Source organism: Myxocyprinus asiaticus, chromosome 31 (assembly GCF_019703515.2).
Source record: "Myxocyprinus asiaticus isolate MX2 ecotype Aquarium Trade chromosome 31, UBuf_Myxa_2, whole genome shotgun sequence".
Classification (NCBI taxonomy): domain Eukaryota; kingdom Metazoa; phylum Chordata; class Actinopteri; order Cypriniformes; family Catostomidae; genus Myxocyprinus; species Myxocyprinus asiaticus.
In genome coordinates this window covers 35,715,441-35,859,619 of record NC_059374.1, presented here as the reverse complement: position 1 = coordinate 35,859,619, position 144,179 = coordinate 35,715,441, and the positions used below count along the sequence as shown (strand labels likewise).

The 144,179-nt window shown below is 37.0% G+C and overlaps 4 protein-coding genes and 1 long non-coding RNA gene across 6 annotated transcripts in view; 2 read left to right on the top strand and 3 right to left on the bottom strand.

Moving 5' to 3' along the window:
* LOC127422174 (collagen alpha-5(IV) chain-like) overlaps positions 1-25,042 on the bottom strand; it is a 31,785-nt gene extending 6,743 nt beyond the window's left edge. Inside the window, exons 1-37 of the mRNA XM_051665511.1 lie at positions 24,908-25,042; positions 24,747-24,791; positions 24,494-24,556; positions 24,304-24,348; positions 24,047-24,100; positions 23,582-23,623; positions 23,306-23,387; positions 22,271-22,306; positions 21,997-22,161; positions 21,721-21,810; positions 20,230-20,325; positions 19,584-19,654; positions 19,214-19,402; positions 17,958-18,126; positions 17,134-17,226; positions 16,604-16,708; positions 16,171-16,265; positions 15,631-15,781; positions 15,178-15,291; positions 14,211-14,378; positions 14,001-14,090; positions 13,712-13,846; positions 13,438-13,536; positions 13,263-13,352; positions 12,980-13,119; positions 12,351-12,477; positions 12,066-12,146; positions 9,825-9,926; positions 9,696-9,743; positions 9,177-9,362; positions 8,721-8,851; positions 8,491-8,563; positions 8,293-8,364; positions 2,038-2,163; positions 1,618-1,716; positions 1,121-1,333; positions 351-528 (exon numbers count right to left, since the gene is read on the bottom strand). Of these exons, the coding sequence (XP_051521471.1) occupies positions 351-528; positions 1,121-1,333; positions 1,618-1,716; positions 2,038-2,163; positions 8,293-8,364; positions 8,491-8,563; positions 8,721-8,851; positions 9,177-9,362; positions 9,696-9,743; positions 9,825-9,926; positions 12,066-12,146; positions 12,351-12,477; positions 12,980-13,119; positions 13,263-13,352; positions 13,438-13,536; positions 13,712-13,846; positions 14,001-14,090; positions 14,211-14,378; positions 15,178-15,291; positions 15,631-15,781; positions 16,171-16,265; positions 16,604-16,708; positions 17,134-17,226; positions 17,958-18,126; positions 19,214-19,402; positions 19,584-19,654; positions 20,230-20,325; positions 21,721-21,810; positions 21,997-22,161; positions 22,271-22,306; positions 23,306-23,387; positions 23,582-23,623; positions 24,047-24,100; positions 24,304-24,348; positions 24,494-24,556; positions 24,747-24,791; positions 24,908-25,042 (3,998 nt within the window). The remainder of the gene's footprint in view (positions 1-350; positions 529-1,120; positions 1,334-1,617; positions 1,717-2,037; positions 2,164-8,292; positions 8,365-8,490; positions 8,564-8,720; positions 8,852-9,176; positions 9,363-9,695; positions 9,744-9,824; positions 9,927-12,065; positions 12,147-12,350; positions 12,478-12,979; positions 13,120-13,262; positions 13,353-13,437; positions 13,537-13,711; positions 13,847-14,000; positions 14,091-14,210; positions 14,379-15,177; positions 15,292-15,630; positions 15,782-16,170; positions 16,266-16,603; positions 16,709-17,133; positions 17,227-17,957; positions 18,127-19,213; positions 19,403-19,583; positions 19,655-20,229; positions 20,326-21,720; positions 21,811-21,996; positions 22,162-22,270; positions 22,307-23,305; positions 23,388-23,581; positions 23,624-24,046; positions 24,101-24,303; positions 24,349-24,493; positions 24,557-24,746; positions 24,792-24,907) is intronic.
* Positions 25,043-25,104: 62 nt separating this feature from the next.
* Positions 25,105-50,767, bottom strand: LOC127422173 (collagen alpha-1(IV) chain-like). Its single transcript, XM_051665510.1, has 12 exons — positions 50,478-50,767; positions 34,022-34,078; positions 29,388-29,477; positions 29,053-29,097; positions 28,911-28,955; positions 28,667-28,729; positions 27,187-27,240; positions 26,192-26,218; positions 25,888-25,962; positions 25,575-25,637; positions 25,275-25,310; positions 25,105-25,185 (listed from the first exon to the last, which is right to left on the bottom strand). The coding sequence occupies exons 1-12, from the start codon at positions 50,553-50,555 to the stop codon at positions 25,105-25,107; spliced, it is 714 nt and encodes a 237-aa protein (XP_051521470.1). The 5' UTR covers positions 50,556-50,767.
* Positions 50,768-50,916: 149 nt separating this feature from the next.
* LOC127422576 (uncharacterized) lies at positions 50,917-53,878 on the top strand. The gene is made up of 3 exons (XR_007894195.1): positions 50,917-51,064; positions 52,852-52,996; positions 53,858-53,878. It is a non-coding gene; the product is annotated as an uncharacterized LOC127422576 (long non-coding RNA).
* Positions 53,879-68,078: 14,200 nt separating this feature from the next.
* On the top strand, positions 68,079-114,105 carry LOC127422172 (collagen alpha-4(IV) chain-like). The gene is made up of 43 exons (XM_051665509.1): positions 68,079-68,117; positions 80,845-80,979; positions 81,083-81,127; positions 81,372-81,488; positions 83,385-83,453; positions 84,343-84,378; positions 84,502-84,564; positions 85,231-85,266; positions 85,590-85,631; positions 85,789-85,869; positions 86,424-86,486; positions 87,058-87,111; positions 87,255-87,315; positions 87,992-88,096; positions 88,734-88,810; positions 89,264-89,345; positions 90,984-91,073; positions 91,822-91,982; positions 92,451-92,523; positions 93,403-93,509; positions 93,894-94,077; positions 94,252-94,320; positions 94,435-94,542; positions 96,254-96,472; positions 97,408-97,569; positions 97,966-98,133; positions 100,119-100,262; positions 100,397-100,504; positions 101,425-101,606; positions 101,796-101,859; positions 102,171-102,245; positions 102,350-102,457; positions 103,747-103,854; positions 103,975-104,046; positions 104,158-104,286; positions 104,752-104,859; positions 105,392-105,547; positions 106,866-106,973; positions 107,057-107,197; positions 107,500-107,616; positions 107,871-108,059; positions 112,260-112,543; positions 112,627-114,105. Exons 1-43 carry the CDS (start codon positions 68,079-68,081, stop codon positions 112,882-112,884), a joined length of 4,797 nt encoding a protein of 1,598 aa, XP_051521469.1. The 3' UTR covers positions 112,885-114,105.
* A 1,205-nt stretch (positions 114,106-115,310) lies between these two features.
* rhbdd1 (rhomboid domain containing 1) lies at positions 115,311-123,250 on the bottom strand. Of its 2 annotated transcripts, XM_051665900.1 has the most exons (8): positions 123,069-123,250; positions 122,349-122,501; positions 121,739-122,018; positions 120,436-120,568; positions 119,972-120,060; positions 119,756-119,809; positions 119,159-119,356; positions 115,311-118,230 (listed from the first exon to the last, which is right to left on the bottom strand). In XM_051665900.1, the coding sequence occupies exons 1-8, from the start codon at positions 123,069-123,071 to the stop codon at positions 118,130-118,132; spliced, it is 1,011 nt and encodes a 336-aa protein (XP_051521860.1). In that variant the 5' UTR covers positions 123,072-123,250; the 3' UTR covers positions 115,311-118,129. The 2 variants fall into 2 exon arrangements, with proteins under 2 accessions (XP_051521860.1, XP_051521861.1); XM_051665901.1 differs by lacking the exon at positions 119,756-119,809.
* Positions 123,251-144,179: the final 20,929 nt, after the last annotated feature.

Below are 144,179 nucleotides of genomic sequence, written 5' to 3'. Positions count from 1 at the left end.
CCAAGGGTTCACTTACTTTCTCCACAGCACTGTGAATGATTAAAGGGATGTGTTTAAGCACATTGTTTGTCTATATTTGTGACACAGATGAAGATGAGATCACATTTGATGACCAATTAATGCAGAAAACCATCTAATTCCAAAGGGTTCACATAATTTTTTCTTGTCACTGTATATACTATATATATATATATATATATATATATATATATATATATATGAATTGTTATTTTTTTATTTTGTCTTATACTGTAGTTTTATATAAGCTTACCTACATCACCTTAGGCTTTGAGAACAACAGATAAACTGGCAAAATGATGACTACTTACAAAACGGGCTTCTGTTTTTACCTGCTGATATACTGTTCCAACAAATCACCACTGATCAAATCCTTGTTGCTGGACATTGGTGTGTCTGTAGACAGCCAATAGGAGTAATCGTTTCGAGAAGCGTAGCGACAGGATTCATCAGGGTTACAGACCAGGAAAGGCATGGTAGAGAACCTCTGCAAACAGCTTCCTATAGTTCCTACAAACATATACATACAGCTTATGAAAATGTTAATTAATGAAAAATTAAGTGTCTAAATGTAGGTGTATACACATCTGTCCATAAGTGTTTGTGAAAATGTGTGTGTTTGTAGGCATGTTTTCAAATATTATCTACATACAACAATTTTGTTCCCACTTTAGAATGTAAAGTGGACCAAAGTATTTGCACACAAAATATTCTATTATAAAATATTAAGTGGCATCATCAAACAAAATTATGCTAGAGCCTTTCTCAAAGCTAACTTCACTTTTGTTTTTGTCACTGAAGTTCCCTTCAAGTTCACACAGGTGTCCTAGCAGAGTAACCACAGATGTAGTTCTTCACATTAACTATGGACATGTTCCACTAACATTTGACAACCAAAAAGTGTCCAAATACTTTTATCTTCATTTTCAATCTATTGTCAACAAACTTCTTTTTATGAAATGTTTTGCATGAAAAGTGTGCTTGTTTCATTAAAATAAAGGCCACTTTTGATATTTTGTAATCTAATGATTCTACGCCCATACTGTTTGCGTATGTGTGTTTTCTTGTGAGGGTTAGTTTGTGTTCTGTGTGTGTTTCTTGCCTAGGTCCTGCCCATGTCCACGGTTATTGCCATTGATAAAGAGGAGTGAATATCCAAAGTACATATGTCTTGATCCATTAGGGCATGTTGGGATGTCTCTTCTTTGACTATGCCTGGTAAAAAGGAAGCTGTCTCTGGTGCCATTTTGCATAAATGTCCCCTTTGGACCTACAGAGCCTTTGGGACCCACTTCACCTGACAAACCACGAGCACCTAAGTAGGCAGATACACATCAGAACACCTGACAAAGATATTCGAAGCAACTGATGGGTAGCATGGAACTTTATTACTTTGCTTCTTTTGGAAGTTTTCCTTTTACATGATGCCATTTGATTTAACTTTTTCACAGACAGATTTAATTATATGTGGTTCACTGGTCAGGTACACTTATAATGTATCATTAAAGGAGAATATTTAATTTACAAATGGCTACAGTTCAAATGGAATGTGCAACTTGTGGGTGTATGTCATCAAATGGACAAAGAAATGGCCTTTACCTTGTAGCCCTGGTGGGCCGCTGTCTCCCTTTGGTCCAGGGATTCCAGGCCTTCCCGGACCCCCATCTAGACCTGTGGTTCCCTTTCGACCTTGAGTTCCTAAGAGGTGGGGAATTATGCAAATGCAAGATGGAGTAATAAAACATGGTATGGCATTGCTGGGTATCACCAACCACACATTGGAATACACTTTTAGAATTTAATTGCAGCGGAATAAATACAAATATAAACAGATATATAAATACATACAAAAATTTAAATAAAATATTGATACTGATCTAAAAGTATTAATGGGATCTAAATGGGATATTGAGGCAATATCGTGAGAAAAAGAATCATGAAATATTGATATAGCTTTTGATTCTATTGGCACAGCTCTTACTGTGTGTTTCTGTGTGTGTGTGTGTGTGTGTGTTGTACCTTGTGGACCTGTATGTCCTGGAGGACCAGGATGTCCTTGCTCTCCTTTCTCACCAGCTTTTCCACATGAACCAGGGTCTCCTGGGATCGGGATGACCTCAACCTCAACATCGCAACCTTTCGGCCCTAAACAATCAAAAAGAAAATAATCAGGTAATTAAACACCAGGTAGATAATAGGTCATTCATGCATTTCTTAAAAAGACTTAAGCCACAGAAAGTAATTTTGAATGGTCTTTTTAACCCTTATATTGTGCTCCGGTCAGAACTGACCGATTAACTTAATTTTTCTTTATGAAAACTATTTTCTCCAGTTGGAATAATGACTTTGTTCACACAGGGCACCTAAACACACACACACTTTTTTTTAAGATCATTTTCATAAAATTTTATTGTTTTTTTTTTCTTTACTTTGTTATACCTGTGGCGTTCCCGGTCTAAAGAGACCAGCAATTGGAAATGAATGGAATAGACTAAAAAATACAGAAATATTAAGTGTTTAGGAGCATGCCAATCCTTTAGAAGAGCACATATGTCGATGTGTGTTTGCACACACAAAGTCCTCAGACATGTGCGTGCACACACACACACACACACACAAAGCAGGTTGAGCACCCTTCCATCGTCTTTCCATGTGTCTTTCCAAAGAGTGCTTTGAGGAGTATTTTAAGATCTACTAATCATATTATGTTGTGTTTGGGCTCGTTTGAATCGGGATAGTCTGCTGTAAGTTACAATATGTCGTTGTCTATGTTATATGTATGTTCCAAGAATTAATAAGGACAAACATGACAAAAAGACACTCCTGTTTATTGTATTTATGTGTGTCAGTGGAAATTTCATATACTAATACTCACTGCAGTTTGGCCTCTGAGTGAAAAAAAAAAAAATTCTCATTGCATTTTACTAATTGAGACCTTTCCATAGACATACTGTATAACACATGGCTATCTCATATTTTTATGTTTTTACCAACTCTGAAAATACAGTAATTGTTGTGATAACAAATTTGCAAATTATGAGAACATAACAGTTCTAATTTGTCAGCAAATTAAAATGCATTATTTAAGAATTGGTAGGATCAGCTATATGCATTGTAAAGTCCAGATACTAAGCTTTAAAAATGACACCTATTTTGTTTAGATCAAGCAAGTGGTTATTAATTTATTACATAATTATTATTATTATTTATTTTTTTCTACAGGGAGTGCCCCTCACTATTCTGGTGTAACCTCAGTTCAATGAATCCTTCAATCAATAAAAAATATTTTTGACAAAAAGTTCTAATGAAATATCTCAGGAAAATATACCCAATATGAGAGATATATTAACAAGATTTATTAACATAATTTATTATCTTAGTGGGCCGTACATTTTTGACCGGGAACACAAAAGGCGTTAGCACAACATAACACAAGGGTTAAAAGTAAAATCTGGGCTGTGGCTGTCAACTGCCCAATGGCAAAAAAAATAAATAATAAAAAAAAAGATTTAAAAAAGGCAATTGATTCTGTATTGAATGGTATCATTGTAATGTATCAAATAATATGCATGAAAACAAAATGTGATGGCTGTATTTTCAGTATGTTGTTGTTTACATGTCAGTATATCAGAATCAGAATCAGCTTTACTGCCAAGTATGCTACCGCATACAAGGGATTTGTCTTGGTGACAGGAGCTTCCAGTGTACAACAATACAAAAACAATACAAAAACAGCAGCAAGCCATAGATAATAATTAAAAAAAAAAAAATAGTTATACACATACGTACAGACACACACATACATACACACATACGTAGTGCAATCTAATACAAATCTGTTATCTGTTATGTACAGTGCATCCGGAATGTATTCACAGCGCTTCACTTTTTCCACATTTTGTTATGTTACAGCCTTATTCCAAAATGGATAAAATTCATTATTTTCCTCAAAATTCTACAAACAATACCCCATAATGACAATGTGAAAGAAGCTTGTTTGAAATCTTTGCAAATTTATTAAAAATAAAAAATGAAAAAAATCACATGTACATAAGTATTCACAGCCTTTGCTCAATACTTTGTTGAAGCACCTTTGGCATCAATTACAGCCTCAAGTCTTTTTGAGTATGATGCTACAAGCTTAGCACACCTATTTTTGGGCAGTTTCTCCAATTCTTCTTTGCAGGACCTCTCAAGCTCCATCAGGTTGGATGGGGAGCGTCGGTGCACAGTCATTTTCAGATCTCTCCAGAGATGTTCAATCGGGTTCAAGTCTGGGCTCTGGCTGGGCCACTCAAGGACATTCACAGAGTTGTCCCATAGCCACTCCTTTGTTATCTTGGCTGTGTGCTTAGGGTCGTTGTCCTGTTGGAAGATGAACCTTCGCCCCAGTCTGAGGTCCAGAGCGCTCTGGAGCAGGTTTTCATCAAGGATGTCTCTGAACATTGCTGCATTCATCTTTCCCTCGATCCTGACTAGTCTCCCAGTTCCTGTCACTGAAAAACATCCCCACAGCATGATGCTGCCACCACCATGCTTCACTGTAGGGATGGTATTGGCCAGGTGATGAGCGGTGCCTGGTTTCCTCCAGACATGACGCTTGCCATTCAGGCCAAAGAGTTCAATCTTTGTTTCTCATGGTCTGAGAGTCCTTCAGGTGCCTTTTGGCAAACTCCAGGTGGGCTGTCATGTGCCTTTTACTGAGGAGTGGCTTCCATCTGGCCACTCTACCATACAGGCCTGATTGGTGGAGTGCTGCAGAGATGGTTATTCTTCTGGAAGGTTCTCCTCTGTCCACAGAGAAATGCTGGAGCTCTGTCAGAGTGACCATCAGGTTCTTGGTCACCTCCCTGACTAAGGCCCTTCTCCCCCGATGGGAGAAACTGCCCAAAAATAGGTGTGCCAAGCTTGTAGCATCATATTCAAAAAGACTTGAGGCTGTAATTGGTGCCAAAGGTGCTTCAACAAAGTATTGAGCAAAGGCTGTGAATATTTATGCACATGTGATTTTTTTCATTTTTTATTTTTAATAAATTTGCAAAGATTTCAAACAAACTTCTTTTATGTTGTCATTATGGGGTATTGTTTGTAGAATTTTGAGGAACATAATTAATTTAATCCATTTTGGAATAAGGCTGTAACATAACAAAATGTGGAAAAAGTGAAGCGCTGTGAATACTTTCTGGATGCACAGTGCAAATACAAATCTGTTATGTACAGTGCAAATGTTATTTGTTTTTTTCAGAGGAATGAAATGGCAGAAGAGGTTAGATGTGTTGGATAAATATAAAAAAGACTAATCTGTGTATTGCACATAGTTATTGCTCAATGGGGCAATTTAACTGTTGATGAGATGGATAGCCTGAGGGAAAAAACTGTTCATGTGCCTGATGGTTCTGGTGCTCAGAGCTCTGAAGCATAGGCCAGAAGGCAACAGATCTAAAAGGTAATGGGCAGGGTGAGTGGGGTCCAGAGTGATTTTTCCAGCCTTTTTCCTCACTCCGGAAGTGTATAGTTCTTGGGGGGATCATGGGGCAATCAATAATCTTCTCAGCAGTCCGAACTGTCCTTTGTAGACTTCTGATGTCTGATTTTGTAGCTCAACCAAACCAGACTGTTATTGAAGTGCAGAGGACAGACTCAATGACTGCTGAGTAGAACTGTATCAGCAGCACCTGTGGCAGGTTGAACTTCCTCAACTGGTGAAGGAAGTACAACCTCTGCTGGGCCTTTTTCACAATGGAGACAATGTGTGTCTCCCACTTCAGGTCCTGTGAGATGGTAGTGCCCAGGAACCTGAATGACTCCACTGCTGCCACAGTGCTGTTTAGAATGATGAGGGGGGTCAGTGTTGGGGTGTTCCTCCTAAATTCCACAATCATCTCCACCGTTTTGAGCGTGTTCAGCTCAAGGTTGTTTTGACTGCACCAGACAGCCAGCTGTTCAACCTCCCTTCTGTATGCAGACTCATCATCATCTCGATGAGGCCGATGACAGTGGTGTCATCTCTGCAAACTTCAGGAGCTTGACAGAGGGGTCCTTGGCGATGCAGTCATTGGTGTAGAGGGAGAAGAGTAGTGGGGAGAGCACACATCCCTGGGAGGCACCAGTGCTGATTGTACAGGTGCTGGAAGTGAGTTTCCCCTGTCTCACAAGCTGCTGCCTGTCCGTCAGAGAGCTGGTAATCCACTGACAGATAGACATGGGAACAGAGAAGTGGTGTAATTTATTCTGGAGTATAGCTGGGATGATTTTGTTGAAAGCCTAACTGAAGTCCACAAAAAGGATCCTTGCATATGTCCCTGGTCTGTCCAGATGTTGCAGGATATGATGCAATCCCATGTTGACTGCATCATCCACAGACCTGTTTGCTCGATAAGCAAATTAAAGGGGATCTAGAAAGGGTCCAGTGATGTTCTTCATGTGGGCCAACACCAGTCTCTCAAATGATTTCATGACCAAAGACATCAGGGCGACAGGTCTGTAGTCATTAAGTCCTGTGATTTTTGGTTTCTTTGGGAGAGGAATAATGATTGAGTGTTTGAAGCAGCATGGGACTTCACACTGCTCCAGTGATCTATTGAAGATCTGTGTGAAGATGGGGGCCAGCTGGTAAGCACAGGATCGAAGACACACTGGTGAGACGACAGCTGGGCCTGAAGCTTTCCTCGTCTTTTTTTTCTGAAAGACGTGGCTCACATCATCTTCACAGATCTTAAGTGCAGGTTGAGTAGCAGGAAGGGGGAGGAGGGGGGTTGCAGGAGGTGTTGGTGTTTGTGTGAATTGAAGGTCAGTGTGGGGTGTGAGATTGGGCCTTTCAAATCTGCAGTAGAACACATTCAGTTTGTCAGTCAGTTGTTGGTCCACCACAGGGTTGGGGGTAGGAGTCCTGTAATTTGTGAGTTGTTTCATGCCACTCCACACTGATGCGTGGTCGTTAGCTTCTCAGAGTATCTTCTTTTAGCCACTCTGATTTCCTTGTTCAGTGTGTTCCTGGTCTGATTGTACAAGACTTTATCCCCACCCCTGTAAGCATCCTCTTTGGCCTGACGAAGCTGCCTGAGCTCTGCTGCAAACCAGGGTTTGTCATTGTTGAACATTAAATAAGTCCTAGTAGGAATGCACATATCCTCACAGAAACTGATATATGATGTAACAGTATCTATGAGCTCATCCAGGTCTGTGGCTGCAGCCTCAAAAACACTCCAATCCCTGCAGTTGAAGCAGGCTTGTGTTCCCGCTCTGCTTCATTGGTCCATCTTTTTACAGTCCTTACTACTGGCTTGGTTGATTTTAATTTCTGCCTGTAGGTTGGAAGAAGATGAACCTGAGAGATCAGAGAGTCCCAAAGCTGCTCTAGGGACAGAGCTATATGCATCCTTTATTATTGTGTAGCAAATACCCAGTATGTTCCTGTCTCTGGTGGGGCATGTAATGTGCTGTTTGTATTTGGGCAGTTCACGTGTGAGATTTGCTTTGTTAAAATCCCCAAGAATAATAATAACTGAGTCCGGGTATTGTTGTTCTGTGTCTGTGATTTGATCAGCCAGCTGTTGCAGTGCGGCATTCAAACACGCGTTTGGCGCGATATACACACTCACCATAATAAACGAGGTAAACTCCCGTGGCAAGTAGAAAAGCTTACAGTTAATAAAGTGCGCTTCCAAATTAGGACAGCACATCCTCTTTAACGTTGTTACATCTGTACACCAACTTTCATTGATGTAAAAGCATGTTCCATCGCCTCTTATTTTCCCCGTTAACTCTGCGATGTGATCCGCTCTGAACAGCTGAAAGCCCGGCAGATGTAACGTGCTGTCCGGAATGGCTTCACTCAGCCAGGTTTCTGTGAAGCACAAGGCAGCAGTGGTTGAAAAGTCCTTGTTTATATGGGTGAGGAGATGTAGTTCGTCCGTTTTGTTAGGAAGAGAGCGGAGATTCGCAAGATGAATGCTCGGCAGGGCTGTTCGAAAGCCGCACCGACGGAGTTTGACCAGCGCACTGGCTCGTCTCCCTCACCTGCGTCTCCTAGCGCGTTTAAACAACACAGCCGTGCCTCTGACTAAAATGTCCAACAAAACGTCTGAATATTCAAAAACTGGGAAAAGACTGTCTGGTATAAGCTGTCGAATGTTCAGCAGTTCGTCTCTGGTAAAACTGACTGGAAAAAGATTACTAAACACAGGACAAACAAACAAAAACAACAAAACAATAGGAGCGCTCCACACCAAGGCGGCCATCCGCGGCGCCATCATGATGTATATGCAATTTCACCTTTAGGTCCACGTGATCCTTTACATCCTTTTAATCCAGGGGGTCCGCTCAGACCACAATTTCCTTTTATACCTGCAATACAAGCACAAAACAAACAGTTTTCTAAACGGCATGCGTATTTAACTACCAGACAGTCTACTTTCTTATTCAAGCTTTTCTTTCCATTTGAAAAAATTTTGAATCAAATTCAGTTGTTACCGATTGGTCCGACCTCACCCATAGGCCCCATATCTCCTTTTGGGCCCTTACAGCCAGGACCTCCATCGCTACCCTAGAAACATTACCATTTATCTCACTTTATATAGTTTTCAGATCCTAACTATAAAACCTTGAATATTGAAGCATTAATGTAAAAATTGTCAGAGATCTGTTAGCCCTTTGTTCTAGTTAACCAGTGTGCACATTTCTCAAATTCTGTGTCCACTTACTGGTGCTCCTGGAACTCCACTGTCACCGGTGCAACCAGGCATTCCTCCAAGCCCCAGTGGCCCAGTCTCACCTTTATCTCCCTTCAACCCAGGACCTGGGTCACCAGGAGGCCCACGTGGTCCCTGGAGACCTGCATTTACACATAGAATCAACAGAAAGAGGTATGGGTTCAGAGAAGTGACACCTTGAATTTTTGACAAGATGTTTTTGGATCCTTCTGCTGACAAAACATAAAAAATAAAAATAAAACTCATTTCAAGGATTTTCAGTTGACAAAAAACTCCAGAAAACAAGAATTGTGGAAATTAGATATGATCTAGGAACTTTTTACAGCTTTATATGGTGCATGCCATTGAAGAGACTGCCTCACAGCCTCGTTTTCATTCACATCAAAAATCAGATATGGCGCTGCTATGAAAAAGGTCTGTGGTGACTAATTAAAGATGACTTATCACCTCGTTGGCCAGGTGATCCACAAGGTCCTCTCTCCCCTTTTGGACCATCAACACAGAAGCCCGCTGGACCTGGACACCCACGAGGCCCCGGTTCTCCGGGTCGGCCTGGAGGGCCCTTTTCTCCCACTGGCCCACAGGGTCCTAGTAGCCCACATGGCCCTTGTGGTCCAGAATTGCCTTTAGTACCTGAAATTATACAAATTATACATAATAATCACTCCTGCCAATGGCGGGTGAATTGAGATAAATTACCAGTCATATATATTTCTTGCTGGCCATGACATGTATTTTTGCATTATTTTTTCAACAAACAATTAAACACACTTTACACACCTGGGTGGTCACAGACTATTGTTCATACAGAAATCATAATGTTGTAGTTCCTAGTAAATTTACCAGCCAAGTGACTCACATTTGGTAATTTTTATCCAATTTTTACTCTACATTTGCCAATTGACAAGTGTTAGTTTTCGACCCTGTCTGTAGCCTGTGTTAGAGTGGTTGGCTTTAGTGACTTACCTTTCTCACCCTTAATACCCGGTGGGCCAGGAGTCCCACTCGCAGTGACTAAAAAAGAAAATTAGGATTATTTATGAGAATATACCTGTAAATGTGTGTGTGTGTGAGTATCTGTGTAAGATATCTTACGCCCTCTATCTCCTTTTGCTCCAGATGGCCCTGGAATACCATCTTTGCCTTGCTCTCCTCTGGGTCCTGGAGATCCAGGACCTCCAACCAAACCAGGAACACCTTATGAAACAACAGAGAAAGAAAACACATACTGTACTTACATATCTGCAAATGAGGAAAAAAAACAAAAAACATTACTGTAGTAATGCATTAGGACACAGTGTATTGACACATTCAGCAACATGTCATACACTGAGGGCATGGTTTAGCAGGGGGGGTCAACAAACTCTGCTTACCATAGTTACCCATTCATTCCTATGGGGTAAATCAAGAGAAGTCTTCAATAGAAAAAAAAAAGTTTCTTGGTTCTTTTTTGATCATCAAAAAAAAAATGTTTTTTTTTTTTTCATCAGTAAATTTAATAAAAGAAGCTTAAAGAAGACTGGCTCTTAAGCAATTAAGTGACAAGATAATATGAGACACATGTAGAATCACAGATCTAAACATGTGCATGTCTGCAGCAGTCTTCCTTTCCATATTACAAATAAAATAAATACACTGAAAAACAATGTGTAAAGGGTTCCATATGAATCAATTCAGTTACATCAAGAAATTTGTTCCTATTGATTTAGCTCATTAATTCTTTGTCAGGAAACATAACTTTTTCACATAATGTCATCATAATGGAATAAAAGTTATTTTTTAATTACCCAATTAAGTAGCCTCAAATTGATTTTATATGTGTCCCTAACATGATTGATTCCTTCAGTTTTACATAATATTTTAGCATCACAATACTGATTTATGTTGTGAGGTTAACCTAGTTAACTAACTTCTAGCTAGCAATAGCATACATTAGCATGCTAAATGTTAATAAGTAATTGCTCCTTGAGAAAAGCAATATACAGCGTGTTGTTTGTGTACCCATCCTCAAGCTAAGCAAAAGCTTCTCTCTCCACCACAATGGTAGCCCAACACTATTAAAAGCATAGTTCTCCCAAAAATGAAAATTCTCTAATCATTTATTCACCCTCCTGCCATACCAGATGTGTTTGACTTTCTTTCTTATGCTGAACTCAAACCAAGATTTTCAGAACGATATCTCAGATCTGTAGATCCATACAATGCAACTGAATGTTGGCCAGAACTTAAAAGGTCCAAAAAGCATATAAAGGCAGCTTAAAAGTAATCCAGATTCCAGTGGTTAAATGCAAAGCATCTAAAGCGATATGATATGTGTGGGTAGAAACAGATACATTTTTAAGTCCTTTTCCCCAATAAATTATCCTCCCTGCCCAGTAGGTGGCGATATGCATGAAGAATGGGGATAGCCAAAAACAAAAGAAGAATTTGAAAGTGAAAGTTGATATTTATAGTAAAAAAGGACTTAAATATTTATCTGTTTCTCACACACACCTAACATATTGCTTCTGAAGACATGGATTTAACCACTCGAGTCATATGGATTACTTTTACTTTTATACTTTTATGCTACCTTTATATGCTTTTTGGACCTTTAAAGTTCTGGTCACCATTCACTTGCATTGTATGGACCTAAAGTGTGGAGATATTCTTCTAAAAATCTTTGTTTGTGTTCAGCAGAAAAAGATCTGGGATGGCATTAGGGTGAGGAAATGATGAAAGAATTTTAATTTTCAGGTGAACTATCTCTTTAAGTCTCCCCCTTTTCTCCTCTCACTCAAAAATTAATAAAATGACACTTTATTTCAACATTTTTACTCTCTGCATCAAGTCCCATGCAAAGCATGCTGGGAAATACAAATCCCCTGCCCATGTTGTTGAACATACCTGATTAGTTCACATTCACCCAATATGTAATCTAGCAGGGTGTACATTTTCGAGAAATACATTAATCGAAAGCAAAGAAAACAAGTTTAGAAGACAAATACAATTTTGTTGTGTAGATCACAAATAATATGATTTATTTAATCGAACAACCTGCGTTGTCCTGTTTTTCAGTGTAGGAAGTAAGTAATGTTGGATTGTTTTTAACCATAACAGTAAATGACATGTCGATCTGCATGTTTCAGACTGAATGAAAGGCCATACTGATGATTATCAGTCATTTTAACTGTTCCAATATCAAAATAATTAATCATATTGTATATAAATTAACACCAATGCAAAATACATGGCAAAGCTTTGTTGGAACAAAGTAATTTTCTTCTTATTTACTATTTACATACACAGTTTCACATTTAACATTCCAAATATTCACAGAATGAGATTATACTGTACCCGGTGGACCACAGGGCCCTTGATTTCCAGTTGGACCTGGAAGCCCATCGAAACCATTATCACCAGGAGGTCCTGGGGGTCCTGACAATGCAAGAGAGAGGTAGAGCGGAAGAAAGAACAAAATAAAGAAAACAATGGAGTTACACTTCATGTGTTTGTGAGAGAGTGATGTAACAAATATACAAGACAAGGGAAAAATTTTCTGGGAGGAAAACAGTGCATTAAAATATTACAAATATATTTCTATGAGGATCCAATGGTTATGATGAACATCTTAATGTATACCTGGATCTCCTGGTACTCCAGTTTCGCCTCTTACCCCAGGAAACCCTGCCAAACCTGGGGGCCCAGCCATCCCAAATATACCCTTGTCACCCTTTTCCCCTTTACTCCCTGGACAACCTGGTTGACCCTGACAGAATCAGTGAGCGAAAGAGAAGGTATTAATTAATTAAGTATTATTTAATTCTAATTAAGTCATATCTGTATGCAGGTGTATGCAGAATAGTCAGAGTATTTTTAACTGAGTTGCTATGCGATTGTTAGGGTGTTCTGGGTGGCTACTAGGCGGTTGCTTATTGGCTCATGTCAAAAGAGCCTAGTTTCTATGATATTCTGGTCCCTATATATAGCTTGGATTCATCCTTTATTGCAAGTCTATTGCATTTTTTCCACCTGTTTTATTATCCACTCTGCAAAAAAAAAAAAAGTACAATCGCTTAGAAAATAGCACATCTCTCCTCATCAAGCCACACGATTTAAGGTTTAATTCATTTCCATAGCACAAACAACGAGTTACATACCAACGTTTAATACTTAGGGGGTTTGTTCAAATTCCATAACCATAAGTCTGAGCAATAGTAATAGTAAGGTTTGCCTTAGCAAGCGCCACTAATAATAATGGAAGCCAATACCTTCTCGCCAGGTGGTCCTGGAAGCCCTGGCCCAGGCTGACTGGGTTCACCTTTGATGCCCTTTGGTCCATTTTGTCCTGTGACACCAGGAGTCCCAGGCTCCCCACAAACTCCAGGCAAACCTTTTTCGCCTTTCACTCCTGCTCGAGAAAATAAACACTTTTGCATTTGTGAAATGAATTGAAATTACAATTAAAGCATCATTGCTGTTAGAACAGGGATCTGATTCTCTGCACTAATTTACTTGTCTACTGTATCTGCATACAAGTGTGTATCAACTTGCCTGGGAACCCCATTACCCCTGGATCCCCAAAATTTCCATCAAGACCTTTATTTCCAGGAAGCCCCTTCTGGCCGTGGTCACCAGGAGGACCTGGAAATGAGAAGGTGCACACTTGTTTACTATGTTTTGAAGTGGGCATCAAAGTTTTGGAGGATTTGGAGGGGAAAATCTGTACCTGGTGGACCAGTACTGCCTGGGAGTCCATTCTTTCCACATTCTCCATAATTGCCTGGGATTCCCAGGTTCCCTTTAAAGCCTGTTAGACCAATAAAACCTAAAACACAGAGTATGCTACATATAATGTCTGGAAAGACTTGAAGACCCTTCAACAATGCAGACATTAGAATATCTATTGAGGATCAGACCATCAGAAGTGTGATAGCAATAGACGTAACAGCATGCATTGTCAAATTGGAAATCAGAAGTTAAAAGGCCAGCTAGAAACTCACCTGGTTGGCCACATTCACCAGGATCTCCTGGAGACATGAGGTTTGTTGGTTGTCCCTTAGGACCACTGGCTCCATGGTCTCCTGGTTCCCCTGGTTTTCCTTTATCACCTGGAACTCCATTCCTACCCATTAAACCTGAGAAGAGATTATCGCCATAATCATGATCCACAGAAGAAGAAAGCCATGCAGATTTAGAACAACATGCATCGTTTGATTTTGTTTGCATATGAGTGTATAGATAGATAGATAGATAGATAGATAGATAGAGTATATGTGTGTATTTTTAAACCTTTAGGTCCAGGGGCTCCAGGTGGTCCATGATTTCCCTCTACTCCAGGTGGACCCATGCTTCCAGTATCCCCCTGATTTCCACGTGGACCTGGAAGAAAACAATGCAGTCGGAACAAAAACAAACTTAAATAGAACCAATTATCCATACTGACAGAATTCAAGAGGCAAACAAGAGGCTTGTTCTATACTTGAATATTCACTTTAGTACCTGGGAAGCCTGGTGAGCCATCTCGACCTCTGAAACCTTTTGGTCCCTGGATACCAATCAATCCAGCCATTCCATTTCTCCCAGGTATTCCAACCATACCTGTTGGACCAGGTACACCCTGTCCAGATGGTCCAGTTTCACCCCGTGACCCCTTCAGCCCTTGCACCCCTAAAGACAAGTAATTACAACTGTCATTACACTCACCGACCACTTTATGAGGTACACCTGTACACCTAATTATTCATGCGATTATCTAATCAGCCAATCATGTGGTATCAGTGCAATACATAAAATCAGCAGATATGGGTCAGGAGCTTCAGTTAATGTTCACATCAACCATTAGAATGGGGAAAAAATGTGATCTCAGTGATTTCGAACGTGGCATGATTGTTGGTGCAAGACGGGTTGGTTTGAGTATTTCTGTAACTGCTGATATCCTGGGATTTTCATCAAAAGCCAAGAACAGAAAGCTGAGGCTGCAGTGATTTTTGGACCCTCTGCAGCCTCAGTTTTCTGTTCTTGGTAGACAGAATTGGAACCCAACATGGTCTTCTGCTGTACTATAGCTAATACTTAGGGTTGGGGAACTCCAGTATCCAATAGTATCAACTGTTACTATTGCCAATACTTTTACAAAATAGATAATTTATCATAGTCTATGATGTTTATAAAGCTTAAAGTTTTAACAAGCTTCTCACTTACATAGATTTGTTGGACCTTATTAAGGAAACCCAAGCAGAACTAATTTGTGTGTAAATCATTAGAAAAAAAAAAAACATTTTTATGTAAGTTGTCCCATAGAATTTAATGCAATTCTTGAATGATTCATTAACAATTTACACACAAATTTGTTCTGCTCATGTTTCGTGAATAAGGTGCATTGTTTTGGTGTTTAGGCAACTAAAAGCACTGATCATTCGCTTTCAACTTTAATTAGGTAAATCAATATCTACATTTGATTTCTTACCTGTGGGTCCATCTAGTCCCATGTTTCCTAAGGGCCCTTCATCACCTTTGGCTCCTGGAATACAGCATCCTGGAACCCCAGCATCTCCAGGTGAACCATCAAGACCCCGCACACCTTACAATAACATGAAAAATATGGGTGAGTGTATAAATGTGTTTCTAAGTGAGAGACCTGAAAGTAAACAAAGAGTTTTAGCATTTAAAAAAATGCCCATGTTAACTCGTTCATACAAAAGGTCTTTTTGCAATTCTGCAATTCATTAAAATTGCTCTGATGATGATATCATTTGTAATGATAAAACATGAATTACATTAGAAAAATGCAAAATGAGTGGTCTCTGACTTTTGGACCACAACTGACTGATCTACCTACCTACCTATCGACTGGTTGGTTGGTTAGTCGGTCGGAAGTTAGGTAGGCAGACAGACAGACAGAAAGAAAGAATTCACCTACCACAGTCTCCTGGTTGCCCATCCCTTCCTCTTTGACCTGGACATCCAGGTAATCCAGGAGGGCCACAGTTTCCAGGTGACCCAAGAGCCCCTTCATCTCCTGGCAGCCCCTGCCGACCCTTGGGCCCTGGGCAGCCGAATGCTATGTCCCCCTGTGGATTTAATGTACATTTATTACACACCTGGGATGGCATGAGGGTGAGTAAACAATGAGAGAATTTTCATTTTTGGGTGAACTAACCCTTTAATGATTTTCTGATTTTATTTGAGAGTGAATAATGACTTAAAGTTCAGTATGTCCATCAAACAATGTGATCGTATTCCTTCAGAAGACTTGTGATATTACGCATAAGTCGCATGGACTTCTTTTATGACACATTCTTGAGCTTTAAAGTGGGTCACTATCAACTGCCATTGTATGTTATTGTATATCACAATATTCTTTAAAATATATCCATTTGAAGAAAGAAAGTCAAATGGGTTTGGAACGATGTGAGGATGAGTAAATGATCACTTATGTTATAAGTGTCACCACCCTGACCTTTGATCCTGGAAATCCAGGTGGTCCTGGAGGGCCAGGGCGGCCTGCACATCCAAAACCAGGTTGACCCGGCCTCCCTTTAACACCCTTATCACCTGAAACATTGAGAGAAAATGAGATGAGAGAACTGCCATCATTTGAAGTTACCAGTCCACTTAGATCCACTTAAAGTGATAGTTCATAATTTACTCACCCTAATGTTGTTTCAAACCATTATGAATTTATTCTTCAATGGAACACAGACAAAAAAGATGTTAGGCAGAAGGACAGCCTGTGTTTGTGTTCCACAGAAGAAAGAAAGTCATTCAGGTTTGGACAACATGAGGCTGAGCAAATGATGACAGAATTTCAATTTCGGGTGAACTCTCCCTTTAAGCTGGTTGACACACACACACACACACACACACACACACACACACACACCATATGCTACCTTTAGGACCAATAAGTCCAGGTCCTCCTTGGACTGACAGTCCTTTCTCTCCTTTTAACCCACACAGTCCAGGACATCCTTGAACTCCAGGGCCGCCCTCATTACCTTCAACACACACACAGGAACATAAAACATGTGTATTCATTCTACATCCTGTTTTCAGTCTTCTTGTCGAAACTCAATCAATCAATCAAACTATATTTATATAGCGCCTTTCAATCAAATTAAATGCAATTAAAAGTGCTTTACAAGCGATTGATGCAAAATACAAGCAGTTAAAATAACAATAAAAACAAAATGATGAAATATTACACAAAATAAATTGATTATAACACAGTAAAAAGTTAATAAAATAAAATAATAATGATCAACAGTAAAATGTTGATAACACTAAAATAGAAAAAATAATAATGATGATGATGAATAAAATAATAAAACCATACAATTTTTTAAATATTACATGAAAGCCAGACTGAATAGATGGGTTTTTAGTTTACGTTGAAACCTGACAAAGAGAGCTTTTTGCTTACCTGGAGGTCCTGGTAGACCAGGTGGACCAGGCCGTCCAGGTTCCCCAATGTCTCCAGGTGTCATTTGTACTGATCCTGGAGATCCTTTCTCACCTATGGGATGGTAATATCTGACCCTGTTATTCCTCCACACTACTATTTGTTTCTCACTTTTACTGCTGTTTGAAATCCCATGTGTGGCTCCTATTTAATTTTTTTCATGCGGTATATATATATATATATATATATATATATATATATATATATATATATATATATATATATATATATATATATATATATTATTATTATTATTATTATTATTATTATTATTATTATTATTTGTATTATTATTATTATTATTTTTATTAAATCATTTTAGCAAAATCACATTACAAAACTTGCAACACCATACATGTATACAATATTTATACACTAGGGGGAGATTAATACAAATCTATAAAAAATTATTAAAACATTAACAAATTTTAAGTTATGATTGCCTTTTGTTTCACAGAGAATCAAATTGAGCCAATATAATGTTCCATTTCCTGCCATGTGTGGCTCCTATGGACCCTTTTCACAGACTCTGATGATACAGTTCCCTTAATTATTTCCAACTGATTACTTATTTAATGTTCATTTATAAAACTTTTATTTGTGTTATATTACACTGGAATTGGAATTGAAAAAAAAAAAAAAAAAAAAAAAATTTGTATCCACTGCAGCAATGGGGTTTCAAATACAGCTGCTGAGGGAATGAATTTGGCATCTTGTTCTCTTCTGACTGCCATAATCTATATCTCTCTATTTTTTCCTCTTATAATACAATACAGACTACATACCTGGTTCTCCAGGATTTCCTGGTCGACCCAAAACTCCCAAACTGCCTTTCTCTCCGGGTATCCCTGGTTGGCCCACACACATTGACCCCTGGCTGCCCATTGGACCTGTGCTGCCAGGCTCCCCGCTAGGTCCTTGGTCACCACAGTTTCCCTTAGGTCCTGGAGGACTCTGGAAAAATAAGAGTCAATCACCTTAAAAGGTTCATGGGCTTCCAAGTTCTGCTGACTTTTAAACCTGTGGCTACACAGAAACTTGGGGAAATTGAATTACAGTACATTGAAATAGTCATTAAAAAAATGCCTGAAGATTTTAGCAATAAAAATGTGTTGTTTGCTAACACTCTTGAAAATGTTTAGGCCAACACAAGTGGTGCCGATATTAGTATGTTTAAATGATTTAATGTATGTCATTTAAAACTAAAATACTTAGTTAATTAATTTGGTTGCCAAATTATATTTGCTATGTTCTCCCATTTCAAATCAAATCAAATCAAATCACTTTACTGTCACACAGCCATATACACAAGTGCAATGGTCTGTGAAATTCTTGGGTGCAGTTCCAATCAGCATAGCAGTCGTGACAGTGATGAGACATATACCAATTTACAATAACATCAAATTAACACAGCACAATTTAAACATCTGATATACACATAATTACACTCAACAATATACAAATAATAACATACACTGTACAGTATACAATATGCACTATATAGATACACATTATTCAATAAAAATAAAAAAAATATATAAAAAAGTATATATAGTAGTAAATATAGAATGTACAGTATTGTACTGAATTGACATTCAGGCTGTCGGTTGATAGTCAGTTGTTAAGAGAGAATATAATATAATAATAATATAATTTATGACAGTCCGGTGTGAGATATAAGAGTAAGGGTAATAAAGTGCAGTGCTGATGTATTTGATCGTGAGAGATCAAGAGTTCAGAAGTCTGATTGCTTGGGGGAAGAAGCTGTCATGGAGTCGGCTGGTGCGGGTCCTGATGCTGCGATACCGCCTGCCTGATGGTAGCAGTGAGAACAGCCCATGGCTCGGGTGGCTGGAGTCTCTGATGATCCTCCGAGCTTTTTTCACACACCGCCTTGTATATATTTCCTGGAGGGAGGGAAGCTCACCTCTGATTTCCCTTTATTCACCAGCTGTGTCGTTTAACCTGCTATAGTTTACTTCTGGGTTCCAAACCCACAAATGTGAAAAGGGCCTATTTTTAAGAAAGCTGGATTACTTACTGGGTTTCCTTTTGGTCCTGGTGGTCCTTTGAAGCCAGGGATGCCTGGTATGCCATCTTTTCCATTTATCCCAGATGGTCCTGGAAAACCAGAATGTCCTATCTGGCCCTTCTCCCCAATCTCAGCTCTTGTCCTTCTGTCTCCTTTGGGTCCCAGAGGCCCAGGTAAACCTGGTGGACCTAATGAACCCTTTGCAAAGATTTGAATTGTAATCACAGACATATTCAACGATTCTTGAGAATATTTTTCTGTACAATTTCATCTACTGAACATCACTGAAGATGACAAAATATAGTACTATACAGTAGTATTCTTTGCTAAATAATGAAGAAGGTGAATGGTTAAAGCAGCTGTATGCAAGTAAACTCACTGGAGGACCAGGTGGACCCTCTGGCCCTTGGAAACCTTTGGATCCTTTAATGCCTTGAAATCCCTCAACACCTGAACAAAGAAAAGCATTTGTTAATAGCTCTGTTGTTAATAGATCTGATGTCTGTTACCTCTGCTGTATATCTATCTATCTATCTATCTATCTATCTATCTATCTATCTATATATATATATATATATATATATATATATATATATATATATATATATATATATATATATATAGTCTATCAAGAATACATAAACATGAAGTCACTCGGTTCTCTGGAATACTTAATTCTGTATGGTCAGTCGTGGCATTCTGTGTACAGTAATTGACTGTTGTCCCAGGCAAAAAAATGTCCTACATGGCTGTGCAAGTTTCATGTCTCCTTGTATCACTCTGACTCCAAGGCCTCTTTTTTCTCACATAATAAAATAATTTCAACTCCAATGAAAATTAGTTAATGATGTCTTTTTATTTAAGTGACTGTGTATAAGGAACACAAAAACTGTATGGCTGTGTCACTGTACATTATACTTTACATATAAAACTTCATAGGATGTGTTAATTATCATAGAAAGCATTGATGAGGAAAGATCACTTGTACTCTTCCAATTAGTTTAAATGTGGTGTGATGACTTCACCTGGCTCTCCATGTTTACCAGGATCTCCAGGTGGTCCCGGGGGTCCAGGTTCGCAACTAGAGACAGCGCACAGCCTGCAAAGAGCACCTTGCTCTCCTGTAATAAAAATAAAGGTCTACAGCTTAATATGGTTAGCATTAGTTGTATGTATTCATGTAACTGCAAAATAGACAGGAACAGGAATATTTTGGATTCAATGCAAGTTAAGCTCTATGGGCAGCATTTGTGGAATACTGTTGATTACCACTGAAAATGATTTCGGCTCGTCCCTCAGTTTGTAAAAACAAACTAAAATCATATGTAAAGTGATGAACTTATAATGGAAGTTGTTGAATACATGATAAAATGCATAGTTTCAATAATATATTGATAATACTTAAAGTTAAGTTACACTCAGTCATTTTTTCCTCATTAAAAAAGTTTAACTCCTAAAGACATGAATTGTAATTGTCCAATATATGTATGAAATCATGACCACACACATTACATTAAAGACTCCAGTCATATCAGTAACTTCATAAAAGCTGTTTTATTCTACATAGAGAGGGTCTGCACATGTGGGCAGCCATGTTAGAATCACATGACCATCCAAATACTACTCACTTAATCTCAGAAACCGTCCTTTTATTTGACACTTTCACTCACTGATTAAAGTAATCATGGCTGACTGTGAATACTAAATGTCTACAATGGCATCTGAAACTGAAAACTATTGATTTTAAATGATGCTGCATCGAAGCCGTTAAGTGTCAGTGTAAGTCCAAGATGACACAAAGACAAAAGTTACTGAGTGCACCTTTAAAGCTGAAGTATGTAATTTCTGCGACACTTGCGTAACCAAATGGAATTTCAAAACTAAACAATGTTTCAAAAACAGCTTATTGAATATGCCCCTTGTCTGCTGTTCAAACCACCAGATAGCCCCAACTCACACCATTGGTTGAGTAATGTTGTTGGGGCGGGTCTAAGCAGGTCTCTCAAAACAAACCCATGAATTTTATAATGCCATAGATGCACAGTGTTTACAGTTTTAGAGAAAATTAATCTATACATGGCTTACTTATAGATGTCTCTGCATATTGAGCTGGGATAGAAGAAAGTAATTTAACACTGAAAAAGTTACATATTTCAGCTTTAAACATTATACATGTTAACATGACATTAGTGTGATAAAATTGCTTATTGACGTTATCTGTACAAAGTTCTATCCAATCTTTCACCTCTGCCATGATCATTAACTGTAAAGACAGTAAACACAGTAACTTTTACATTGTATGCGCAATGATATCAGAAATGGACACAATGTTACAAACACAAATTATAATGTCTTGCCCATTTACTTTCTTTTTTAAGTCCGTCAATGTAATTAATGTCTATATTATTTTCTAAGGTAACAGACAGGATATAACAGATGCTATAGATACTCAGCTTAACTTGAGATTAACTCCTTGCCTCAACCATAATTAATATAGTGAGGTAGGTGAATCTAACCTGGTTTCCCAGGGTCTCCACGCAGACCCTCAGGTCCTGTTAGCCCTTTCTCACCCTTGGGCCCTTGTGGTCCCTCACGCTTTTGGACATCTGATGAGAAAGAAACACAAACGTTTTTTGTTGTTGTTTTTTTATCCTTTTTGTTTATTGAAATATGATGAACTTGTGTGACAATTATCCATTTACTGAAAATTCAAAGCTACTGAGATTGGAATTTTTATTTATTTATTTTTTTTTTTTTTATTTAAAGTAAAATAAATGATATGGGGTTGATACCTGTAGTTCCTGGAGAGCCACGGTCACCAGGGGGTCCTCGTTCCCCTGGTGGCCCATCAATTCCTTTGGGTCCGGTGATGCAAAGTGCAGGTTCTCCTTTTTCACCTTTCTCACCCCTAAACCCTGGGTGACCTGGCTTTCCCTTAGGTCCTGGTATGGCAAGGCCTGATATATTTGAGTGAAAAGGAAGTAAATGTTTGTTGGTGTGTATTACATGCGTGTGTATTTGTGTGATTGTGACAGAGATAGAGAGAGGTATGGATGCATTATTTACCTGGAGGACCTAGATTTCCAGGAAAGCCACTGAAACCTTTAAAAATAGACATATAAAGATATTTTGGTTATATACTTTTTTAATATCTGAATGTGGTGATGGGGGCGTGGTTGTGTGTCTGTCTGCGGGAGAAAGAGAGAGGTAAGGCTCGTCACCTGGGTTGAAATTACCTCTAACACCTGGTCCTGGTCTCTTGTTATAGTGATGGCGGAGGGAGACTTAAAGGCCACCAGCTCACCAGAGGGAGAGAGAGAGAGAATGAACTCGACGCTTGCTGAATGTTTCATTTATCTGACTGAGTGTTTAAGAAAAAGTTTCTTTTGTTATCTGATTGCGTGAATTGACTGCATTAAGTCACCCCAGAACCTAAGGCAAAAATAAATAAAAATCTTGCCTGCACTGCTTCGTTGCCTCCTGACTCCTCCATTGCCCAAGAGAACTTGTTACATTGAACACTATATATTATTATATTACCTAATCTTATTAGTTAGTAGATGTTATTTAAGCCATGTATTGGTTTTGGGCATTTTGTTTACAGATTCATTTAACACCCCAAGAAATCAAAATTAGAGTTTTGTGGTTTTTTTGTGGCTCTGTTTGCTTTGAAGCTTCAGTGTATGCTAGTGTACTCCCAAAAGTTGACAAAGTAACAGATATTAGCATTCTAATCTACAATCTCGTCCAAGAAAATAGACTCAAATAATAATTACTCATTTTGTTCACCACGGCGCATTTACATTTTTGTCCAAAAAATGATCTCTTCCATGAAAATGTCTCTTACCTTAATACCATCTGCCACTGACTAGGCATAAATAGATAATCATTTTTTATCGGCTGCCTTAAACTAAAGGTTTTTGAGTATTTTATTAAGGTACAAGCCCTTCGATATATCCCACCCTTTGACAATAGGAAATAAGTCAACAAAGGAAAAAATATTGCACTGTCAAATCATTTAATGTGGTTGTTAACTGTTTTTGTTGACTGTATAGTTATGTATGCATGAAAGCTCTTCATTAAATTAATTTGGTCACTAACCTTCACTACCTCGGAGACCAGGGAGTCCCGGTGGTCCAGGAAAACCTTTTTGACCTTTGGTCTCCAAATTTACTACAATTAACTACAAATAGAGATCAAAGTAGGATTTAAGAATTACTCAACAATATCAATTACTTATTAAATATAAAGATCTTGGCTAATAAAACGTCATCAGCTAAAGCAGAAGTAATAGCCAACATCATATGATTCAAGTGAAATTAAACACCTGAAGATTCATCATAAATGTATAATTTGTTTATGGAAATGTATAACTACCTCTCCAGGGATACCAGGGGGGCCGCGATCGCCCTTCGGACCCTGAAGCACACACATAGAAGCAGATTAATGAGATAAGTATGAAGGATTGAGAGAACAAATACAGTCGAATTGCATTTCAAATTAGCATCCACAAGAGGGCACTGTATTGGCTGCAGTTAAAATTGTCAATATATTTAATCTTTAATTATCAGTGTCGCTTTCCAAATAATGAATAAAAATATAAATATAGATAATGTGAGAGTGCAACATTCTTTGAGTACAAAAGATAGAATGATAGAAAGAACGACGGACAGACGGACGGACGGACGGACGGACAGACAAACAGACAGACAGACAGATAGATAGACACTGTATATAGAACAACAGAAAGACAGATAGAATGACAGACAGACAGACAGACAGATGGATGGATGGATGGATGGATGGATGGATAGATAGATAGATAGATAGATAGATAGATACCGTTTCCCCAGCTACACCTGTTGCCCCTTGAAATCCAACATCTCCAGGCTCACCCTAAGAGGACAAAACACAAAAACTCACTGTTGATCAAAGCTTTTAATCCATCTAAATCCTTTTTTTCTCATCTTGTTTTGAAATTGTTTAATTGGCTGGTTGAACATACATGCTAATTTAAAGAACATAAGAGCGATGATATTGAGAATCAGTGATCAGATGGCATTTCTCAGGTGGGTGAATGTGATTGGTTGTGTACTTACCTTAGGGCCAAACTCTCCTTGATACCCATCGTTTCCATCCTTCCCCTGAAAATACAGTAAATGCATGCTAAATACAAACACAATACTAAAAATTAACACTTCGAAAATATGGACTTGGTGTGAAAATGCTTAAAGATCTTTTGAGAAAGGATGAGTCTCTATTTTCTCTCTATCTTTCTTAGTTATTTACCGGACCACCAGGCTCCCCTCTTTCCCCTTTCTCCCCCTTGGGACCTGGACAACCAGGACGACCCTGCAGAGCAGAGCAAGTGGGGTTTGTTCACTGCACAGTCATTTAACATGCATTACCTTGAAAAAATATTACACAGCAAAATGGAAAGCATGTGCCTATGTTTATGCCCATTTATAGTAGGCCTCTGTGTTCCTGTATGTCAACGTGTGTGTGAGTGCGTGTGCGTGTGCGTGTGCGTGTGCATACTCACAATTGGTCCAAGGCATCCAATGTCTCCAGTATCACCTTGGTCACCCTGAAAAATAAAAACAGTAATTTTCCCACAAGTCAGAATTTTTTTTATTTGAATAACCGAATACAACAGGATGTTTTTGACAAAAATCACAATGCATGATTTTAAGGAAAGGTTACCTTTGGCTCTTTTGGTCCTGTTACAAATAACTTTATGCCTTTTTGTCCTGGTACACCACATGGACCCTTTACACCCTGCAGCAAAGCCAAGACAATGCATATAGGCTTTTTGAGATACCATGATTCATGGGACATTTTCAGGTACAGAAAAAATGGGAATCATCTAATTCACTTGCATGTTTTGCAAGAGTAAAAGCTCAGAAGTCAAGGTATAAGAGGGCAATTCTGACCTTTTGACCTCTGGGCCCAGATAATCCCATGCTTCGACCCTCCAGGCCCTATACATAACGCAATAATGTTAGATTCAGACCTATATTCACACACACACACACACAGGCATGACTGCACTAGCTTTATCAGGACTAACCTTCTCTCCTCGGATCCCTGGAAATCCTTGTATTCCCTGAAAGTATTTTTTTTTTTTTTTAAACATTGTTAAAGGGTAGTTGAAATTTCAAGCAGTGAAAGCAGTGTTCTACAGTGCGACAGGCATCTATATGCATCTTTAAGTGAACTTAAAAGACAAATTAGTACCTAAAATATACACGTTCTCATCCTTTATATAAAATGTTCTAAAATTTTTTTATCCTGAATAAAAAAAAGTTAATGTTCTGTTGTCAATGGTTTCAAAAAGACAGAAGAGATATAAAAACATTTAGTAACATACTGTTGCACCTCTAGGCCCCTCTGGTCCAAGTGGTCCCAGTAACCCTGGCATCCCTGGCAGACCCTACAGATATACAGTATAACCAATCATAAAGCTGGGTCAAAAAATTGGGGCACATTATGCGGTTTCTTGTGTTTATGGAGGAAACCATACAATTGCATACAATTTAGCAATCTTAACAAGACAGAGAAGCAGTTACACACATAACAGAACAAAATAGATCGAATAATGATTGATAAAATAATAAATAAAGCATTTTTCCACACGTTCAAGCTGCATTTATTAGCTTGATTTTCATCACTCTGTCTCTTACTTTCTCTCCTTTTCTACCAGGAAGACCAGGAAGTCCATTCACTGCATTGCTGGGTGGGAAGTAATAGGTATCTCCCTAAAAACGAAAATAATTTATTGTCATCGTTATATTATCATTTACATTAGCACAATTCCACATTTCACATTATTTACTCTCTGAGAGACTTGAAGGATTTAAATGTAGGCCTGTATGTAAACTTTAAATATTTACTATGATTTATTATATGAATTGTGACTACTGTGACAGCCTAGAGCTTCTTAAAATTTCTTAAATGTCTGTATACTTATTCTTAAATAAAACATACCTTATGTCCTTGGATGCCTGGAAATCCCTGAAATAAGAACAAAGAAAGTTGTGTTGAGGTTTCAGAGTTTCAAAATGATCAAAATCTTACATTCTTAAAATAAAAATAAAAAAATGTTTATGATGTTTGATGTTTTTCATCAAACTAATTTACAATGTCAACATGTTCAGCAAAATTTCAATGATATTTAGCATTGTAACTTCATTAATCATCATTAATAACATAATTAACTGGCTCTATAACTCTCCTCTCTCTCCACTAATAGCTGGTGTGTGGTGAGCGTACTGGCGCACTTTGGCTGCCGTCACATCATCCAGGTGGATGCTGCACACTGTTGTTGGTTGAGGAGAGTCCCTGTTTACTGTGTGAAGCGCTTTGAGTATAGTGTCAGAAAAGCACTATATAAATATAACGTTCATTCTTTCATTCATTCATACATTCATTCAATCATTCATTCATTATCTCTATGCTCCTGTTTAGCCTTTGAAGCTTTAAAATGTCTTAAATTTTTTGCCCTTTAACTGGGGTTTGGTTTATTGTTGACAGGCTATGAATACATTATTGTAGTCACACAGACAAATAACAAAACTATTTGTAACATTCTCTGAGTTGAGTCTCTAAATCTGTGGATTTCTGTCAAGTCACTTTTATTTTGAAATTGCCTTGCCTTTTTTTGATTGTTTCCTGTTCCTGTTTCATGTGCATGCCTTAAAAATTCAAATCAGTCTTATGCCAAATTTCTTTGTGATTTTTGTAAAGTCTTATTCACTTAAATTAGCCTTGGTGAGTTTCGTGTCCTTATATTCTTCTTACCATTTTAAAAACCATTTTGTTACATATTTTCCAAAATAAAGCACTGCAATTGAAATGGTTGCAAATGAGTCACCAAAGTAGACTTTTTTTTTATATTATTAAATTTTCTATATCTATTGACATGTTAAATATCAACATTTTATTTATTGACTATATATGCTTTACTGATATTCATAACTCACCCGTGGGCCAGGATGCCCTCTCAGTCCTATAATGCCTGGTGTACCGGGTTCACCCTGGAAGAAAATAAAACAAAAAACAAGTCATTAATGACAAGGTAATATTTACTGCCTTAAATATCTCAGTGTGCAGCTGTGTGGGGCATTACATTTAAATGAAAACACCTTAAACACAAGTCTAGTATGTATATCAGAGTCCTGTTTGTGTTATTATGTGAGCAGGAAGTAAAGTATATTGTCTCTGTTTATGAACAAAATAAAGAGGCAAGTGATAGGGCTAAAAAATAAAAAAAAAACGTAATATGATTATTTTGAAAAACTGCTGCGAATGCGATCTAAACTGCAATATGATTAACATAAAAAAAGAACACAGTGTAAGTGATTCCTTTTAACTAAAATTAAACCATGTTTTCCCCATGCCCTACTGCCAAAATAAATTCTGTTCTAGAAAGGGTATTCTTACTCGAATAAAAAAAAAATAAAAAAAATAAAAAAAAAGAACCAAATTCATTATTTTTTTAAACCCAGGCAACTTTCATATTATATTATTGAAATATAATAATAAATATAAGTTATTAAGTTAAACCATCAAGCCTTTATTTTGGCGGAAACTTTTATTTTGTCTGGGAAGTTTCTGTTTCTGTTTCTAGTTGAGTTGATAACAGCTTTTTAATGCAGTGAAATGCTCTCAACTTCTGTCCACAAAAACCCGGTGTCATGGGGTTATTTTAGATTTGTATAGAAAATTGTAGCAGCCAAACATATGTGAAATTATGCAAATGTGCACTGAAAGTGAATATGGAGCACTTTAAATATTAGCACAACAAAACCAAAACTGTCACTCAGGAAACCAGATAGATAAAATTTGCATATCGAGCACAGAACTGCTCTGAAAACACTAAAAACACTGAAAATCATGAGCCTCATGGAGTATGTGTAATACACTGACCCCGTTTACATGTATTTAGGAAAGCATTACACACTACAGACAAAACCAATCTGCGGACATAAGCACAGCACAGCGGCATTGCGTTTAGACTATTTATTTATCTAATTAACTCACAGCCCTCACGGTTGGATAATCGCACTGGGCCATCTCGTGATTTCGATTTTATTTCGATAATAAAAGCAATCCTTTCCAATTAAATCTAACCAGCCACAACTGTGACAAGTGATAGGAAATTCTGTCGATTGCTCTATTTCTGTTTCTGTTTCTATTACGTCGATTTCTTTTTCTTGTGGCATTGTTCTGGGTAGCCCCACCGACTGTAAAATCACATTGGTCCAAAATCCTACTCGTCATAACTGTACTTTAAACATAAAAAAATCTTCTGATTGGCTGTTATTAGGTAACACTGCACAGCAGTTTCATGTTCGGTGTGGACAGACATATTGTTTTTCACTTGAAACTTTTAAATTTGTGCCTGGTTTAGACACAGTGTAATACTAATAAAGAATTGGGTCTATACTTCCTCTTCATTACCTTTGTGCCATTGCATCCTGGTAAACCAGGAGGCCCCCTAGGTCCCATTTTCCCAGGGAACCCCTGAAAGAGGAAAACATAATGTTCACACTTTACTTTAGTGGGATGATCACCATGCAAGAACATCTCTTTAATACTTTTGACCAGCACTTTTCAGAGAGGATGCAGTTTATTATTGCAATACAAGCTGTTTGCAGTGTTTCAAGCAGAAAGCTCCTAAGTGTAAAATGATCTAAAAACTTACAGGAAGCCCTGGTGTGCCCAAGAATCCTGCATTCCCTGGAGCTCCCTAATGGTGAGAACAAGAGAGAAAGATACGGTAGTATTCAATTATACTGCGAGGGTCATTAGGAACATACATTTAAACACACATACACACTCCATACCCTGGAACCTTTGGGTCCGGGGATGCCTGGAATTCCCATATTTCCCTGTATGGAGAAAAAAAATAAAAAAAATAAAGCATCATTACTAAACAATGTGCTGTGCAACAATTGATTCATTCCAAGTTGTTGGAAGCTAAGAATATAAATCTGGAAAATCTCAAGAAAGTTATTTTTGATTATTGAATATATTGTATTAACATGAAGCACATTTACTCTCAAAGACATTTTAATGAATATTGAGAAAATTCTATAGTGTTTTTCTAAAAGCATGATTAAGATGTTTTGATATTTTAATATGGTTCTCTATTTGAGTAAAATAGTCACGTGTAACACACTTTTGGACCATGGTCTCCAGGAGGACCCTCATTTCCTTGAAACCCTGGCCTTCCTTGTACACCATTTAAGCCAGGAAACCCAGGCTCACCCTGAGAGACAGAGAGAGCAGTGATAGCTTTTTTCAGCAGGTGTAATTCAGAAAACTGCTAGATAAAACACAACAATAAGACAAAGACATTCAATGATTTTGACAAATTGGATTCCAGACAATGGTATTTTCATGACAATCACAGATAATTTTCCTTGTTAAAGGTGCACTCAGTTTTGAAACATATGTATAAAATCATGAATACTGACACAAGATGAAGACTGTAGTCATATCTGTAACCTTATAAAAGCTGTTTAAATCTACATGGAGAGGGTCCACACAATGGGGGCTGCCATGTTAGGATCACATGACCGGCCAAACACTACTTGCTTAATCTCAGTAACTGTCCTGTTATTGGACACTTTCACACATAGATTAAACTAATCACGTCTGACTGTGAATAGTGCATTTATACAATGGCATCTGTAACTGAAAACTATTTATTTTGAATGATGATGCATCAAAGCTGCTAGTTGTCACTGTATGTCCAAAGGAAACTAACAAAAAAGTTACTGAGTGCAGCTTTAATGACTGTACAAAAGACAGCAACGTGTCCTACTCTGCCACATCCTACTATACTCAATAATACTTTAGGTTGTTGTGCTGGCACCTAGTGGAGTGGATGCAGCCGAAGATTGTTTAGCCCAAGTGTGCTTCTCATTTCTGAATTTCTCACTCTTAGGAAATGAGGAAAGGGTGGAAGGAAAGGAAAAAAGGACAGAGGAATCGAAGCAAGACGGTTGTATTAAATGAATTGTCCAGCTCACTCAAGCGTCACTTCAAAGCGTTGTCTCTACGTAGCTGCAGTACCTCGGTGCACTTGCCATTATGTTATTGAAACTTTATTAATATATTCATAATAAATCCAAATAATTCAAGCTGCACTGTTTAAGTATGTGACAATTATGGTTTTGCAAAGGTGATACATGAATTAAAACTATTGTGTCAGATGTGAAGGGGGCAGAGAATTAATATGCGCTTTAGGTGATCAAAATAAAAGACTTCTGCATAGGATGCACCAGTGCTTCCTTGATAAGCTTCCTCCGTCCTCGATTCTCACCTCCTCGCAGTGCATTTGGAGAATTGATACGTGATGGCGGACTTTGATCGGTTTCTGGATCACAGGCTCGAGGACAGAGGAGTGAGGAAACAAGGATGCACATTTTAAGAAATGAGAAGTACCCCAAGACAGACCACTTTTATTAAATTGAATGGGAGAGTTTGGAATGCCCAATATGGCAGGAGTACAAAATGAAGTCCCGCCTTACAGGTAAAAGAGCCAATCACCTTTTAGATACAGACCTTGCCTGTCAGTCAACTCGAGAACGTGCATAGGCATTAGTTTTTAATCAATTTAAAATATGTTCTTTGATTGTAATCTTGACCAACCGTTTTGGAGATTTCTCCATATAAGAAGATAGGAGCTGTACTTTTATTCTGCTTGTATCCCCAGAAAATAGCTGCCTGGGAGCGTTCCAAAGATGGCGGCTGAGTGGACTCACTTGCCTTGAAAGGGACTTTGCCTCAACACAGCTCTCATGAAAGCACCATGATGTGAATCTCAATACTATTTATTTCTTTCTGCTTAAAAGTTTTGCACCTAGCAAAAAAATTAAATAAAATGTATTTATACAGTTCTATGTTGTGTAAATAACAAACTTAAAGATTGCATGAAATGGCTTGAAGAGTGAAGTTTTCTTCCCTATTCTGGCATTTTTCCAATTGAAAATGGAAGTTTGGATGGGACATATTGAAGGGCTTGTCCTTTTTTGTTATTTGTTTGTTTGTTTTAATAGCCAATAGGCTTTAGTTTCGTAATAGTAACAAATGATGATATGCTACTTGCTAGTCTGTTTTAGGGGGAGGGAATTTCTCATTCTAAAGAGCATTTAATTGGACAAACATCTATGTAGTGCATGAGTCATCAATATTTTTGCTCCATTGTACTGGAAGAGAAAAACTATCAATGTTAAATTGCCTATATCTGCTAAAAGGGAAATGTTGTCAATATTTGCATATACAGTAGATCAGTAGTTTTCCACCAGGGGGGTCGGGACCCACTAGGGGGCCTCAGCACACTTCCAGGGGGGCCTCAAGATCTTTTACAATTCTTTAAAATATGATAGATTATTATAATTTTTTTATATAATTATTATAATTCAACTTACTGAAAATGCTAAAAATGTAATAACTCCCTTCAACAGCTTACTTTCTATGAAGAATATATAGTTCTAGACATCTCTGGAATCACAAGTTTTAAGGAAATACTGTATCTTATAATGGATATATCTTATAATATAAATATCTAATAGCTTACATGGGGGGCCGTTGAATATTATATCTGACAATGGGGGGGCCTTGGAGTCAAAAAGGTTGAGAGCCACCGCAGTAGATGACCTTAAAGCAAACACACATGGACTAAAAGCGACAAAACTGTAATTTTCAATTCCGAAATGCTTGCAACAGTTTACATAAAACGTACAGAAACATAGTAGAAAAGTTTCACAATAGAAAGTATTCTAACGCATTCATAGCCCATGAAGTCAGAGCAGGCTGAACTAGTGCACTTTGAAGGACGTTTTAGATTTGATGCTGATTTTCAAGATTATTTGCAAATATCCATCAACAACAGAGACCTGTACGGTTTAAAACTGTTTCAGAGGAAGGTTAGCCAAAAGCTTCATGGACTTTATCAAATCCCATATAATTGCATGAGGAAAACAGCCTTTATTGGAATTTACATACCATGATAGGTATGCAAAACACATACGTATGTATAGAGAGAACTCTCACACACATACACATAGAGAGGAGCAGATGCGTGACTATTGTTGGTAAGTGTTCTGAATCTTCAGGCAACAATAGTGTAGCGTAGTTAATCAGATATGGACACCTGGGTGTCCAATAGATCCACATCTGTCATCACCTAGCAACTATCACAATGCCACCCACCACCACAAAATACAATTTTTTTTTCTCTATTGAACCCAATGACCCAAACTTCAGAATTCTTGATGTCATGACAACCACAACCAGGGACTAAAAACTAAATGTTTTTCATTCCGGTTCTTTCTGAGCAAAAACTGTATTTTTTCGTTCCGGTTCAGAAGTCTCCTTTCCAAAATAACGTTTTATAACCTTAATTCAGTGAAGACTTGGAAACAACTGAGAAATGTTCTTTTTACCTCTAATAAATTTTTCCTTGTATCTGCATTATCCGTACATGTATATGTAGTAATTATTCATGATTGATAAAAAGGTCTTCATTCACAGAATGCAACATCCACAATGGGCAATTATGCAATGAAATGTGTGATGCAGCAGTTTCCTTCACGATTAAAGCACGTTTAATTTATTCAGGCAACATGAAGTGGTGTAGTTCCAAAAATGTATTGTGATAAACCCTTTGGCCTTTGGTTTCATGAAAAAATTATTGGAACAAAATTAACCAGTTACCAGCATTTAAAAATAAAGTTTTCACTCTGGAACAATTGAAAATCACTTTGTTCCGGTTTTCGGTTACGTTCTGCTAAAAAATTGCGTTCGTTTTTGGTTTTCGTTTTTGTTTCTTGAACCGTTTTTAGTCCCTGACCACAACCAATCTTAAAAATGTTGTGTGTTGTACAACAAGAGCTATGCACAATTCAGACACATTAATCTGGCCTGGTCAGGTGGGTATTCAAAAGTTTTTTTTATTAATTGGCACCACCACAAGAAAATGCTAAATGTTATTTTTAGTAACGTATTTTAAATGGGTCAAAAACAATTCAATGTATTTGAATATTTCTTTTAACATTTTTCTTTTCTTTTTTTTTTTTCAGAAAACACAATTAGCTACAAATAATTTATCAGATTTTTAATTTGGAAAAATAGCTGTTTTTTTATTGTGTTTAGTAGATCATTCCACTGTTGTGTGGCAACTATGGAAAGCTGTGCACCGGAAACCTTGACCAGAAGGGGACAGTACTTGCATCTGCTATTTATGAGGACATATCTTTAACTTGAAGAAACCTAGAACAGATTATCTCTCACTAGCTCTGCTGGTTTACCACACAGTAAGGATGGATGCAAGCAATCACAAAGAAATGTACTTTGTGATATAATACGATGTGGTAATTGTGTGTGTATGTGCTTAAGTAGAAGAGGTTTGTGTATGAAAATGTTTATGGATACACTATGTGTGTGTGTGTGTGTGTGTGTGTGAGCGGGTTTAGGTGGTTTACGAGGAATTTTTTTTAGGTTACAAACTGGTAATTACAAGGGTATTATGGTATAAATGTGGTTTATGAGGACATTTCTAGTGTCCCCATAATTCAAATCACTTAAAAATCATACTAAATGATGTTTTATTGAAAATGTAAAAATGCAGAAAGTTTTTTGTGAGGGTTAGGTTTAGGGGAAGGGTTAGGGTTAGGGGATAGAATCTATAGTTTGTACAGTATAAAAATCATTATGTCTATGGAGAGTCCTCATAATGATAGCTGCACCAACATGTGTGCGTGCGTGTGTGTGGGTGGGTGTGTATGTGTGTGCATATTCTATTACCATATCGCCTTTGGTTCCTTGACAGTCGCTCTGGGATTTTCCACTGAAAACACACCCCTGAGAAAAAACAACCAAAACAGCACCATAACTATATGATACAGTCTAATAAATGAGAACAAACACTACACATACTCAACTTAAAAGGGCAGTTCACTCCAAAATTGTATCATCATCACACACTCTCATGTCATTCCAAACTATATGACTTTATTTGCATCTTTTTGTTCTTTTTTTCCCTTTAAATGAAAGTGAATGATGACTGAGGCTGTCATTTTGCCTTTTATTCCACAGATGAAAGAAAGTTGTCCAGGTTTGGAACCACATGATGGTGAGTAAGTGATGACAGAATTTTCAGTTTGGGATGAACTATACCTTAAAGCATGATATCATGACATCATATACACTTTAACTTTTCAATTAAATAAAATACTTTGTCTTTAACAGACACAATAACATTTATAGGCATTCTCACGCATGCTTTTCAAACTTATTTTAGAAGAAACCGACAAGAAATTAGGGCAATGTTATCAATCAAACTTGGCTGTTGGGATGCAGTCACAGTTATTATACTTTTGATAAAACATCTTATTTTTAGGATTTCCAGTTTAATTGACTGTAGGCACGAGATGTGCCCAAGCAGACACCCACAATTTGAATAGAATCATCTAATAAAGAAATGCATAAAACACAAAGCTTAAAAGAAATGCCAGAGAGTTTCACTGGCTCTCTGCTTGAACATGCATTGTTACGGATGATTTCCCAAATTAAAAGATATGACAATGAAAAGCATGTGTTCATTGACTCACGTCTCACTGATCATCAAATTCAAATAATTTGAATTGGAAATCAATGCTGAACAGTAGATGTTCTTCTGGAATGAGGGTGGACCTGTTGTATCTCACGTACCCTTGAACTCAGTAAGACAAAACAAGCCTCCTGATGATCTTGTTGTTGGGTCACCCCTTGTTTCTCAGTGTACTGTAACTGAATGCGACTGTCTGGCATTGAGTGTGTGTGTGTCTGTGTAGCACTGATGAATAGGTGTATACGGATATAGTACGATCAGATATGATAGACAATCTGTACACACAGGTTGTTTGGGTTTCACCATGCATGTAACAGTAACAGATAAGAGATAGACATACACAAACACACGTTTACCTAGCTATCTAAATTGGGACATACCTTCTATTGTTTCGAAATAAAGCTAATTATACTTAATATAGACTTCTATTGTTTTTATATAATGCTAATTATACTTAGTATAGACTAATCCTAACCCTAAAAAACATCCTGCATTTTTAGAATAATAATTCTAAAAGAAAACAGAAGCCTACTTGCTTTATTTATGAATTGATTTTCCGATTAAGGATGTCCCCAAATGTCTTCGGAGGTTTTGTCAGATTTAAGTCATTTCTGGGAACTATTTTTTTCCCCAAACAATAGCAAAATACTGTATGTACAGTACCAGTCAGAGACACAAGCTGCCATGCACACACATTAACGCTCTCACATGCCCAGATTGGAAAATGCAATAAACAGGGATGTGCAGCTTCAACAGAGCAAGAATGTAGAACAGTTTGGAATCAATTTCAGTTAATTTGTACATGTGATGCGTAATTATATGTGATTTATATGTATTTTTGTGTGTGTGCATGTGTATTTATGAGTGCATGCATAGGCCTGTATTGTATGAACTTTGTGTGTGTGTGTGTGTGTGTGTGTGTGTGTGTGTGTGTGTGTGTGTGTGTGTGTGTGTGTGTGTGTGTGTGTGTGTGTGTGAGTGTTTGTGTCTGTATGTGTATATGAACATCTTATCAGTCATGATGGATCTGTAGTCACTGTGCTGTATAGGACTCCTGAAGCAGATTCCATAGCACAGATACCAAGATAACAGACCAGAATCAGATACAGACCTGCACTTGCCTGCAGAGAGAGAGAGAAGGTACAAATGATGGAGGACAGAAGAGCCAGAAGAGGAAGACTTTTCATTGTCATCACTAACAGTATGCAAATTATACAGCTACTTTTAGGGGGGTCAACTTGAATTAAAAGTAATTTTGTAAATTTGTAAAAGTCATTGTTGGTACACCTCACACAACCCATTCTTTTGGCGCCTCCTGCACAGTTGACCAAACAATTACTATCCTAACGATTTTTAAACAAACACTAATTCACAAAGAATGAATTATGCTTTGTAAAAGGGCTGTTCATTTCCAAGGGCTGTCTGCGCTGGTTTAGCATCAATTCACTAAAGGAATTATACTGATCCAGCAACGGCACAAACTGTGCTAAACGCAATTTGCACACACCATTCCGATTTGCGGGCCGATTCTAAACGGAGGATGCAATAGACCACCGTGATCTGGCACACTCTGCCCACACTGTACAGCATCACTCCACTACAATACTGTAGATCCAGACACCTAAATCATCTCTTTAACATGCCAAAAGTGCACTTGACTACACAGCACATCTGGATATATGCCCAGTTATAACACTCTTCTCCACCTTTTAACATTTATAGATTACTGTTGCCATGATTAACATAAAATGTACACAAACATCTCTTTTATATAAAATTCAGTTGACCACCTGCTTTCCTTTCCTGGTAATAGCGTGATGTTGATCGTGCATGGCAAATTTTCGTTTTGTGAAATAAAGTGCAATCTACACTCACTGAGCACTTTATTAGGAACACCTGTACTCCTACTTATTAATGCGATTATCTAATCAGCCAATCATGTAGCAGCAGTGCAATCCATATAATCATGCTTATAGGGGTCAGGAGCTTCAGTTAATGTTCACATCAACCATCAGAATGGGGGAAAAATGTGATCTCAGTGATTTCGACCGTGGCATGATTAGCCAGTCAATATATACACACTACGGAGCATTCATTAGACACCTACATAAAAAAATGGAGAACACAGCATCCAGGACATGTAGTGACTATTGTATATAGTAAACGCATTTTGCAATTCCTGTAAAAAAAAAAAAAAAAAAATTTATAGTAATCACAACTTAGTACAGTTACAGTAATATATTGTATACTGTAAGTACTGCATGTAAAAATACAGTTGTCCAACTGCAAAAGCCCAAAGAACAAAGAAAATTCTAAATGAAAAGCACATTACAGTACACACAAAAATGTTGTGCAACTGCAACATCAAAGTCAATGAGAGATTAATTCTGCCTCACCATCACGTCTTTGTGCTTCCTGTATTTTGTACAATTGGTCTGATCACATCATTAGAAACAAGTGTGAACAACTTTGAGTCATTGTGTGTAAACGATGACAACTGTGTTGTAGTTGTGTTTAACTTTTGCCGCCCGTTTTTACCATTTTGCAACACAAGTGCATCACAGTGCGAAATGTGTTTTAGTGAATGATAATGTGTTTAGAGTTTTGCAAAAAGAGTGGATGAGATTTACAAATGGTGTCTAACTACCTGAACTTGTTTAAGGTTTAGGTCACTGAGCATTTGGTTCAGAGAATGGGGTTTAATGTTTTAGCAATTCAGAAAAACTGTAACATAAATTTTACTTTGGATTGTCACCTCTCTGGACTCCATAACCATAAGCTCTGCTGACAGTGCAGATAAGATATGTAATGTCACAGACACACTATAAACAGGCCCACAGAGACACATGTAATGAAATACCGAGAGATCTAAAGATCATTGAGAATGGCCCTGCTGAGTCCTGATGCACATATGCTGAGGGCTTCAGGAAGCTTCAAAGGGCCCTGCAGAATGAGTTTGTGTGCACTGGCAGATGCACTGCCTCTATGCAGGTGTGCTCAGGTTCGGTCACGTTCTGACAGGTAAAGAGAGAGCACACACAGCAACATATTCAAAATATTTGTACGAAACGTGTCTCAGATTAAATATTCATCAATCATTCCTAAAATCATTTTCTGTGTCGAGATCAATCCCACCAATATGATTCCATAAGAGAAGAGAAGAGAAGAGAAGAGAAGAGAAGAGAAGAGAAGAGAAGAGAAGAGTGTTTAATAAAATGGAAGAATGGAATGAAAATTAGACTGAAAGAAGTGTAAAATGTGAGCATGGCAGAATGCTCATGTTGGATTATAATTAGTTGAACCAAGCCAAGACTAAGAGCAGTCTAGTGATGAATAGAAAATATTCATAAACAGCCTCTAGTCACTCTGCCCACAAAACAGGCTCAGACTGACACTTCACATTTACACATGAACACACTAAGAGAGGCAGACTTTGAGATAGAGTGTTATCAGTAGGCTCTTGTTTTGGCACCTATCCGATACCTGTCTTATATAATCAAGCTAATGTTCGTCTGGTTGCGAAAGGCCTGTAGTCATAATCTAAATGTCTTGTCGCATCAACATAAAATTCCTAAAATTCACAGTCAGTCTAAGTAAAACTACTTTGTATTTACATGCCCATGGAAGCTCCTTTGGCTGGAGACTGACAGTAATACAAACAATTACACAAAGGAAAACCATCAGGAAAAATTCTAAATAAACGTACCATTTATAGAATTTTAACACACCCAAATGACAATAGCCATTTCATCCTGTTCATCTATTGAACTTGCTATAGTTTACTTCCAGGTTGCTTCTTCATCAAATAGCAATGTCAGATCACTGAATCAAGAGTGCCACCTTGAGTAAAAAATAGCATGTACAGTGCTGTGAAAAAGTATTTGGCCCCATCCTGATAACTTCTTTTTTTGTGTATATCTCATACTAAATTGTTTCAAAAATTCTAACATAAAACAAAGGCAATCTGAGTAAACACAAAATACAGTTTTTAAATTATAATGTTATTTATTGAAGCAAAAAAGTTATCCAATACCAACTGTGCCTGTGTGAAAAAGTATTTGCCCCGTTAGTTCCTAAATCCACAAATCTATGAAACTGCATTCATAATGGGGTTCAGCTGGACTAGACACACCCAGAACTGATTACTGCCAGCCCTGTTTAATCAATTTAACACCTAAATAGAACTTTTTAGCAGCATGAAGTTGGCTAAAAGGTCTCACCCAGGTCTCACACTATGCCAAGGTCAAAAGAAATTCCAGAAGTGATGAGAAAAAAGGTGATTGAAATACATCAGTCTGGGAAGGGTTACAAAGCTATTTCAAAGGCTCTGGGATTCCAAAGAACCACAGTAAGAGCCATTATTCCAAATGGAGAAAACCTGGCACAGTAGTGAACCTTCCCAGAAGTGGCCGGCCTTCCAAAACTCCTCCAAGAGCACAGTGACGACTCATCCAGGATGTCACAAAAAAGCCACAGACAACATCCAAGGAACTGCAAGCCTCTCTCGCATCAATAAAGGTCACTGTTCATAACTCCACTATCAGAATGAAACTGGGCAAAAATGCCATCCATGGAAAAGTTGTGAGGCAAAAACCACTGCTAACCCAGAAGAACATTAAGGCTCATTTGAATTTTGCCAAAACACACCTTGATGATCCTCAAAGCTTTAGGGAGAATGTTCTGTAGACTTATGAGCCAAAAATGGAACTGTTTGGAAGACAGGGTTCCTGTAAATCAAACACAGAATTCCACAAAAAGAACATCATACCTACGGTCAAGCATAGTGGTGGTATTGTGATGGTGTGGGGATACTATACTGCTTCAGGGCCAGGGAGACATGCAATAATTGAGGGAAACATGAATTCTGCTCTCTGCCAGAAAATCCTAAAGGAGAACATCCACAGTCCATGAATTGAAGCTCTAGAACAACTGGATTATGCAGCAAGACAATGATCCAAAGTATAGGAGTAAGTCCACCTCTGAACGGCTCAAAAGTATTTTGGAGTGGCCTAGTCAAAGTCCTGACTTGAACCCAATTAAGATGCTGTGGCAGGAGCTTAAACGGGGTGTTTTGAAGGGAGGACCCAAATGCAGATAGCAACAATAACTATGTTTCCATCCAAGGATTTTTTGCGAAAAAGGTTTTAGCGCATCAAAATAAAGCTGATGGAAATGCAAATTATCGCAAAAATTTCACAAGTGTCAACATAATATTTTTCCGTTTAACTCTAGCGCATAAACTCTATGTCGATACTTCATTAGATACTTTGTTAGCCCCAATCGTTAGCCTGTATCAATCATGACGATGGTATACATCCTTGAAAGCCAATTTATTGTACGTGATTGATTGATCTTAACGGCATACCTACACAGATCTGATGCTGAAAACATGACACTTCCAGGAGTGCCAACAAAAATATCTCGTATCATGCACATCAACAAGTGCATGGAGAACAAATTAATGGACACTGTTTGCGATTTATTTAATCCATCCGTTTATTTATTAAAATTGCTTTTCCACACCATTCAAAATAATAGATGGCAGTCATAGAATTAGTCCACAATACAAAAAACATATCATTTCTGTGCACAAAGATGTTTTAAATTAAAAATAAATAGGCCTACACAATACTAGGAGGAAAGCATCAGTGTGCTTTTTTGGAACACTAACATATTCTGTAAAATTATTGCTTCGCTTACTTTTGAAAACATGCCGGCAAAATTCCATGTAGGCTATTAAATAAAATAAATTAGCCTACCAAATGAATAAAGCATTAAATAAAATAATTAATTATTTTAGACCTATATATGCCTTTTCTTTACACAAACTTAAATTAGCCTTACCCTGTTCTGTAGATGAAAAGAGCTAAATGACATTCTCAGAATGTTCTACACTTTTTTCAAGACTATAAACTATCAGAACTATTTGTCCAATGCTGAGTTCACTTTCAGAAAACTAACTTGTAAATATTTTAAATCTAACCCTCTTTACCTTGGTTCGCATTTGCTGAGCTTCTTCAAAAAATGAAACTTCCATTATGACGCTAAAATTAATTTTAGATGACAATCAAGTTCAGTTGGTCATTAAAAGTTGCTGGACAAATATGCAGGACATAATGCAGTTGTGATGGCGATGCTTTAGATTAGATGATTGTTCAAAATAGCCTATTGAAAATCAGGAATCATATGTAAACCCTGATATTACACTGCATCTATTTTTCTTTAATAGCTGTGCACACAGCATATACACATGGATGGTCTTTATACCAAGACCAAAAGTTTCGCCCACTACTTGGTGCAGGTTGCCAGATTGAACAGCCATGACGATTCCCTTTCGGGTCAGAACCAGTAGCAACCTACGTTAGGCACAGTATCAGGACCAATATCAGAAGGGCAACAGCTCCCTTTTGATTGCAATTCCATCTTCTTATATCATTTATTTGTGAAATTAAAATGAGAGTAAGCTGTCTAATTTCAGTGAATTGTCTCAATACTCTCCCCATTTTCGGAGGAAAAAAATTGGGGACATCTGGGAGGCGAAAGGTACAATTAGTGATAAACACACATTTCTGTATGGAAACGGCTTAAGGGCAGATTTCTTTTGCGATAAACCAAAACTGTGTTTTTTAGACATAACGTCAACACGCACACCATTTTTATCGATAAAAGTTCATTTGAATGGAAACAGGCAGAAGAAGGCAAATTTCCCAAACTTTTCTTTATGCATTTTGACTTTGTCGATAACAAAATAGCACGAAAAGGGGATGTAAACTAGGCTAATGACCTTTTATTTAAATAAAAAAACAAACATAACCAAAAATTCCCACAATGGAGAAAAAGGAAAAACAAAACCAAATTAAAACTTGAACCAACAGGGAAGGTAGACAGAAGACACAAGCACTCAACTACAGAAGAGAACAAAACAATCCAGCCAAGGACAGCTACACAAGGAGCTAACATAGGGAGAGAAATAAAACAGGTTAACAAGGGACAGGTGAAACAAATGAACTAATAATGAGCAGACAAGGAGGCAGGGTATAATGCAAGACTGAGACACGTTACAATATGGAAACTAAAAAAAACGCGCTCTCACAGACACAAATACACAAATGACATGAGCGCATATCACCAGAGACTACAAGGCAACATGCGCTCATGCCAAACAACAGACGAGATGGGAAATTTGTGCCAGCACAACATGACAACGGATCACGACCCAGGCGCGCAGCGCAAAGCGAGCGCAACGTGAAGTGTGCCTGAGGTCACAAGAGACAGACACAAACAATTGTCACGAGTGCATGCCGCAAGGATGACATAAGAGCAATGCACTCATGCCAATAAACAAGACAAGAGAATGCAGGACAATGCCAAAAACGCGAGCCATGCATTCTCACACAGACTAGACAAGACACTCAACATGAGTGTCAGAGCTTAGCCACAAAGACAACAAAAACACAACCAACAAAAGTGGCTGAACCCTGACAGTCCCACGAGGGAGACATCAAACACAAGAAAAGACAAACAGAACAGGCACTAATACAGAACAGAACAAACAGAAAGTAGGGATGGGAGGGAGGGGGACCAGGACGGAGCCAGCGGGACAGACAAGGGAGGAGTCAGCAGGACAAACCAGGGCGGAGCTGGCAGAACCAACCAAGGGTGAGAGGGAGGGGAAAAACAGGATGGAGGATCCAGACCAGGGACAGAGTCAGGTGGCCAAGGTGGATGTTTCTGGAGAGGGTCAGAGTCCAGCGGCCAGGGAGGAGGCTTCAACAGGGCTGTCAGGACTGACACAATAAGCAGGCAGGCAGGGTAATGGCCGCTGGGGAGAGTTCAGGAGCACCACAGGGAACTGGACAGGCTCATTGACAGCCTCAGGAAACTGGAGAGACTCATGATCACAGAGAGCTGGACAGGCTCGTCGATGGCCACAGGGAACAGGACAAGCTCGTCGACGGCCACTGGGAACTGGACAGGCTCGTTGACGGCCACTGGGAACTGGACAGACTCGGTGACCACAGGGAACTGGACAGGCTGAGCAGCAACCGCCATGGTTGTGAATGCTGGCAGGACCTGGGAAACGGCCTCCATGGCTGGGAATGCTGGCAGTGGCAGGGGAACGACCTCCGTGGCCATGAGCACTGGCAGTGACTGGGGAATGGCCTCATTGCCTGGGAACACTGGCAGTGACAGGGGACTGGCCTCCGTGGCTGTGAGCACAGGCAGTGGCAAGGGAATGGCCTCCATGGCTGGGAGCGTTAGCAGCGACTGGGGAGCGGTCTCCGTGGCCGGAAAAGCTGGGAGTGGCAGGGGAATGGCCTCTGTAACCGGAAGTGCTGGCAGCGGCAGGGGAACAACCTCCATGGCCGTGAGCACTGGCAGTGACTGGGGAACGGCTTCCATGTCCAGGAACTCTGGCAGCAACAGGGGACCGGCCTCCGTGGCCGGGAGCACTATCAGGGACTGGGGAGCGGCCTCTCTGGCCAGGAACATTGGCAGAGACAGGGGACAGGCCTCCGTGGCCGGGAGCGCTGGCAGCGGCAGGAGAACAGCAGCGAGAATGGCCGCCGCCTCCTAGCGGTCAGCTGCGGGAATGGCCGCTGCCTCCTGATGGTCGCAGCGGGAACGGTCACCGCCTCCTGGCGGTCTCAGCGGGAACGGTCGCCACCTCCTGGCGGTCGGCAGTGGGAATGAGTGGGGAGGCTGCAGCTGACCTGTTCTTCCTCCTCCTCCGTTTAGGAGGACTGGGGATTGGGCATGTTGAAGGTGGGAAGATGATATTGTCTGCCTGGGGAAACCCCTCCTGGGATGGACTCCCTGCACTCAAAGAGATGGTCAACAAAGTCCAAAAAGCCCAAATGCCCCAGCTTCTCCATCTTCCCCCAACTGAGAGACAGATCGAGGCAGATGTTATAAACCTCCTTAAGATTAGTCTCATCGCATTCCAGCTCGTCCACTGCAATCAAAAAATCACATGCAAAGTCCCTCATGTCAGTTCCCCTCTGATGAACATTGCAAAGGTGGATGAGCTGAATCATGCACTGATGGATGTAAAAGTCAGTGAGGGGAGATGGAAAAAGGAAGATGCCCATTGTGCCTCTGCTGGGTCCAGAACTGGCTGGATTGTTCTGTCTTCGAAATGGGGTGTTTGAAGGGAGGACCCAAAAGCAGATAGCAACAATGAGCTTTTATTTAAATAAAAAGAAAACAAACATAACCAAAAATTCCCACAATGGAGAAAAAGGAAAATCCTATATCAGCATTGTGAAAGTCTGATCTCCAGTTATCAGAAGCATTTGGTTGCAGTTGTTGCTGCTAAAGGTGGCACAACCAGCTATTAAGTTTAATGGGGCAGATCGTTTTTCACATGGGTGGTATAGGTGTTGGATAACTTTTTTGCTTCAATAAAAAATATATATATTTGAAAACTGTATTTTGTGTTTACTCAGGTTGCTTTAGTTTTATGTTATATCTTGTTTGAAGATCTAAAACAATTTAGTATGAAAAATACACAAAAATAGAAGAAATCAACTATACTTTTTCACAGCACTGTATAATATGCATACGTACATGGGATACTGATAATTCACCATCACTGCGCAGAAGATCAACATGATATAGTAGTCATTTATATGAATATAATTTGAATATAGTACTAATTTTTCTTGTAATATTCAAAGAAATAGATATCCTGTGATAGAAAACGTATATACAGTACTGTAGATATGAAATCGTAAAAATAATGTATTTAAGGAAGCACAAATATTAGTGCTGTCAGATGATTACAATTTGTAATCGTATTAATCGTATCATTTTTGTAATTGATCGCAATTAATCGCAGATTTGGAAGTGCTGAAATTTGACACTATATATAGTTTGTTACCTGTCAAAATGCATTTATTTTCATCTTAGGAAAGAAAACAAAACAATATGTAACAATATAATGCTAACATTTTCCAATCAAAGCCTTCCACAGTATAAAGATAGAAATGCACTAAAATAGCATCAATTCAGGTAACATTTAATGTTTCCCAAAGTCTAAGTGGGAGTTTGACTAATTGAAAGAACTAGTTTCCCCATAGGTTGCATTTTCAGTGCAAAGTGCATTAAATCTTTTAAACTCTCATCCCCCACAATATTAATCACCCGGCTATCCACTTTCCTATTTGCATCAATGGCAGCGTCAAACACAGCTTTGAACTCCACATGAAAAGTGCTTGCACACAAAAACATCTCATTCTGTGTTTTGATGATAGTTGAGGCTTGATGTTCTTCTTTGTTGATTAAAATGTGCCTTACATAGGTTGAAAAATACTTTCTTTTTATCACAAGTCCCATCTGGGCTTGTTTTGTACATCAAATAGCATTCAGAGGTCCTTTCTCCATTGTTTTATCACTGACAGACACAAGAGGATGTGTGTGTTGTGAACTTTTTTAATTAATCGCATTTGTTAACACATTAATTCTGACAGCTCAAACAAATATATATTGCGACACTATAAAATATCTCAGGTCTTTAGTAACCCTATACACTTTTGGTAAATAAGCAGTTAGAAAAAATATAGTGTGATTTATATGAATATAGTCTTAATGTATTATTCAATTTTCTTGTAATAATCAAAGAAATTGATATACTGTGATAGTAAATGTATTTAGACATGAAATAATCATAAATATTTAATTTATGGAAGCACAAATATATATTGCGACACTATTACATATCTCGGGTCACTAGCGACTCTATACAATTTTAGTAATCAAGTGGTAAGAAATGTTTTTTGTTTTGTTTTTTGTTTTTGCAATTCTGACCTTTTTTATTGATGCAATTTTCAAAAGAGAAAGGTTTGAGAATACTATAGAGGTTGGGGCATAACTCCAAAAAATGGATGAGGCACGGGGGTGGAATGAGGTCCCATGTCACTAAAGACCCGAAGTCTGCACTAAAGAGTTAAGGTCAAATAGTGAAAATAGAAAATTTCCCTGATATTATAAATACATTTTTGGGCAGTCTAGCAGTTATCCATCATAAATGGGCAATTGAGTATCTAGACTGGGGAAAATTCAGTGTGCAACTACAGTATCATAGCCTTATTGGTCAACTGTGACTGTGTATCAACACACTAATGCCAATTTCCATTAATGTTACCCATGCAACACTAGTTACTAGTAACACAGACTCAAAAATGGCCCCATGTCATCAGCTCAGGAACTTTTAGTGAAGTCTATCACCCTCCAACACACATGCAGACATCATACATTCACACATAGACTCCCATTCAAAATCAGCATTCTACACATCTTCCCAACATCCATCTAACTACACGCACATCACTGCCAATGACCATCAGCTCTGACTTCCTGTGGCTTGGAATGACTGAGCTCAGTCAGACCCTTTGATAGGTCAAACACGCAGAAAGATAAACGTGGCGGGGTCCACACAGCCTCTGTAAATCCCACGGGGGGCGACAATGGGTCCTACAGGCTTTGTGTGAATAGATGGACTCTGAATTAACAGTCAGGCTGGACAATGAGCTGAATCCAGGGACTAAAAACACACAGGTCACAGTCGGGATATAGGATTAAGGTTTAGCAGAGGAGGGTAGATGAGAGGAGAAGCTTCTTGTATTTCCATCTTTATCTCTTCTATGATATCTTCACCCTCAGTGTGGCTGCAGAGGTTGTTTCCTTCATAACATTCCTGCCATTTTATTTCCCATATTTTCATCCCAGCACAGAAAATTTCAAACACACATACTGCTCTCTGTTGCTCAAAAACATTACTTGGAAATTATGTTTTGACAAACTGAGAGACAACATAATTGACATAACATGCAAATCCCTCTAAACCTCATGCAACACAAACATGAAAAAAGAACTTGAAAGATTTACAGCTCTCACTTTAGGTAAGGGTGATTTCATCCTAAAGCATGTGGGACCAAAGTCTCTTTTACAAAAAATTAAGAGTTCTGACAAACTTGCCGCAAATTTCCCACTTATTATTTTCATATGCAAATGACCTTGCAATTCGCCGCAAATGTTTGCCAAAAGTTTGCAGCTTTTCACCGGTAGTGGTGAACCTGTAGCAAACCTTTGGCGACAATAAAGAGTTTTCCGCAAAGCTCATTTTCATGTGAAAATAATGAGTGGCAAATTTGCGGCAAGTTTGCCAGAACTCATGATTTTTGTAAAGGCTGTTTGACATCAAAGTTTGGTTCATTTAGTTGGTGTGGAAAAAAGGGACTTGTAAAAGTGGTCTGGGGTATGCTTAATGTGAACAATGTGATGTTAAGAATGCAATCCATTGTAAATAATGGAAGTGAGTGGCCATTTATGATGTAATTGCATCTTTGTATGCTCCTTGTCACTCCTAATACACTCAAAAAAAGTTTTCTTTTAACTTGATTCAGAGTTTGAAAAGATTTTTCTTAACTTAAAATTACTATGTAATCTCAACACAAACACTTTGTGTAGCAAGAACCTAGTTGAACTGGGTAAACTCAACAAAATTAGATGTGTTAATGTAACTCAAATAAATCTCTTTAATTTATTTTTGTTCTAACTAGTGAAAGTGAATAATAGCATGCTAAATAAATGCTGCTTGGAAGCATTACAGAGTGTAGTTTAGTAACAATGCTATGGTTAGCACAGTATTTTCAACAAATGGAGCAATCAATTTCATGTGCTACATCTACCTGACCTCATCGTTAGCTCAAGCTCCACTCCTCACCATAATTGTAACCCCAAAACCTCCAACATAACAGAAACTCTTCTAAATCTCAACATAACAAAACATTAAACACTAACAAGTATCCCCCCTTTATATTCATCTTGCACAAAAACACATAAAATAACACATAATTTTAAAGCATCCTCGGAAATGGAAATCCCCTGCCCATTTTCATATATATATATATATATATATATATATATATATATATATATATATATATATATATATATATATATATATATTTTTTTTTTTTTTTTTTTTTTTTTTTTTTGCATAGTATAATTAATTTCTCTTTGCTGCTTAGGGAGTGGGGCAAAACTGTACTTGGTTTCTGACCAAGCGATAAAGTGTGAAAACAGCCTAAATTAATTGAAGATATTCCAAAGATGGATGGATCAAAAATGGAAAGAAACAGACAAAGATAGTATGCAAAAGTGCATCTGTGTGGCCAAGGGCGTGAAAGAGAGGGAGACAGAGGTGTGTGTGGATAAGGGGCAGAAGAAACAAGATATAAAACTATACCTCTGATAGTGACAAAGAGAGATGTTTGACATAGAATACTGACCACACACTCACATTCACACAACATGCACATAAGTCCTACAAATACCCCAGCACATTCACATGCATGTGAATTTGCATACATGTTTTAGGACCAGAAGAGAAATGTTAAAATCAATTTTATTCAACAGCTATTTGCATACCAAATGTGTGCAAGAGCTGCAGACATAATGGCTAACTGCCAACAAACACTGAAAGAAGGAAGATATTGTAATATGTGGTATTTCCCAGCTGTGCAATTTAAAGGAATATTCAGAGTTTAATACAAGTTAAGCTCAATTGACAGCATTTGTGCCATAATGTTGACTACCCTAAAAAATGATTTAGACTCATCCCTCCTTTACTTACAAAAAAAAAAAAAAAAAAAATTAAGGTTACAGTGAGGCCCTTACAATGGGAGTGAATGTGGCCACTTTTTGGAGGGTAAAAAGGCAGAAATGTGAAGCTTAGAATTTTAAAAAAGCACTTACATTCATTCTTTGGTTAAAACTCATGTGTTATTTGTGCTGTAAATTTGTCATTTTAGGGTTTTAGGATTTGTAAACATTACATCATCATGGCAACTAAGTTGTAAAATTGGTTATAACTTTACACAGAAAAGGTAAATAAAGCAATTTTATCACACTAAAATCATGTTAACACACATATTGTTTTTGTCTCATGGCTATACTTTTTAAACCTTGAGTATTTTAAATGTTTATGGATTGGCCCCCATTCACTTCCAATTGTAAGTGCCTTGCTGGAACCCAAATTTTTGCTTTTTTTAAAGAAAAGAAGGGGCAAGTCAAAATAAATTTTTGTAGTAGTCAATATAATGCCACAAATGCTGTCGTGAAAATGTCCAGTTTTCTAAACATGTGTAGAACATTATTTAAAAGGTTGCAAAGCATTCCTGAAAATGTGAAAACTTCCTGAAAATGCAATAAAAAATAAAGAAATCTAGTTTAAAAGACAATGTTGCACTAAGAACGTTTTCTCCTAACATTGCAAGAACGTTTATCGAACAATAATAACCTCATAAGAATGTTCCATTAACATTATTTAACCATTTGTTCCAAACATTTGCATTACGTAAGCCAAAGCTTTCAGGACGTTCCCTGTTAGGTGGGTTGATATAGGCTTGCCTACATACCATTATACTGTGATTACCATATTCAAGTACCATGGTATTTACATGGTTCTCCAGAAAACATCCCCAAAAAAATTGTTAGTACCATGGTACTTTTTGGAATGTTTTTATTGAACAGGAGCTGCAATAATGATCAATAATGGAACATTTTTGCCCTGTTTATCCATACTGTCCTCAGACACCGAGAGCAAAAGCGCAACCTTTGAGCCATTTCTTAGCCAAACATTCAGTTATTGTGAAAAAAAGATTAGAACTGTAATGATGTGTAATGACTGGTGATGTGTGGAACCAAAACACTACCCATGGAGTTGAAATTTATTGGAGCTGTGCTGTACTTGAACTCCCCTCTTCAACATAATGATAACCCCCAAAACTCCAACATAACAGAAACTCTTCTAAATCTCAACATACAAAACATTAAACACTAACAAGCATCCCCCCTTTATATTCATCTTGCATAAAAACACATACAATAACACTTAATTTTAACATTTACTCCCTATTGAGTCCCATGCAAAAGCATACTGGTAACTGGAAATCACCTGCACATTTTCATCAATGCTACACTAACACCACAAAAGTATTCATGTAGTGCCAACCTCAATTGATTAAGTAAACTAAGTAAACACATTTAAATGGATGGAACGCAACGACATCAAGTTGTGACGAAATGTTCTAGATTTGTGTTGCTTTAGTTCATTTGAATTAAGTGATGTGAGGTAATTAAGTGATGTAACCAACACACTACCCATCAAGTTGAAACTGATTGGAGCTCCGACGTCATAATTAGCGCCCCTACTGTAGGCTACATGAGTGTAGTAAAACTACAGATGTCAAGAAGAGTATAGTGATTTAAACAAAAGTAGTCCCACTGTTTTATTTGCAATACAAGCACATAGTTTCCTATAATATTTTCATGCGAAACTTTACCATATCTGCTAAATATATTGCTGCATCCCTGTTCCTTGCTGTCGTGCAGCAACTTTTAAAACTAATAAAGTCCACTAGTTGAATAATGAATACAATAATTATCCTCTCCGCGACATTTGAAATGGAATTAATTGCAGTATGCTGTATAGGCTACTCCTGATTCTTAATATATATATATATATATATATATATATATATATATATATATATATATATATATATATATATATATATATATATATATATACTATTTATTTATTTATTTATTTTTTACCTAGACACAATCTTTTATTATACTCACCCCATCAGTTCTTGCCGGTGTAAGAAGTCCGAGCAACAACATTCCGAAAATCGCTCGCGACAGTAAACCACGATCCATTTTCACATCGATAAGGGACCCTCACGCAATTCTCACTGTTCAACTCGGGAACGTCGGTCCGATCTCTCAAGATCGCACGTTATTTGCTCGTCCTGTACGGAAGGGCAAGATCTCCAAATCTTCCTCCGGCACCACCTGCAGCGACCATCTCAGAAATAAAGTTTAAACATATGCGCAAAATACAAGTGTATTCTGATTTGATCAAAAGGCGTTTTGGATGTATCAGTGAACCCATAAGAATAAGAATCGGTGCGGTTCTAAAGGGGACGACTGTTTGCAATATTCCGTAGTACACGCGTTGAAGTGCGAATAGATATGTCAAGCCTAAAAGTGTATTACGTCATTGCGTTTGCTCAGCCGCCGCCGGACCCCTTTTACTTTAGAGACGCTGAAAAAGTTGAATGTGTTTCTGTTAAAGTTTTCGGCGTGCACCTCTCTGTTTGGTACTGTATTTTTGATTTTCTGCATTAATGTGCAGTCGGAACTGGCGCTCAGACCACAGGGACCAGGTAAGACGGATTTTGACTTTGCCTATTTTGTATGGATTGGTGTAATGGGATGTTTGGGTGAACGTCTTGAACTTGTGCATGCCGATTATTTGTTGCCTAAAGGTATACTGGTTATTTAAGGCATTAAATACACCACTGTTAAACGCTTACACCTGTATATTCGTGTTATATCTCCAAATGTCCAGCTTGGGTAAAAGGCAAACCTTTTATTCTCTAGTGTAAGGTTCCAGGTGTTTAGCTAATGAAAGGTCTTGTGCTTTTGCCTGTAATCGCGTACCTCAGACCACATTTTACGCATAAGTGAAGCTCCAAAACGCAAATAATGACCATATTTTATTTGCTCGTATCTGTTTCTACGCAGACTTTAAAACATATACGAATATGTTACTTTTGTCACATCTGCAGTGCACACAGTAGAAATTCAACGCGTCATTCCACTGAACTAACGGCCCAGGATGCATGCAAGTCTGTGCGCTCCGCTTGCTACTCTGTTGCGCTGATTAATTACCAGAACTAGAGAAAGATTAATTGTGATCTCTGGATTTGCTAGGCCATCACTGATGTATGTACCACATGTTTTCTTACTAACAGTAACATTCATCATAATATCAGTTCAGTAAGTGGGATGCTAATGGTTAGAGAATGCCATGGCGTGCCAAGGGGGCCAAGTACAAGTGATGTTCATTAAATTCAGACATGAACGATTAATGACCTCATATTTACAATGATTTAAAGACACAGTCTGGATGTGTGCGTGTGTGTGTGTGTGTGTGTGTGTGTGTGTGTGTGTGTGTGTGTGTGTCCCTATTTCAGTCTATTTTCTGTCAGTGGCTTCGCTTCCAACTTTTGTCAGTCTTGACTTTGGTGTGTCAGGGAAGGGAAGCCATCCGGAAAGATCAACTTTGTCCCAGCTCCATCTATTGTATTGACTCCATCTGTCTCTTTCTCTCTCACCCCCACCCCTCCCATCAGCACCTCCACATAATAGTTAGCCATTAGAGATGTTATTTAAGGTGCACCTGTTGCTTAAAGGGAAAGTTCACCCAAAAATTCTCTCATTATTTACTCACCCTCATGCCACCCCAGATGTGTATGACTTTCTTTCTTCTGCAGAACACAAACAAAGATTTTAAGAAGAATATTTTAGCTCTGTAGGTCCATACAATGCAAATGAATGAATACCAGACCTTTCAAGCGCCAAAAATCACATAAAGGCAGCATAAAAGTAATCCACACAACTCCTGTTGATTAATCCATGTCTTCAGAAGCGATATGATAGGTGTGGGTAAGATACAGATCAATAATTAAGTCCTTTTTTTTAATATACAAATCTCCACTTTCACTTTTACATTTTTATATATTCTGAAAGTGAAAGTGAAAGTGGAGATTAATAGTAAAAAAGAACTTAAATATAGATCTGTTTCTCACCCAAAGTGATTGCAAGGCATCAGAATACATATATTAAACCACTGGTGTCGTATGCATTACTTTTATGTTGCCTTTATGTGATTTTTGGAGCTTGAAAGGTCTGGTCACCATTCACTTGCATTGAAAGTACCTACAGAGTTGCGATCTTCATTTGTGTTTAGCAGAAGAAAGAAAGTCATACATATCTGGGATGGCAGGAGGATGAGTAAATGATGAGATCATTTTCATTTTTGGGTGAACTATCCCTTTAACTGGTAGAGCATGGTGCTAGCAATGCCAATTCTAGCATTTATATAATGTTTATCCATCTAATGATTCATCCATCCAACCGTTTATCTCTTTATTTCTCACTCGGGCAGGTGAGTTGCCATTCAGGAGTTCAGGACGCATACCTACATCATTACCACACCAATCTGAGGCAGTGGAGAAGGATCACAGGTTGCACATGCCCTAAGTGGCGGCTGAGATGACACGCCCCCATCAGATCGCCCGGGACCTTTTGTTGTAAGAGTTCTCCTATATATCCTCTAATTTCTATCAAACCTGTTTTCAGATTACACAACATCATCCATAATTCATATGCAGCACTTTCTTTTCCAAACGTTTGATATACCTTATCATCTTATATCCTCTTGCTCTACATGCCAATTTACCATAGATCCTTGTGTCAAATACCTCTGGTTCTATGTTTGCAAAATGTTACACTCTTTCAAATTCCTCAAAAATGTCTTGTGTTAAACACTATTCCGAGCATCCAGGCACAATTATTAATCTAATGCTTATATGACGAGGTCACATGGGAAATGACTTAAAGGAATAGTTCACCCTAAAATTACATTTACTCACCCTAATGCCATCCCAGATGTGCATGACATTCTTTCTGCTGCTGAACACAAACGAAGATTTTATGAAGAATATTTCAGCTCTGTTGGTCCTCACAATGCAATGGGTACCAACATTTTGCCGCTCCGAAAGAATATAAAGGCAGCGTAAAAGTAATCCATACGACTCAAGTGGTTAAATCCATACCTTCAGAAGCGATATGATAAGTTTGGGTGAGAAACAGATTAATATTTAAGTCATTTTTTTATTTTAAATCTCCACTTTCACTTTCACATTCTTCTTCTTTTGTTTTTGGCGATTCACTTTTATCATGCATATTGCCACCTACTGAGCAGGGAAGAGAATTTATATTAAAACAGGACATGTTCCCCTATGCATTCATATACATTTTAACCTCAAATCTTGATGTAATTTTTTTTTTTTAAGTCTATGAACCCTTTATGCGCCAACTACCCATTTATGTATGTTTTTTTATTTTATTTATAGATGCACTTATTTCAGTCTTATTCGATCTTCCTGCAGGTTGGTTTTCTTAGGACTTACACCAATACAACCAGCTTTAGGGGTGAGTTTTCTTGTATTACTGTATCATTAACAGGTGTTTAAGCAAAGTCAGAGACCTGCACTGTCAAAAGTCAATAATCTCTATGTCTGTGAAATTCAGACGTGACTGTAAAAACAACGATTTAAACAACTTTACAGCTCAAATAATACACAAGTTTTAAAAGAAGAATTTATGTAAGTGCTTTTATAAAATCCTAAGTTTCACATTTTTGCCTTTAAATCCTCCAAAAAAGTGTCCCCTTCCATTGTAAAAAAAAAGGAGGGATGAGTCAGAATAAGTATTATTATTAAGTATTAAGAATTATTAATATGTATTATTATTCTCAGTATTATGCCACAAATGCTGTCGATTAAGCTCAACCCAGAATATTCCTTTAAACCTGAAGTTTGAACCAGAGAGCCATTATTTCATTTCAAGCTCACTCATCTTTCGACTTTAGTATTGTAGAGTTGCCTTTGAAGTCAAATGTCACATGATCCAAAGGGGTTATGATGGCATAAGGGATCGAGAGATCTATGGACAAGGTTACAGATGTCTTTCATCACCAACAGTCCATGAGAAAAGGGGGTTGTGGGTGGACAGTGCGGGCATTTTTATTTGAATGGTATTTTTTGGGACTGATTGCTTAAGTAAATGGGAAATAAAGGTTCAGTTCTTGGTGTTTGTGCTATTGACTCCTGGCTGTGTGAGTTTGTGTGTGTGTGTGCTCATCCACCAGACTATTGATAAATGTGGAGTCTACCTCCTCTGCCCATAAAGCCTCCTTTCATGCAGCATCGCTGTGGCTGAGGTTGGCTGATAGAATCCAAAGGTACAGATGGATACATGAGGGCAGATGCCATCATTCCTTCACTAGCTCTGAAGAGAGGAAGAATGAGGTGGGATAGCGAGGCAGAAAGAGAGATAGCGAGGTACAATCGCCGAGAAGATAAGAGAACTGCATCGTCTGCATCGATGCCCATCCCTGCTTCTACGCAATAAGAGAGGAATGCAGACATCTCACTAATGTAAACAATAAAACTATACAGCTATACAGCAGAGAGAGGTGAGGTAAATCCAATGAAAGTAAGAGAGGGAGAGTGTTTGTGTTGGTAGTACGTTGTGATTTTTGCACAGATATCTTGTCTGTTTGCCTCAGGCTTGATTGTCTGATTCTGTTAAGGAGGTCAGGGTTCAGGGTCGTAAACATGAACAAAAATGACCAGGTGTCACAAAGCAGGTGCTGCTTCACACACACACACACACACACACACACACACACACACACAAAAGAGGGGAAATGCTCATCTGCATGTAACGGTAGCCAGCTGGCAGGGCTGGGAGGGTTACTTTTGAAATGTATTCCACTACAGATTACAAAATACATGCTGTAAAATATAATTTGTAACGTATTCCGAAAAATTTATAATGCAGCCAAGGGCAAATTATGAGAAACAGAAATGATTAGTTCACCTCTGGAATCTTCTTGTCCAAGTCGTTCGTTCTTTTGTCAGGTGACAGCCGTATGTGCATAGCGTATACGGCTGTCACGTGACAAAAGGACGAACGACTCGGCCCAGAAGACTCAAGAGGTGAACTAATCATTTCTGTTTCCTGTGTGAGCAATGCATAGTGTATACGGCTCTCACGTGACAAAAGAATGAACGACTCGGATCAGATGACTCAAGAGGTGAACTAATCATTTCTATTTCCCATGTGAGCAATGCATAGCGTATACAGCTGTCACGTGACAAAAGAACGAACGACTCGGACCAACAGAGTTGAAAGGTGAACTACTCATTTCTGTTTCCTGTACAGCGCCTATACGGTTTTCACGTAACAAACGAACGGAGGTTGCTCAATGTGCATGCACGGCCAACACAAAATGAATGAATCACTCTCTAAGACTACTCATTCTTCTGAGTCACATAAAAGATTCGTTCAAAATGAACAAATCGTTCATGAACGACCCATCACTATTAGAGAGTTACTCAGTCGTGTGCAGGTGCAGGAGGATGATGACGGATATGCTCTCCCTGACCTTTATTATACTTTTATGTTTTGTGACGCTAATGGTTTGTTAATTTTATCATGTATGAGAAGAGCATGCAGCCTGTGTATCTGCCATTAAATGTGTGGACTACAGACTTTTGCTGTTTGGCTCCGTGATTTGTCGGACTAAACCATTTATCTCCGGGTAAAAGCGTTACAGTGCCTGGTAACTTGTGCATGTAAAATGGCTAGAAATAGCATTTTAGCTTTTTCACAAGGTTTATTTCTATTTCTTCTGCTCCAAACGTACTTTAAACGTACTCATCTGTTTGCTCGTATGAATGTAACACATCATAAGAAAGTGTTTCACTGCTGTTCAAATGCATTTTGGATGTCATCATTTTTATGTATAAATGTTTTCCATCGGAAAGTACTAAATATTAGATGAAACAAATGACAATAAAATGCAAAGTATTCTCTTCAGTAATCAAAATACTTTTTCAATGTAACTGTATTCTAATTACCAATGACTGAAATTGTAACTGTAGTGGAATACAGTTACTTATATTTTGTATTTTAAATACATATTCCCGTTACATGTATTCCGTTACTCCCCAACACTGCCAGCTGGTACGTGCTGTGCAGTGTGTGTAAACCTCACTCCCCTTGCCTCAAGAGGCACGCTAGCGACTGACGTTAGAGGCTGTAGCCTTTAGCCTCTTTGTTAGCGTGCCCATCTCCCACACAGGAGAAGCCGGTTCGAATCCTGTGCGGAGCAGGTTGAATAGGACCGGTTACAGAAGTGCCATGACGCGGTTGGGAGTGAGGTTTAGGGGGGTGAGTGTAACCATAGCCAGCTGGAACGTGCTGTGCAGTTTGTGTAAACCTCACTCCCCTTGCCTCAAGAGGCGCACTAGCAACTGACACTAGAGGGTGTATCCTTTAGCCTCCTTGTTAGCGCACCCACCTCCCACACCGGAGATTCTGGTCCGAATCCTGTGCAGAGTGGGTCGAGCAGGAGCGGTTACATGCACATCCTTAAAATATAATACTTTCTTGTTCTGGTATCAGAGGCAAGCTTGGGCACACACACACACTTTTACCTTGCTATCTACATTGGGACATCCCTTAGAGTAGTATTGTTTTTATATACTGTATTACTACAGACTAACCCAAATAGACAGAAAGAAAGAGAGAAACAGAGATTTATCTGTTGGATTATAACTGATTGACTGTCTGGGCTACATCCTGTTGGAGGTGCAGAGTGAAGTGGGCATACAGGTGAGAAAAGAGCAGATGGATGGGGGAAAAACAGATTGATTTTAACACAACCTTAGTGTCCCATTAAATAAATACCATTAAATGTAGCATTGCTAATGTAAAAGATGTAACTTAAACCGTTCAAATTGAAAGATAATGAATGTAATGAAAATTCTGTAGGAAGAACATTTTTTTTTTTTTTTTTTTTTGACGATGACCGAACCAGTTCGAAGGCTTTGTTCAGAGGGAGAAAAAAATCTGATTTTTTTGTGTATATCTTACTCAGATTTGTTTAGTTGTCTTTAAGGCCGAATCATACTTCACACAAGTACGCAAATGCAGACACGAACACTTGGCCAATGCGTGTTCCCATTGTACATACATTACGTGCGCTTTTGCATTGCTCTGCAGTTACAAACCTCAGACCACAAGAGGGCAATAGATTTTTTTAAGCGTGACCACGAAACTGGTGCTGCATCCGAAACCAGGAAAATGCTGCCTTTCGGAGGCTGTATACGGAGGCAGGATGAAAATTAGGTGCTTTTCAAACTGTTCGGAGACCAGTTCCTTAAGAATTCCATTCATTCAAAACAGCTGTCAGTTAAGCCATTAACTGATTTGGCAGGAGATCAGCTGCCTACCTTTTCAGATGCAGCCCAGATGTGGTAGATGAGTCGATAGTTTGGATTGGAGAGAGACACAGAGAAAAAACAAGTTTGTCTGAATGGACTGGGGACAAAAGTCATATATATTTTTCAAGTCGTTTATATATAATTTCATAGAGTATGTTTGGGCCTTTAGTCTGATCAGAAGAAAACAAATACACTTTTTACAAATGCAGTTTTTACAAGCCTGATTTAAACGACACATCTGTATTCGGTTTGAAAACGTATTTCAAGGATTTTGTCATTCCGACATTTTCCAGTATGTACAGTATGTACATGTCATATGCAATCCACAGTAGGATAAAAAGTGTGACTAAAGCCAGGGTGAACAAAGCCTTGGTTGCAAAAAAATGCTATAGCTTCAGTCACCGATTCTGTTTCTCACTGTAATGAATGAACATGCAACTCAAATGTAAAGTTTGTCAAGAAAAGCCTTATCTGAAAGTTTAACTAGTTTTAAAAGTTTGAAGTTTGATGGATGTACAGACATTACAATAAGACAAACAGCCAGCTAGCTAGCTAGTCAAACTTACAGTCAGATAGCTAGATAGAGACAGAGAGAGAGAGAGAGAGAGAGAGAGAGAGAGAGAGAGAGAGAGAGAGAGAGAGCAATTAAAGCACATTAAAGACTGTTGGAGTTTGAATTAACAATATTCTGTTGGCCCGTTTGAACTTTCTGTCAGTGTAAGTCTATGGGATTGGAGGTCTGTGCCAAGTTTGGTGGATGTAGCTTGAAATCTCTAGAAGGAGTTAGTTAGGAATTTTGGTCTCAATTTAGCGATTTTGAAGAAAAAAAAGCTAAACAAAGTTTGTAGAATAACAGTATGTTTGCTTTCGTAAAGCCAACATAATTATATACTGTAGTTATACATGTTACCATCTGTGAAGAAACAAAAACTGTTAAGTCTGTTAACAGACTATTGGGTGGTTTACGAGGACATTTGTTTAGGTTACAAACTGGTAATTACAAGGGTATTATGCTATTAATGTGGTTTATTAGGACATTTCTTGTGTCCCCATAATTCAAATCACTTAAAAAAACATACTAAACGATTGAAAATGCAAAACGTTTTTTGTAAGGATTTGGTTTAGGGGTAGGGTTAGTGTTAGGGGATAGAATTTATAGTTCATACAGTATAAAAATCATTATGTCTATGGAGAGTCCTCATAAGGATAGCCGCACCATGTGTGTGTGTTCAAATCATGCATTATACTGTAAGTCAATAGGTGACAAATTAGCCCCAAGTTCAATGGTCAAATAATTCGTCCCCTGTATGTGTGTGGTGTCCAGTAAAAGATCACATGTGATACCACCAGAACTTGGCATCCCTTTGAAGTCTTTCCCATAGTTGTTTAAGATCTTTTTGTGGTGATTTTTTCACCTTTAAAGATACTTTTTTGGCCCTTTTTATTCATAGCATACAGGACGGGAAACAATGGGGAGATTGGGAAATGTTGCAAGCCAGATTCATACTCACGTCACCTGCATAAGCACCACAGCTCTTTGTGTCAGAGCATGTGCACTAACCGCAAATCCACAGCTCATGTTTAATCATTAACTTATGGCTCATGGCTCAGGTCACAGAATAACAGGGCTGAGTAAGGCTCTGGCTTACATGTGTGGTCATTTAAACATTAATAGGCCTACACATATCCTTTTATTTCCAACCCAGTCATCTGTAACAGTTTGGGATTTTTTGTTCATTTATTCAAGGGTCAACTGTAGAGTTCCCTTTTACATTTGACTGATGGAGCCTTTATTTCTCATAATTCTTGTACTGTACTTTAAATATAATCATTTTCCACTACCAAGGGAAATACATATCAGAGTGGCCATATTTTCGTATATTAGGGTAAGTGGTGTTTGTTGATTGTCCTATACACCTTCTTTGGAGTTCACTCCTGGGTACATATGTTCATACAAAAAAGTACTGTGGCATAGCATTGTGGATGGTAATACCATGGTACAGGATGTATAAATATATACAGTATACATACATATATAATTCACAACTTGATGGGAGAACACATATAAACCCAGACCCAGGCTGTATCCTTCAAGACAAGGTAATAAAACCTACCAAGCTCAACATCATCCATTTTTCATCCAATATTACAAGATTGGATGTAACGCAATCCCAACTCGAGACTGTGATTGAGAAGGGATAATGCACAGTACAGGTAGCATGAGGGAAATAGGGATGAAAAGACAGGGAGGGAGACAGAAATAGTGAGGGAATAGGGGAAGCATGTCTCCCAGTCATGCAGCAACCCTTGTACCCGAGCGCTCTAATCTCTCACATCTGATTGACTTTGGAGTGAAGCGTGTGCTTATGCACATCAGCCACGCAGCACGCACCATCTCAAACCCTCAGAGCTGATGTCATCACCCATCATTTAAAACCATTAACTCCTGTGTGAGCCAATGCCACTGTGGAACTGCTGCAAGTGTTTATTACATTTGTGTGTTGTATGACAACAAAGTAAAGATAGAGTGCAGATATGCCGGCTAATGGTTTTACAAGCTTGCACACTTGCATGATTTAAATTGTATGTGCCATAACTGATATTATGAATATGTATTGATTTGTCTGTTTTTTAAAAACACCCAAAGAAACAGTAAAAAACAGACATTGAATCATTTTAACGTATAGTAGGACAGATTCATAAAAGTTAAGTACTTCAATATCCTGGCATAGAAAAACAGTATATTGTTTAAACTGCAAAAAAGAAGTAAGGGATAATGCAAAGTCAGCCACTCTTAAAAATAAAGGTTCTTTATCAGCATGTATGGTTCCATGGAGAACCGTTAACATCCAAAGAACCCAACATCCATGGTTATTTGTAGTAGAGAAAGGTTCTTTAGACTATAAAAGGGTTCTTCTTTTGGGATCTTTGGGGAACCACAAATGGTTCTTTTATGGCACTTGCTGTGAAAACCCCTTTTTTTGGAACCTTTATGTTTAAGAATATCACAGAATAAAATATGAACAGGGTGATCAGGAACCCAACATAAAGCAGAGAGGTCTAATATCACCATAAAAAGGAATATTCCGGGCTCAGTACAAGTTAAGCTCAATCAACAGCATTTGTGGCACAATGTTGATTACCCCCAAAAATAATTTTGACTTGTCCCTCGTTTTTTAAAGGGGTCATGTCAAGAGGAATCAAATTTTCCTTGATATTTTGACATATAAGAGGTCATTCTACTATAAAAACATAATGTACATTTCAGAACTCAAAACATAATGCCCAATGCAATAAAGGTATTTACTGAATACCTAAAAAATGCCTTGTTCTTTACTTCCACGACTTCCCTACATCACTAGGGGGCCCATTAATTCATGACCGCCTCTACAGCAACAATATCAATGCCTATATTACATCATTGCATCCTTGGCCCCACCCACTGGCGCTCTGTTCGTACTAGTGTGGCCTAATTATTCCTGAACACCAAAGGAGACCCATTTGTACTATTTTGAATTATTTTTGTATATAAACATGCACTAGACAGACGTCTTTGACCATTGTCATGTATCTCGCACTGCTTTTAAAAGACACGGTGTCAAGTTACAACTGTGAAAAGAAGTCATCATTTTTATTTGTGATAGCGCTTTTCACAACACACATCGTTTCAAAGCAGCTTTACAGAAAATCATGCATTAACAGAAAATTAAACTGTAATATCTATAAAGTCTATAGAGTCATCATTGTGAAGTTTGATTAAATATGAATGTAAATTGTGTATAAATATAAATAATTAAATAATAATTGTATTTAGAACCCCAGTGAGCAAGCCGAAGGCAACTATGTCAAGGAACACAAAACTCCATAAGATGATGGTTAATGGAGAAAAATAACCTTGGGAGAAACCATTCTCACTGTTGGGGCCAGTTCCCCTCTGGCTAAACAGCATGAATATAATGCCCGTATTAGTTATTTATGTGCAGTGCAAGTCATGGTTTAAAATGAGTAAACTAAGTAAGTGTTAAGGGCCAGTGTTTAAACAAAGATTTTGTATGAACTGTAAGATTAATGACTAATGTCTTTGAAGTTCATCCTGGATTAACTGCAGAAGTACATATAGATGCATTGCCCTTTGTTAGTTGGCTGATGAAGGCTTTTGTTGGAAATTAATTGATAGTCTATGTATTCCGAGTGTAGCTGTCACAGTTATTCTCCATTCTGTTCTATGGACTCTTATTTTGAATTGGTTTTGTGTCATTCTTCCTTAGTTTCCCCCGGACAACACTTCCCATAATGCACTGCCCTCATCACTGCCATCTGTTCCCAATCCTCTTCACCTGTTCTCCATTCCCTCATCTGCACCCGCTTGTATAAATATCCTCCTTTTTTGTCCATATCTGGTTATTAATTGTGATATTTGTTCCACTCCAGCATGTTTCCTTGATTGATTCCTAGTCTGATATTTGTTCCACTCCAGCGTGTTTCCTTGATTGATTCCTAGTCTGATATTTGTTCTACTCCAGCATGTTTCCTTGATTGATTCCTAGTCTGATATTTGTTCCACTCCAGCGTGTTTCCTTGATTGACACCATGTATGATATTTATTCCACTCCAGCGTTTCCTTATTAAAAACTTGAAAGTTACTCCTGTGTCTCCTCCCTTCCACTCCACTAACCAATGTTACAGTAGTCCATCAGTAGAACAAGGTGATATAGGCAGAGATCAGTGAGGTGCATCACAGTTCAACCAGCAGGTCATTTCTGTCATTTTTATCCTAAATCCAAGGTTCAGGCAGTGGCATATGAAATATCCCATGTCTTATGGTTGGAGTTGGCATCAGTTCATCCTCTGAAGTCCATCATAATAGATTGAAGTGATGTCTGTCTGGCACCGGCTGCATTTAGACATCATCACTCAGAGACACATAGCAGTGGAGTCCAATACCAATCAGGAACGGAGCTGGATCTGGCCGGCTCTGGATATGAATCCCGAGGTTGAGACAGGGAAACAAATAGAATAATATTAGCATAGATGCTGTAACGTTTTTTGCAGATTTATAGATCATGATAAATGTTTCTGGTTCCGGCAGACCTAACTAAAGCAGCCTTATTGTGAGTTGATGGATAAATTAGGTGTATGCCTGACTAAGTAGATGAGTCTTTAGTCTAGACTTAAACTGAGTGAGTGTGTCTGCATCCCGAGCATTGTTAGGGAGACTATTCTATAGTTTAGGAGCCAAATTCTCTAGATAAACAAAGAAACAGATACCATGTGATAGTAAACTTATATAGATATGAAATAATCATACAAATATAATTTATGGAAGTGCAAAAAAAACCTGACACTCTTACATAACTAGGGTCTCTAATGACCCTAGACACTTTTGGTACTTAATCCATTATATATATATATATTATTATTATTATTATTATTATTATTATTATTATTTTTGTTACACTATTTATAAGAGAAAAAATGGATGAAAATCTGGAATATTTCTTTAAAGAGTTTATTTTGCAGTAATGACCATCTGACTATAGTGTTCAGCTTATTACATTCCAAATATATAAATAAATGGACATGAAAAAGAGTTTTGAGTTTATTTTATTATGTGAGAAGAAAGAGACCACTGAGTCATACAAAATACATGAAACTAGCACAGCTATGTTTAATGGAACTGTCAATAACTGTCAATTACAGTTTAGCAGTCATTATACTAAATTATTCTTCCTCACTATTCCATGATTGACCAATCAGAATCAGGTGTTCCAGAGAAACGATCTGCCTATAATCTGACCTACAATAATACAGATAATAAATTTTTTTAAAAATGCTAATTTTGGCCTATACCAATACAGTTACCAATATTTGGTGCATCCCTAGCTGTTTTTGTTCGTTGAGAACTTCTGCAGCAACTACTTACTTGTGCGGTTTTGGCAAAAATATATTGTAATAAAAGGTTTTCAAGCCCACTGAGTTAAAATTGCTACAATGTTAAAATTTTTCACACTGTAGCATGGTAATGCATTCTTGCCATGTATAGGAATATATGTGTCTCTCATCACCTTTATTCTCTGTGTGTTGACATTGGAACTGTTATTATAAAAGTATAATTACTGTTCTTAAATACTCTATGCATGCACACACGTCTGTGTGTTTGTATGCATACATTTGTGCATAATCTGTCATTATGTGTACTTCCAGATTCTTGCCAGTTGACTAATTTAGAAGTATGCTGATCTCTTTTCGCTGCTGTAATAGATTGATTTTTGTCCTTTAAATGACACCGCTTGGGGTACATTTTAACATATTTTGTGTCTCCTTGCCAAAACATGGTTAGGGATAGTTGTATTTTGTTCAGCCTGGTTAAAGTGTGCACATTTTTCCATGTGATTTTTTAATTTAAATGTCATCCAAATAAAGATGTGTGCTTACTTTATGTGTGTGAGTACATCTCTGTTTGTAGACACTGCACACGTTTGCGTGATAAGTGCATTTGTGAAAGAATGCCGTCTGATTGCAAGTACAGTTTATCTGTCTCTCTCTTTCTCTCTTTGTGGCCAACTACTTTCAAAAAGACATAACATGTCTGACTTAAACTTCCTCTCGCTCTTGTGCTTTCTGTATTCACATATTCCGTTCTCTTACTCTCTCATTCTCTCTCTCTCTCTCTCTCTCTCTCTCTCTCTCTCTCTCTCTCTCTCTCTCTCTCTCCATTGCCCTCTTTTATTATCTGTGTGTTTACATTCCTGCCATTGTACTTGTATGCTCACGTGTATGTCTTTGGATCTCCTGTGGCCTCAAAATCAAATGTCTAGTCTGCTCTGCCACAGACAGTGTATGAGTGGAAATATACTGTCAAAAGTCTTTACATACACTAAGAGAGGCACCTTATACACTGATATGAATCAATAACATGGCATTGTGTCATGTAAATGCTGTATTCATGTCATGTTATCTTTAATTCTTTGGCTGATATGGGCTTACTGTAGCTGGAATTTGAACAAACCTCTAACCCTAAGTATTAAACTGACATTTAAGTAATGAATTAGCAACCACCCACAACACCCTATCATAGTGACAGCAAATTGCAATTTGCACGGACAGACAATTTTTTGTTGTACCAAAATTAAAATGTAAATATACATGTGAATTTCACTTTATTTCTGAAATTATATTTTTATGTTTTAGGGGGACAAGGCAGAAGGGTGCGACGGTCGAGACTGCAATGTCTGTCAGTGTTTCCCCGTCAAAGGAGACATGGTATGTCACTTAAAGCATTTTGACTTCAATGACACTATGACATCATAGTCATGACAACATCATTTAAAACAAGCTTCTTTTTGTTTTAATAGTGTGCTTGTACTATCTTTCTCTAAAAATGAATGACACTTAACTTAATATTTTTTAATCTAACAAATCTATACATTTGTAAGTTTTGCTTTAGTGTCCAAGTAGGCCAAATTGTTGGGGCCACTGTAGAAATAGTTATGACATGACTATGGAACTTATCATTCTGATTATAATACATCACAAAAACATTCATGTCTGTTGATTGAGTGTCCATTACAGTTTCCAGCTGTTCCCTGGCTAGTGAAAGCTACATTTTGAGAGACTGTGTGTGTGTGTGTGTGTGTGTGTGTGTGTGTGTGTGTGTGTTTTACATTTTTTTGAAAATGTAAAAATGCAGAATTTATTTTGTGAGAGTTAGGTTTAGGGGTAGGGTTATGGTTAGGGGATAGAATGTATAGTTTGTACAGTATAAAAATCATTATGTCTGTGGAGCATCCTCATAAGGGTAGCCGCACCAACATGTGTGTGTGTGTGTGTGTTACAAGTGATTATTTATTTATTTATTATTTTTTTTTGGAATGCCCAATTCCCACTACTTAGTAGGTCCTCGTGGTGGCGCAGTTACTCACCTCAATCCGGGTGGCAGAGGACAAGTCTCAGTTGCCTCCGCATCTGAGACAGTCAATCCGCACATCTTATCACGTGGCTCATTGTGCATAACACCGTGAAGTCTCCCAGCATGTGGAGGCTCATGCTACTCTTCATGATTCACGCACAACTTACCACGCGCCCCATTGAGAGCGAGAACCACTAATCGCGACCACGAGGAGGTTACCCCATGTGACTCTACCCTCCCTTGCAACCGGGCCAATTAGGTTGCTTAGGAGACCTGGCTGGAGTCACTCAGCACACCCTGGATTCGAACGCGCAACTCTAGGGGTGGTAGTCAGCGTCAATACTCGCTGAGCTACCCAGGCCCCCTTGTTACAAGTGATTTTTAATCTCATTAACTGAGTCTCACTCTAATCCTATTATTTTGTTTTCGCACAACATTTAGTACATATCCACACACACGCACACAGACACACACTCACACACACACAGACACACACACACACACACACACACACACACACATTGGCACACTGACCTAGTTTCATGCCAATAAAACATGCCTGTTCATGTCTGTACCTGAAAAAGCTCCATCCAGGTGTTGGCATAATGCAGTTTTTGGCGTGTTTCAAATACATGTTTTTAAAAGAGGAACAAAAATTAAATGTGTTAATGAGCATTTCAGAGGCACAAATGCTTCTCTCTGATTAAGTGCAGTTTAACAACAGAATTTTACAGGGTGTGTACAAGTGTCTGTGTGTAGCAGGTGTGCACTCAGTATTTCAACAATGTTTCAGCAACATTATTATACTGTCGGTATTTTGTCACTGAGCCAACTATCCTCCACCTCCATACATAAAAACTTTTGAGAAATGAATGACAAACAAAACTAATCTGATGTAGTGCAACAAATAACAGCTTTTGATTCGTCGAAGTATTTTATACTCTTTAATCTATCTAAACTGGACTTGCACAGCTTAAATCAAAAATAGAACATTTTAAGAAAACTAGTCAGACAGCATTGGCATTGCTAGACCCTATTTAGGAGGGCTTCAGCCACCCTTAATTTCATCTCAGCCCCCCTAAAATCTATGACTTTGCAATCAGAACACAAATGTGTGATTGCCTATTGTGATCTCTTTAAACAGTGGCAGCACTGCACAAGTTTAAAGCACGAGAGTGATTTGGTGGGGCTTTTCCCACCTGTAAAGACTGACTATGGGACGAGCCAATAGCATTCAAGTGCAGGCTGTGATGGAGCATATCATTGGTTTGACATTTTATACACCCCTTCGCTGAATTAGTCAGTCATTTGAGATCCAATGAGACAATTCGTGACCAAGCGAAGATCATGACTGAAGGAGAGGAAGAATGTTATTCATTTAATTCGGTAATCTCGTTTAACAAGGAGAGAAATGGGCTGGATAAATTATGAGTAAAAGTAATCGCGATGTAATTGTAACTTATAATTTAGGCTAATATTATTGTCTTTTTTATAAATTGGTTGGCATGCACAGCAGTTTAAAAAATTATACTGTAGATTTTCTTTGTGGTCATTTGTGAGGAAAACACTTATGATGCTTAAACACTGCTGAAGTCTCTTAGTAGATTTGTAGACATGCAAATTTTAATAAAGTATAATTAGACTTATTTTGGTCATGAATGACTCTGTGCTTCATCAATGGTTTAAAGATGTACTCAAAACACATAAAATATGTTCATTTGTTGCCAGTTGGTTAGTTACTAGTTACTGAATGAATTGTTACTAGTTACTGAATGAATTGTTACTAGTTACTGAATGAATTAAGCCAAAAAGAACAAATCGGAAATAATCTTTTAAACGGATTCAAAGACTTTAGTCACGTGCTAATGACAGACAGAGAAACACCTCTGGAGTTAATTCACTCCACTAAATAAAGACTTTTAATTACTAATATGACATTTATTGTAATAAAAGGATTTTGCAGTGTTTGATATAACTTTAGAAGTTGCGAAATTGATTCATGTTCTATCGTTTTTGTTCATAAATGCAGAACAAACAAAGGAATGATTAGGACAGATGAAACATGTTGCCAATAATTAGACAATCACAATAATATATAGTTTGTCTATGGCTATGGTTCTTCAAGCAGTTTTGATTATTTTTTTAATTTGATATGCCTTTATTATAAAAAATGACAATATTCTGAATTAATATAAGCTGGCTAGCTTGAATGATGTAAACACATTTGAAATAAAACAAAACACTATTCAGCAAAAGAGTGGAATACATAAAATGTGCAAATATAGTGCCATTTTGGACTCAGCCCGCCTAAGATTGAAGTCCTAGAATCACCCCTGTCAATCAGTAATGCTCTCTGGATGTGAATCATTTTGCATGTTTATGTTTGCAGAATTTGGGTTTGTTGACATGTCTAATTCAGTGCGTAAGTTGAAGGTATGGGCACAGGTAAGCTCCATGTTCCGGCCGAAATGTCCACAGAGTGGCGCAAAAAGCGAGTTGTTTTTAGTTGTAAATGACCTAATAGAGTCAACAGGTATGCATATTTTATTAACAACAGGAATGCGTATATATCAGTGGAGTAAAATTTAATTTTAGATGGAAAATTCATCCTCCGAATCACGCTACTTATTGATTAGGTGAATACAATTACTTCCTGCATCCCAATTTGGCTACTTATACTCTGCACTAAAAGTATGCACTTCACTGGTGATGGGCAAAATACATACTTTTGAGTGTGTAGAAAAAGAGTATGCAAAAATTGGGAAATACTAACGCATCATCATATTGCATCTTGATACCACAGAATCCTTAAGTGTCATATACTGTTTGTGTTTAGGACGGGGTAAAAACATATATTTTTTCTGATACATCGCAATCTCGATATTGATTCTTAAATCCCAAGAACGATCTTTTAATCTATGTGGAAACCATTTATAATGCGAGTAAATCACTTGCATATGCAGAAAAAAGAAACATTTAATTCTAATTACACATATCACAGATGCACAAAGAAACCATGCAACCCCACTCACGTTAATTTGCGCTCACTGGCTGATTGCGGTAGTCTTAAAGAGACAGTACCGATTTAGCACGTGTTTAACATATCAATGCAAACAGTACAAATTATGCATGTAAAGAGTAAACATGTATAAAAAAAATAAAAATTATATATATATATATATATATATATAACAAACAGAAAAAAGAAAACGTGCACATTAACCCCGTGCACGGCAGCGCCAACTGGCGTCCATCCCGCTAAACTCAAACAGTCCATGTGAGAGCCCCCACGACAACTTTGCCGTCAGATTGCTCAAGTCTGGTGTTTCTAATCAAATTTTGTGAGACAGAATTACACAACAGAAGATAATCTCTAAAACAAACTCCAGCCAATAGGTGGAATAAACACAAAGAACGTGTAGATTCATCCACATAATTGTTCCAAAGGTGTGTTCCTCCACAAAACAAGCTCCAGCCGCTAGCGGAAGCAGCACAAAAAAAAAGAAAAAAGGTCAGTTTCCTCGGGCAGTCAAATGAATGTTCAGTGAGCCGGCCCATTCGACTGCTACATGAGTGCAACAAATGACCCAATCACTCCAATGTCCTGCAAGAAATACTCCACAAAACAAACTCCAACCAATAGGAGACATAAATACAAAGAACGTGCAGATTCATCCACAACACTGTCCCGAAGGAATGCTACTACACAAAACAACTCCAGCCGCTAGGCGGAACCAGCACAAAAAGAAATAAAAAAGGCGCTCAGTTTCCTCGGACGGTCAAGTGAATTTTCAGTGAGTTGGAACACTTGGCTGCAACGTGAGTACCACAAAATAACTTACTCGGTCCACTGACTTTATGAAGGACATCGCTTGCTGGGGACATGTAAATATTTTGCGGCCATCCTTAGCATCTATTCTCAATTTGGCCGGGAACATCAGTGCAAAAGTGACCTTCCGTTGATGTAAGAGTATCTTGCATTCCTTGAATCGATCACATTTCTCTCTTGTCGAATTCGCAAAGTCTGGGAACAAGAAAATGCTGTGGTTCTTCCATGAAAGCCTTCCTATAGTCCTCGCCTTGCACAACACGAGATCTTTATCGGATGATCTCAGAAATTGGCCAGAATTGATCGGGGCTTGTCTCCCTCAGCGGATCGCTGAGCCGGAACCCTGTGAGCATACTCGATTTCCAGCTTATGGCCTGTTATGTCGAGCAGACTCAGGAAGAGCCCGTCCAGGAATTCGTTCTCAGGAATTCCAACAATTCGGACATTATTCCACCAGTTACGATTCTCCAAGTCCTCCATCTTCTCCCAGATGTGCTCCAAATCCACCTTGGTCACTAGCGGATTAGCAGCTAATTCCTTCTCTGATGACTCCAGATAATCGATCCGTTTCTCGACATCCCCCACTCTTGTAACCACCTCAGTGAATTTCATCTCCATGGCAGTGATCGATCTACGTATTACAGCAAGATCCTCCAAGTCAGCAATGACCTTCGTCAGCATTGCCGACACGTTCAACAGTTCTCAACGAATTTCCTTCACTTCTCCGAATCAGCTCCCGGGCTTATGGCCTGCTGTTCAGGGGCGTCAGCTTGAGCACATAAGTTTCTTTTATTGTCTCCAGAGACCGAGGACTTTGAATTTTTTTGACATATTGTCTTCCTAGAACAGTTATGGAACAAAGTGTATCGAATCTCACCGGTTTATGACATAAAAAGTATTAAAACTAGCAAAGTGCGCAGAGATCACCGTTCACACGTCCGAACCTCGCATGGCATCACGTGACTTTTTGAGTTGATTTTCAACGATAAATTATAAACCTTTAAAGACAGACCTACCTTGAGCTCTGGGGTTGTTCATTGATGGTATATGCTTCCATTGAAGCCATTCATCTGCGTTATTTCAACTTCATTGTTTAAAAATCGTGGTTTGAGAGCGGAACTCATGGTAAACAACTACATTGCCCATGATCCATCAAAGAAGTTTTCACCTTTCAGAGAACTGTGGCCAACCAAGCACATGAAACATGACTCGCCCACTCGCATGAAGCACTGTGAATGAAATAATCAAGTCGGTGTCTCTTCACCCTTAAACTACCTATATATTTGTAAATATCAAAATATTTTGCAATAAACGTAAAATATATTGTTTCTATACTTAACAACCTAAAATCAGTTGTTTTTTATTCAATGACATAATTCGCAGTGCTTAATGGGTAGTCCGTGCCCTCGTGAAAGGTACGGACTACCCATTAAGCATTGCAAATGTTAAGTACACAGTCTTGTACCTTTCCCTTTTTGTCTGATTTCCAAATACTTTTTTGCCTCAAAACAAAGTTTGTGATGTTGTGATTTACCTCTGAGCTGGTTGGTTTGGTTTATGGCTTACAACTCTATGAAGGATTTTGAAGAGTCTATGGAAGAAATTAATGGGGAAAATACTTCCGGAACCAAGATGGCTGAATAAGTGGGTGGGCACTGTTGCACTCCATTAGCCAAAAACATGCATGGAAAAGTATTGTAACGATGCTGGAAACAGGCAGACGAAGAGACGATGGTGAAGTGATGAACCCAAGTGCAGTTTATTTCCAAACGTGAGATCCAAAAACCCTGACTACTAACGTGAACAAAACAAAACATGAACATGAACATGAACATGAACATGAACATGAACATGAACATGAACATGAACGACTTGACTTTGACTTTGACTTTGACTTTGACTTTGACGATACAACAAAGTTACATACACAATACCTAACACTAGACAATGGCAAACATGAGGGCTTAAATACAAGGACATGGGTAACAGGTAAACAAGACAACCAATCACAAAACTAAACTATAAACAAGATAACAAGACTAAATGAACTTAAACCAATGAAAAGACAAGACTAATAACAAAGTAATCAAACAATGAACCAATGAAAACAAGACACATGAACAGGGGAAACACATGACAAGATCACATGAGGGAACAGGAAATCACATGACATGACAGGAACAGGAACTAAACTTGAAAATAAAAGACATGAAAACAAGAACAAAACACATAAACATGACAAGTGTATCATCCAGACATCTTTGGTATACTATTTTCAACTAATTATGATTTGAGACACACTTCTTATGTATGTTTATTTCACATACAGGGTTAATATGGTTGTGTGAGTAAATGTAAGAAGAAAAATTATGAGAAAGAGAGTTCAAAAATAATTAAAGGCAGAGGGCATGTATGGATTTGTGTGTTTGTGTGGCAGAGAGTGAACCAAGAGAGAGTGAATGTGTGTCCTCGCAGAAGGTCCTAAGTTTAAAATAATAATAATAGTCTTTAGCAAAAGAGTGACACATTTATGGGCTGCCTTGTAAAGACCATCAGCCCAATTACAGTTAGGAGTACAGTTACAAGAGTTTGCACAGCTGCTTAGAGACCATTCTAGAAGAAATATTGGAAATATTTGTCATAACTCTCCTTTTTTTAATGGAACAGACTTCAATGAAAAAAAAACTCAATATGTGCTCATGCTCTTTATTTGCATTCACACTCACAAAAACACACCAGTCCGTTTTGTCGTTGGTCAGACAGATAACACCTCCATCTATGTAATGAAAGTGCACTGAAGGACAGAAGCTATTCCAGAAATCCCTGGAATGGAGTGGGACTTGTAAATTAACAAAAACAAAAATTCACTTTCCATGCTTAAACTCCCCACTCACACATCAGTATACTGGTCAGTATAAACACACATAATAGCAGCAACACATTTATATATACAATAAAATGAATACATTTAAACTCCCTGTCCCTCAATAATTATAAAGAGCTCCCTGTTGTGATCTGTCCCCTACAAAGCGGTACAGTGGTGATATAGGAGATAAGATAATATCATGTTACTGAATAATTACCATATTTATATATGTGTCATGGTATTTACATGGTACTCCAAAGAATGCCATAGTACATGTTCAAAAGACCATGGTATTACCATGGTACCATGTTCAGAAATCCTGATAATATCATGGTACTTTTCTGACAGTGGTTGAATGACATTATAAGTCCAAATTAACAGAATTTAACATTTTTGCATTTACATTTATGGTCTTTGCAGACACTTTCTTACCAAAGCAACATTACAGGGAAATACCACAACAGGCAGTCATGAGAACAGCTAATCCAAACATCTCACAACCTCACAGGCTCTGTTCGGAATACCAAACTTCTCTTGCTAATTCTGTAGCGTAAAAAGTATGTTTGCTGTGCACAGTATGCAAATTCTCTATATGCAATACCTTACTGACCTACAATGCAGTGACCCTCCTGACCTCAGTAAGCAATGACCTACAGCGGGGGGTTTCAAAGTTTTTGATGGCAAGAACCTCCAAATATGATGATGATAAAGGAAAAGAAAAACGGAGCGATATAAATAAATAAATAAATATATATATATATATATATATATATATATATATATATATATATATATATATATATATATATATATATATATTTTTTTTTTTTTTTTTTTTTTAATTTATTTATTTATTTCTGAAATTTTCTGCTGACCCCATAGCACTCTCTTACGACCCCCTGGGGATCCCAGGAACCCAGTTTAAAAAACCCTGACCTACAGTACTATATTTTCTACAATGCAATGCACTCAATTTGACCTTCCATTTCCAGTGTGATCATGGCATACAGATATTTATCAAGGCATATTATGTGTTGTGTTTTTTTGAAGAGCGATAGAGAGAGTGTGTGTGTGTGTGTGTGTGTGTGTGAGAGAGAGAGAGAGTGTGTGTGAGAGTGTGTGTGTGTGTGTGTGTGGGCGGATTGGGTGGTTTACGAGGACATTTTTTTAGGTTACAAACTGGTAATTACAAGGGTATTATGCTATAAATGTGGTTTATGAGGACATTTCTAGTGTACATACTAAACGATGTTTTGTTGAAAATTAGAAAATGCAGAAAGTTTTTTGTGAGGGTTAGGTTTAGAGGTAGGGTTAGGAGATAGAATCTATAGTTTGCATAGTATAAAAATCATTATGTCTATGGAGAGTCCTCATAAGCATAGCCGCACCAACATCACCTACATTGTGGGGCTCAGCCAGCGGTCCCCACAAGGGAAATGGCTTATTAAACATACTAAATTATGTTTTTTTGAAAATGTAAAAATGCAAAAAGTTTTCTGTGAGGGTTAGGTTTAGGGGTAGGGTTAGGGTTAGGGGATAGAAATTATTGTTAGATCTGTATAAAATCCATAAAATGCATGGAAGTCTGTGGAGAGTCCCCACAATGATATAAAAACAAGTTAAGATTAATCATTTTAACTGCTTGTCCACTGGTTTAGTAATTTAAAGGAATAGTTCACCCAAAAATGAAAATTCTCTCATCATTTATTCACCCTCATGCCATCCCAAATGTGTATGACTTTCTTTCTTAAGCAGATTTTTAGAAGAATTTCTCGGCTCTTTTGGTCCATACAATGTAAGTTAATAGGTGCCAAAATTTAAAAGCTCCAAAAATCATATAGGTCAGCATAAAAGTAATCCATATGACTCCAGTGGTTAAATCAGTGTCTTCAGAAATTTTTACTACAAATTTTCCCTGCTCAGTGTCCACTTCAACTTTCACATTCTTCTTCTTGTGTTTTTGGTGATTCACATTCTTCTTGCATACGCCCCCTACTGGGCAGGGAGAAGAATTTCTAACAAAAATGGACTAAAATATTGATCCGTTTCTCACCCACACCTATCAAATCGCTTCTGAAGATATGGATTTAACTACTGGAGTCATATGGATTACTGTTATGCTGCCATTATGTGCTTTTTGGAGCATCAACATTTTGCACACAATCACTTGCATTGTATGGACCTAAAGAGCTGAAATATTCTTCTAAAAATCTTAATTTGAGTTCTGCAGAAGAAAGAAAGTCATACACATCTGAGATGGTATGAGGGTGAGTAAATTATTTCATTTTTGCATGAACTAACCCTTTAAGTTTGTTGTATGCCCATTTTCTTGTTTTAAATTGGATTTTAAAAATTTCAGAAATTGTTACCTGAATTTAGTCTTTTGGCAAATCAAGTATCAAGGTGTGCAGTTGTCTGATAATTGGCAAATACAACAACTTCATGTAAACCAAGTTAAACTGGTCATCCCCTTTTCTGCTTCATTTGGTTTGTTTGGTCTTTCCACTTGCATTTAATAAACAGGGCTGCTGAAGTTAACACATTACTGTAAAAGAGGAATCTAAAGCATTATAACATAAGCAATGCACTTCATTTTGAAAGAAGAACAATTATATTTTGAGGCAAATTTCTGTAAATTACAAATCATAATGGCACCATTTTTGGCAGGCAAACCAGCAATTTCAGCAGGGAGCCGATGGGCCTAACGATCCTAGGAACTTAGGATCTTCCCCAGCTGCCCCATTACCAATAAACATCTGGAAGCCATTCTTAAAAATCTAGAGTGCAACTTCATGTCTCCACGGTCTCCATATTGTTTAAGTGCATCATTAAATGTGTGTTTGAGAGGTGCATCTCATTCAACTTGGTAAATAATGATTGTAAATATTTGTGTAGCTGTATTGGTGTTTCTTTCTGGCCAGTTAAAAGGGAATCTACAGGAGGAGTAATCATGATTCTCCAAGTCACTTGAAGGATGTCCCAAATTGGATGACAGAAGTGTTGGAGTTAGAGTATAGTCTGGTGTTTATATTATATATCCAGGGGATGGGGGATGTAAAAATATTTATATTATATGTATAGCATATATTTATATTGTATAAATATAATTCATATAATATATATTTGTATTATATTTATATTTATACCATGATTATTGGAAACAAGTAAATGCTTCATGCTGCAACCCCCCAAATGTTCAAGCCAAATCTACACCCTTGGTGTGAAGTCTTTGTGGTCTAGCTCGGTGTCATGTGCATTGGTCTAGCAGAAGTCTTAAGCAGGAGATTATTGAAGGGGTTTATGGACATTTGCATGGACCGTGGAATTTTGCATGAAGTGGCTTATGGGGTCTTGTAAAACCAGGTATTATTCCAATCCATTCAGACCCCATGTGTTCATAGAATAAATGTATTGTGTATTATTGTGTAAATGTATTGTGTTAACAGGATCGCAGAAAATATCATTTTAAAGTTTTATTAATATGAGCTAATATAAAGCAGTATTTTTTTGCCTCTGGATCTGATCCTTTTCCAAAGCTAAATAATGGAAACTGATATAAGCCTGAATGGCATGTGAATAGAAAAATGTTTCAATGATTGATTGCATAAAGTCAAGTCACAATGTTTCATTTGACCCACAATCTGTACTTAAATACTCAGAGCAGTAAGGTCACTAAGAAATGTGTAATTGCACACCTCTCCTTAATAATTTGAGTCATCCTTCATGTTCATAGCATAAACGGTGCAGGACAAGTTATATGCCTAATACTTAGGTTGAGGGGTTTCATCTGCAAATTAAAGACAAGAGGTCACTAGATCTTAATATGTAGTACTTTACTCTTCACTCCCTATAGCTAAAGACATCCTACATATAATCAAATGTACAAATGCACATACCAATGGGAAGTTTAACATTTTTTGAAGTGGGTTATGAATTCCTGTGTTTGGTGTATTGATCTTTAAATGAGTATTACATGTGAATACATGTCCATGTGTTTTAATAGGCTTGTGTGTGTGGACAGCTGTATTTTGCTGTGCTAGCCCTAATCATAAAGCAGAGGTGTATGAATGTGTGTGTGAGAGTGTGTGTGTTGCTGGGGGAATCCAGTGGGTCTTTAGTAATTATAAAAGTCAGTTCTTTCACAGAAAGACTGTGAACAACCACAATATACACTGATTTCCTCTGTCACAACCACTGCTGCTTAACACATTCTCTCTCTCTCTCTCTCTCTCTCTCTCTCTCTCTCTCTCTCTCTCTCTCTCTCTCTCTCTCTCTCTCTCTTCTTTTGCATCACAAAATCAATCAGAATATCAGCCTGTTTGTTTCTGTTCTTTGTTGAATGTAAAACTTTTGTCCAAAGCTTAAAAGAAAACAAACCAATTGAATCTGAGCATGAGTTCTGATCTGGCCTGGATCTTGGTCTTCTTGGTCTCAGCATATGTATGATCCAAAATTAATACTTAATTTAAAATGCAAAATTAATTTAAAACTTACTGGCCAAAGTTACTGGCCCAGTTTGTATTATTGTCATAACTTCATGTGGAAATTACTGCTGTTAGTAGTCTGTACAATTGTTTAAAAAAATAGCTAACTAATTCCTTTTTCAAAGGAGAAAAATATATTTTTGATAAGGTAATACAATATACAGTTTCATGGCAGATATGATAACTACTAAGTCATGCGATTATCTAATCAGCCAATCGTGTGGCAGCAGTGCAATGCATAATATCATGTAGATACGGGTCAGGAGCTTCAGTTAATGTTTAAATTAACCATCAGAATGGGGAAAAAATGTAATCTCAGTGATTTCGACCATGGCATGATTGTTGGTGTCAGACAAGCTGGTTTGAGTATTTCTGTAACTGCTGATCTCCTGGGATTTTCACGTGCAACAGTCTCTTGAGTTTACTCAGAATGGTACCAAATAAAAATTAACATCATGTGAGAGGCAGTTCTGTGGACGGAAACGCCTTGTTGATAAAAGAGGTCAAAAGAGAATGACCAGATTGGTTCGAGCTGACAGAAAGGCTACGGTAACTCAGATAACCACTCTGTACAATTGTAGTGAGCAGAACAGCATCTCAGAATGCACAACATGTCGAACCTTGAGGCGGATGAGCTACAACTGCAGAAGACCAAGTTGGTCACTTTTTTAAGACCAAAGTGCTCAGTGAGTGTATATCATCCATATGTACAGAGAGATCTTTGAGTGCTTTTTTATTCACGTTCTTACACTGATTGTGCTTAATAAGCAGACAACGAAATTATCGGGGTAATGTCTTAAACGTTAAAGTAAAAAAGTGATCAGCACATGTACATTTTTGCCCATTACCCCACATTTGTGTTGCATGTTAACACCTTTATCAGCATTCTTACCGGCATATACAATGTGCGCAAATGTTGTGCACATGCCTGTGGACGTTTTGACATCAAAAGCAGAGAATAATCTGATGATTTCAAATCTCATGTAAATTAATTTTTTTAAGTTGTCAGATTTTTGATTTAGGATTTTGGTCATTATCAGCATCTTGCTGTGCATATAAATGCACTCATAGTTTTACATTTTTCAAAATCCTAAAGTTTGCTGTTTATTTCCAGGTTTACTTTAGAGTTTCAGTGTAGTCTCAGGCTTTTGGACCTTGTACATTAGCATACAGTATGTGGGCCATGAGCAACCCTTACTTTATATTTATTTTTTTCTCTATTGTGTAAATGTATGAGCAGCACACACACACAAGCCTTTTTGCATTTTTACATTTTCAAAAAAATATCGTTTACTATGTTTAATAAGCCAATTCCCTCATGGGGACCACTGGCTGGTCCCCACAAGGTAGGTTTTCTCGGGTTTTACTATCCTTGTGGGGACATTTGCTCCTCACAATGTAGTATAAACATGGTTACACACACACACACAAAAACATGGTTTAGTGTTTAGTTTTTTACTCATTTACCTGTGCTGTCAGTGCATTGGTATTGTGTCTGATCAAAGTCAAGTCCTGTGGCATTCAGTTCAAAGGGGTCACAAAACTTGCCGTACATGACGTATACATGTGTGTGTGTTGGCATTAAAGGAGGAGGAAATGTTTAGCTTTGTCTGCTCAAGATAGTGACCCATGTCTCGTGTGTGTGTGTGTGTGTGTGTGTGTGTGTGTGTGTATTTGAGAGAGAGAGAGAGAGAGAGAGAGAGAGAGAGAGAGAGAGAGAGAGAGAGAGAGAGAGAGAGAGAGAGAGAGAGAGAGAATAGTTTTTGGTATTTTAATTAAAAGAGTTCTGGAAGTGGAAATGTCACATAACAGCTGTGGGACGAACCTGCAATTAGTTTAATCTTCCTCCCAGTCAGAGGGGTTATATAGCGGTGTGTGTTCAAGCAGAGGATGTGTGTTTATGTGTGTACATTTTAAGGCTGCTTTCAGTCAAATTTTAGACATGTTTGCCACTGTACATTTTTGTCCCTAAGTATTTTGTATGTGTTTATAAATACTGCTAAATCCCTGAGCTCCACCCCAGTTCCCATCTCTATCTGTGTGTTTACATGTCTGTGTGCCCCACTGTTCCCGTCAGTGTGTGTTGTTTCAGTTAAAGCTCTTTTTTGTAGTCGGTCATTCATGAAATTCACTAATTCATTCTCACGCAGAAATCCTCACTATTTTATTTGTAGTAACAGCTCTTCTAGCAGGCTATGTCACGCACCCTCCTTTTTCATAAATCTTTTGTAAATCATTTTTATACACGTTTTTTATTTTTCCAATCTGATGAATTGCCGATCAGATAAATATATATATATATGTAAGGCAATTTGCATGCTTACAATAAATACAATTATATATAATTCTTTTACTATCTTAAACTGGCATTTTCGCAGTTATTTACTTTGGCTATGTTTTGAATAGCATACTACCATACTGCAGTTACATTTTCTGCAGTATACTGTTCACAGGGCACAGTATGCAACAATTCTGTATACATGAAAAACCAGAATGTCCAACTATATTTCCCAAAATGTGAAGTATAGAGCAGAGCACAATGCGTAGAATACTGTATGCCACAATGCAACACGCTTGACGTGACCTTCCATTTCCATTGTGAAGTATGAACAAGAAGTAATGCCCACTGTGATTTATTTTTTTTTTTTTATTTTTTTTTTTGAATGGAACAGTTTCACTTGTAATTGGATTCAAATTGCAAAATAACTGTTTTTATTTTTGATATGATGACTGGAAGCCACACAGAATAAAATACATTAAAATTTTTAGGCGGTATTTAGTGTAAACTGCACAGTAAGCAGTGGGGCAGTAAGCAAGTATTCCATTCTGAACATACGGTAGCTTAAAGGAATATTCTGGGATAAATACAAGTTTAGCTCAATCGACAGCATTTATGGCATAATGTTGATTACCACAAAAATGAATTTGGTCTTATCCCTCCTTTTCTTTAAAAAAAAAAAAAAGTCTGGGTTCAAGTGAGGCACTTACAATGTAAGTGAATGGGGGCCAATCTGTAAATGTTAAAATACTCATTATTTCATAGTATAGCCATAAGACATTAACAATAACTATTTTAACAGGACTGTAGTGCAATAAAGTTATAGCCAATTTTAAAACTTTGTTGCAATGATGATATAATGTCAACAAACCCTAAAATAACTGTAAAAAAAAAAAAAAAATGACGATTTAAACAACTTTACAGCTCAAATATTACACAAGTTTCAACAGGAGAATTAATATAGGTGCTTTTATTAAATTATTAACTGCACATGTGTGCCTTTAAACCCTCCAAAAATATGCCCCATTCACTTCCATTGTAAGTACTTCACTGTAACCTCAATTTTTGCTTTTTTAAAAAGGAGGGATGAGTCAACATAATTTTTTGTTGCAATCAACATTATGCCACAAATGCTGTCGATTGAGCTTAACTTGTTTTGAACCTGAAATATTCCTTTAAATGCACTTCTCTGCACTGACCGATCACACTCCAGCACCAATTACATCTTGACAAATCAGCATGATCAGTGCACTCAACACCACTGACCAATCACACTCAAGTAGCTACAATGAGCTTTTGAGCTATAATAGCCTGTATGCCCACCAAACTCTATCATCTAGTTGCACACAGTAGCATGCATGGAGTGTTTGTGAAGTTGTGTCACACCCTTGTGGTGATTTTGGAAAACTACATTCCAAAAAGGCTCTGATTATTATAGGCACAACCTTGGAATGTACTCAAACATGAGGACAAACCCCAGTTAGGAAAATGTTGAATAATTATGAATTTTAATAGCAAATTGTTGCATTTTTATATCTGTAACAAGGAAAATATCAATATTTGTAATTATAATATGCAATTGAACATCCTGCCTGTTTATTGCCCCATGTGCTCCTGCTGAGTCTTGGTTTTCCCAACAGGTTTGGGTAATTACACAAGCAATATCAACTGTCACTTATTCAGTTAATTAAATATCTTTCTCTTTTGTTTTCTAGGGACCTCCTGGTCCATTAGGTCGGCAGGGCCCCCAGGGGCCCCAAGGTATACCTGGCACCCCAGGACTTCCTGGCGAGAAGGGTCAACGAGGAGCCATAGGATACCCTGGGGTGTCTGGCCAGAAAGGAGATCAGGTATATACCAACAAACCCAAACATACACATGCTCACACACAAAGCTCATGCAACTCAGTCTAATCAAACTCATCTTTATTTTGTTGCACTCTTTTTTTAATAGGGCGTCAAAGGATCTAGAGGCCATGCAGGATTAGATGGAGTGCCAGTAAGTGACTGTACTCTGCTGTTTATAGCTACTATGCATTGAAATGCAGTCTGTACTCTATATAATAGCTAAACATGTAGTAAATCAATACATACATTACCTACTGATACTTTTTATAATTATTTTAGAATAATAGTAAAGTCATCAAAACTTTTAAATAAAAGGCAAGTTGAAGTATGGAAAGTATGGAGTGACAAATTAAAATGACCTTATCCTTTTCTTATCTTTTATTACTTCTCTCCAGGGTCATCCGGGGCCGGGTGGTGCTCCTGGATTTCCAGGGAAGGACGGTTGTAATGGAACCAGAGGAGATCGTGGGCTGGATGGTGAGCTAGGGCTACCCGGCCTCCCAGGACCTGTGGTATGACTCCATACGTTTGGCAACCCCATGTGAAACTTTCTTAAAGTCAACATGAAATGGCATTTGCAACCCATTTTACTTCCGCAGTCAGATTTATTTTAGAATGAAACATGACATTTAACAAGAAAAAGTCATTTTAGAGGCATAGCAAGTTATTACATTTTGATCAAAGACAAGCATTTTTTTAAATTTATTTATTTTTTTGAATAAAATGCACAGATGAATCTTGCACAATAAAACATGGTACCATTATTAACCCTTACATATTCGGGTCTTTAGAGACCCGGCACTTATATCTATCAAAAAATCAATGTACAAAATGCCCAGATAGTGTCACATTTTCAAAATATTTTCAAGACAATTAGAAAATAATAAAATAAAATATATGATTTATGTAGTGACGTGCTTTTCCGGAGTGGGATGCTCTCATAACGGCAGAGCTCAAAACAACACAGGAACACTTCAAAATAAAAGCTCCGCCAAAATAAAAGCTCAATTTAAATAAAAAAAGTATGACAGAAATTTAATATTTACTGGTATACTACTACTAAAACAACTAATAATAATAAATTAATAGTAATTGTATAATATTTAAGCAATATCTTACATCTGTGATGCTCTGTAGTGCAGAACTTTATTTGATAAAAAATAACTCCAATGTATTTTAGATTGTGCTGTGAAGTTCTGAATTAAAGCACTTTATTTGATAAAAATAGTACAATATCATGTTGAAAATTAAATGTTTATACTTTCATTTGATTAAAGTTTTTAATGAATTAATTTATTTAAACACCATTTTGATGAAAATTTTAAATAAACTGTTGAAATGCATTTCAGAAAAAAAAAAAAAGAAAGAAAAAAAACAGGTATTGGACTCTGTATCGGTTAGTACTAAAAAAAAGTTATGGTATTCATACTCGGTCTCAAAACAATGGTATCGGGACATTCCGAAACAAATCACGACAAATCTAGTACAGGATTCATTGTGTTCACACTGAAATTTCATTAGATGCAACTGGCTGTCAAACACATATTTAGCTATACATAACACATAACACAAATATATTTTCTCAGGCACTTACTGAGTCTGAGTATTGATGAACAACTTACATTATTTCAGTAGTCCACCCAAATGACAAAAGTCATATCAGACTGTTCAAGTGTTACACTTGCTATAGTTTACTTCCATGTTGTTTCTTCATCAAATATCAGTGTGAAATGTAAATCAAGTCAATCACTGTAACAACAGTGCCACCTTGAGTAAGAAATAACAAGTATAATCTGTATGTGTAAATGCATATTGGATACTGATATTTTACCATTGTTGATAATTCATTGTTGCACCGAAAATCAACGTGATATAGTGTTTATTTGTATGAAAATAGTACTAATTACTCTTGTTATAAACAAAGAAATAGATATCCTGTGACAGTAAACTTAAATAGATATGAAATAATAATAAAAAATAGAATTTATGGAAGTGCGAAAAACCTCGGGTCTCTAAAGACCCTATACACTAAAGGTACTTAAACCATTATAAACATATTACATTTTTGTGTTACACTATTTATAAGAGATAGATTGAGGTATACTAAAGAGGTCTGGGCACAACTCCAAAAATGGATGCGGTACATGGGTGGAATGAGGTCCCAGGTCTCTAAAGATCCGAGGTATGCATTTAAGGGTTAAGGATGTAAACAGGGTCAACTTTGTTCTGAGCAGTCATTCCCCTTTTGTCCACTGAAATTGGTCATTTTATGTTTTCTATGTTAATATCATGCAGTGGTAACCAAATCAACCAAACAACAGATCCACACTAAATGATTTACTAAATCCACTTCAGCAAATCAGCACTGCATGTTGACTTCTGTTTTTTGTTTTGTTTTGTTTTTTCAGGGACTACCTGGGATAAAAGGAGCCAAAGGAGACCCATCTAATAGAATTGTTTTCATCCTTGGAAAACCTGTACGTATAATGCCATAAATTGATGATTTACTATTTTCAGTACTAATTTTGTTAAACTAGTATTAAAAGGCTGCAGTTTTATGGTTATACAGACATTACAATCATTTTCGGATCCGATTTGAGATTCGGCTGCGTTTAATTATTTCAACTCATGCGACTGGTCCGTATGTGACCACCCGACCGGAAGTAATGTATTCATGCAAAACTATCAGCGTGAAGTGAGAAATATCAATGGATTTTGACCTAAACGTTATACTAAACACCTGTATTCTGGACAATTATGAACGTAGAAGTTAGAAATGATTGTTTACGTTGCAAATATATCACAAAAAGCTTTTTTTTATTACAGTAAATGTGTGATTAAATGTGTAAACGTGCAAAACCTATATATTTAAAGTCACAACTATTAATTTATGCTTGCTATATGCTGATTTATGGTTGTTGTTGCTGTTAATTATCATAATATTAACTATAAAAACAGTAATAATGATAAATATTACTATTAATAATAAATACTGAGTGAATATTAATCCTGAATTTTTTGGAATTCATTCATCTGCTCAACAAAATCCCACACAGTAATGTTATTCTGAGGTAAACATTTGGTAGCTTCTCTTAGTGAATAAAATTAATCGCAGGCAAAATGACAGTTCAGCACGACTGCAACTGGGGGAGAAATACGACAGTCGTATGTGAATGTTGGAGACAGTGAAAAGGCAGCTTAAGTCAGAACAGTCTGAAGGTCTGTACCAAGTTTGGTAGATGTAGCTTGAAAGCTCTTGGAGGAGTTAGTTGTCTAGTTGATACTTTTGCAGTCGTTTTATTGTATCCATGTATGTTTATCTTTTTATACCTAATAAATCTTTACATTTGCTGCCATCATTCGCAGGGTGTCGATGGACTTCCAGGAATTTGTGGCCCACGAGTATGTACAAAATAGCACAAAACAGTACAAAAGTATGAGGTATGATGTAGTACTTTTGTGTAATCTTTAGTTATGCATTTAGGTTTGTTCTGTTTCTGTGTGTTTTTTTTTATATGTACAAAGGGACCTAATGGGGTCTTTGGCCCTTGCGGTCCACCAGGACAAGTGGGACCTGTAGGATTTATGGTAAGAAAAGTATTTTCTTTTTAAATGTTTGTATGTAAAAGTTAAAATGTAAGATAAGTCTAAAAACTAATGTAAGATAAGTCTTTTCTCTTTAGAGGTCTCAACCGGTTAATTAATATTCTGTCATCATTTACTCACCATCTTGTTATTCCAAACCAATTTGATGTTCTCCATGGAACACAAGAGGACATATAAGGCAGAATGTTAGCTCCAGCCACCATTAGCTTTCATTGCATCCCCCCCCCCTATACAATGAAAGTGAATGATGATGGAAGCTCCGCTCATTCATCTCAATTTGTGTACTGTAGAGTAAATAAAGTCATATACAAGTCATATATATACACATATATATATAAATGAACTGGCCATATATTGTGTGAAACATGAGTTACTTGATATTAACTTCTTGTACAAAACAACAGTACTCTTGCTCATGTGATAGCATACAATCAGAAAATTGTCCCATATATATATAAACTTAAGATGAACTACTTTGTCTCATTTCAATTTCTAACGTTTCATGTTTCTTGTTTTTAATTGGCTTCTTCATAATTTCTCTCTCTCTCTCTCTCTCTCTCTCTCTCTCTCTCTCTCTCTCTCTCTCTCTCTCTCTCTCTCTCTCTCTCTCTCTCTCTCTCTCTCTCTCTCTCTATCTCTCTCTCTTAGGGCCTACCAGGATCAGCTGGTCCAAGAGGCCCACCGGTATGTTCTCCTGGTTCAAAACTCTTCATCCGAACACATGGTCACACTCAAAAAATATACAGATTTCTTGAATGGGATCAGCTCTGATTTTATTTCAAAACCTGAAGAACTTTATCTGAGGGGCCCTGCACTTGCAGTTATCTAAACTGCCTGTAGGGTGCAGTATTAACAAGTCATTATTTGTCTCCAAGTCTGAATGATGCCTTGTACTTCCCAAAGAGAACTTCTGTTTTTCACTGACTGTCATTTATGAATTATGTGGAACCAATTTTTATTATTCGAAAATGTGTTGTTTTATGATGTTTTGCTCTGTTTTCTATTAGGGAGATCCAGGAAGATCATTGCCTGGACCGAAAGGAGAAGAGGTAAATAAAACACGTGATCGGTAGGACTGATTTTATATATGTGTGTATATACTATATGTATATATATATATATATATATATAGTATGTATATATATGTGTAGTATGCAGTCATGAATGTGGGTTTAACAGGGTGCTCTTGATTCTGTGTCTTTTTAGGGGGAGCAGGGTCCTCAGGGGGAACCAGGACCTTTTGAATATGTGGAGCCCAAACCAGAAGACTACGTCAAAGGATATAAGGTAAAATCGTTCACTGGAATAATCTGCAGTTGACAGTGTTGTGTAGTTACATGCCAGCTGAAGCTTTACAAGTGCCTGTTGGATGCAGGCCCACTTTGTCTCAGCTCTCAAGAAAGGCTCAATTTGGGGGATTAATGTTGTTAATTTGAAAACGATTATGAATGTTTCCATATTTAAAAAGTTTGCATTTTTTTACTTGGACTATGGACTCGTTGGCGAGTTTTGCAAGGATGTTGGGTTGCTTATCAGGAGGAGATATATAATTAGGAATATAAGGATGAACTAATAATAATAATACTTGTAAAGATAATAATGATTTTAGGATGAATAACCTGTCTGTCAAATCGGAATGATGCTGTCTTCTTACTCATAAACTTTGTTTGTAGGGGGATAAAGGGCAAAAGGGAATTTGTGGAGTATCTGGCCCAGATGTGAGTATTTGTGTGTCTTCATTAGATTTTATATAACTGCAAGACTTACTGTGAGATGTGTTTGTTCATTCTCATCAGTGTTGTTGTATATTAGTTTACCTGTTTATACTTATTTTTCCTCAGGGTCCTGATGGGTGTCAAGCAGAAAAAGGAGAGAAAGGAATTATTGGTTTCCCTGGACCTAGAGTAAGACTATTCAACAGTTTATATATCAGCTGATCCACTTCAAATCAACTAATACACCAGTTCAATCGATTATGAAATTCTGAGCCAACCAATCATAACACTCCAAACCAAGAATCATAACATCCTATATCAACCAATAGTTAAGACCTAAATCAACAACTCAAAACACTTAAAAAATCCAATCAAATCACACCAACCCAAACAATCATCAATACTCAAACAATGCTCCAGATATAATATAACTGAAATTAGTATCAGTCTTTTGCATCAAGTGCCTTTCCTGTTAAATATCCAGATTGTGCAAGTTTGTGTGAATTCTAGTAAATTCTAGAAAATTGTAGTTGGTATAAATGTTTATTTATTTATTTATTTATTTATTTTTTAACATTACCATAGGGGCCGTTTGGTTCTCCAGGCAGAATGGGCTTTCGAGGACCTAAGGTAAACTTTAGTTCAAAAGTGTGTGTGGGTTGTTGACACATAATATGGACATAAACGTTTTCAACGTTAAGATTTTTTAAGTGTGTTGAATTTGCTGTTTGTGACTTTTTTTCGTTTTCTGTTTGTACAGGGGGGACTTGGGGAAAATGGTCTCCCTGGTCTTTTTGGCAACACAGGACCAAAGGTTAGAAAGAAATTCTGACAAAACTTTTATGCTGCATTGCAAATGTTGCATAGTTGCATTGTGTAATAGAAAGTGATAAGGTAAGTGATATCTATACCTGCAAGTGTATTATCAGTCTGACTGCTGGTTTGAATGTGTGACAGGGCTACACAGGAGACCCCGGACCTATAGGAAAGCGGGAGTACTATTACCAAAATGTGACAGGTAATTGTGTAATAGTTGGTTAATGCTGTTCTCCATGAACATTGTCACTTTATGGTTTGCTTGAATTCATTATACAATCCAGAACACTGAATTCCATAAAGAGTTCCATATAGGTTGGGCTCTGTTTGGGTAATTTAATTTAATTTAATTTAATTTACCCACTTTATATACAGTTAATACAGCAGTTGATACAATGTACTTATTATGTACATACATGTTGTTGCATTGTACTTACATTTAAAGTGCCTGCACTTAATAACATCTATAGATACACTGTTAACCTTACCCCTAACCCTAAACCTAAACCTAACCCTGCCCTATCCCTTACCCTAAACCCTACACCCTAACCTTACCCCTAAACCTACCCGTAGCTCAACCTCAGGAACAGCAAATGTGTATCTTGTGAGAATTTTGCAGGACAACATATAGTTACACAATAAGCACACTGTATTGTATGCATTTTAATGTTTGTAGTTAAAGACAGCTAATATAAGGTGGGACCAATTTGATTTGATTTAATTCAGAGAAAATAAAATAAAAGATGTGATTTGAGTTTGGGGTCAGGTTTTGTCTTAAGATTTGGCAGTGCTGATTGGTTTAGTTCAGTTACAGGGTCTTGTTTACAGACTGGGTTCTGCCCGTGTAGACCTCTAATTTGGTATGCATTTTTATGTAGGACTGCCTGGAGATCCAGGGCTCCTTGGTGCAACTGGACCACCTGGTTACAGAGGAATGATGGGTATTCCTGGACCCCCTGGTGATCAAGGACCATCAATAATAGGTGTGGGTCTGTGCATGTGTGAATGATAAACTATGAACTTTATATATATATATATATATATATATCACCGATCAGCCACAACATTAAAACTACCTGCCTAATATTGTGTAGGTCCCCCTCGTGCCGCCAAAACAGCGCCAACCCACATCTCAGAATAGCATTCTGAGATGCTATACTTCTCACCACAATTGTACAGAGCAGTTATCCGAGTTACCATAGACTTTGTCAGTTCGAATCAGTCTGGCCATTCTCTGTTAACAGCAGTTACAGAAATACTCAAACCAGCCCGTCTGGCACCAACAATCATCCATGCGATTATCTACTCAGTCAATCGTGTGTCAGCAGTGCAGTGTATAAAATCATGCAGATACGGGTCAGGAGCTTCAGTTAATATTCACGTCAACTATCAGTATGGGGAATAAAGTGATCTCAGTGATTTGGACCATGGCATGATTGTTGGTGAAAGAGGGCTGGTAAGTGAGTATATATATATATATATATATATATATATATATATATATATATATATATATATATATATATATATATATATATATATATATACTTAAACCATTAACAGGATCTTGGATTCAGTCAGTGTTTGGTTTTCTTTCTTTTTTTTTTTCTTAACTCTCAGGTGCTATGGGTGAATCTGGTCTCCAGGGTTTACCTGGACTCAGAGGAGAAAAAGGCAACCCAGGAAGAATACAGACTGCCAATATGTATACAAATCTTTATGAGCTTTATGACTGTCTTGGTGAGTGGATGCTACATAAGACACACAATTGCCCTGTTTACAGTACACCCAGTATTAAAGTGATAGTTCACCCAAAATTTTTGAACCAAAACTTTTCCAATGTTATGTTGTTCCAAATTTGGTTGACCTGGTGTCCATGGAACACCAAAGGAGATGTGTGCAAAATGTCAGCCTAAGTCACCATTCACTTTTATTGATTATTTTTCCAAACAATGAAAGTGTATGGTGACTGAAGCAAATATTCTGTCTAACATCTCCTTTTGTGTTCCACTGAAGAAACAACTTCATATAGGTCTGGAATAACACGAGGGTAAGCAAGTGATGACATAATTTTCATTTTTGGGTGAACTACCCTTTCTGCAAATCAAAGTATTTTTGTGGCATATTATAAAATTTTTAATGGTTAAAAGAAGTTTCTGAATTTTCCAGGGGAACCTGGGAAACGGGGCCTTCCAGGGCCTAAAGGAAAACGAGGAAATCCTGGCTCTCCTGGTGGGTGAATATGGAATTTCTTTCTCACTTCCTTCACTCTTCTCAACCAAGAGCAAAACGAAAAAGTGGCAAGCGATAAATTATTTTCCATGTTAATCTGAGCTTTTTTCTTAACCAGCCACAACTGCAATGAACAACAAGACCGTTTTCTGTTCAGTCATTCTAATTGGCCATGCCAACAATGAAATCTCATTGGTCCAACATTCTGCTCCACAAAGCTTTATATTAAACACCAGATTTGTTCTGATCTGTCTTGATTGTATTGCCTGAAACAGTACGTTCGCTTTCAGTGTGGACTGAAAAAATTAAGTGGCCATGGCAACACTTTTGCAAAACGAAATGACGTGCCTTATTACACGTTTACTGCAGTTTCCCAGTGAAATGTCCAGTGAGGGGCGCCAAAAGCGAGTTAAATGGTGTCGTTACCAGACGAGGTTTTTATGGTGAATATTCAATGGAGGTTTTTAATGAGTAAAACGTACCTCCCTAACCTAAAACTTAAACCTAAAACTAACCAATAGTGATCTAAAACCAAATGAGAGGTTGATTCAAAACAGACATCCTTACACTTAACCAACACCTGAATCTAACCGATAGTGTCCAAAAACAAAATGAGAAGTAAAAGCACATTTTATGAAGCAACCACGTCATCTCGTGGCACTTCTATAACACTTTCAGCTTAGCTTGCGTGCTTGAATGGTCTCGATTTATGGTCTTCCGAATCCAAAGTCCAACACTCTATGAGGTGAGCTGTAATACAAGTGTTAAAATATATCATTTTTCAAATGATGTGTTATAGTAAAGTGTTTTGATGTCATAACATAGCAGTGTGTGAGTAATAGTGTGAAAAATATAAAGTCATAATCGGCGTGAGCACCTCTATTGTTCCTTTCACCAGGATACTGTGATGAAATGTAGAATATGGCACGTTAAAGTCAGTTTGCAAAAATGTTTTTATAGTAAAGTACATTCTATGAGACTAGGTTGGACAAATTTCTTGTTGCTGCAAAATCGTCGTGCCTGGTTAGGACGCAGTGTTACTTTTCTTTCCTATTATGAAAGCTCCAAAAAACAAAATAACAATAAATTCAGCATAGCTTTAGTATGTGCATACCTGTACAAAATTGTACCATTGTATGTGTGGATGTGTGAGTGCAAGACTGTATTATGAATAATTGAATGTTGCATGTACCTAGTTCCCCAAATATGATTTATGACATATTATCTGTCTTTATATTGGCTTGTCATTAATATTAGTGAAACATTTAGCATGTGTAGTATAGACCCACTAACCTATGTCTCATTAGCTATAATGTTGGCATTATTGCTAATGTGCATGTGTGTCCATCTCAAGTGTGTCACTGTATGTTCTTCAAAGCATGTCATACGTCTTTGTTTGCCTGTTTTTTGTCTTTGTCCAACCGTCAACACTGACATCAACATTTTTGTCTCGTCATGTGTTTCGAGTCAACAGGTTGTGGTGAGCACAACTTTATAAACTGTCACACACTACAAGCATGCATTTATTCATGTATCCACATAGTTAATGCACACAACATAATACATAAATAATACAAGCATTATGCCAGCATTTGAAATAAGTACACATGGTGTTGAGACTCTCCATCTCTGTTACAGGTTACTACTGCCTTCCTGGTGAGCGTGGGGATCCAGGAAATGTTGGACAAAGGGGGCGTCCTGGAATACTAGGTGTCCAGGGTAGGAAAGGTGAGTTTTATGTAATTGTAAGAAATGTAATTCTGTATCCATATACAGTGTACCCAAAATGTATTTGGACACATGGAAGCCACAATTAAACATTTATAAATTTGATCATCAGTATGGTGCTAGAACTTTCCTCAGAACTAATGTCACTTTTCTTACACATTTTTGCAATTACTCTTAATCGGCTGTTACCGAAGTCATTTTTCGTTTTTGCATGAAGTCAGTTTTATTATTTAAAACCTAAAAAATGTATTTTTTGTGAAATGTTTAGCTTGAAAAGAGTGCTTGTGCTGGCATTTTGTCCTAAATGAATGTCACTTGGTTTGTTTATCAAACACTCATACATTTTAAGTGTGGCTTAAGTATCCAAATATTTGGGACCACTTGGGTTTATAAACAGTAGAGTAAACCTACATGGAATCTGCACTCTTTTTTAAAAAAAAACATTGTGTTGATTGTGTGGAAAAAATATGTTGATTGGATGCAGACATGGTAAGATGTGTTAAACAGAGCTGAAAGTACAGCACTGTTATTGGTAGCTAAACGCTTCATTGCATTTGAATTTGACACAAATCTGCAGTCAACTTATAGGAGAGGCTTAGCTGGTGCTGTCCATAGTGCTGATTATTTTTGGGGGGTTTTCCTAGCCAGAAGGCTGTGTGTAATGTGTATTGGTGTCCATTAGGAGGTGGCAAAGCATCCTTCTCAAGTAGGAGTACATTTGCGTTTGCTCCTCTGTGTGCCTTTTCAGGTCCTGATGGGGCGTGTGCATGTGAACCCCCTGGTGACCTACCTGGCAGGCCTGGCATTCCAGGATTTCCGGGTGACCCAGGTGATCCTGGGCGAAAGGGGTCCCCTGGTCCCATTGGTGATGTCGGTCCTTTAGGAAAGAGAGGTGCAGGCGGTGCAACTGTATGTAAACCTAGTCGAGATTCTCCGTGTGTCCATATAATAAATGTTATTATAGCTTAGAATTTTTCATTTGGTTTTTAGTTCATTTTGGTATTCCCATTTATTCCAACTTGTTAAACATATTGTGTTACTGCTATCTAACGGCAATTTCATGCTTTATGAAGGTGGATCGTAAATATTTAAAAATGAAAAATATACTGTGTATTTGAGTAAAATAATCTTTTCTCTTTTTTTTTTTTTTCATTTGTATTTTATTTTAGTTAGTTTTGGAGTTGTAAACAAATGTATTTTTGTTTAGTTTCAGTTTTTTCCAACTGGGTTTTTTTTTTTTTTTTTTTTTCAGTCAACGAAAATGATTTAGATTTCATTTTAGTTTTTGTAAATGATAATAACACTTTGTGCATTTTACTGTGTGCATATGTGTGTATTTTCATATTTCAAATTTTTGTGTCTGTTGTTGTTTCTCAGGGCCCCAGAGGCTTCACAGGAGTCAGAGGAATTAAAGGAGAGAAAGGAGATTTCACGGTTTTAAGGATGAAGGGTGAAGCATTTTTGCAATTTATTTATTTATTTATTTTTTTTTAATATTTTAGACATTAAAACACTATTACCTACCATTGTGAAACACCTAATAATTTTGTCTGTTATAATACAGAATTAATGTTTTGAATGTTAAATGTCTGATAATAAAATTACAGTGCATCTACAGAGTTTTATATTTCTGAATATGTTATCTAGAAAAATCTCATCTTTATATAAACTGCTAGTCACATATCAGGATGAATATCACAAAAATATGAAATGTTTAGGATTTCATTTCATAATAATATTAATTATTAATATTGTTATTAATATTATTGTTATTATTATTATATTTTCCATTAAGAAAATACAGCCTATTTTTCGTACCATTGTGTTTTTGTTTATTTTTACATTATTATTTGTATAGCAACTAAGCACATTTTCTCCACAATTTACCCCCTGAAATATTTTATTAAATATATGTTATTCATATAAATAACAAAATAAAAATATATATAATATATACATTTATGTAATATATAAATATTATAATTTATATTTTATATTTGAGGATTAATATGTATTATTTGAATAGTACAATTGTAAGCATACATTATGGTACTGTTTTTTGTACAAAATTTAATTTATGCTGATAAATAAAAAATTTGCAATTAGAACTTGGGGTGAAAATGTAATTTAAATAATGTCACAATTCAAATAATCTGAATGGTCCTATAAATAGGCTTACATTTATTTATTATTTATTTATTTATTTATTATTATTCTTTTGATTTTGGAGTGAATATGACCTTGACATTTCTTCATAAATGTACCCATCAGTCCAACTTATAAATTAATTTGTATCATTGACTGTCAGTGTTATTCTCTTTGTTTAAAGGGCAGAAGGGAGGTAGGGGAACTGTTGGACCAATCGGGCCACCAGGATACAGTGGCAGGAGAGGGGCTGATGGGAAGATGGGCATACCTGGAGATCCTGGACCTCTGGTCAGTCACACTGGGTCATAAATATAGACTGGATTTAGGAGTATAGACTTCAAGATAGATTATTGAAAGATCATTAAATACTGTATTAATTCCTGAGGTTTATTGGTGGATTCAATGGGTAAAGTTAATTAGTAGTACATTCATCTTTGCAACAGTGACTGTATGTATAGTTAAGGTATACATTTATGCAGTTATGGAAAACTTTTTTTCACACACAGTATAAATGGGTATTTATACATGAAATATGTATATTTTAGGAAGGGGTCATTGCAAAGTAATCATCATATGGGTCATTGGCGCAAAAAAAAAAAAAAAAAAAAAAAACTGTTCTAATGTACAGATCCAATCACACAGTCATTAATTAGTTCTTTTTTTCTTTCTCAGGGATATAATGTTGTTGGTCTGCCAGGTGATAGGGGTTGTCAAGGAAGTGTTGGTGCAAAGGGCTTCAGAGGTCCAGTGGGGCCTCCTGGCCCATATATGATGGGGGCTGTTGGGCGACGGGGGCAACAAGGAGACCCGGGGGCCCAAGGCCAAACAGGACCCCCTGGCCCCAAAGGGTGCCGAGGTAAATTATATCAAAGTGTAAATGTCAGATGAAAATTGTTAGCCAATTGTATACAACTGGAAAACAAATACTATTTGTTTTAAATAAATCTAATTGTGATAAATAAGGTACTGTACTGTAGATGTTTGTGTGGACATTTGTGAAGGAAACAATTTTTCTTAATTTTCCTGGTAGGTGAAACTCTGCCCTGTGGGACTGGCATTCTTGGGCCATCTGGATTAAGAGGACTGCCTGGTTTTTCAGGTAGCATAATAATAACGATAATAATAATAATAATAATAATAATAATGTCACATCAACCATGATAAAATTGTTATAGCCAAAACATTTAGATGTTTTTTATTTTGTTTTTTTCAGGTGAGAAAGGGAAGGTTGGAAATCCAGGATGCAGAGGGCGAGTTGGACCAGATGGTTCCAAGGGAGAGAAAGGCGACGCTGGTGATTATGGATGTAGCGGACACAGAGGTAAAGATTGTCACAATCTGAAAACAAAAGACAAATTCAATATGCTTGAGAACATTTCAGTTTAACTTAAATAACATACAGAGAAATCTTTTTTTATCCTTGAATATACCCTATTTTTAAACTATTGAATATGGTTTTCCATGACCAGGTTCCTACGGAAATATCAGTAAATTGAAGTCATTCAATTCAATTCAAGTTTATTTATAAAGCACAATTTATAACAACAAGTGTTGACCAATGTGCTGTACAGCAGCGATTTACACACAGAAAGCATATAATAAAATATTTAAAATACACAAATGCAAAATACAACTTCTAAGGTTGGTTAAAAGCCAGGGAGAAAAGGTACGTCTTCAACTTAGTTTTAAAATCATGTATTGTTGAAACAGTTCTAATGTAAATAGGTAGACTGTTCCATAGTTTCAGCACAGCTACCGCAAAAGCATGGTCACCCCTCAGCTTTAGTTTAGGAACTGTCAACAGCCTCTGATCTGAGGATCTAAGTGATCTCAGGGGATTGCGTCTATGTAAAAGGGTGGCAAGATATGAGGGCGCTGATCCATTAAAGGATATAAAAACAAATAATAATAATCCATAATCAATTCTATAATGAACCGGAAGCCAGTGAAGATGTGGTAATATGTTCACACTTACACTGGCTGCAGCATTCTGGACCATTTGCAGGCGAGCAAGGGATGCATGGCTAATTCCTATATAAAGGGAATCGCAATAGTCTAGTCAGGCAAAGATAAAGGCTTGAATAACCTTTTCAAAATCCTTAAATGACAAAAAAGGCTTGACTTTAGATAAAAGTTTAGATGAAAAAAAAACGTGTTTTTACAACAGAATTTATCTGTTTGTCGAACTTGAGGGCACTGTCAAATACCAAACCTAGATATTTCACTGAAGATTTATGGAAATGAGCCAGATGACCCAGATTAATATTGGGTGGGCCAGAGATATCAGACGGCCCAAGGATAATTATTTCAGTTTTGCTATCATTAAGGCTTAAAAAATGTAGTGACATCCATGATTTCAGATCAGTTAGACAGGCCAGCAAGGGTTTTAGTTCATTTCTGTGGTAAATAAATTTGAGTGTCATCTGCGTAACAGTGAAATGATACTCCAAGTTTCTTAAAAATACTTCCTAATGGAAGCATATAGAGAGAAAACAGGACAGGGGCCAAGACAGAGCCCTGAGGAACGCCACAGGTAAGAGGAGCTGACACAGATAAGAACTCCCCAAGACAAACTGAGAAACTTCTTTCTGTAAATTAGGATTTAAACCAACTAAGGGCGTTACCATAAATACTCACACATTGCTCAAGGCGTGAGATAAGGATGCTGTGGTCTACAGTATCAAAAGCTGCGCTAAGATCTAAAAAGACCAGGATCGCCGAAGTGAAGAAAAAAAAAAGCCCAGTAAAATATATGTTTTTCTAGTTATGCTCAGCTGTAATATATTTCATCGGCTAGAAATTGCTTTTTGCGAGTGCAATCTCTTAAATCATTTTTAAAAATCGTAATCCAGTATTCCTGAATGACTGGAAAACTCATTGAAATTCATTGTTCAAATGGTGTGGGAACTCTGGTTGTAATGTATTTTTTAATGATTCTGCATTTGCATGAGATAACCATAGCGTCAGCTTAAAAAGAACATGTCCAGATGGAAAATATTGTTAATCTATTATCACTGCCATCTTGTCCATAGGTCCAGATGGATACAAAGGAGATCCAGGTGGCACTGGTTCTGACGGCGACAGTTTTGATGGTGTACCTGGCACACCTGGTAACCGTGGACCAGAGGGTCTGAAAGGGTGTTTTGGAGATGGGGTTGTCGGGGCTCCAGGACCGATGGGGCCCTCTGGGCTTCAGGGATGCCACGGCCCTAAAGGTGTCCCTGGACCCCCTGGACCAATTGGATTACAAGGTAAAACAAAGAAGATGTCCTGCAAAGTGGCATGCTATACTTAATCTAAAACTATTTTAAACATAATTTTCTAATTCTGTTTAGACAGTACATGCATGCATTCATGTGTCACACCACATCACAATTTAAGTTATTATGAGAACTTAAAAGGTGACCATTCACATCACCTAAAATATACACTATCACTTATACATTCAGATACATTTAACCTAAATCTTCATTGCTAAGGAGGCAAAAAAAAAACAGCTAACCACCCAGATGGAAAATGTACAATCTTAAAGGTATAGTTCACCCAAAATTAAAATTCTTGACTTTCTTTCTTCTGGTGAACACAAACTTAGATTTTAGAAGAAAATTTCAGCTCTGTAGGTCCTCACAATGCAAGTAAATGGGTACCAAAATGTTCAATATTTAAGTCATTTTTATACTATCAATCTCAACTTTCACTTTCACATTTGTTATTCTTTTGTTTTTGGTGATTTGCATTCTTTGTGCATATCACCACCTGCTGAGCAGGGAAGAGAATTTATAGCAAAAAAGGACTTAAAAATGTATCTGTTTCTCACCTACACCTATCATATCGCTTCTGAAGATATGGATTTAACCACTGGAGTTACGTTTATGCTGCCTAATGTGCTTTTTGGATCTTCAGAATTTTGATACCCATTCACTTGTATTGTATGGACCTACAGAGCTGAAATATTCTTCTCAAACTCTTCGTTTGTGTTCAGTAGAAGAAAGAAAGTCATAAACTATCCCTTTAAAGTTGTTGAAGTATGGAAAAGTCAAGTATATCTAACTAATAATACAGAACAGTGAACTTAATAAAATGTTTGTGTTTTAATTAACAATTAATTAAACAACTAAGTTTAATATGAAGACATCCCAAAACAATGACATTTTGACATTTAATAAATTCCATTGTATCTCTGCAGGTACATCTGGTATTCCTGGACTTCTTGGTAGAAAAGGGGAAAAGGGTGCAAATGGTATGTCAGGACCACCTGGTTGCCCAGGAAGGAAACCAGATCAGTGTGATAGAGGAGAGCCTGGTCTACCTGGCTGCTCAGGACCACCTGGCTTCACTGGACAGCGAGGTGAGTAGAAACCACTGTATCAATGGAAGCAGAGGGGATATTTGACTGACCTGATCTTGAAAGAATACTTCACCCAAAAATGAAAGTTCTATCTTCATTTACTCAGTAAATTGATCCAGCCTCTGGTCACTGTATGATTCATTATATGGAAGAGAGCAGCATGAGCATTCTGCATAATATCTAAATTTTTTGTACCATGAAAAAAAGAAAGCCATACGGGTTTGGTACAACATGAGGGAGAATGAATAACGATAGAATTTTCATAGTTAAGTGAAGCCTGCACAACCTATACATGTAAATGGAAAAGCTCAGGTGGATGAAATAAAGGAAAGGAGTTTTCACAAGATGGTTCTGATAATAAAGTAACTTTTCTCTGTAACTGCAAATGTGTTTTAGGCCCCCCTGGAGAGAAAGGGTCACTTGGGGAACAAGGATTTCCAGGCATAGGAGCCAAAGGAGCACCTGGTAAGCCTGGTACCCCTGGCAATCAAGGAACTCCAGGCCTTCAGGGGCATCCAGGACCCAGAGGGGAGAATGGAATCACTGGATGTAATGGACTGAAGGGTAAAGACTCTTGGATACTCCATAACAATTCCCACGTCTCAATATGCTTTAAAAATGTTATAATTTAAAGTGGTCATGACATACACTTTTTAAAAAAAAAAAAATAAATGACCTTCCTTGAGGTCCACTGATAATTTTAGTAACGTTTTTTTTTTTTTTTGCACAAAAACAGTCACAATTTAGTAATATATGGTCATTTTCCACCCTGTCTCTGGCCCTCTGTCTGAAACGCTCAGTTTTGGCCTCAGCGTCTAATTTAAATTTCAATGTTAATTGCCCACTGTTATGATTGGCCCCTCGAAACAGAGTTCACATATAATGCACACCCAACACATTTCATCTGAATGTTTTAAACTGTTCACTCAGTCACAGCAGCACCATAAACAGTCATGACATTTGAAACATTCGTGAATGAAACTGGTTACTTTTTTTCTCCCCTTTTCTCCTTTTCTCCCCAATTTGGAATGCCCAATTCTCAATGCGCTTTAAGTCCTCGTGGTGGTGTAGTGAGTGACTCGCCTCAATCTGGGTGGCGGAGGATGAATCTCAGTTGCCTCCATGTCTGAGACCGTCAATCCACGCATCTATCACGTGGCTTGTTGAGCGCGTTACCGCAGAGACATAGCACATGTGGAGGCCCACGCTATTCTCTGCGGCACCACGCGCCCCACTGAGAGCGAGAACCACACATTATAGCGACCATGAGGAAGTTACCCCATGTGACTCTACCCTACCTAGCAACCGGGCCAATTTGGTTGCTTAGGAGACCTAGCTGGAGTCACTCAGCACACCCTGGATTCGAACTCGCGACTCCAGGGGTGGTAGTCAGCATCAATACTCGCTGAGCTACCCAGGCCCCCCTGAAACTGGTTACTTAAGGATTTGCAGTTGGGTCCAGTATTGTTTTAACTGCCCCATCCTTCAATAACAGTTCCTTTGCAAAGCTTGAATCATATAGTGACACAGTTTCACAAGCAATCCATGCTGATTATGAGCTGAAAATACATAGGGAATGGGGGTCTCATTTTAAGAGTTATAACTTGACATTGCATCTTTTAAAAGCGGCGCAAGATGCATGATAATGGTCAAAGCAGTTTGTCTAGTGCATGTTTATGTAGAAAAACATTTAGGAAGGTCTATCCCCTTTGGTGTAGATGAATCTCCCATGACAGTTTAGGCCCATCTCTCTCCTCTTTGCCTATCTGACTGAGTAGCAGTGGGCAGGGCTAAGGATGCAACGTTTTAAAAGTTTTGCTTTTTTTTCTATTGAGTAGGAAGTTTTGAGTTCTCAAACTTACAGAATGTTTTTATAGTAGAATGACCTCTTATATATCAAAAGATCAAGAAAATTTTGATTCCTTATGTCATGACCCCTTTTTATTAATGCACTCTATTATGTAACATAATTATTAGTGTGTGCTAACCTAATAATTGTACCGAGTGGTTATGTGAGTTACCATAGCCTTTCTGTCAGCTCGAACCAGTCTGGCCATTCTGTGTTGACCTCTTTCATCAACAACGCTTTTCCATCCACAGAACAGCTGCTCACTGGATGTTTATTGTTTTTGTTTGTTTGTTTCTGGCAACATTCTGAGTAAACACTAAAGACTGTTGTACGTAAAAATCCCAAGAGATTACAGTTAGAGAAATACTTATACCAGTCCGCTGGCACCAAAAATCATGCCACAGTTGAAATCACTGAGATCACATTTTTTCCCCATTCTGATGGTTGATGTAAACATTATCTGAAGCTCCTGACCCATATCTGCATGATTTTATGCATTGCACTGCTGCCACATGATTGGCAGATTAGATAATCACATGAATAAGTAGGTGTTCAGTTGTTCCTAATAAATTGCTCAGTGAATGTATATCAAATGTTAGATAACAGATATAAAACAGAGGAATGCACTACAGCTGTTTTTTTGACACCACTTTTGTTTTTCATTCTTGTCTATACGCTATCATGGGGTAATTCAACTCAGGTTTGCCTGGATTTCCTGGACAAGTTGGTTGTTTTGGCAGCTCAGGGCGGACTGGCCCCCCAGGGGCTCCTGGTCTGAAAGGCACACGGGGTCTCAATGGGCATCCAGGTTTCCCAGGGGAAAATGGATGCAAGGGCCAGAAAGGTACTTTCAAATGTTCCAGAACACCTAAATGTTATGCTTTTGCTCAGTTTTGCTCAGTATCACAATTACAGGTGGTCTGGACTGCACTGTGCACATTATTTAGAATTTAACAGTTCTTATGCCTCATCTTACAGGATGCATTGGGCCTCGAGGACCTCCAGGAGACACAATTACAATCCCATTGAAAGGCCAGAAGGGGGCACCTGGACATTATGGAGAACCTGGTTTTGCTGGAGCAAGGGGTAAGGGAATTAAAGGAATAGTTCACCATCTCATCCCAGATGTATATGACACAAACAAAGATTTTTAAAAGAATATCTCTGCTCTATAGGTCCATACAATGCAAGTAAATGGTGACCAAAACTTTGAAGCTCCAAAAGCACATAAAGGCAGCATAAAAGTAACCTATATGACTTCAGTGGTTTAATGAAGTGATCCAATAGATTTTGGGTTGTGTGTGTGTGTGTGTGTGTGTGTGGGTGTGTTTGGGTGGTTTACGAGGACATTTTTTTTAGGTTACAAACTGGTAATTACAAGGGTATTATGCTATAAATGTGGTTTATGAGGACATTTTTAGTGTCCCCGTAAATCAAATCGCTTAAAAAACATACTAAACTATGTTGTTTTGAAAATGTAAAAATGCAGAAAGTTTTTTTGTGAGGGTTAGGTTTAGGGGTAGGGTTAGGGTTAGGGGATAGAATCTATTGTTCATACAGTATAAAAATAATTATGTCTATGGAGAGTCCTCATAAGGATAGCCACACCAACATATGTGTTTTGTGTGTGTGTGTGTGTGTGTGTGTGTGTGTGTGTGTGTTGTGCCAAGAACAATATTTTTTCTGTACAAAATGGATTTTTATTTATTTTTTATTATTTTTATTTTTTTTTAATTAATGAGATTGACAGGGCTAAAAATGATACTGATAAAGATAACAAACTTTACTCTGTTTACATTTTGTTCAAATAGCACTGTTTCCTGCAAATTACCCACTTGTAACTGAAGACAAAAATCTGAAAATGTACTAATTTATTTTCTTGTGTAAATTATAGTGTAAATGCTAAAAGAAGTTGATGATAATCAGTATTGTTAGCTGAGTAGTCCTTAATCTCCACCAGACCATTAGGAAAGCTTCAGATGTGGTCTCTATCTCTTAACTCTCAGGTAATAAGGGTGCACCAGGACCTCCTGGCCAGCCAGGTTATCCAGGACTGAATGGACCTCCAGGGTTTGAAAGTGGCTGTCGTGGACCCCCAGGTACCCCTGGACAGCCAGGTGAGCCTGGAACATGTGGGCGGCCTGGGCCAAATGGCATTAGGGGATTCCCTGGGGACAGTGGTGATCCAGTGAGTGGATGGTCTTATTTAAATCCTCCTATTTTATTCCTGCCAATTAATTATTTAGAGTTTGATTGTCGTGCCATTTGTAGTGCACTCAGATATAGATATACTGTACATAAATAATAACATTTAGTTAAGTATTGTAAATAGTGAAAGAGTGGGAAAGTCTATTCATTACCAAATGTTTGTTTACAGGGTGACCCTGGATTGACTGGTAGTTCTGGAACCCCTGGTTTCCCTGGATTTGATGGTCCTAAAGGTACAGTAAAATGCAAAGATCTGACCACATTTACTTTATTTACTCAACCAAAAAAGTGTTCACAAAACCTAATTTATTCAACTGACAATTTCCTAATTTGCATTCATTAAATTTGGGTTGTGCACCTTAGCACCCCCCTTGATCCGGCCCTGCCTCTCCTAGTCAAACGTAATACCTTCATAAAGTCTATCATTATACAGTATATTCAATCTGCACATTTTACATATCTCCTGTGCAAAATTTACTGACGATACTTTATAGATTAAAAATCTTCCTGTATTTCTAAAATCATCTTGTGATGTCTGGAATAGGTGATAAAGGTGACTCTATCAGTGTGCCAGGCAGAAAAGGTGCGAGAGGGCCGTCTGGAGAAAGTGGCTTGTCAGGTGTGACTTTCTTAAATTTTACTTGATGTAATTCACCCTCTTGAAATACATACAATAAAAATTTTGGACCAAGCTTTAGAAACACTCTTCTCTCTTCCCTACAGCTCTGCCTGGTGATAAGGGAGACCCGGGTGACCCCGGCCCTCAAGGGCCATGTGGGCCCTTTGGTCCATCTGGTCCACCTGGGAGCACTGGCCTAAGTGGACCCCCAGGTAAAATGTCCATTATTAAACAGATAGTTCTGGCACTAAAGTTGGATTGGTTGAGCCATGTTCGGAACTGTCATAAACAAGTCATTGTAAAGTATTAATCTACCATATTATAATAATAATAATAATATACAACTGAGTTAGGCTAATTAATTAGTGGAAGTACTGTTTATCCTCTTGAGACCCGAGCGTAAATGCTGTGTGCATTTTCCAATTCCCTTTTTGATTTGTAACTAGTAGCACCTAATAAACATGAAGAAAATAAAATTGTTTCCCTAAAAATGTATGTCCACATATGTGGAGAGTGGGACTAAGGTTTTAAATTTTAAATAGTACCAAAGTATAGAAAGTCAGATTTTTTCAATCATATTGTTTATTATGTTTCCAGGAGTGTTGGTTATTCATGTTTTTGAGACGTGACATTACATCAGAAATAAGCATAATTCATTCTGATTCAAAGTAATGGCCAGCATCATCCAATCACTGCCAACCATGTTAAAATAAAATTATACATTATAAATTCTAAATCTATGTACTTATTACCATTGTCCAATGTCCCATGTTGAGTAGTCCAAATATCATATGCAGCCTGAAACTGAACTTTTGTCCAGATGTTAGGAGTGATTGCACTTAGAGATCGAGAGCTGCATAGAGAGTTATAGGATGCTCCCTTGCTCCCTGTTTAGTGAATGACTTAACCTCCAGTGTGCTGTCTGTCTGCACTTGTCTCAGAACAGTTCGAAATGCACCTTATTTTCATCCTATCTCCATATAAAGCTTTTGGATGGACCCTTTGATTCTCAATGTAATAATGCACAGTAAATATAAGATTTCTAAGGAAAAATGCGCTGAAGTACACATTAGTGGCGTTTCACGATAAATCACTCAAATTTTAAAAATGCCACATCGGATGAAACTAGAGACTCTAATCTTTTGACTCAAACAGGTTTCAATGCAAAAACATAATTAGGTTTCTTACCAGATGTAGTTTTGTTGGCGTTTCTCCCAAAGACAAACTCCGCTGTGGTCGGTGCCATATTGTTTTGTCACATGATTCCACACTTCGAAAGTTTAACCCTTTACTGACAGCCCAGAGTCTTCTGAACTGAGATCAGTCAGTTTAAAGGAATTGAAATTGTGCATTGCAAATAGCAAAGCCAAAATACAATATCCACACATGTGTATATGGGGTCGCACAAGGTTATAGAGGTTATTATTGTTAATGGCATTGTGGGTGATGTTATTGTAAATCTGTATTAATATACTTTTCTAAAATGGTATCGAACTTTCAGGAGTCATTGGGCCCCCAGGTCCATGTGGAAAGCATGGTCCAGAGGGCCCTCCAGGCCCCCCTGGTCAACCAGGCCATAAAGGAAACATAGGAAGGACTGGATTTAGAGGTTTGGATACATAAATACAAACAATACAAGGCAAACTGATGCTTCCAGTGCAATTATGTACTTTGATTCATTGCAACCTCATTTAATGCTAATTCATTTACATTTGTGGTTCACTTTCAGGGCCTCCGGGACCCCCAGGGCTCCATGGACTGGATGGCCTAAAGGGCGTCAAGGGTGAAATAGGGTCACGAGGTGAGAGATGTTGATGTCTTTTACGCTGTTAGAATAGTATGTTGTCTTACTGACTGTTTGAGAAAAAAAAATCATTGTCTTTCTTTCCCTCTCTCTTTTATTCTCGTTCAGGTCTGGGTTTAAAAGGTGATGAAGGAGCTCAAGGACTGACAGGAGAGAAGGGCATTCAAGGAGACCCAGGGTTGCAAGGGACATCACAAACAGGTGTCCAAGGTCCAAAAGGACAGCAGGGTGCACCAGGTACACCTAGCTAATTACCCACAGGATTCTCATTATGTTGTTAATACTGAATTAGCCTTGCAGAGTCAGATTGTTGGCTATCGGCATAAAGTCTGGTTCACTCTGCTGCTTATTCTGGTCCACTTAGAAAGGAAGAGACTGTCTGACTGACATGTGAAACAACCAAAAGCAAATCATTTTGTTTTTGTTTTTTATGTGACCTTTAGAGGTGGTTAAATGTGATTATAAAATAAGGATAATACTCTAAGTAGTGATATAACTAAATACAAATAAAATAAAATATATATTTAAAATGGATAGGTCCTGGATGCTGATGTGTCAATACAGCGTTCTAGCCGTGCTTAAATCCACAAAATAGTAATAGCTACGTATATCACCAAACAGCTGTTCCCCTTTTACAGATCAATCTATATAAAATCTAAATGTCTATCAAATAAATTATCCTTTCTCCTTTTATATCTGTAGGAGACCCTGGTTTAATCGGTCCTCCAGGACTTTGTGGTGCAGACTGTAAGAATGGTAAACTTGGGCAGTGTGGAGAACAGGGTTACCCTGGAACAGATGGACCACCAGGTGTGTGTGTTTATGTGGAGAAGCATTTAAATTACATGATTACCAATTAAATATGTTATGGGTTAATCTCATGGAGACTGTCAAGGATATTTCACCTTAAAATTAGAAGAAAAGAAAAAAAAATTTTATTTTGAGGGAAACAAATTAAGCCTTTATAAGCTTCATTTATCACAATTTAGTTATTTCTCACTACTATAATGCAAATAATAATAATAATAATAAAATACAGGCTAAATTTTTATGGAAATAATTTCACAATACAAAAAAAAATTATAATTCTATAGCTTAATTTAAAATAAAAATGTACTTTTATATTTTTTCCCCTTTATTTTTGGGGTGAAATATGACCTGCATATGTTTTTTGTTTTTTTTGTGAGATTCAGCCTTATATCTGTTACAGTAACTTTGTTGGCGGCAATACTACAAAACAAGCTGATTTCTGCACTCCCATCCCATCTTATGCATATGTATGTATATACATACTACAATACAGTATGTTGCATAAGGTGCTGTATGTGTTTTGCTTTTCCAGGCCCAAAAGGAGAGGTGGGAGAACCAGGTATTGTATTCACAGTTCCTGGTGATGAAGGTGAAAAAGGTTGTCCTGGGTTACCAGGATATAAAGGAGAAAAGGGGTACCCTGGACTCAATGGCCAACATGGATATCAGGGCCCAGAAGGCCAAAAAGGTAAAAAAAACTGTACTGATGAATTATAATGCAATAAAGCACATAAAACACACAAGTTTGATAAACACATTCTGCTGCTACATTATACAGCATCAACTCCCAATAAATACAGCCAAAAAAACTTTATAAACAAGCAGAGAAATTTACATACGATATTCATACGTTTTCTTTTATATTCAAGCAATAAAACAAATAGACGGTGGCCCCAAAAAGTATTTGGAGATTTAAAGGGACAGTTCACCCAAAATGTAAATTATTATCATTTACTCACCCTCATCTCAGATGTGTATGACTTTCTTTCTTCTGCTGAACACAAACAAAGATTTTAGAAGAATATCTCTGCTCTGTCGGTACATACAATGCAAGTGAATGAGTACCAACATTTTGAAGCTCAAAAAAAGCACATAAAGGCAACAAGGCAGCATAAAAGTAATCCATAAGACTCCAGTAGTTAAATATACATCTTCAAAAGCATTATGATAGGTGTGGGTGAGAAACAGAAAAAGTCCTTTTTTACCTCCTTCCTGCCCAGTAGGTGGCAATATGCACGGAGAATGCGAATCGCCAAAAACAAAAGAAGAAGAATGTGCAAGTGAAAGTGGACATATAGTAAATAAAGACTTAAATATTTATCTGTTTCTCACCCACACCTATCATATCGCATCAGAAACATGGATTTAGCCACTAGAGTCGTATGGATTACTTTTATACTGCCTTTAAGTAATTTTTGAGCTTCAAAAATGTGGTACCCATTCACTTGCACTGTATGGACCTTCAGAGCTGAGATATTCTACTAAATATCTTTGATTGTGTTCAGCAGAAGAGAGAAAGTCATACACATCTGGGATGGCATTAGGGTGAGTAAATGATGAGAGATTTTTTTTTTTTTTTAAATGTATGAATGTCATTGCATTAGATGACAAAATATGAAACCAAATGGCTTCTGCAATCAAATGATTACTTTCAACCAACTGCTCGCAAGGTGATTTTTAGTGGATGTGCCATATAAAGTCAGTTCCCCTCAAGGTCACACAGGTGCCCTTGCAGAATAACCACTGGTGTCGTTTATCACATTAACTATGGACATGTTTCACTAAATTTGACAACTAAAAAGTGCCTAAATACTTAATTAAATATCTATTGTTTTATCATTTACCCAGCAAAGTGTGGCTTACAGTAAGTGTCCAAAATGTTTTTGGACCACTTTACATGAATACAGTACATACATCTACAGTATGGGTAGTAACATGCACTTTTTGTGAAATTATATGCTTGACAACAGTTGTGTAATAGCTCATTCTATATATAATTGTTACAGGTGAAAAAGGACAACATGGACCCATGGGCCTTCCAGGACCCTTTGGCCCCATGGGTGAATGTGGCCCCCAGGGACCCTGCGGTGCTAAAGGAGAGACAGGAGATCCAGGTCAGTGGGGCCTCCAAATCATGATCTCTCTACCATCTTACAAAACCTACACTCTCAATATTTCTTTCCCTCTGCCTTTGTAGGTCAGAAGGGTGACCCTGGCATTGCCAAACCTCCTAAGATTCCCTGTAGCCCTCCACAGGGACCCACTGGTCCTCGTGGTCCTCCTGGCTTGACTGGTATTGAGGGTGTGGCTGGACCCAGCGGCAGAGTGGGTCCAAAAGGTATAATAATAGAGCATTAATCTTTATCAGGGGTAATTCAATTTTGAAACACCCCTTTAGCAGGCGTGAGCAAAGACAAATATATTGGGTATGGCGACATCAGGCCTCAGAGAGACATTTTATTTCAAATAAAGATAAATATAAACATGTCTAAAGTGATATTCTGCAGTAACTGAAAAGGGGCACAATGTCTTTGTGGTACCTGTGTATTACTACTTTAAGTTAGTCACTCAACACTGTGTCAGGTAGTAGAACAGTAGTGTTAAGAGTGTTTATCTTTTATTTATGCCTGATCTGCCTAGGTATGAAAGGACCAATAGGAGCTGTGGGATTCTCTGGACTATCCGGTCCACCAGGATTAGATGGACCTCCTGGAAACCCTGGAGAAGATGGCCTGAGAGGACCACCGGGCTTTCAGGGTGTGTTTCTGTGTATAAACTTAAAATTAAATTAATCTGGTTCATCAATGGCTGAGCCTGATGATATCCCACTGTTGTACCCTCTCTCTCTTCCATCCATTCAATTGTTCATCCACTACATTTACATTTATACCTTTAGCAGAAGCATGTATTCTAAGTGACTTACAAATGAGACCATATCTGTCCAAGTACTCCATCTTTCATCCATACTTGCACCGAACCATTTGTCCATCCCATTTCTTCTTCTCCCCCAGGATCCCAAGGAACTCCTGGTGAACGGGGTCCTCCTGGAAATAATGAGAGGTTTACTTCGGGATTCCTTTTGGTAATGCATAGCCAGTCTGAAGAAGTGCCTGCTTGTCCCCAGGGCCTGACCCAGCTTTGGGAGGGCTACAGCCTGCTTTATCTAGAGGGTCAAGAGAGAGCACACACACAAGACCTGGGTATGTGCTTAACACACACACTGATGTAATAACAACAAAAATGGCATGCTCAGGCGTACTACTATAACATTTATGTAGATATTATATTAAAGTCGGCATTAACCAAAGTTGCGACCGACTTTTCTTCCATATTGTGACGTGAAACATGAAATGGCTTATCGAACAAGAAGAAAAATTAGGGCGTGGACTTTATTTTATCCACTGGTTGTTGATTGGATTGTGAAAATTGGGCGCTGCATACCGGAATGGAGGCAGTCCTAATTGAGAGTCACACACACACACACACACACACACAATTTCCACCGTGCCCCACTGACTGAAGAACCGAGCAATGATCTGTCAACATTAATCCACAACCAGCCCACAAACGCACACAGCACATCCCAGTCTTTGCTTACAATGAGGCCGGAGCCCAATGCAGATGAATGAGAAACAAGCGAGTAAAAGATCACAATATTTCAACGTTTTGAATCACAGCACACTGAATATAAAGGGAAAGAAGAACACTTATGCTGTACATCCCAAGATGTATACATCTCCATTTACAAACATTAGGGCTATCAGTCGATTAAAATGTTTAATCGAATTTATTACAATGTGTGCCAATTAATTAATCAAATTAATCGCAATTAATCACATATATATAATGTTTGCTGAGAAAGCCACTCAAATAACAATAATTCAATATATAATGATGAAATAATTATAAATAGTTATATTTAAATAATTACAAAATGTATTGTTTATTTGGATATTATTGAACATAAGCCAATCATTTACCTACAGTTCACATCAATCCATTTTGCAAGTGAATTTGTCAATCAGTCCGACATTTAAAATGAGGGCTTGTCTCAACTTTGAGCGTTTCATAAACATACCATTTTTAGGTCGCTGTGTCAAGTTAAATGTGGTTTAATACTTAGAAAAACACGTATTGAGATCCCTAAGTTCGGCTTTGCGCTCCATCAAACTGTGTTTTGAATGCAAGAAAGTGTCCTCGGCTGTGTCCGAAACCAGGAAAATGCTACCTGCGGAGGCTGTATACGGAGGCAGGAAGGGATCAAGGCAGGTCCAAACCCAATTTTCGTGTCACATCCTGTCCACTGAGATACCTTCATCTGATCGATTTTTAAAGGCAGCGTCGCTGCCTATGAAATCCCACAATCCTGTGCGTGCGGTTCCACAATGGTTGAGCTGAAGAAAAAAAATGGCAGCCGAAGAGACAGTTGATAGCCAATTTGTGTATAAATGTACGTTTTTATTCACTTTTTCCAACTTTTGATTCCATTTCTAGCGAGAAAGTAGTATTGTAGTTATTAAATATACACTTGGTTATCGCCAAAAATCTCTTGATTTTGATCTATATTATTTGACCAATTTGATTCGATTGTACTGAAAGAAGAAGATGCGTTACCTTTAGTGGATCCAGATGGCAATAATCAGTTGCTGGTATCCTAGCAACGATGTGACTATGCTGCCTCAGTAGCCTGTACAAAACCAGTTTCAGTTTCTTCATACACAAATGCTGTCTGTTGAGTCAATGACTGATAGGGCAGCGAGGCAACAAGAGAGCTACCTTTGGTTTCAGACGCAGCCCTCGTGTTGTGCTGTCTGTTGAAGGATTGGTTTGTTCTCTGTATTAGCTGCGCGTTGCCTATACAGCTGAAGTTTCACTTACTGCCTCCTGGAGAAAACAGGTGGTACTTAAAGCTTGAAATGCTCAGGAATCTTCCTTATTATGGTGTGGGGACATGATAAATTGTGTTAATTTTTTTAATGCTTTATTTTTTATATAATTAATTGCACCGAATTAACGCGTTAAATCAACAGCCCTAAAAATATGTATAAGCTCCAGACGCATCAGTAGTGATCACCTCTGGAAGCATTCAGATGTGAAATGTCTTGAACACAACCGCCAATTCGTCTTCATTCATAACTCTTTCGAAATTGTAATTTTATCCAACGGGCTTGTAACCAAGGTAGTTTGTGGTAGGGAACAGGATTTTGAGAGGGAAACAAAATCTACACATCTCTGCATTAGCTGCTTTGACGCCAGGTTTGTTTACATGACTCTTGAAGGGGTGGGGTTAAAACACTTGCATACATCTGCAGAGAAGAGTCTGGCATATTTCATGCCATTCTTAAAGGTTTGAGATTTGAATTTTTAAGCAAAAATGACTACAGAGTAATATATTCCATTACAGTGATATGAAATAGCATCAAATTTAAATTAGGTTTGTCGATTTAACACATTATTTAGTGTAATTAATTCTATTAAAAATTTATGAATTTATTATTATAATGCATATTAATAAAATGTATATTAATTATATACAAAATAATCAATTTATTATTAATGAAATTTAATAATAAATGTATTTACATTTTACTTATAAATTAAATTTTTTAATTTCCTACCATCGGAGCAATTCAAGCTTGAAGTACATGTAACTGTGTGTTTTTAAGAGCCACATCAGCAGTAGGCGGTCAGCGCGCCTCAACAAACCTCACAAGCAGCGCAGCCACAGAATGAGAGCTGGTCACACATGATGGACATGTTCTTGACTGCTGGACAAACCCCAACAGAATACTTTTAAAGTTTCAACTACTTTTATCTTGACACAGAGTCAGATGAACGCAGTGTTTATGATGCTGAATGCCACAAGATGCTCCAAAATTGTCTGTCTGACACATATGTACATATACTGACAATTAATAATAGCGCAGATGGAACAGGACAGATTAAACATCTCAGTGGATTGCTGTCGACTGTAGGCTTGTAGTGACTTCTAAAGCCACTTTTTGTATTGTCTAATCATTGCTTTACAATAATATTATAATAATTTCAGTCAGAATTTTAAATTTTTATGTATTATTTATATTGAAGTATCTCGTATTATTTGGGGGGCCTTTATTATGAGCAAATATTAAAGGTGCAATATGTAATTTTTTTTTTTTTTTGCCAATGTGTGAACGGCTTGTAACTCAACTTAAAAAATGAGCCCTTCCCAGACTCCTACACAAACTCAGAGTTAGCCAAAAAAAAAAAAAAAATAGTAATAATAATTATCTACTGAATCCCGTATGGCTAAGTGAGAATGTGATCGTGGTCGAGCGATAACTAGAGTGAACATCGGCAGGGCATTTGATTCCTGGAGGGACCTTTGTTTGGTTTTGGAGATCAAAACCGGTTTTGGGGATCAAAACTGACCCTGAATTGGCATTCTTCTTATTGGACAGGTAAGCTTACATAACTGCAAAGCATGTGAAATATAGTGCCATAAGAACTGATCTGTGTAATTTTAGCTAACTTCATCTTGCCTGCACATTAACTGTCATAAACAATGTTAATCAGTAATTATTCAGCAAGGTAAACTACAATAATACATTAAATGAATGCTAGACAATGTTCAAGATAATGCTAAAAACTCCATTCATTAGTGTAACGTAACTTGGTTATACAGAAAAATTATACATTCTATTATTATAAAACAATAGCGCATCGATATATCAAAATGACAGTTGTGATGGAATCACATCAATACTGAATTGTGTCAACATATTTATAATGTATAGTTTATTTTATAAACAGCTACTGTCATCATCCACCAAATTTAGCTAACAGCTATTGATAAAGCTGGCTAGCTAGCTAACGCCGAAATAGGTTATCGTATAAATGCAGTCAATATATCATGCAAAGAAAAGTGATTACTTCAAACTACAGTCTCGCATAGTCAGACCTATATCCACACTTTGTTTTAGCCCTGTTCCAGCACTGGAGATTCAAATATAATATACAGTCTCAAAGTTTGTAGTTAAACAATCACAACAGTGTCATTTTAATTATGCTACCTCATCTGTCAACATCTCATGAGTCGGTGAATCACGTTCAGCCTCTTTGTACGTTACGTCATTGTTTTGGTCAATGCTTGCTCATGTCCCTGTGGAGTGTGTGCACGAGCATGATCACGAGCAACAGGTGGCTGGCTGCAGTTCACTTAACGGCCACAGGTGTCATTAATAACAAGGGTTTCTGAATCTTACATACTGCACCTTTAATATATGAGATTAATTCGATTATTTAATCTGCCTGTCTTTTAATTAGATTTTTTTTTTTAAATCGATTGACAGTCCAAATTAAAATTAGTGATGCTAATTTGATTAATTCTGATACATTTAGTCTGTGTATGTGTTCATCAGGTCAGGCAGGTTCATGTTTGCGTATGTTCAGCACCATGCCCTTCTCCTGCTGTAATATGGAAAACTGCAACTACGCTAGCCGCAATGACAAATCTTATTGGCTGTCTACCACCGCTTCGATTCCTACGATGCCTCTGGTGGGGCCAGAAATTCAGCCACACATCAGCAGGTGTGTGGTGTGTGAGGCTCCATCACCAGCCATTGCAATACACAGTCAAGACACATCTACACCACAGTGTCCACACACATGGAGAAGTCTTTGGACTGGATATTCATTCCTGATGGTAAGAGGACAGAGATGTGTCTTTGTGTGTTGGTTTTTACGTGTTTAGGTCAGGTTTTGCCTGAAATAATTTCTGTGTTCCAGCACACAGGAGCAGGGGACGAGGGAGGCGGACAGTCTCTGACGTCAACAGGAAGCTGCTTGCAGGACTTTCGCAGTCAGCCATTTGTGGAGTGTCAAGGGCCGCGTGGCACGTGCCATTATTTTGCCACCATCTACAGCTTCTGGCTGACTAGAGTGAGCGGACATCACTTTAACCAGAGCCCTCACAGTACTGTACTAAACAGCGAACAGGAGCAGCGCAGCAGCGTCAGCCAATGCAATGTCTGCATGAGGGAGTGATGTCATCACACGTCACTCACATTTTCTAGAAAACTGCACTGAGAATGCACATCAGTAGGTCACCAGAGTGGAAGTGATTCCAGATGTTTTTGGTCACTTGTGTGGAGAGGGGAGAAAAAAAAAAAACTTTGTTGAACTACAGGCTGTGAACTTTGCTGATACTTTTTGTTCCCTCACAGCTCATTTAAACACATTTTCCTTTAAAAGAATAGTTCACCCCAAAATGAAAATCATGTCATTATTTACTCCCTCATGTCGCTCTGAACCCGTATGACTGTTGTTTTGCAGAACAGAAAAGGAGAACATTTAATGAATATATTGGTCCATCAATACAATGGCAGTGGATAGTGATTAATTTTTAAGCTTCAAATAGGACGTAAAAATGTCATAAAAGTAGTCCATGCAACTCATGCGTCATATACTAAATCTTCTGAAGGCATACGATAGGTTTTAGTGAGAAACAACACAACTATGTTTGAGGTCTGTTGCATGTTTATGAACACTACGAGGGAAGCTCATTCACAGTGGCACGCATGTTCACGCAAAAACTTGCATTGTTTAGCGTTAAAAAGAAAGTCATATGGGTTTAGAGTAAATTATGACAGAAATTTTATTTTATGCATGAACTATTCCTTTTTTCTTTACGTAATGCACCTTTGGTTTTATTATGTTTGGTGCTAGAAAAAATTAAAACCATTTGCACAAATGTCTATATGCCAATGTTAATTTCCCCCTCTTTCCCAGGACTGCATCAAAAAATAATTTATTTCACCTGCATGTTGTCTCTACACATCAAGGCATTATCAGCGCAATCTTCTAATGATAGTTTTGGTATATGGTACCATTTTTAACCAAAACAAAGCATTAATTCTAAACCTGAACATTAACTTAACTGGTAACACTTTACAATAAGGTTCCATTTGTTAACATTAATTAACAACATTAGTTAACATGAACTAACAATGAACAATACTTTTACAGCATTTATTAATCTTGGTAAATGTTCATTTTGAACATATATAATACATTTTTAAAATCAAAAGTTGTATATGTTAACATTTGTGAGTGCACTATGAACTAACAATGAACAATTGTATTTTTATTAGCTAACATTAAGGGGAAAGTTCACCCAAAAATGAAAATGTTCTCCCTCATTTACTCTCCCTCATGCCATCACAGATGTGTATGACTTTCTTTCTTCTGCTGAACACAAACGTAAATTTGTAGAAAAATACTGTATCTCAGCTCTGTAGGTCCATACAATGCAAGGGAATGGTGACCAGGACTTTGAAGAACATAAAGGCAGCATAAAGTAATCCCCACAGTTAAATCCATATCTTCAGAAGCAATATGATATGTGTGGCTGAGAAACAGATCAATATTTAAGTCGTTTTTTGCCATAAATTCTCCTCCCTGCCCAGTAGGTGGCGATATGCACAAAGAATGTAAATCACCAAAAACAAAAGAAGAATGTGATGTGAGAGAGAAAGTGGAGATTTATAGTAAAAAAGGAATTAAATATTGATCTGTTTCTCACCCACACCTATCATATCGCTTCTGAAGATATGGATTTAACCACTAAAGTCATGTGAATTACTTTTATGCTGCCTTTATATGCTTTTTAGACCTTCACATTTCTGGCCACCATTCACTTGCATTGTATAGACCTACAGAGCTGAAATATTCTTCTAAAAATCTACGTTTGTGTTCTGCTGAAGAAAGAAATTCATACACATCTGGGATGGCATGGAGGTGAGTAAATTATGAGAATTTTCATTTTTGGGTGAACTATCCCTTTAACAAAGATTAATAAATGCTGTATAAAATACATTGTTCATTGTTAGTTAATGATACCTTATGCATTAACTAATGTTAACGAATGGAACCTAATTGTAAAGTGTTACCACTTAATTACAATTAAACTTTATGCAAATATGCTATTCCAATGAGAGTGCAGACAGTGGTGCTCACTTGATCTTCCTTGTTAAACATTTAGATACTGTAGTCAAGTAGGACTTGGCAACATCCAGAAAATTAAATCACTATCAGGATGAACTTATCTTTAGGTTTGTTAATGCAGTTTATTCTAGACATTAATCAATGAATGATGGTTAGTGAAATTCAACGTTTTTTTCTACAACAGAGTCTTCTACTCTACTGTGTATTTGTAAGTCATGCCAAAAGTTAACAAGTGAAATATGTTACCAACAATATGTCTTATTTCATGCAGTATTAGTGTTTCTTTCTCTCAAAATGAATTAAGGAACAGTGGAACTAAAGATGTAATGGAATCCAAAACAACATTTCTACAACGAGTATGCCCCCTCTTATCTTGATTGCTGGTTTTTAAAATGTTCCAAAAAATGACAAACATCTACTCATCTGGCAGATGCTTTTATCCAAAGTGACTTGAAGTGCATTCAAGGTATATATATATATTATCAGAATGTGTGTTTCTTGGGATTTGAACCCATGACCTTGGTGATGCATACCCATGCTTTACCACTGGAGCTGCAGCAGCCAGCTGTGTTAAGCACACAGGTTAAGTGATCTAAAATGAATATTCTGTTTAGTACATTGTTTAGAATTGCTTCAGGTTTTTAAGGCCAGAGGAAACACATTTCCTTCTGGAGATAAGACTGTATTAGCAAGGTAATGTGGCTGTGTATGTGATTGGTTTTAGGGTATTCAAGACTTAAAGGAATATTCCAGGTTCAGTACAAGTTCAGCTCAACTGACAGCAATTGTGGCAATGTTGATTACAAAAAAAAAAAAAAAAAAAAAAAAAATTGGACTTGTCCCTCCTTTTCTCTGGGTTACAGTGAGGCACTTACAATGGAAGTGAATGGGGGCCAATCTGTAAACGTTAAAATACTCACTGTTTCAAAAGTATAGCCACAAGATGTAAACAATATGCATGTTAACCTGATTTTAGTTTGATTTAAATCACTTACTAACCTTTTCGTTGCCATGCGGACAACAAATCCTAAAACGACTCTGAAAATTATTATTCAAACAACTTTACAGCTCAAATAATACATACGTTTTAAAAGAAGAATGTAATTGCTTTTATAAAATTATAAGCTTCTTATTTCTACCTTTAAACCCTCCAAACATTGGCCCCATTCACTTCCATTGTAAGTGCCTCACTGTAACCTAGATTTTCTGCTTTTTTTATAGAAAAGGAGGTACGAGTCTATATTTAATTTTATTTTGTGGTAATCAACATTATGGCAAAAATGTTGTCGATTGAGCTTAACTTGTATTGAAACTTTAAGGTTGATTTCAATCAAAAACAACATCCCTATATTTCATAATACCCTTTACATGCACAGATTCTGAAATAATTTTTTGGCCTCATAAATGTGGCACATCTGAAAGTAATGTTTAATGTAGTTAGGCTTAAAAATACTGTTTAAAGCATCCATTTCCCCTTTCATTGTTGTGTCTCCTCTTCTGTCATCTGTGAAAGTTGCCTTTGAATTTCCCAGTCACCATTATTGAACACTTCCCTGCCTAGCTTTAGTTTTGTTTGTTTAAAAATTAATGTCTCATTGTCTAAACTATCTCAAGCCATTAAAAGGAAACTTACACCCTCAGTAATCTACTGTCAATATCCTCGTAACATGGAAAAAGGAATCCTGTTTTGAGCATGATATATTCTTTTGTATGTAAATATGATTGCACTGTTGAACAAACAGCTTTGCTTTATATTTTTTACTAAATGTCAAGAGTATTTATTTAGCTAGAGATTATTTTGGTGCTATTTTTGGAGAAAACATTTTCAAAAGAAGTGATTATTATTTTTGTCTGATTTTTTGATAATGCTGCCGGCAAATTAGGAATGCATTTCACTGTGACATTTAGGAGTTTAATGTCTTGTGTACTGTACTGTTTCACATGAACATGGAAGTGCACACACCACAAGGAAAACACAAATTGTTTAAACACTTGTATATAACCGACCTTTTGCAATGACTTTGCATTTTATGATCAGGTTCAATTCTTACTGTGTATTAAATGTCTAATAAAGGCTGTGCTCTTTGTACTAACTTGCAATAAAATCTGGAGCAAAGAATTTCTTTTGTTAACCTATATAGCTTAAGAGACATCATGACTTTAAACTAAGACATTTCATACTTCTACAGCTTAAGCAGATACATTCTTACCCACAGCAAGTTAATTACTTACAGGGACAGTCCCCACTAAGGCATTTGATGCCATGCTTTATACCATGTCTATTGTGCCGCTGCATAATGTGCTTAACAAAGACCTATAACCTTGACTATATTCACAATGTAGCATGACCTCCTTATTGCATAAATACGGTTAGACCATTTTTTGGTTATTGTGCTGTCTTGGAACCAACTCAAAATCACTTAGTTATAATGAATATATCAGAAAAACAATGGTTTATTGTTTGTTTACAAAAAACGCACTTCCTTAAAGAAGAAAAAGTGCAAGTTAGCATATTTACATTCAGGCAACAGAAGCATCAGCTAATCAATGACTTAAGACTTGTTGTTGGCACACTGAAACAAAGTCATACATTTGCACATAAATCCACATACTGCATAAAAACTTCAAAAAGGCACTTGGAGTTAAAGCATTTACAACAATATGTCATAGATGTACATTTCATTAATATTTTCTTTTGATAACCACTGAAGGGATAAGTTCACCCAATAATGAAAATTCAGTAATTTGCTCACCCTCATGTTGTTCCAAACCTGCATGACTTTCTTTCCTTAGTGAAACACAAAAAAAGAGGTATTAGACAGACTGTTAGCTTCAGTCACCATTCACTTTCATTGCATTGAAAAAAGATGCAATGAAACTGAATGGTCACAGAGGCTAGCATTCTGCCTAATACCACTTCATTTGTGTTTCACAGAGGAAAGAATAGTATGACAGAATTGTCATTTTTGTGTGAACTATCCCTTTAAGATTAGGATAAGACCTGCATTTTAAGCAAAATAAATGTGTAGTGTATGAAAAGAAGTGCTACAATAATTTTAAGCTTTTTGCGGACTCCATGTACGAACTGAAATACTGAAATACTTCCGACACATCTAGCGAAGGTGCATACCAATGGGGATCCACTGATGACATCATAAAGGCAATTCCATTTGACCTCCAATCAGCTGTGGAAGAATCATCTCACGCTACCTCTGATTATTTTGGGCTGTCCTTACTGTAAACAATCTAGCATTAGATCAATGTTTGTCAGATATTCTCTAGGTGCTCAGCGGTTAAACCTCTGAAGTCGTCGCCATCGAATCTCCTCAGTGCTTGGATTATTGTGGGCATAAATATTTTGTGATGATCTGGTCTGCGTAGCAGCCCCTATAAAACAAATACAACAAGACACCTTGTAACTGCTGGTAATATCGGGCATATTTCAGACTGCTTTTATAACTGTGGTTCCTGGAATGACTTATAACAGTGGAAGGAGAAATGTTTGGTCATGTCGCCAGTAGGTGGCAGCAACCTTAAATACAACCTATCCTCTGAGGAATTTTGTTCTCATTGTGTGATTCAAATGGTTGTGATTTGTGGATGTGTCAAATACGAAATAACGCAGAAAACATTTAATGCTCTCGTTGTAAACTTTTCTGCACATCCTTCATATTTATTGTAAAAATATTTCCAAACAGGGCTCCCACACCTTTAAATTTGAATAATTATTCAATGACATTTCTATGATTTTTTAGTCACTTGTGAATCCTGGATAAGGATGTTTTAACATCATTTTATAAAAATTGCACTCAAAAAGCAATTTTTAGCTGATGCAATATTTTACAACAGAAATTTCCGTGACATTTAACTTTCAGATTTGATCCATTTCCATGACATGAAGATTTTATTCATTTCTATGACATGAAGATTTAATTAATTTTCATGACTTTTAAGATTTAATTTTTAGGATTTTATTAATTTCCGTGAAAAATATTTTATTAATTCTTATGACACAAAAATGTTATTAATTTCCAGGATTTTTACGATTTTATTAAGTTCCATGACTTTTAAGATTTTATTATTTCCATTACTTTTAAGATTTCATTATTTTCCATGACTTTTAATGATTTTATTAATTTCCATGACTTTTAAAGATTTTATAAAGTTCCATGACATTTTAAGATTTCATTAATTTCACTGACATTTTCATGTTTTTTCATGAACGTTGGAACCCTGTCTAAATGTATCAGTAACATCATCAGCATTGAAAAACAACAACAACTTATAGTTCATGTAAATAACATTGGGTTCTAACCACTGTTGTTCAGGCTGGCCCTGACAGCTGCCTCATACTGCTCCTCTTCCGAGAGTCCAGCTGTGTAGGGGTGCTGGGGAGGCGCAGAAGGCATGTGTGTTTCGTATGGGTCCCCGTATGGGGCGCTATTGTGTCTGGAATTAAATTGCTGATCATAGGAGGAATTTGGAGGATATGGCATCCCGTATCCACTGTAACCTATGAACACAGACATACAAACAAATGCATAACCAGCAACATATAACACACAAACGTGGTGCTAAGGGGGAGCATCCAGGTGTTCATGGAGAAGTTGTAGGTGGTCTGTATTACTTGGAAAACAAATTAACAGCAATGTTCTAGTAAGCTATTGTTACATCATTCAACCTCATACTGATTTCAAACAGGATAGTGCATTGCAAGGATGTAGTGGAAAAATGCAAGGGTTTGCGAAAGTGACATTATGACATATGACTTTTGCACAGTCACCATACACTTTCATTGTTTGGAAAAAACGAGTTGTTGGTTGAACTAATCCTTTAATACTCTCGCACAAAACAAACAAAACAGCATGATTCAGATCTGGTATCGTACATGCTTTCACTTGTAGCAGTTTACCTGATGAATGGTAGTATGTCTGCTGATCGTAATGGCCACTAGATGTTACAAAGCCTGAAAGGACATATTGATGGCTGTTTATGTGGCAGGATACAAATGGATGCAAATGTTCTAAACTGAATGTTCTCATATAAGCATGTTAACATATCAAAGTGACAGGAAAGGGGTCAACCACACATGCATATACGTTCAACACATTCGCAGTGTTGTTTTTACCTGCAAATGTTTTCATGACTCTCTTTAGTGGTCCAGATGTGTAGAGCAGCCCGACAAGAATACCAGACAGGTGTCCAACAAATGAGGTTCTGCACAAATTTGAATGAGTGTTAATACGAGCTGTGCCTAAAACCACTCAAAACATACTGCAATCATGCACATACATGCATCACTGGAGAAAGAATATACTTTTAAAAAATACACTTATTCACTAGTAAGGACAGCAAAAATGCTTGGAAGACATAATATTCTTCTCTCGTTCAAATACTCAAACAAAAGTGTTTCTCAAAAGAGTATCGTAATGCTAACATTATTATTAAAAAGCACAAGACGTTTAACCCTAAAAAAACATCTCACAAGATGAAATATATTTCGGTACTGTGCTTAAAATGTATTATATATATATATTAAACGACAGAAACGTCACGTGTGCCTATATGTTTACAAGTATGTTCCATGCCTACCCTGGGTTCATGATGTGTATAAGGATCAACTCCACCCAGCAGGCGTAGCGACTGGCTACAGGCAGTCCTATGATGTACGTGACCCCACCTGGGTAATAGTGATTATTCACCACCTTCAGCCCAAACAGAACACCTGAAATCGTATGAGCAGTTCAATTCAGCCATAGCAAGCCAAAAGTCTTGCAGCTTTCTAACATATGGTAAGATGGTGGCAAAAAATACGATGTGTCAATCTAAGGTTACCCATGATGGACAGGATGTTCACCAGTTGTACAGTTAAAATACTGATTTACTATTATTAACTAATGCAAAAGTCACAGTATTCTGCTCTGATGCTATATACAGGGTGAAAATATTGATTTTCTGATGCATCGCGATCTTCATTTGAATGATACCGATATAGATTCTTAAATCTGAAGATTAATCCTTTACTAGGCTATATGTGCAAACCCTTTACAATGCAAATAAATCACTCACATACGAGACCAAATTTCACACTATGCGAGTAAAAATGTCTGTAATTAGTCACTGATTTCACTCACCAGAGATTGAGTAGTATATTGCACGAAGAGTGTTAAGAGTAAAAGTTTGGTTTGACTCATTCCATGTAATATGTGTCCAAAGATGAGATCCATGCAAAAAAATTAAATAAATAAACATTTAATTCTAATCACGAATCCCATGGATGAGGTAAAGAAGCCATTCAAGTTTATATGCGTTCATTTACAGAAGCTCTTTACAGAACTGCTGGTTTTCTTAAAGAGACAGTACCTATTTATAAGCACATGTTCAACATATCAATGTAAATACGAAAATATTAAATAGTGATTGACCGATATATCGACCAGGCCGATTAACAGATGTGTTAACTTTCTGTTGTGTCAGTTCCAAAATCTACAAGTAGATTTGTCAATGGATAGTCAAAGTTTTTTTATTGCATAAAATAAGTGTTTGTTTTTAATTTAGAAATTAAATCTTATTTGCGGTTGTTACATTGTATTATGTTTATTGGCATTTATATCGGCTATCCTACTCTCTACGTATCTGTATCAGCCATTGAAAAACCCATATCAGTTGGCCACTACTTGCAAACAGAATAAATTATGCATTTAACAATAAACATGTAACAATACATAACAAATGCACTATAATATTATAAATATTGATGAATCGATCTCGAACTGTCAAATAAAGAAATCTGCATTGATACCCAACCCTATCTGATAGTCTTTTGCATTTGACAGTATATTTTGCCCCTCGCTTCAAAAACAAAATCCTGTAGGAAACACCGACACTCACTCACCCGAGAATCCCACTGCACACTGCATACTATACGACGAATCTTCCGTCATCTGTGTCAGACCTGCCTCCAGGAGCAGGTAGACCAATCCAGTAAGCATGGAGAAGACGGACAGTAGGTATGCAAACCCGGACCCGCCCAGTTTTCTCTCCAGCTTGATGCCTTTATAAAGGAAGGAGGCCATGTTGAAGTACAGGTGCATGTCATCGACATGATGAAACGGAGACAACAGCAGACGATTCCAGTCTCTGTACCAGTATGCCTGCTGAACACTCAAACATGTCTGCAAGATTTATAAAACACCATATCAACGTTCTATACATTAAGAAACATGGTGTAGTCTATTAGGAGAAGGTTATAGTGGTTATAATTGGTTGAGAAAGGTTGTATGTCTGAACGATGCTGTTAAACATGATTCATTTCTGTTTGTGTAAAAAACTGCTTAAACACATGAACTGACACAGCAACATCAGCTCAATCAATGGCGTGAGATTGGGGTGGCACTTAAATTTCCCACTTCACCTTAAAAGAGCCGTTCTTTGTTTTCAAAGAGGTAGGGTCTATACAGTTTGTCTTGTGTTGACTGCTGATTGTTTGTGTTTTTAACATGTACCTGTAGGAGGGGCTTGACTGGAAACAGGAACAAATAGACGTTGAGTCCCAGTGTTGCGAGAGTAATAGGTGGGATGTTGTCAAAGCCAAGCTGGAACACCTGAGATGCCAGCAAGAGCAGGCCAAGATTGGATCCCCTCTGTCGGTTACGCATCTGAAACACACACACACACACACACACACACAAACACACACAAACAGAAGACCAGTGTTTGGTGTGTTCTATCTGAAAGGCTCAAACTCACATTTCCTAAAAGACACTTCCTGCTTGATGCTCGCTCATAACTGTTTTGAATCCTTTTTATGGATCATCAATTAGATTTCATAAAAAGCTGGCTCATGAATTTCTGATTTTGAAGAAATATATATTTTTTACATCATGATCTGGGAGCTTTATTAGTCATTACCAAACATGTTATTATTTGATCATTTTAATTTAAAAGCATGAAAGTTTTTTTTTTTTTTTTCTTTTTATAATTCAAAGTTACTTTACTGTTAGCTAACTTGTTGTCCAAGGCTTATCCAACTTTTTCTCCGAAAACTGATTACTGTCATATGTCATTACCATTTTAACATTATATCAAAATCAGCTTCAAGGTTGATCACCCTACTGAGCCTGCTGTGACCAGGCAATTCTGCAATGTCACAAATTCGTTACACATAGCCACTTTACTTTAAAACGTATTGTTAAAAACTGAACAGTTTTCTCTTTAGCACTTACCATTATACCTGAATAACAACTTGTTTCCAACTTGTCCAAAGAAGCTGTCCACAGTCTTAATATCAGGAATCAACACTAATGCAGCACACGCTTCTTTCTCAAATAAATACCACAAAAGGATGCGTCAGCTTTCAATATCTTTTCACACAGTTTCATCATGTAAACACGGAAGTGATGCTCTAGCCTTCTTCTTCTTTTGTTTTTTTGCGAGTTGCATTCTGCGTGCATATCGCCACCTACTGGGCTGTTGTGCAATCATGGTTTATTTAGGATCACTTTCTTTCCATTATTCCCCTCTTTCTTCTCTTCTTTCGACATTTCTGGAGAGCTTATCATTTTTAGAGCTTCTGAGAGCTGGAATCTTTCTCTGTCATATGCTATGCATTGGTTGTATATCAGTGTCAGTATTGGGTGCTTTAGGTGCACACTTTTATTGTAGGATGTGTTGTAAGATCACTGAATGAAACACTGATGACAATAAACACCCTTATTATTATAACTTAATTAAATAAAATGTAATAATCAGCAATATGCACTTACATATGGCTTTATTCAGGGCTGACAACTCTCAACTCGCGGAGCAAAGTGGAGCAAAGAGGACACTGACAGCGCAAGGACAGACAATTGATCTAGGAAGTTATTAGAACATTCTGAATGTGAAAAAGAAAAAAAAAAACATTAAAATGCAATAATGTCAAACTCATAATACATATGAGCAAATCAGAAGTCAAAGCACTTATTTGTAAAGCTGAAAATAATATCTGGCAGAAGGTTTGGGATAGAGAAAGGAAGGGGGAGACAGTTATATAAGATACAGGAAAATGTGGGTACAGGAGGAGGAATCACAGCTTTATTAAGAAGAGAAGAATCAATAAGAACAAGAATACGCAATGGTCACACTGGATTAAATGGACATTTATATAAAATGTATATAACATTTAAAAAGCACCAAACTGGGTTATGCAGTTATTGTGATGAAGTAGAGACAGTTGAACATGTCATATTACATCGCACAGCCTACAACAATGAAAGACAAATATTGCACTCAAAATTGCAGGCAAAAGGAATTCAAGTCATGTCATTAAAAAGTGTTTTGGCGAAAAAACAAGGACAATTAGATATGATAGAAAGAGATGATGTTTGGCAACAGGATTATATATTCGAGAATATACCATCCGCATCACTGTTCCACATTTTAGTTCAGTTGATGGCGCTAATGCACCAAAAGCTTGTTTGCCAACAGCCAATAATCAGAAGAAACAAAACAAGCGTCTCAAAACACTTGCATTACACCTGCAACAGGACGACTTTTATAGTGGATACGTGTTCTCTTGTGAGTCCATGACAACATGTAAGTCTAATGGTTGATCTTAATTGAATAACATTTTCTTAAAAAATTACTGCTGGTTTACAAACTAATGCTCGGGCGTTGGCACTCCCGTGTTCTTGCTGCGTTTGCGATCAGAGTTTTTGCGATTCACTCGTAGTAACGACAGCAATTCCTCTGCCTTGCATAATCTGTTCATCAGAGTAATATTCCTCAGTTAATTAAGAAGTTCACCATAACATTGATATTGCTGACTGAGTGATATTTCTAATGTTAATTGGGATGTTTAGTTTTTCTGTTAAGTATCAATCCTTAACGGCGCCTTGTCATTCATTTTTATGTTATTTTATTTTATTATTTTCCTCGTGGGCCTCTTTAAATGTTAGTAAATTTCTGAAAAAAATAAATAAATAAATAAAATAAATAAATAAATAAAAATAAAAAGATGACGTAGCATTGTGATTTTTTTAGACACGCCCACTATTATGATTAGCTAACATCTTCGTTTGCAGAAAGAACGGTCACGCGCCATATCACTTGTCGAGCTGTTTTTCTTTCTTTCTTTCTTTCCAAGAATGAAAATGTGCAAGCATTTACAAAATACCCCAAAATCACGTCCAGCTTGTAGTTCAAAAACCCGGAAGATAATTCTCCTCGGGATTTTCCTATGTGTTTTTATAATGATTGGTTTGGACTTGTGAGATAAATAAGGTCTGTGATTAACATGACTTGGCAGTATATGGACGATTTGTTCTACAACATAAATAATACAGTCGTACCACAAACGGGAATTTTGAATTGTGTGGGCAGTGAAACAATTGTGTTTTAAAGTATGATTCATATTTGAAAACATTTTTGTCCACCAAATCAGATGCTGCCTTCAAGTGCACCTGGGAACAAGACCATAGCAAGGAATTCTGGGCCCCCTGACTGTATATTGCTCTGGGCCCCTTACCTAATGTTTTGAGCCCCCCTGTTCCCTTGGGCCCTAGAATCGTTACCACCATTCACCCCACTAGCTACGGCCCTGCCTGGGAAGCTTGTACCACCGAGTTGGGCATTCGATACAACGACATGTTATGCATTCAAGTGGGAAACAAAATACGGAAGAAGCCAAATAATTTAAACTTAAATTCCGAAATGAACGACGGCAAAAGCAATTTATTCTGTTGTACAGGTAAATAAACATTAGTGAATACATCTGCACCACTTATAAACAACATATATGATTTATTAATGAATGGTATCTTACATATTAATAATTAATTTGCTTAAAATAAACTGCAAAGTGTGAGTCATTAGTTGACTCTCATATAAAACAAATTAATATTATTGAAATAAATTACAGAAGTTGAAATAATTTAGCAAAATCATTACTTCCATCTTTCATGTTGACACGCCCCTTCCAACATCCCAACTTGGAAACTCGTGTATCTAGAATTCCGAGTTTCCCCACTCCTTAATCCGACTTTGCGGGATCATTCATGTGCTTGGAACTCGTAATTACGACATTTCCACTCCACTTGAAGGGCACAAAAGTCGTGTGGTGTAACCAACATGTACAGTTAGTCAGAAGTGGGTCAGAGGTGTACATACAATTAGGTCGAAGTCATAATAACTCATTTTTTTAACCCTTGAGTGACCAAGACATTTTTGTCTTTTTCATTTTTGTTTTTTCGATCATTTTGGCTGTGTTAATGCCAATGGCATACTTTTTGCCAAAGGTGTGTATTTTGGGGGGAATTTTGATATTTCAACCTCAGTTCCTATAATTCAACTATAATACACAGTGTACACAAAATAGTTACACTCAGGACCTTCAGGACAAAAATGTCCCCATTGAAAATGATATTCTTGATTGAAGTAAATAAATGTTCTTTCCTTAGTGATTTGGTATCAAAGGGTTAAAGTTGTATTATTTCACCCAGTATTTATACATATTATTTTTTGTGTATTTTAACTTGCAGCATGTCCCAACACCCCTGTGCACTTAATCAGCCTACAATGACATGATGGAGCTGCAGGTAAACAAAGGCTTCTTATTAATAAACCTAAACTGGCTAATGTTGTTGTTGTTGTTATTATTATTATTATTATTATTAATAATAATAATAACAATAATATTTTTTCTCTTTTTTTATCATTATTATTATTATTAAGTGGTATTGTGGATAACAATTATCAAAACTTCTAATTTGTCATACAATAGGGCTGTGTCAATCATATATCGATATATATATCGCAATACTTTTTCTCATGATATTGTATCGATACTTTAGATCCATGCATCAATACATTTATTCAACTATTTGAGTATTCATATCATGTAAACACAACAAAGTTGGCACACTGTTACTTCCAAATCAATTTAATGAGCTCAGCAAGAGACAAAAACATGATGTTTTGAGCTACATGCTCTTCATCAGACATCAGAATATAACTGAAATATACCCAAATAATTTGGAATTGAAATTGATTCGTAATTGAATCAAATTATGATATCGTGATGTATCGCAATATATAGAATCGTGACGTGTATTGCAATTCGTATCATATTGTGAGGTGCCAGGCGATACCCAGCCCTGTCATACAATATTCCAATTTTAATGTTTGTACGGACTATTGATTTCTAAAAAGTCTGCCATATATTGCTACTGCAGTTAAAGGAATAGTTCACCCAAAAACAGGGTCAGAAATGAACTTTTTAGCATACCAGCCAAGGTGAGTCAAATTTCTTACCGACCAATTTATTTATTTGCTTTTCACAAGTGGATTTGACAGACAAAAGTGACAAATGAACAATACTGTAAGTATGCTTAAGTGAGCCACTTGTCCTGCTCCTAGATTTAATGCTAACTAAGACTATCGATGAGCAGCAGGAAACTTACAAAGAATCATATTCTTTCTCAACATATTCACATGGGAAGTTGGCATGTTATGAAGGTCAATCTGTTGCAAAACTCACGAGCATGTAGATTTGAATTTGAGAACTTTTACAATAAATATTTGTACTTGTAAGTTGAAATTTACACTCACAGCTCCGATGTGAAAACTTGTAAAATACTGATCTGAAGTTGAATGTTGCAATCTGCACTCACAGACAATCATCAAAAACCTGTTTTTAATTCATAGTTGCAGACAAATAGTCACAAATGTGTGAAATGACCTTCATATAAATACACTGACAGACACGTATTAGTATGGAGTGCAATAGTCTGGTTCCGGAAGTAAAAATCTCATTCATTTATCCCATTGATGAATTGATTTTCAACACTAACTTATAAACCTTTAAAAACAGACCTACACTGTAAAAAATGGTAAAAGACTGTAAAAATGCTACAGTAAAAAAATGTTAATTAGTTAACGGATGGTTACCTTAAAATATACGGTAAAAAAAGTAATATATTTAAAAAGACAATATATGTAGTTTTACGGTAAAATGTTGTAAAAATGAAATTTTTTAGATGTAAAAAGTATGATTTTCCCATATAATTTACAGTAAAAATTTATATTTAACGAGAGTATGTGTACTTTTTACGGTAAATTATTGTTAAAATGATGGCAAAAACAATAATCGGTCGTTCCCAGAATTCCCTGCATGACCCATTACTTTTCATTATATTTTACCGTAATAGTTATGTTCTTATTTTTAATATTAGTTACGTAGATTGGGTGTTCTGTGTTATATTTGATGTAGTTTAGTTAATGTTTATTGCATTATTTTAATTTCACATGTGTTAACCTGGTGTTTAGCGCTTGTGTGTGACGATGAGCACTGTCTCTAGTAGGGGTGTAAATCAGACGTTTCATCACGATACGATCTTGAATCGATTCTCTTGGCCTGCGATCCGATGTTTGCCGATACTTCAAAGTCTGCCACGATACGATTCGATTCAGGGGCCTGCAGTAGATATTTTAGATATATTATGTGCCTATTTTACACAATCAATTACAATTTATTTTTTTTGCCCTTAAATGCAACCAAAATATTATTTTATTATTTTATTCAGCTTTCTGTATACACATTGGGACATCCACAACAAAATAAGGTACTTCAGATGTTGAAAACAATTATACAGATAAATAATATAAAAAATAAAGTCACACACAAGTGATCATCACTCGTTTGATGACAGCTAATTTTTCAGTTTAGTCCAATTCAAAGTACTTGCATACCCATGACTTGTTTCCAACTATCCGTGCTATTCGTGGTTTTCTTAGCTACAACTTCCACAGTTGTAATGAAAAGTTTTGTTACAGTTAACTGGGATAAATGTTAGTAAGGGTGTTGATGTGTAGATTTGTAAAGTCTTATAACTGATGCTGGAGCTGAGCAGGTGTTTCTCTTTCCCTCGTTAGTGCTGTACAGAATGTCGGCATTGTCAGGCTGTTTCACATGGTTGAACTTCTCCATGGTACTTTAAAATAGCAAATTCTCGTGTAAAATTCAAATGGTTCACATGCGCAAGGATATCGATGGAAGCCTGAATTAATCGGGCATGTGAGCCACTGTGTTTGTCATGAGAGCTCACATTTTAAGGAGTGCCCAGTTGATGCGCTTGCACGGATCCTGTCAATGGAGCACGCATTTCGTAGGAAGCCTGGTTGACGCGTACGCATGCTGCAGAGAACAATTTGGCTTCAAAGACCCCATGCGTATCCGTGTCCCATATGAAAAGCATATTTAACGCTCATTAAGTCAAATTAATGTAATAAGTTTGCTTCATTGCCTGACGGAAATGCGTACGGACTTGACAGTATTAAAATAAAGGTACTTCTTTTTTTTTTTCTCCCCTTTTCCCTCCCCAGTTTGGAATGCCCAATTCCCATTGCGCTCTAGGTCCTTGTGGTGGCGTAGTGACTCGCCTTTTTTTTTTGTATTTGATAGGGGAATTCATGATAAAAAAACTACATTACTCATGGTGCAGCAGAGAAAGATCCACCAATCAGAGAACTGCGGCCAACGAAACACGTGAAACGTACCTCAGAGCGACCGCCCACTCCCTTGATGCACTGTGAATGACATAATCGAGTCGCACTCCCATCACACTTAAACTACTTATTTGTACATATCGGAATATTTAGCAATAACTGTAAAATATATTGTTTCTATACTGTTAATCAACCACCTAAAATCAATAGTTTTATACATTTCCATCATTTTGTATTCAATTGCATCATTCGCAATGCTTCATGGGATTGTAGTTTGTGCTCTCATGAAAGAAAGTACACAGCCTTTGACTTTATGTCCGATTTTCAAATACTTTTTTGCCTAAAAAAAAAGTTTGTGATGTTGCGATTGACCTCTGAGCTGGTTGGTTTGGTTCTTGGCTTACGACTCTTTTATGAAGGATTTTATAAAAAGTCTATGGAAGAAATTAATGGAGAAAATACTTCTGGAACCCAGACGGCTGAAAAAGTGGACAGGCACTGTTGTGCTCTATTACATATTAACTTTTGTACTTTAATTCACTTTCGCAGTGAACCACAAATCTGCACTTACAACCTCTCAAATCTGCCACTGCAACTTCAAATCTTCACACCTTGACTTTGCATAAAGCTGTCAGAATTAACACATGTGATTACCTTTGTATTGTGTCCGCCTGCAGTCATTACACTAACACACACGCCAGACACCTTCTGCAAAGTGGAGCCTACAAGCTAGATGGCTGTTGTTTATAAGTCTTACTGAGAACATCCAAACCAATTAGATTCAGTGTCTTCATGTCACCAATCTGGTCATAAATGGTCAAAGGTTATTTAAATTAATAGCTATCAATTCAAATAAATGATATTTGTTAATGTTTTATTATAGATGAATGGGCAATATAAAATTTATGGAGCCGCTGTGCAATGGGAAATTATGTACATAGAGATGATATTGTCTCTATGTACAGAAAAAAGTCATAATGGGTTATTTAGATAATGACAGAACTCTTAATTCCGGGTGCACTATTTTTTAAAAGGAGACTTGGGGTCTCTTAAAGGTTTATATATATATATATATATAATTTTATTATCTTTTCTTAGTCCACTGATAATGTTAGTTAAGTTTTTTTTTTTTTACCAAAACAGTCATAATTTAGTAATAAATGATCATTTTCCACCCTGTCTCTGACCCTCTGTCTGAAACGTTCGGTTTTGGCCTTAGAGCCTCCTTTAAACTTCAATGTTAACTCCCACTGTTATGACTGGCTAACATCGTGCAGCCCTTCAAATAAAGCCATATTTGAATCTCAATCGGAACAGAATGAACAAGCTCCACAACATTATAAAACTAAATTTCAGGGTTTACACACAACATACATCCAACATATTTCAGCAGAGTATATTAAACTGTTCACTCAAGCACAGCAGAGCTAACTATCAAACAGTTATGACATTTGAAATATTCATGAATGAAACTGTTTACTTATGGTTTTGCGATCGTGTCCAAGTGCTTTTAACTGCCCCATCCTTCAGTAACAGTTCCATTACAAAGGGTGAACTAGATACATACATATACAATATCATCCTGTACTGAAGCACACATCTTCGGAAATGCATCAAAACGGTCAAAGGCATCCATCTAGTACATGTTTTCATACACCAACAATTAGGGGTGTAACGGCTTATCATGGCACGATACATCACGGTTAAAAAAATGTGATGATGCATGTTGTGGAGATTTGACGATTTAAAAAAGAAATATATATATATTAAACGTCTGTTCTAACCAATACGCGTGATGTCCTCCGCCTTCGTCGAGCCTCTCCTGGCTCCACTCTCAGAGTCTTCCATGGCTTCGCCCACTACCCCAGAGGCTTGACGAATTCATCATGTGTGTGAATAAATTCGTTTTGTTCCCTCCTTCACGATATACACTATGTGCCCAACATAGATGGGAACTCCTTGAATACTGTTTAAAAAGCATCCCAGGGTGATACCTCAAGAAGTTGGTTGAGAAAATGTCAAGAGTACATGTCTGCAAATTCTAGGCAAAGGGTGACTACTTTGAAGATGCTAAAATATAACACAGTTTGATTTATTTTGGAATTCCCATAGTTCCATTTATGTTATTCCATAGTTTTGATGACTTTACTTTTATTCTAAAATGTGAAAAAAAAAAAAAAAAATTATAATAAAGAATGAGTAAGTGTTTCAAAACATTTGACCGGTTGGGTGTGTGTGTGTGTGTGTGTGTGTGTGTGTGTATAATATATATAATATATACACACACACACACATATACACACATCGCAATATCCAATTACATCAGAAACCCCGGGGCTGAGGGATCGGTGAATATTCTTACTTTAGTGATTTTGCATTGAAAATTAAATTAATTTATTTAAAAAATGAAAAACTTAAATCAAATACATTTCTAAATTCAAATCGCACTACAAATTAAACGAAAAAGTAAATAAAATAATGAAGTGATCAAAAAATGTCACACCTTAATTCACAAGTAACCTTCAGTTTACCATCAGGCAAGTATCCGTCTAAACATGCAGGCGGAAAATTACTTACACAAATGAAGACATAAAAACAATTATGAATGCAAACATAATAATTATGATGATAATAATCACTGAAATATAAATCAAGGTTCGAGGTGAACGTGTTTTTGTATTATTTTATGTTTTAATCACAGATGTATAGGCTGCAAAGTTGCGTTCACAATGAACTGCTGTGTGGAAATTAAGTGAACTGAACTCAAAGCACCTCCTGAGCTGAGATGATCTGAGGTCAATTGCAGCACTCATAGACGATACTGTTCTTGCAAAAAAAAAAAAAATTCAGAAGACAGAAACAAAGAAAGAGTGAGAACCTTTTACATGCGCGTGTTCCACGAGACTGCACGCCTCCGAACCTACATACATGCGCATAGATGGCTTTTCTGTCATCTGTTCTTAATAATATAGTAGTATGTTTCTTCAAGCATGTGTCTGTGTGTCTACGGGCAAATTATTTGTAATATTAATTTGATAATAGCCAAATAATAATAATAATTGTATACATTAATGGGAAAATGAGCCAAATATCGTCTTGACATCGTCAAAGTCATCAGCTATTGGCGATCACTCTGACCATCATCGATCCCCGAGATCATCGTCTGTCGGCACAACCCTAATGTGCATTTCTCTCTATAAATTAACAAAATGTTCAGACAGTCTCCTTGCTGGTTTTTCCGACACATTCAGAATCATTACCGCTTTTGCCGGTGTCGCTGCGGCTCACTTTGTGCGTGCGCTTATAAAATTTATGTTAAAGGCTCATTATTACGGTTTAGTATTTCTCTGTAATGAAGAACAGTGTTAGCAATGCTACTTATACTTTCTCAGCCCTGGAACTCAAACAATTTTCTGATACCCCCCCCCAAAATATATATATTTAAGTAATTCAATTAATATCATAAACGTGCGACTAGTCGACAAATGGCTTAAATTAACGCCTACTAGTCGACTAGGAAAATCTTTGGTTAGGGGCAGCCCTAGAATGCATGCACACTGCCGCTCGGCGTCTGTCGGCGGCGCCCACCTATGACTCCGGTGGCTGCTCAAATTTCTGCCGCGACACAGAGCGCAACTTGATCATTTCTATTAAATTCAATCCAAATCATTATCAATGGGCATACATTAATTACTCTAGCCTTTTTCATTCTTGAAGAAGGGAAAACATTGGTAACTTTTGTGTGTACTGTCTGCCACCTCAACCGCATTGTCGTGCCCTGTGTTTCATACCTGTGCCATGTCCTAGTCACGGCACGACGTGGCATGGCTCTTCTCGTCCTGTGTGCGACTGCCTCTATGCCTACATAACGCAGGCGTACAACTGGAAATCGCTTCATAGCACACAAGGAGCTCTAAAATTCGATTACACACTAGCAGCCACAGGTGTCGATGAGTTCGGCTGAAATTGGAGATATATATATATATATATTTATATATATAGTATATATATAAACTTAAGTGTTGTTTTTTTAAAATATATTTTTAATTTCTTTTAAAGAGAAATTAAAATATTTACATTCTATTAAGGGTTACATTTTTAAATAATTCAATTTAAAAAGGCTGTCCTACATTTTCATGTCACTACTGAAATACTAAAAGTTTTAGTTGTCCATTGGCTGAGCCTGATTTTAGCCTGAACGGGAACAGGAAGTGAGACTATAATGCATATACATAGACGGGTTGTTCCAATCACTTTGAAGTAAATGTCCCCAAAGTCAGAAAAATCAGTGTGTAAAATTAAAAATGGTCAATACTGAACACATATTCTCTGCAATTAAATACACATTTTTGGGTTTTAATCTGAAATATGTTTTATGAAGGTACAATTGTTCAAAGTTTAGGATTATTTCTCAATAATCACAAGCTAAAATTAAAATTAACTAAAAGAAAAAAAAAAAAGGTCAACGCATAAACAGTCTGAAACATATGATAACATAGTAACATGATTATTTTAGTAGTGATAAAATGTAATGTTAAACCACTAATTTTAAAGAAATAATCAAGGCTGTGAACAGTTGTACAAACACAAAAATAATAATATTTTAGATTAAAACCCCAAAAAGTTTATTTAATTGCAGAGAGTGTTCGGTAGTGACAATTCTTAAAGTTACACACTGATTTTCAGACTTTGGATTATTTACTTCATCATGGGATCTAATTACTCACCATATGGCCATGATGGATAGGTATGCAGTCTCTTTTCCTGGTTTTATTTTTCTTTGACTTTTATTAGTTAACAAAGACCCCAGAAAGTCAGACAGCTAAGACTTAATGTTATTGTTAAGCTATTATTTTTTAAACTGAAAACTGAAAGTTATTAATTTTAACTATTCCTCATCTGTATGGAAAACAGTCTGTACAACCAAGCATCATAAAGCATTTGTGTTTGTAATATTTTCTACATAAATCATTGTATGAGTTAATATAAGTCCAACAAATTGAGGGAATATTTTATAGCCTTGCAAAAAAAATATTAAAAAATACTAGCGAAACACCGAGTGTTTTGTCAAAAAATAAGTGAAATTGAGTTATTAACTAACATTTTATGCTAATGAATGATTTCATAAATCATTTACTCTCAAATCGGTATGATCAAATCTATGTGTTTGACAGAGAAAATTTACATTTTGATTTTGATGAACATAATATACTGTATGTATAATGACAAAGTTATGTGGGGAAAATTTGAAAATGTTTCCAACTCTGTGTTTGAACCAATTTGGAAAATTGGTAGAACCTTTCAGAGGTTCCAAATATGAAGCAAAGGATGGAACTCCTTTGGGTTCTGTATAGAATAGTTTCTTCTAAGAGTGTATATTATACAATAAATTGTTGCATTACTAAGAAAGTTATTTATAAGTTACGTTTTAAGAAAAAAAATATGTTGGTATTACAGTTGTGATAGTGGTGCTTGTGGTTATTACAAGTACTATTCCAACATATAATTCTCTTTAATCTTTATTTTGTGTCACTGTTTCACTGATAAGTACTGTATATCGATACATTTTGAAATGCAAATGCATAAATAAGAGCTGCTAAAGATAATGAGTTATAAAGTTTGAAATAGATTAAATATATGTTGTATGGTGAATTATATTTTAGCACAGTTATTTATTTTATTAATTTAGTAATACAACAGCTTTATTCTATTCAGAGTGACTTTTAAAGCATGGTCAGAGTAAGATAACAGCTAATGTATCTATAAATAAATACATTTGGGCCATTTATCTAAAGAAGTTATTTGCAATCGTGGCATGTTGGAATTTATTGTTTAATCCCAACTGGTATGAAATATCATCAATGAATGAAATACATGTTAATGAGAAGGCCAGACTGCTGCAGGTTATACAGGTTTGATTTATTTTTCAGGAGCTGAGTTTAGCTACATTTGGAAAGGAAAAATATGTATATTAGAAGCAAATTATAAAGTTAAGAAGTCACGATAGCTCAAAAAATAGGATTTATTGATTTAATCTGAGAGTCCTAAAAAAAAAAAAAATCTGCATTCCCATGAATAAATCTCTGCACGTAGGCGCGTTGAATACTTTAAACAGAAACGCATGGGCCGCACTACTTAGAACGTGAAAGCAGTTAGTCCATTCACTAACATTCACAAGTTGTACTAACAAATCTGGGGAATACGAAGCGTTCGTGAATCTGGCGGAAAGTTTTCGGGAATCTTCATTTTACGTGGAAATTACCTCCAATTCTTTCGTATATTTACAAAATTTTCAGGAATGAAGCCCAATATTATTTTGAAAAATAAAATTTTATTTAAAAATATTTTAATCCAATCAGTGACCATGTGTAAGCAGCATATGTAACATAAGTCTGTATTTTCAGTAAGCAGAATTATTTCCATTTGGTGCCACCATTGCCCTGTTCTGGACTGATTTTTAGTCCCAGTACATCTCTGATGGATCATTTAGCCATTGGACAGGGACAGGGGTGTGATGATGTAAGGTAGGCAATGAGGTTTTTTCGCTGTAGAGGTGGTCATGAATTAATGGGCCCCCTAGCGATGTAGGGAAATCACGAATGTAGCAAATGAGGCATTTTTGCAGCTTGCTTTCAATAAATGCTTTTATTGCATTAGGGATTAATTTTTGAGTTCTGAAATTTACAGTATATTTTTATAGTAGAATGACCTGTTAAATGCCAAAATATCAAGGAAAATTTTATTCGTCAAGACAACCCATTGAAGAGTACTATGCTGAAGGTTGTTCTATGCTTAAGACACAAAGAACTATTTCACACTGTAACATTTGGTACAAACCAGCATATTTTTTTTTTTTTTAGGTATAACAAGTCATGTGTTGCATGTACAATCTGTTTAAAAAAATTGCATTGGTCTGTTTTAATCAGGTAGGATTACAGGATGTGGATTTACAGGATGTAGATGCTTGTGAAGAATCTAGAAAGGTTGCTGCATATTTAAACTTTTCTTTAAAAATTCTTATATTAATGTTTTTTTTTTTTTCCTCTCTCAAAGTACTGACTTTCTTATTACTCTTCCCCCCATGTGATAGTGGAAGAAGTGCATGATTCTTGTCATTTTGTGGCTTACATTTTTTATCACCACCTCTCTGTACATCTCAAAGATCATTGAACTGTCCTCAACAGGTACTGTTACATACATCCAACTTTGCCTTTTTTAGCCCCAAATTGCATATGTTAAAGAATTATTACATGTCTTGTGAGTAACGCTGTTGTGCTTTAATTAAAGTACTTATTTTTTTTCATTTCAGAAACAAATTCTGGGTATCAGGCCAAAGAACCAAAGCTTGACTGTTCAAAATGTATAGCTTTCAATGGTACATTTGAGGTGGGTCCTCACCGTAATATGCACATTTCATTGGAGGAGCATCTTGAGAAACAGGTGGGACCTGTTAAATTCTCTATAGACCCCTGATAAGAAACCAGAGTGTTAACACAATCAAATCCTGACATATATTTAATTCTGTCTGTCTTCTTGCTTTTTCATATACCTGCTATAATATTGTTTTAACTTCCATTTAAGCCTGTTTCTAATTCTGTTAAGTAATTATTTTTTTGTTTTTTTTTTGTTTTTTTTTACATAGCGTCATAGCCATCAAATTTAACCAATTGTTCTATTCCACTAGTTTGTGTTTGTGTAATATTCAGAATAACACACACACTCTTCTTGATTTTCCGATCTTCCACAGCTTGCTGCATTTTTTAGTTCTTCGTTTCTACGTCCCTGCTTTCACCGTGCCATAATACAGCCTCTCAGGTATAAACTCTCTATGTAGTTTGTTTCCTTTGGATGCCTTTTCTTCAACCCTTTTTATTAATAGTAACTCCTTAAGTCAAATCAATATGAAAGAGACTGATGAAATATGGCATAGTTCCATTTGCATTTAAGCATGATAAGTAATTGTATAATTTTCAAAATCCATAATCAGATTTCATAAATAAACAACATGTTGTAGATTAGCCAGCAGTTTGTCAGACTACATGGCTGTGTACCGCTTTGGCTCTGGGGCTAGTACAAAAATTCTGTTATTTTTGGGAGAGGCCACTCCAGCCCAACACAGAAACATTGTTTTGTACAACGCATGCATATCTATCACAAATGGATCTACAAAATGCCCAGATTTTCAAAGTTTTTTCAAAACAAGCAGAAAATAGAATAAAATGTATTTTATATATTTTGATGTTTTATGTCATATCAAAGAGATAATTCAAGGACAATCTAGAACAGGATTCATTACTTTCACATTGAAATTTCATGAGATGCAACTGGCTGTCAAACACATATTGAGCTACACATTACACATGAGCTACACAAGCATTTTCTCAGGCACATATTAAGTCTAAATAGATGGACAACTTAGATTATTTCAGTAGTATGCCCAAATGAGAAAAGTCATATCATACTGTTTGTAAGGCGTAGTTGTGGAGCTGAGACGGGAGACGTAGGATCTATCTGCAGGCTTTTAATGAAGATGATGAAAGTGAAACAAACAAACGTGAACTCAAACCAACAACAAACAAGAACTGACAAAGAAATGCAAAACTAGAGGACACACACACACACACACACACACACACGGGCTAAGGAGGGAATGGAAAACAGGTGAGAACAATGGGGAACAGATGGCAGTGATGAGAGCAGCGCATGATGGGAAACGTAGTCCGGGGGAAACACTTCAAAATAAGAGTCCTAGAAAACATGAGGGAGACAGACCTTGACATAATCCTCCTTTAAGGGGGACTCCTGGTGCCCCAAAAATGGCTGAAGAGGGCAGGAAGATGACCAGGTGGCCAGGGAGGGAACCCCAGGGTAAGGATTGGGTCTGGAGGTCTGGGGGGGGGCACGCCTCAGGGCAAAAACTGGGTCAGGAGGCCTGGGAGGCGGCCACCGGGCCGGGACTGTGTTAGGAGGCCTGGGAGGCAGCCACCGGGCCAGGACTGTGTCTACTGCGTAGTCAAGGGAGCGGGCGAGGCCACAGGCATTGGCTCTGGGACGGCTGAGGCTACATGCATGGGTGCCGGCTCGCAGGCCATGGAAGGCTTGGACAAAGAGCCGTGGAAGGCTTGGAGCAAGGAGCCGAAAATGCAGATTTAGGCCCGGGATTCCCGCCATAATCCACTGTGTAAGGGGGACTGCAAAGTTCCAGAGCCTTCTCCACATATTCACAGATTGTCCAGTGAGGATCAGCCGGAGGCATCAGTTCCTTCAGTGCACTATTCAGACCGGTCCAGAAGAAAACCACCAGAGAGCGGTCTGGATAGTGCACTACATTCGCTAGTTCCAAAAACTCACAGAGGTGATCCTCAACTGGACGGTCCCCTTGCTTGAGAAGCAGAATTCTGACAGCTGCTAAATCCATGTTGGTCAGTTCTTCTGTTGTTGCTGAGATGAGACGGGAGACATAGGATCTATTTGCAGGCTTTTAATGAAGATGATGAAAGTGAAACAAACGAACGTGAACTCAACCAACAACAAACAAGAACTGACAAAGAAATGCAAAACTAGAGGGTATATATATATATATATATATATATATATATATAAAACACACAAACACACACACACACAAGGGCTAAGGGAATGGAAAACAGGTGAGAACAATGGGGAACAGATGGCAGTGATGATGGCAGTGCATGATGGGAAACGTTGTCCGAGGGAAACACTTCAAAATAAGAGTCCTAGGAAACATGAGGGAGACAGACTGTGACACTGTTCATGTGTTGTACTTGCTATAGTTTACTTCCATGTTGTTACTTCATCAAATAGCAATGTCAAATGTAAATCAAGTCAATCACTGAAACAACAGCGTGTTTAATATGTACACTACCGGTCAAAACTTTTGAAACACTTGACTGAAATGTTTCTCACAATCTTAAAAAAAAAAATGATCTGAAGGCGTTTGCTTAAATGTTTGAAATTAGTTTTGTAGACAACAATATAATTGTGCTACCATATTAATTTATTTCATTATAAAACTAAAATTTAATAAAATTAAAAAAAAAAAGTTTTTGAAATTGATGACTTGGACCAATAATAAAGAAAAGCAGATAATAAGTGCCCAACATAGATGGGAACTCCTTCAATACTGTTTAAAATGCATCCCAGGGTGATACCTCAAGAAGTTGGTTGAGAAAATGTCAAGAGTACATGTCTGCAAATTCTAAGCAAAGGGTGACTACTTTGAAGATGCTCAAATATAACACAGTTTTGATTTATTTTGGATTTTGTTTAGTCACAACATAATTCCCATAGTTCAATTTATGTTATTCCACAGTTTTGATGACTTTACTATTATTCTAAAATGTGAAAAATATATTAAATTATAATAAAGAATGAGTGTTTTTGACCGGTAGTGTACGTATACACGCATATGTGATAGTGATAATTCACCATTGTTGCACAGAAAATCCACGTGATATAGTATTTATTTGTATGAATATAGTACTAATTTCTTTTGTAATAATAAATAGATATCCTTTGATAGTAAATATAGATATGAAGTAATCATAAAATATAATTTATGGAAGTGCAAAACACACACACACACACACTATTATATACCTAGGGTTCCTGATGACCCTATACGTTTTGGTAATCAAGCCATTATTATTATTATTATTTTTTTTTGTTTATTTTTATTTTTTTTATTATTATTATTTTTTTACTATCTCTTTTTTTTGTTTTGTTTTGTTTTTTTTTTGTTTTTTTGTTTTTTGTGAAGAATACTAAAGAGGTGTGGGCACAACTCCAAAAATGAAGTACAGGGGGTGGAATGAATTCCCGGGTCACTGAAGACCCAAGGTATGCAATATTAAGGTTTCAGATAATTTACAGCAATAGAGGGTTGTATTTCTAAACTGCCCAGAGTAGTCTATTGCTGCATTGCATAGGCATAGGTTGCCTATAACAAAGGGCTAATGTAAAAAGAAATTGCATATTAAAATGTAAATATTTTTCTTTTATGTATTTTTTTCATGTCAAGGAATACCAAAGTGGCTTTTGAACTGTGGTTTCAGCTGCTCGAGAAGAATTTGTGTGCAGAAATAAGCCTGGACAATGTTTATTGGGTTCTTCATCAAAATCTTGGATCAAAAAATTCTGACGGTGATGACCCTCCACTGATCAAACTATCATCACTACTGATAGCTCCAAAGAAAGCGTGTTGAATTTAATATTTTGCAGTGGCAGGCCATGCATTTAAATTCTAGCCCTTCAGTGAGATTCATGCCATTAAGAAAACACAGTTTCACAATGAATAAGACACCGTATGACTTTGGGCTTCATACATTATGTCGCAGCTAACTAGTAATACCAATTGACGTTTTAAAAACACGTCCACGCACAAAAGCCAGAACTTGAGCTGGGAACTCCGTGCCAAAACCAAGCGTCCGATCAACCAACTGACTGACCGAATGCCTAACCCAACGTGTAACCGAAGGTCTTGTGCTTTGAGCATCTTACACAGCGGATGACCCACGTGACGACCTGACGTGACGTCAACATCTTGTAATTTGCTTGTTTTTACAAGCTTTTGTTTAAAGACTATAAATGGACAATACAGGTACTAGATGTAGATATTTTATACCTAAAACAATGCTCAACCATTTTTCCTGCATTCTGCTGTATGCTCAATAAGCATTCAGAGAAAGGTGTTGTAGGCTATTCTAAGTCATTCTGAGTGAACTGACAATTATAAAAAAGCTACCATCTGTCAATCATGACTTTCTCTGACGATTTTGAAAGAAACTTACATACCACATTCCATGACAGAAGGATCTAAAGTTCTGTTTTCATTTTTCAAAGGCAATGTGTCTGTGCAAACATACTGTACATACATACATACTAAGTCTTAATTCATTTTTCTATTTTTTTATTTTATTATTCATACATATATAATTTTTATATAATAATTTTTTACTCCTTTTTCATATTGTTATTTGTCAAATTCCTTAATTTTATGTTGTGTGCTATATTGTCTCTCAAGTTAGAAATAAAGAGTTTAAATTTCAATGTCTTCAATGTCATGGGACGATGTTGTGAAGAAGTAATTGTCCATTGACTTCACATGGTGTAGTAACACTTGTTGAATTAGTGCTGGTCAGACTGAGCATTGAGAAAGATGCAATTAAGATTATTCAATAAACTCTGCTCATTTTTACCATCACTTCATCTCCTGCCTTCATCTGTATTCCCCCTGCTGATTCTTGGGCTGGTAGGAGAGAGTGAGTTAACATAACAAGCTGATGATGTTGACTGGTTTTGGATATTAGACAGATCTCTGATATATAGATATCTTCTGATGGAGAGAGAGGTCTTGTGTACACTGGATCTAAAATGTTTTCATAACACTGGATCCTCTCATGTTTTCATATTCTAAGCATATTATTGAATACAGTACATGGCAACACATCTCTGTCTACAGGCTACATACATAGGCGGTGGGTGAACAAATTGCAGGGTAAAGGTGCATAAAATTAAGTAGAGTAATAACATTTCAAATACAAATAAATGTTTCCCATCTGAATCCATACATTAATTTCAAGATTTTCAAATTGCAGGTTCCTGCTACTGTACAATGTTCACACTCCATACAAAACACTCCAAATTCTACATCTCAAATTGATGCCTATCAATCCATCATTCTTTATATATTCAGTCTCTTTATTATGGCTGGGTATTGCCAGGCACCTCACGATACGATACGTATCACCATACATATGTCACGATTCGATATATCATGATACATCCCAGTATCATGATTAAATTCAGTTATGATTCACAAGCTCTTGATTAAATTCCAATTAATTTGGGTATACTTCAGTTATAATGTTCATATTTGCACATATATGAAAGAAATGAGGAATGCCACTTTTATTTAGACAATCTGCTTCATCTTTATAGAACTGTTGGACATGATATAAATACACCAAAAAAATTTAATAAAAATATTGATACTGGGATCGATACAATAGCATGAGAAAAAGTATAATGATAAATTGATATTTGATTGTATTGGCACAGCCCTACACTTTACCCCTCTTTCCAGGAAATCTAGAGAATCTCCAGATGATGTCGTGCAGATTAGAGAGCCTTTAGAGCCTTCTTTCACAGTTTATTGGCCAGACAAACTTTCCTTCTCCTGGATCTCTTTCTTCTGAGCCTCCGAATTTTGTCTGTAAAACATATTCATACATTGCTCCACTGTCTGTTGTATATTATGAGTGGTGGTGGTGTAGTGGGCTAAAGCACATAACTGGTAATCAGAAGGTTGCTGGTTAAAACCCCACAGCCACCACCATTGTGTCCTTGAGCAAGGCACGTTGCTCCAGGGGGATTGTCCCTGTAATAAGTGCACTGTAAGTCACTTTGGATAAAAGCATCTGCCAAATGCATAAATGTATATTTATGTTTACTACATGTTTCCATCATTGCTTACATTTATTTTAAACTTTTCTATTCTAAGTATATATTTTTATATTCTAAAACAGGTATATAATAAACAGTTTAAAGCATTCCAAACACTGTTTACTCTTTTATCTTTTGGGATTACACAAAAAAAGCTGTATATGGAAGTATCTTGTTTCACCAACAAAGGCTCACTTTTCAAGGTTAGTTCTCTATTTCAGTATTATTCTACAAATCTTCTGGACACTCAAAGGTACTACATTATAATTATTTCAATTTAGGTAAACTACTACATCAAACTTGTAAGTCATAAATGGTATAAACTTCAGATAAATTATAAAACAAAATATTATAAACTTGTCAGTTTATATATAAGGAAAATATATGAAGCTTTATATTAAACCAAATCTTATATTATTGCCTTCTTAGGATAAATTGATTTTGCAATGTTCCTCACTTGTAAGTTGCTTTAACTTACAAGTAAATGTAAAACAAATTGGTCCTTGTATTTTTCTCATTATTCATGAATATATATATATATATATATATATATATATATATATATATTATATTATATTATATTATATTATATTATATTAAAAGTGCGTAACAATATATAAATACATAATATCAAAGATACAACTACAAACTAAAAACAGTGAATAAATCTAAGCAAGATATTTTATTTCAAGAACTAAAGAGAAACATCGACACTGAATGAATCTTAATACAATTACTAAATGACATAATCTTTCACAAATGAACCTCATGTGCCAAAGTGATGAGGTTTATTAAAAACAACTCTTTCTAAGCGTTCTAATTTTACATTTATGCCTACAATCAGCTGAATCTGATTTCTTTACCTAGAAGAGTGTGCGCACAGACAGGCTAAACTTTGTAATTAATTAAGATTGCAATTGTTTTAAAATTTCACATTCTTTAAAAACTGTAAAAGTAAATTATAGAATAAAATATCCTTAATATTATAAAATATATTAAATCCTAAATTATGTTTGTTAATTTTCATGTCGGCGATGTACAAACAATGAGCCAAAACGAAATTAGAGATATTTTTAATAAAATCATATGTAACACGTTCATACATGTGCTTAAACGTTGCTAACATGTGCCTACGTGTGAAGACACGTTTTAACACATTTGTGTTTCTCTTGCCTTCATTTAACTTCGTATGCTTCAGTTGTATCCTCCAACTAGTCCACGTTTGATAGTGGCTGATTTAGACATTTATGTGTAGTATTATTAAAGTTATATAAAGAGTAATATTGCAGCCGCGGCTTCTTTATAAACAAACCATGGGACTGTTTTGACGGCTAATTTGCTCACAAATTATGTTTTGGCGGGACAATTTTATCATCTAAGGAGCTCAT

Bases quoted from the DNA above. Each gene is read 5' to 3' on its own strand.
- LOC127422173 (XM_051665510.1), bottom strand. From the start codon at position 50,555: ATGGATCGTGGTTTACTGTCGCGAGCGATTTTCGGAATGTTGTTGCTC. The intron at 29,098-29,387 runs GTGTGTTACACG...TTCTCCATACAG, and splicing joins CTGGAGACCATGGTCCAAAA to GGAAATATGGGAATTCCAGG. The intron at 25,638-25,887 runs GTAAGAGACAGA...GTATATCTGTAG, and splicing joins CTGGTAGAAAAGGAGAGAAA to GGTCTGCCAGGGATGCCAGG.
- LOC127422172 (XM_051665509.1), top strand. From the start codon at position 68,079: ATGTCTAATTCAGTGCGTAAGTTGAAGGTATGGGCACAG. The intron at 84,565-85,230 runs GTAAGAAAAGTA...TCTCTCTCTTAG, and splicing joins TGGGACCTGTAGGATTTATG to GGCCTACCAGGATCAGCTGG. The intron at 86,487-87,057 runs GTAAGACTATTC...CTGTTTGTACAG, and splicing joins TTGGTTTCCCTGGACCTAGA to GGGGGACTTGGGGAAAATGG.
- rhbdd1 (XM_051665900.1), bottom strand. The intron at 120,061-120,435 runs GTAGGCATGGAA...AAATTTGTGCAG, and splicing joins ATACACATCATGAACCCAGG to AACCTCATTTGTTGGACACC. The intron at 119,810-119,971 runs GTAAAAACAACA...ATGTCCTTTCAG, and splicing joins AGTCATGAAAACATTTGCAG to GCTTTGTAACATCTAGTGGC.